Source organism: Solea solea, chromosome 4 (genome assembly GCF_958295425.1).
Source record: "Solea solea chromosome 4, fSolSol10.1, whole genome shotgun sequence".
NCBI classification, from domain to species: domain Eukaryota; kingdom Metazoa; phylum Chordata; class Actinopteri; order Pleuronectiformes; family Soleidae; genus Solea; species Solea solea.
In genome coordinates this window covers 21,075,138-21,211,121 of record NC_081137.1, presented here as the reverse complement: position 1 = coordinate 21,211,121, position 135,984 = coordinate 21,075,138, and the positions used below count along the sequence as shown (strand labels likewise).

Sequence of the window (135,984 nt, the reverse complement as noted above, 5' to 3'; positions counted from 1 at the left end):
AAAATGATGCACTTGAAATGCAGACAGGCTTACGGAAGCATATTTGCAACCAGCTTCTGTTGGATGTGTTGAGGACCAAAACAAATCTTGTAAAAACACACCTGAAAAAAAATCTCATTAAAACAGACCCAACATATTTTTTTTGTAAAAACAGACCAGAATTATTTTTGGTAAAAAAATACAATATATATTGGGACAAAATATCCACCAGATCGACGCCCACCTCTCTGCTCTTATTCCTCTTTAAAGAACTGTTAAATTGCTGAGTGAGAAACTCCCAGGGTGACATTATTTTTCTGTTTACCTGGTAGCTGTTGCCCCCTGGTCACACATAGTACAAATATTTGCTGATTCCTGCTTGTTCCCTGCCTTTATTTGCCCCCACCTATGTCCGAAATCTCATTTTGGCTGGGAATAGAGTCGGCACAGACACTCATGCATCATCTTTTGAGAGTGAGGAGGAGGAGGAGGAGGAGGAGGATGAGGCCTCTGTCGCATTCACACTGCAAGTTTCTGCATGAACTTAGAGTTTCAAGGGAGTTGAACACTATCACCGCAACCATTCGGCTAATTAAAACGAGATAGAATATGAGTCCCGGTGAAATATTAACTTGACTGTGACTTGCAGCATCTATCATTTGATAGACACCGTAATTAAGATAATGAAATTTAAATGTATTAGTAGTTCTATTTAAATTGTTGCTGTAGAACAGATTTTTTCTGTCGTGACAGTCTAATCTAATTTGGTGCCAGTGGTTTCTGCTTTGTCATCAATTAGGTCTCTGTAAAGTCTTTCTGTAATTTACTATCAGAGTTTGTTTTCATGTATAAATTAAGTCATTTATATGTTAATTGCTAATTCACTGGCTGCTTTTTTGGGGGGAGTCTCTGAAACAATTCTGTGTCTGCAGCTGTTGCAGTGATGTGGAGATTTCTAAAAAATGCCTAACATGGATTTAGAGTCGGGGGACTTGGAGCTGTCTGACAATTTTTTGATTTGTCAGGGCTGTGTGAAGATTGAGTCCACTGCGGATCAAAACACACTTTAAGCACTACCAAGGCCACAGTGTCCCATGGCTGGGATGGTTTATGTGTGATCTCCACTTCATTATAAGCTTTTCAGACAGCCAAACAGTGGAAGCTGCGTCATAGACGCCCATAGTTTTTCATGTGTCTCTTTTATTTGAAACTGAAAAACAAAAACTACAGAGTTACAAGATTTCTGTCTGGGAAAAAAGGTTGTTTTTAAAGTGTAAATTCATTCGAGAACAGCGAGTTGTGCTGTGTCGTAGTTTGTAGCTCTCTATACTTGAGCCTTTTTAAGTGAATAATGGTAAGTTATAGCTGTAACTGACTCGTGAGAAGCTTGTAAATTAGACGAGTCACAGCCTAAACCTATTGTCTGTGCTGCAGATATTTCCTTTTTCGTCCGTAGCCTTCACAAAGGATATGACATTTGTGTCTCGGGGGATAATTGAAGACATGATTTTTCACAGCCTCGTCACTCCCTGCCTCTGCCCTACGTGGTTCTTCCTCATAGTCCCATGCATTTCTAATTACAGCCTTTCTTTCTTCATCTCTCTTGTCTTATCTTGTCTTCCCCCTCACACACACCCCCACCACCCCACCCTCCTGCCTGCCTGCCAGCTGCCCGAGTGCAGAGTAAGAGCAGAAAAATACTCTCTGAGTTAGTGCTCGTTGAAATTGGAAAAGAGAGAGAGAGAGAGGACTTTGGATAGCAGTAGTTCACGTCTGACATTGCAAAGCTCTCGTTTTACACGGCGAGTGATCAATACCGCTTTGTTAACTCACTTTTCGAAAAAACCTCTTGTGTAAATAAACGAGTAATTCAACCTTTCACTTATAACACCGCCTCCCTATGCCAATACACGTTGAATCCAGAGTTTGTGACTGATTGCTGTGTCATTGTCGCCTCAAAATAGGTGCCGCTGAAGTGAGCGACAGTGAATGCCGTCCCCTCCAGGGAGGGTGTCAAGAATAGTATACAAACAAAATAATGAGTCGGGTGTCTTTTTAAAAAGTGAGACTCTCACCTTTTGTTTTGTGTGTTTGTTGGAAGAAGGGAAGGAAAAAGCAGGAGACGAAAATAGAGTACAATAGACGGTACATGACTGAAATAGGTTGCAAGGACTAATGCTTCCTTCCTCTCTCTCTCTCTCTCCCTCACACAGCGAGACTTGCCAAGTGTAATGCTCATAACTCCTCTGGGTACTCTTACACCCTGGGGAAAAAACAATCAAATTGAACATGTACACGCCCCCATAAACACAAAATGACTTCCAAAATTAACATCCATTGATGCAGGGTAAAGGTAGGACATGGCACTGTAGCTGCAGATGGTTCAAGGCAGCTGATGTGTACAATATTCACTAAATGTATCACTTAGAGATCAATATCACACAGCTATAGAGTAAATTATTTTTATTATCTTCTATTTTTATTATATCTCTTTAAAGGAGACACTTCTTAAAGATGGAGTGCACCGCGTCCTTGTCCCTGGCATGTCAAATCAATGCAGTTAAATGTAATGTATTTGTTTCAATGTGCCAGTATTCAGTGAAAAACAACGGTTTGTTGCCCTGCTCAAATAAAGCTGGCAATCTATATTACACATTTTTATATATTACAATAAGGCAGCTAAGATTCATATTAATTTGAAAAAACCCTACAAGCCTGGTGAGATTGTGAAGCCCTATTAAAGTGTAAAGTCTTTTCAGGTAACAACCAAATACTCGGAAATGTCCTTTTTATAGCTGATTCCAGTTTAGGAAAACACCCATTTCATCACTGATTAATGAAAATCAGTTGTAATCAATGCAGTGTTTAAAATATGTAACATTAGATACATGTTTTGGTCTCAAGTTGGCCTAATTAAACTGAAATGCAGTCACCACACGCTATAACTAAAATAAGTTGTGACACTTTTACGAGAGCCTTAAAACTGCAAATGGATATACTTTTTTTTGGTTCTGTGTTAAGTTTATGATTATATGATTGTGACCAGTTGGTCTTACATGTTCAAAATATTCCATGACAGTAGGAATAGGAACAGCTAGACTTGGACTTTATCATGAGTGAAGGTGTAATAAGCTATAAGCAATGACCAGAACTGAGCTCAATGACTTTGTGTTTTCATTCATTCAATTATTTGGGATAAGGTCACATTTCAAACTTGCGGTGGAACTTCTGTGTGAATCCGAAGTAACAAAACCAGGAAGGTCAGAGGTGTAAAAGCTTCCCTAGTTTATCTTTAGAGAGATACAAAGAAACATTTCATTTTGCTTAAAAATGACTGGTAGCCTGTGGCAACTGCATAATAATTTTGACTCTTTTGTATGCTGTTTCATGACATTATGCTTTAGCGATTAGATCTTCAGGCTACAAAATCTCTTCTCTTTTTTGCGAACAGAATATTCTGTTTCATCACTCGGAGATGAAAAGTGATGGCGTTATTCAGGTGTATCCAGACAGCACTGTATGTATCTACTACTTTCTCCCTGCCGCACACTTTGAAAGAACTCCGGTGATGTATTCACCACTTGGCTGGATGATCTGTTTTTTATGACTCTGGTGATATATGAAGACAGCAGCGTGCAATCATCACCTGGATCGCGGCTACATAATTCCACTTTCAAGTGACACATCCATCGTACACAATGTACAGTCTGCATTTGCCCATTCAGGGAACCACACTTCCTTTTGTGTTTAAATTTGTGACTCAGTGGGACTATTAACTCATCTTCATCAGAATCCTAAAACCATTCATCCATCCATCTTCTACCGCTGTGGTGGTGGGGTACACCCTGGACACTTAGAGACAAACAACCATCCACTCTCTCACTCACACCTATGGTCAGCTTAGTGTTCAATTTACCTATATTGCATGTTTTTGGACAGTGGGAGGAAGCTGGAGAACCCGGAGAAAACCCACACACACAAGGGGGAGAACATGCAAACTCATCCTAAAACCTAAAACTGTTAATTCAAGGTTTCACTCACTCTATCAGAGCAGGCAGAGATGCAGGTGTTCGCCACAGATCGATAACTAGCAGAGACGATGTGCTGTGAGTAATGTAGCTCATACTGTATTTAGGAGAGGATAAAGGGGTAATAAAATATACATGCACTGTTAATATGGTGACAGAGACATTTTCAGAGTCACACTCATTTCAACTGAAAGCAGCGGCGAGAGAATCCAAGACGCAGAAACGATCCCTTCATCGCTTTGCACCCCAAACAATTTCTCACTTGAGTGACCACACACACGCTTGTTCTGCAATCTGATTAGGTAGAGACTCTGAGTTGGAGAAGACACAAGAGAGAGTCTTTACTCCTCCCTCCAGTGTTCTCTCTCTCTCTCTCTCTCTCTGGTTAAACAATCCATTCACTTTCTCCCGTAGCAGAACAGTCATTTAAGAGGACAAATGGTACGACTTATCTCTGACATGCATGAGGTTAATGGCGTTCATTTGTCAGATTAGCGTTAAGTTCTATGAAATGGCACTTAAAGTTTCAGAAGAATATGCTCACAGTGTGGAAACAGATTAATTCAAATATGTATGCACTTAGAGATTGGACATATTTACAAAAACACATCATGATCCACATATAACCAGGATGAGACCTGACATATGGTGCTTTAAATGATGCTGGCAGCATGAATGATTATCCATTGGCTCTAAAAAGTCAGAAAGGCCAATTCTGAAAATGACAAAGAGCAAAATAACTTTTTCTTTTATAAAGTGGGATGGGGGGCGGAATACTTATCAGGGTGTTATGACCCCAGCTCACATGTTTTGGTTTGCTTAGCCCTTTTATTTCCAGTTTCTCTCCAGTTGTGGGTTTGTACTGAGCTTCCTCCTCACCTTTCTTGTGTCTTTGCAAAATCCTTAAAAGTAGTTCAGCCGTAGTGTTTAAAGATTGGATAAGTTGCAGTATGGGTATTTAAGTTTGTTTAAGGTGTTGGCTTTTTTTGAGTAATTTTTCTTGTTTATCCAAGTTAAATAATTCTCATAATGTTTGGGCAAAATTGTTAACTTTTAAGTTTAACTAAATGGTAGCAGAAGTAGGAGAGAGAAGCCATTCTGTTTCACCTTTCCTGTTTCTTGTTTTCAGTTTCAGCTTAGGTAAGTTTTTCTATTTGCAGGTAAGATGAGGTTTAAAAAGACAGGTTTTGGTTTGTTATTTTGGCATTGATCTTCTGCTACACTTGTTTAAACAGACTTTGGATTTATTTTTGCTTTCTTTGGAAAGACGAGGTGGAAGACACACACACACACACGCACGTTACCCCTGGTTTCTCTAATTTAACCCACTTATTGACATTAGTGAGATATACATCTTTCAAATTCACTTTCTCAAGATGTTTGATCAGCCCTGTCCTGCTTCACATTGTACATTTTAAAACCAAGAGCTTCTCAGGACAACAATAGACTTAAGTTGACAGTTTCTGCTCTTAATTCCATGTTTCCTCACTGACGTCTGGTCATGCTGACATCTCCGACAACATGCAGGAATTTCAGAGGGAGAAAGGCAGCTGGATTTGTTTGTGTTTTGGACCAATCAGCATCTGATGAAGATCTCATCCTGCCAACTATCGGCATGTGGGTGTTAATGACAGCAAGGAGCGAATGTTCGTTAACATCAGTCGAGCGAAGAATGTCATGGAAGGTGTTTCTTGATGGAATTTATTTATTTCTTTTTTCCCAGCTGGCTTCACCAACCGTCGTAGACAGTAAGAAAAAAAAAAAAACAGATGGTCCATCCAACCTGCCAAGAATTCTTTGAAAGCACCTGCCCTTTATCCAAATAGCTTTTGAAAGGGCCTTCCAAGATGGTTCTGTGCAGCAAACCATTAGGCAAGTGCAGGCTAATTCCATCCACGAATGGAAAAACTATAAAGAAATTCTGCACTAATAAAGAACATAGTTGGGACAACTTGTAATAATATTTAGACACAATTAAAATACTTTTTAAAATAGCTTTTAAAGTGTTTTTTCTCTCGCTGAGCTGGAGCCAAGTTGGAGACTTTGTTACTAAAAGAATAAACATTTGTGGGGTAGGTGAACAATACAATTATGACATGTATTTTTGTTTTTGTGTGTGTTCCAGGTATTACTCATGCTGCGGGAGCCTATATCTGTTTACACAGTCACATCATGGGGGCTCGTTTTCCTTATGGGGACGAAAAAGGAAGTACCCACAACGGTAATTATTACATTTTAAGATGGAGACATGTTGTATTGTTAAGGTTAGGGTTAGAGTAAGTGTCCAGGAAATGAATGTAATTCAATGTAAATGTCCTCTGATGTCGATGTGTGGCTGGGAGGGACAGGACTTTTATCATCCGTGTGATATTTGACTATTCTTTACGCATGTTTAATACACGGTGACCCTTTCTATTACTCACACTGTTTTGTTGAGGTAATTACAAGCGAAACACAAATGAAGATATGTAATTAAAGCCATTACACCAGACAGAAAAACACTTAGCACATGGCTATTTAGGTAATTGCGACACATCAGTTCAAGTAATTATATTGCAGGATTATAAAGGAAGGAAGACGTTCATAAAGTGTGCTCTTTGTTGATCCAGAGTGCAATGAATGTGCTCGGTTGTTCTCTTTTCCTGAGGATTTAAACAAAGTAATGACATAGATTAAAGATAGTGATAAAGAAATTATTACTACACATATAAATGTTTAATCTGTTTTTAATTGATTGGACTCTAGACTACTTCTCAGGTGTCTGAAAGCCTCTTTATTTGAGAGTTTTACAAACCTGAGCTCCGTTGTCTCTTTTATCATCACACTTTGTGATGTTTCGGTGTAAGTTTCTCTTTCAAACAACGGTTATGTGTTATTGTTATTTCCAAAGAGACATCAAATGTCATGTTTACTTTTCAACAGTGATGCACTCGGCTCCCGTCCAATAACAGACAGGTGTACAACTACCAAACAACTCCCACACACACACACGGGATCCTCACAGGCTCCAAATACAATCTATTCTTGTGATCATAATTATTTGATGAAAGAGGTTCTGGTTTCTCAACCATCCCTTTTGTGCATACGATCTCGCCGTGAATAATTTAGCATGGAGAGCTGGAGAGGTGCGTCCCGTTAAAAAACAAAAAAAACAGCAGGTGCAGTCAAACCCAGGAGGCAGGACACAAGGACACGAGCATTTTCATTCACCCAAGTCTCAGGCTTCCCTTCTTTTGGTATATCAATCAAGTCCTACATTAATCCATCTTGTACGTCCTTTTATCACACCAGGCACCACAGTATCCAGCTGATGTCAGTTGGATCAATGTAAGGAGCCTCTTGGATGGACTGATGTTCTTGCTCTGTCCCCTCCTCTGTCAGCCACCATGGAGGAGCTCCAAATGAAACTGAATCAGCGGTATGAAAACACCAAGCCCAGAAAGGTGAGTTATTTATGGCATCGCTTTATTTCATTTTTTTATTCCATGGGTTTTTTTGACGACGTTTGATTAAGACATATTGAGGTCATTTCTGTCTCAGAGTGTTCTGTTTCATAAAATGTTTTTGTGCAACTATTTTATTATGTACCGCTAATAAGCTCAACGTTATAGCTCAGAGCTGTCTGAAACAGGAGTGCTGTATTTGTATCTGATCTTCAAACAAGCGGCAGAATAAAACAGTTTTGTCTTGCATGATGACATGCTGCTGTGTGACTGTAAATGAATCATGCAGTAATTAACAAGTCTTCATGTTGCCTTCACTTAAAAAAAAAACAACAACAAAAAAAAAACACAGGTAAGGTTCAAGCTCTCGTCGTCCTACAGTGGCCGGGTGCTGAAGCATGTGTACGAGGATGGTCAGGAGCTGGACAGTCCGGAGGAGAAATACCCTCACAGCTTTGTCCACCGCAAGATCCCCCCCAGCCACCTGGAGATGGAGCAGCTTTGTGGGTTTGAGGACGCTCACGGGGACCAACAAGGTGGGAGATTTATCTCTGTGTACACTCACTGTTGTGTCTGACTTCACTGAGGTGTGATTGGGCAGTAAACTTGTTACCAGAGGGAGAAGATGTGTAAACTCCATTTGTATAGAATATTAAAGCCCAAACTGTTGAGTTCTTTTTCAGCTGGTCCCTCTCTAGGGGGCGCCACAGCGGATCAGCTGCTTATTCAGTGATCTGCATATTTCATTGGCAGAGATTTTACACCACTATCTACTACCTTCCTGATGCAATCCCATGTATCTGGGCTGAAAATGATTTAGGGATGCTTTAAGCTTTAACCCCTTAACACAGAGCGTATCGCTGACGACACGTTCACACTTTGCATTACCGTAGTTACGCAACAGTTTGTGCCATCGAAAAAATTCCAACGGTTTCTGAAAGCTGAGGCATCACACGTCAAAGCCAATGTGTGGTTATTGCGGTAATTTCACTCGTGCTGTTTCAGGATGGTCCTGGGTATGACACTAAACTGCATCCAGGCGGAGTGGGGAGGGCGTGCGTGGGATCAGTGCACCCCGACCTGAAACCGTTACTACTCACTCTGTGGCTGGCGAGTGCGGTCGGCGCCACAAAACGGAGCGGGCCCTTGGGTTACTGGGGTTTGGAACCTTCAAGTCTCCAAGGGCAGTTGTCTTGCAACTGGCAGATGAGACGTGGTTTAAGGCGGACCTTGACTGTAATCAAGTCTTCTGGCAGCTCGCTGCAAGCACCCCAACCAGAACCAGTATGTCTCCATCTCAAATGGTGTCGCTGGAGAAGGGGGGTGTCCAAAGTGTGTGGGTCTCAGGCTCGTAAACCTGCAATCCACCGTAAACAAACTCACGAGAAGGCCATTCGTGCCAGAACCAACGAGCCTCAACTTTCTGACAATTGAGGCCCAAAGGATCTGATATGGAACGACTGCTTGTACACGAGCGACTGCCTAGCATTTTTTGGCCTGTTTTTGCACATTGATGCACAAGAAAACGTTTATACATACTGTTCAAATTTCAAATTTAACATGCAAAATCTGTCGTTCGTGTACAACTGCAGTGTTTAAATTGTCAAAGCAGTATTTTAACATGCAGCAAATTGTAAATAACTGCCAGATATTGGAAGTTATTCTGGAAAAATGGGCAAAAGCACTTAGTTACAGGACATTCTCTGGTCCTTCTATGGTTAAAATAAGCAAAAATGTGCTTTTGCCTTTTGATTTATTTGAAGAGCTGTTGTTTGTCTATATTTTCATAGTCTGTGAAGAAATAAAAGGTCTAAACTTTCGCCTCTGACACCAGTCAAAGTACAAGGATGCAAAGGCACTCTTTAACTTTCCAGCGGCCAAGTAAAAGCCAAGTTTGTACAGCGCCACTAACTTAAACACATTGATCACAATGAACAGTGTAATCACCCGTAAAGGTTCTCCCTTTTTTTTCCAATCAGTGCAACTGTTGGATATAGTTAATGTCAAGCCAAACCAATTTTCCAAAATGTATTAAGAACGTATAATCCACCACAAAAATGTACACAACATTGGTCTAGTTGTCTGAGCCTCTGTATCGCCAACAACATCACCGTCCTCAGGCGGCGGGTTAATCAGCCTCAGCAGCAGCTCCTACAGAAACAGAATTTTAGAATGCTGTGTTCTCCTCTCCTGCTGCATAAGAAAGATATTAATGCCCACAGTGATGACAGTGTTCGTGTCCCAGCTGCAACATAATCTACCCGAGTCCTGAGTGCACAGGTCATTAAGGTCCATTACTTTGGTATTTTAAAGGCAACAAAATTATAGCCGCTAACACAAGAGTAGGTGGATCATACGATGACCCCTGTGATCGTTACACTCTCTGAAATGAACTTTTCGAACAGCTACTGAGCCATTTTGTATATTAACATCATTTTATTTCTCCCGTTTGACCTGTAAAGCACTTGACAGTGGTTCCTAAACAGATTAATCACCATTTAAACATGCTTGTTAACATGTTTTTCATATATATATATATATATATATATATATATACTGGACGTATATTATACGTCCAGTTGAGGACGAAATCAGATGAAATTTGCTTTTTCAAACAACATTTTATTTTGGATACTTCCATTATTTGACTTTGCACACAGAAATTGAATTATTCCACAAAAACCAAAAAGTACCAGGGTCAAAATGATTAGCCCCCTTGAGAACAGACCTTTTTATCAAGGCCATAGCACAAACCACCATGGTGCAAGGACGTGCTTAGCTTTGCTCAAAACGCTCAAACTTTTAAAATCAAGTGAAAACTGAGGCTTATCTCCCAATTTACACACCGTATACAATCTCGAGTAAGAGTTTAAGTTGTCACTTGAGAAAGCATCGTGCCAAAAACAAAATAAATCCGTTTCCTGACAACATTTCTCATTCTGCATCCAGGTCAGTATCCTCCAACGGGGCTCATTGCCCAAAGAATAAATGTATACAGAGGAATGGGAAACTACAAGCCAACTGCTGATCTGACAGAGGGAGCAGAGGGAGACGCCAGCGTAAGTTGTTTTTGCAAGATTCTTGCATTTTGATAGTAATCAAGGTGAGAGTTGCTTCAGATTTTGCCATTTCTTTCTGCCTGAATGTCAAGTACGAGCAGCTGTCTTAATTGTCTAAATCCATTCTCGAGTGCGGTTCAAATGAAGTCGAATCAAGACGACTCCGCTGAGTTTTAATTAAGAAATCAAGCGGGACAACAGCTATCTTTTATAACGCAACAATGTGGCAATAGAATAAAACTATTACAATCTCGATGACGGGAAACACAAAGGCGCCCTCGTGGAGTCACAATTTATTGTTTCATGATAAGAGAGAACGGATAAATAGCAATGACCAATGGGTCTTTTAACAGTGTGCTGCTCAGAATTTTTTTTTTACAATTTCAATGGAATAAAAACAGCAAAAAAACTCTTCCTCTTACATGAAAAAGCCAGTTTTATTGAGCTGCCATGGAAGCAGCTTTGTAATGGTGGGATCATAGTAAGGGCAGGTAAAGGTACACTTGCTGCTCGCCTGATGTAAGAGTCACAACTGAGGTTGATAGTTATCACATTTATCAGTAAAAGACAGCCAGTAAAAGACAGCAATCTGGATGCAGTTTTTTCCCTTTTTTTTGTCCATTTTAGTGCATCATTTAAAGGCAGGTGCAGTGATCCTTAGGTGAACCTTTACTGTGCAATGTGCACTGAGTTTCTTAGTAATTAGTTCGATGTACTTTTAAAGTGATGTTGGGTTATTTGACCTATTCTTTCCCCCCCCTCAGTCCCAAGTGTTGGATTTTGGCAAGATAATCATCTACACCAGCAACCTGCGCATCATCAGGGCACCACCAAAGAATCCTGAGGTGTCGCGACACCACGCGGCGCCGCATGTGGACTTGGAAGCAAAACCAAAGGCCAAGGAGAGGGTGAGCAGGAGGAGAGCGAAAGCTCTGAGTATACAGGACGGGGAGGACAAAGAGGCGCACAGCAGCAACATTAAGACCACGGTAATGGTCCTCTGCCAAATGATTCTCAGTGGTGTTGTAGGTTTTTATCATCCCATTTTTTTCCCCCCACCATGTTCCCTCCCTCCTCTCCTCTTTTTTCTTTCTTTGCATGAGTCTCACCATCGATTCCTCAGTTTAAATTTGCTTTCAAGAGAATAAGAATTGTAATTTACATCTACTCACAAAGGGGTGATTTTTTTTTTTCTCCCCTCATCCCACAACCGTCTTTGTGTTTCTTTGTAAGTGCCACCTTATTTGTACTGCCATTATTTTCCTTCTCCATGTGGCCCCCTCTTGCTGCTGCAGCAACCACCGGCCCATTGTCCTCGTGTTATCTATCAACTGTGAACAGATACTGATGAGTCCACAGTTTTTACTCTGCCCTTGCTGCATTTGCCTGCCACTTACCAGGCTGCAAGGATTACCCACTCCCTCCCTCTCACCTCCTTGGATGATTACTGCTCTCTTTGCTTCACTCCCCTCACCCTTTTCCCACCTTTCTTGTTAGATTCCCATTTTCTCTAGCACATGAAAAAAAAAGGTCCATCTTCCACTTTTTCTCTCTCTGTTGTCTTGCGGTCTCTCTTTCTTCCATGGTTCCTCCTTTCGCCGTCTTTATATTTCTGTAAGCGTCAGCATGGATTTATACCTTGATTTCGCTCTAAATGCAACAGCTTAACTGTGGCAGCGTGTCACCAATGCTAAGTGCAACTTCAGGGAACTATAGTGGATGATTAATCTTATTACTTTTACCTTGAACTGTCAACCATTTAAAAAAAATCCCTTTCTCCCTTTGTCCATTACAGTAAAGCCTTCAACACCATCTCGATGCTGTTCATTTTTCTTTTACTGCAGATGTTTTATTGTTGTATTTATACTGCACTGTGTGTGTCTATCCTATAATGTGCTGCTTACTTTCAGTTCCCTTGATTTGATATTTATCAAAGAAATGTTCAAATATTTTCTTTCTTCCATGTCACTGATGTACTCCAGTCCATCTATTTCCTGCGGCGGTATCTTTAAAGTAGTTCATGAAGATTCAAATATAACCACGTTGTACATTTCCTGACGTTGTCGCTGAAGCGCGGGCAGCTTGCTCATTATTGTAATGATTCACTGACTGTAAAAATGATGGACTGGCCGTACATTACGCTGGAACTCACCTGCTTAGCAAGAGCAAGAGCATTTCATAAGAAATACAATTGGAAAATGAAAATGCCCTATGTCGATCAGGCGAGGCAAGGTTATTTATGTAGCACATTTCATCGCAAAGAAAACCCAATGTGCTTTAGATTAAAATACAGTAATAAAATATCCAGTCGAGGAAATAAAACCCATAATACAATTTCGATACCATTGATCTATACCTACACACATATTCCCACTTAGTCACATTTAATATTGCTTGACAAAACAGAAAGTTAAAGGTCCACAGTGACTAAATGCACTTTTACCTGCTGCTGATTTTACCTGAGGCGCCGTCTAAGGACCTCAAAGGTCTGATGGGATTGTCGACCCATTGCATTGAAATGTCAGAGGTCAAAAAATGCTTTTCAGTGTTTGCCAGTAAAGGGCAGACCATTTAAATTCCATGTACACATGGGTATACACAGCCATCTGTTTTGAAACAACCTAAATTATTAGTAATATTTAAAATATGTGGGGAAAAAAAAACCCACCCAAGTTGTTCAAATGTGGCCAAATCAGATTTGAGGATTCAGAGCAGCTGTGTCGCACGATGATTACATTGCAGTACTCTATACACACCACAGCTGTTTAGATTTGGATGACACACAACTTTATCTAATGACCTTGCGCCAACTTTCGGCTTAATCCCAACCTGGGCATTAACTTTTTTTAACCTTTTTTTTAACGTGTCTCTCACTTGTACTCGCTTCTCCTCCTCCTCCTCCTCCTCCTCCTCCTCTAATGTGTTTCTTCTTCTTTCTTCAGGAGGCAGACAGCTGCCAGCATTGTGGTGGTTCGGGCTGCGCTCCCTGCTCTCTGTGTCACGGCAGCAAGCTGTCTATGCTCGCGAACCGCTTCAACGAGTCCATCAGTGATCTGCGCTGCCAAGCTTGCTATCCCCATGGCCTGGAGAAATGCCAGTCGTGCTCCAGCAAATAGCACCATTTGGCTGACACGCACGTCTGTCTGTCTGGCTGAGGGAGTGCGTGCGTGAGTGAGTGAGTGAGTGAATGAGTGAGTGAGTGGTCAGACTATACTCAGTGGCAATAATGCTCTAATCCAAAATGTTCTTGGTTGGGTGTTTTAATCGCGACGAGGAAACATAAGCCATCACTGGAAAAGGGGAATTATGACAGACACAGAATCATAAATTACAATTACTGCGTGCAGTGGAAACGGCTTGCGATAAAAAAAAAGAACTCATAATCGCTCCTTTGTTGTCACATTATTTAGCATCTGCACTCAGCCTCCTGATAACACCTTCAGTACACGCTTCCACAACACAGTTATCCTTCCGATTGCTGTCATGTCCCTCCGCTGCATGACAGCTATTGGCATTATTTTTCTTTCCCTGAAAGCACGGGGAGAAATACAGGAGAATAAAGACTGTAATATGGAAACGTAAATACACACAGATTGAGAGACGAGAGTGGGACATAATTGGAAACATAATAAATATAATAAAAGTGCCTCGCTGCTGATTATGGTGTGTCACAGAAAGGGAGAAAGTCACAAACGTTAGAAAAGCACACACTGCACGCCAGCATTGCAAAGGTGTGACGTTCAAAGAATACTGGTTTTTCGTTGGAGTAACACTTTGTCGAGATAGTGTTTCAGACGAAACGAGAGGTGACAAGAAAATCATGGAACAGTTAAATAAACGACAGGAAATCTTTAAGGCTGTTAAACTGTGTGCGTTACTGTGACGTTTTATTTTCGTTAGCGGTTTTTATTGTTCTCAGGTGTTTTGATTTTGTTTGAAAGCTTCATTCACACACTTTTGGTAAATTGATAAAATAAAGTACCTGCTTCGTTTCTGACGCCCTTCTCTTTTACTGTGTCCGACGACTGCTTTTATAACATAATCTTTGTTTTATACTCGTGTCAGTTTGTTTTATTCAGATGGGAAGATCACGGAGCTCCGATGAACTGCTGACTTAGTCTTAATCTTCAGCCTCCGTAAGTCTTGTATTTTCACTGAGCATCAGTCTGATGTCACTATTATATTATACACATATAATATAGTTTTTTTATGGCTGTAATCTTACAGTTCCATAGTTAAAGTGTGAAAAGTGATTGCTTACATATTTGATCTCTTTCACAGTCGGTTTGGAATATTTGTGTTTTCACAGCAAACCTAATTCATTCAGTCATTGCATATTTGTTATTACATTCAATTCAATTCAAATGCACCAAGCCACGATATTTAGAATCGTACCATTTCAGTATGATTAAACGGGGAAAGAAAAACAAAGTTAAACATTATAGCAGCAATAGCTGAATGTTTTTTTAATAAATTCTGCTGCGCAATTACACATTTTCTGTGGCAGCAGCTTTGCCCAAGAGTACATGAATTCATTACAAGTTATTGTGAGTTCTCCAATAAGTTTTAAACAACAGAGATGTCTCTTTATACTGTATGTGCAAAGATGTTTCTAAAAGTGGTTCCTTTGTAGAAAAACACAGTATTAAAAAGCCTAATATGCCCCTCTAACATTTCCGTAATCAGACATGAGCCTTATAATTTATAATGGCTGCTGAAATTGCACCTTTATTTTTTTTTACTCTAAGGCAAAGATCATCAATCCGTATCATTGTTAGCAGTAGATTGTACTTACTGTACCACAGCTCAAACTCATGCCAGGAAAAGCACAAAAAAACAACAACATTGCAACCCACCGTGCCTGCGTCTAATGGTGTTTTTGGTGCCGGCGCTTCCATTAGTTTTTGTCTCATTGTGTTAGATTTAAAGAGTCGACTGCAGCCTGCATAAAAGCCCTATCAGCAATCAAACACTTGCAATTGTGGGATGACAGAAGAAGCCTGAATCTTTCCGGCTCCTTATTCATTCTCCTCTCTCTGACTGACTGCTCGGCTTAAAACTGGGCCACACATGCTGTAAAAAAAAAAAAAAAAAACTGAGCTTTTTAACGTTGTCATGTTAGCCCCCTACAGTCCCACTTAGTGTTTCGCAAGGGAACCTCAAATGTGACACTAAATACTATGGGTGTGCAGCGTGCGGGGAACAAGAAGTCGGGGCAAATGTAGAGCAAGAGAATCACTAGAGAAATGCATATCACACACTTTGTGGATTTAAAAAAAAAAAAAAAAGGGTCCGTGTTCAAACAAAAAGCCTACATTTATTCCAGCTGCAGGATCGCTGATTCGGCTCAAGGAAGAAAAAAAGGGGAGAAGTGCACCTTTACGTTGGATCATATGCCCCAAATTGTATTAGTACAAACAGAACAAGAAAATATTGCCGCATCTGTCAAATAGCTGACAAGATACAACATAATATACTGCCCCACCGGCAACATTTTAATGTTGTTAGCGCTCTATTAGCACAACGCTTTTAACCCACCCACAGTTTTGCTCTTTTCAAAGCAAAGATCCTGCGACCTTTCCTGATTACGCCGCTGACTTGACTTCTGTGTTTACTGTATTTTGGTGCGTGCACATACTCCCACACATGCATGAAGCTACGGTTTAAACAATGGAACATTACAATAAAATAGCAATTTATTAGAGATTTGCATCATTAAATTGCTATTTTATCTTATTTTATATATGTACTGTATATATAACATTTTCCCAGTGACAACATTATCATTTATGATGTTTTATGGATATGTTATCTCTTATGGCCCTTTTATAATAATATATGACCCAGGGAGTATAAGGGAGGGAGGGGGGGGCAGACTGTGAACATTAATCATCTAACTCTCATATGAGAATATTACACCTTGTCAAGAAGTGAGACACATTTCATCTCCAAGCACTTTGGCTTTCCTTGTTTGGTTTGTAGATTATTATACCTTCCTGTGCGTCTCTGCTTTGACTCGTTCAATCTCCATCTTTCAGTACATATGTTCTGTATCTATATATATGTGCACGTACATTTTTGACACATAAGCAGCAGCAGCAGCAGCAGCAACGTGAATGCAGACACTGTCCTCTCTAATTAAAGAGTGGCCCGGCTCAGCCTTTAAGCCTCGATCACAGCGAGCATCAACCATCCTGACGAATACTCAGTCAAAACAACTCCCATTAGCCGAAGTGACCTCTGCAAGTGTAGTTTACGGGGCAAATGAGAATAGTAACCTCCTTACCCCACCGTTGAAATTAATAGTCTGTGCAACAGAGGCAGTGTTATGAAACAGATAAATGCATCCATGATTCAGAAGCTTTGCAAAAAAAAAAACCCTGCCCCAAGGTCAGTAATTTAACTGCCTCACTTTTGTCTATTACACTGTGAATCTCTGTTTTTACAAATTGAGTGTTTCTGTGTCATGTGCGGTGTTTATCTCGGGTAATTAACTCGACGTGATGGGATTTACTGTGGTTTCATTGTCACTACTGTACATTTTCATCCTCTGATTATTCTCAGCAGTGGTTAGCACTCTTGCCTTTGCAGAAAGAAGACCCGCGGATCGAGATCCGGTTAGAACAAGGGCCGAGTTTGCTTGTTCTCCCTGTGTGTGCGTGGGTTTTCTCCGGGTTCTCTGGCTTCCTCCCACATGCAGTATGGGGATTAGGTAAATTAGACACTGTAAATTGACCGTAGGTGTGAGTGTGAGAGTGAATGGATGTTTGTCTCTATGTGGCCCTGGGATGGACTGGCAATCCTATCACCCTATGTTAGATAAGATTGGCACAGCGCCCCCCGCGACCCTCATTCAGGATAAAGCAGTAGAAAATGCATGGATGGATGGAAGGATGCATTATTTTTCAATTAATTGTTCTGCAAATGCACATACCATGTTATATCATGAATGTATGTACAGGCCTGTGGTTTTCTGACTTTCATGATGTATTGAAACACTTCTTCACTGTCACCTCTATCTTTGGGGTGTTAGGTTTTCCACCTTGTGCTATAAATATGATTGTATGGGTCCCAACATGTATCAGTGAAGGAAACCATATTGAATATCACTGTGTGTGCACAACAGTGACTCTTTGACGTGACGTGTTCCATCCATGCTTTATCCTCCCTCATGAGAGTCGCGGGGGGTGCTGTCAATGTGCCTACGGTCAATTTAGAGTACCTAATCCCCATGTTGCATGTTTTTAGACTGTGGGAGGAAACAGAAACCCCTTGCACACAGGGACATGATGTGTTCCAACCACTTTAAATAACAAAGACAACCAGTAAGATTACAGGTAATCAAGTCACTCTACAGAGGTGAAGCAAAGACAAACACAAACAAAAAAACAAACTCTTGTCTTTAAAAGCCTTTATAAATCACAGGTATTTTGCAAGTACTGCTGGCCAAGTCCACAAAGATTACTGGCAAGGTGAAAGACAAATTGCCCACTCCGGAGGGCAACAGCGGAAGCTGTAGTAGGGACAAGGTGGTTGTAAGAATTGGAGACAGGAATAATAACATACCTATAGTGAGGATGACAGCTATAGCTGTGAGAAACACAATGAGGAGAGGGAGCAGCCAGGGATGGGCTGTATGTTGTCAGGAGTTATTGCTGCAGAACCGTTCTCTTAATTGTCCAAAGACTTTGCAAATCAGACCAAATGTCTTTGTACAAAGCACTTCACTGGCTCTAATACCCCGATGTCAATAGTGTATCAGCTATGCTCAAACAGCTGACAAAGCATAAGATGGGGGGGGAAGGCAAACCTGCATTTTAATGACAACACCTTGAACTGCAGCATTGAAGATCCACTTTTTTTCTTAGGATGAGACCTTTTCCGTGTACACTTATATAAATGAGAAGCATCAAAACGAGTGAATAATCCCATATAAGAGGTATAACGGTGAAAGCTTAAAAGAACATAACAAGCACTGCTAATGGGGATAGAAATATATTTCCTTGCGTGTCAAAGGGCATTATATAAAATTAATGTTGCATGTCTGGGGAGGAAAAAAGAAAAATCAACCAGAGGGATGAATGACTTACAAACAGCAATATAGTCGTACATCTGACAACTGACAAAATACTAAATGTCAGGTCTTATTGTGGTATCTGATTTGTCCAAATCCATGGTTACTGTAACACAAAAAGGATAAATCCCGTGAAGATGAGCTCAGTCGTTAAAGGTTTCAATAAGAAAACATGAGCTGAGAAGAAAGATGGATGTGAAGAGGCACCACTAATATTTCCGTTTAGATCAATCGAGAAGATTATCAATAAGATACTTGTATTATCAATTATCAATTATAATAATTTACTAAGGTTTGTATTCATTGCTTTAGTATGATTTTTGTGATGAATTTGTGTCATTAAGCCATAATGAAACATCGCTTCTTTTTTCAGAATAGAAACAAAATATTGTAGCGCAGGCACAAAGTGTGATAATATTTTTGTTTATAGTGATGATTCAGTCTGTAATAAGTGTACATCTCGGCTCAGACATGCTGAGATAAAGGGACGGAAAAGAAAAACAAAGACTGCACCTAATTAGGGCAGTGCACCCATTGCAGTATATTGGCAATTGCATTTAACATGTAGAATAGATTTTGCATATGAGCACAAGTCACCGTTTGATTAAAGACAATCTAGAATCTGAGCGTGTTTCACGGTGCAGGTACACAGAGGGGGGGAAAAATCAGACTAAAACACGCTGACTCCTGACTCTAAAGGGCAGGTTTAATCGTTTAATGAGCAAAACAGCTAAATGTGTCCCCTAAGCAAACACCATCGCTCTATAATCTCTTACTAAATTTGCTTCACTGCTGTAGCGTGAAGTTTCATCATACGCTGAGTATTTGTCAGTCAAAACAAAGTCGATTTTAAAATTCAAATAGGCCTAAGTGGCCAGGGGAAGTTATAAAAAAAACAAGCTCAACTTTTGCTCATCAGAAACTTCCAGTTCATTCTCAGTAGGTAAATAAGCAAAGTATATTGCAATGACCCCGGGCAATAAAAGCTGTAACAAACACAGGTTTTGATGCTGAAGTCAGAATCTGGTCTGTTATTTATGTGTCGCAAAAGCCACAAGATATGATTTCACTCTTACAGCCTTCAAATCCTTGTTTTGGCATTATTATTATTAGTATTATTATTATATTGGAAAAATATGACTGCTACAGATGTAAAAGCATGAAAACCTTTATACCATGCCATATTTTTTTAAGGACCTGGAACTAACTGCAAGCTTCCTGAATCAAAGTGATGGTTTTGGTTCTGTAAACTCACATTTTGTGCCTTCACTTAAATAAAAAAAAAAAAATAAAAATTTGAAATTGAAAATGTATCATTAGTAAAACATTTTAATGAAACATTTGGTACTATCTCAACTGAACTTCTTATTGAGTATCTATGCATTTTTGGGTGTCATGATGAGTTGACCTTTACAGATCATGTTGCCTCTGACGCCCGGTCATGTCGCTTTGCACTATTCAATATAAGAAAAATCAGGCCGTACCTATAACAGGCTACCCAGCTCCTAGTACAGGCTTTGGTCGTCTCCCGCCTCGACTACTGCAACGCCCTGCAAACAGGCCTCCAGATTGTCCAGAACATGGTGGCACGCCTGGTCTTCAATCAGCCTTAAATGGCACATGTCACCCCTCTGTTCATTGAGCTCCACTGGCTACCCTTCAATCACTGATGCTAGCCCACACAGTGCTCCATGGGTCTGCTCCCACCTCCTTAAATGCTCTCCTAAAGGCTTACAGTATGTTACCCCTCGACTACTCCGTTTATCAAAGGATTGACGTCCGGCAGTGCCAACTCCCCGCACAAGAACATCCAGACTCTTTTCAAGTGTCGTTCCATGCTGGTGGAATGAGCTACCGAGCACTACCAGAACAGGGGGGTGGGGCGTTTATCTCTGTCTATCTTCAAGAAGCTCTTGAAAACCCAGCTCTTCCAAGAGCTTCGCCTGTCCTAGCACTTACCTTCCCTGCAATCTCCTTCTGCACTCTCACTCTCTGTCAGTCCACTGTTCCTATCTAGTGGATTTCTTTCCAAGACTTCTCCTATGTAGCGTATTCCTCTTTTGTAAGTCGATTTGGACAAAAGCGTCTGCTGAATGCTTACAATTTCTGAGAAAGTAATGAATAGAATATCATTTAAAAATCAGAGTAGCCCAACCACACGTGGGTTCTATCAGAGGCTGGTTGCCTAAATATTGAAATAACAACAACTCTAAGGCAACACTATAACCATTACTGGTTTACTGACTCGACACAGAATAACCCACATACTGATAATATACAGATTTAAAATATTTTGAATCAATCATATTTTGTCATTCCACTCGGGCCACCAGAGGGAGATGGCTATACTGCAAGTGGTTATGCACTTCCATCTGGTGAAATAAGCTCTGCTCCCGCAGGAAGTCCTCGGGGGAATATGAGCTGTTTTGTATACTTCATCTCGGAGTGCAGGAGAAGCCCACACTGTGCGGTAGTGAACCAACCATAAAGTCACATAACACTGAGCTATATGATACATAAAAAGCACAAGGCTGGAGATGTTAACGCGGTGGAGGAGGCAAGAAAATGAGCTCAGTCAATGTGCGGTATGTTTGCAACGGGATGAGAGCGAGGCGAGAGCCGGTCACATTTTAAACATCGGCTCGTCGTCCTCGTCGAAGGTGATTGGTATTTTATCTGACGCTCGGCTGGGAGATGTGCAGGAGTGCAGCGCTCCTTCAGAGCGACTGCAATGCTTTATTGGTAATCATCTCGGTAACTATCTCCCTGTTTGTTTTATTAACTCTGCTGATTATGTGAGCTCACAAGTACCATCTGCATCACGGTATAAATGTTTGTTAGTTTTCCCTTCGTTAAGCTGACTGATGGTGGATGAAATTGTTTTTCTTCTTTTATAATTCATCCCTCTCTCTGACCCCGTGGTTGTTGGATGTTTCGTAGCTTTCGTTGCACTTTGTTGAATGTGTAGAAAAAAGATGAAGAGTCAAACTGCCAGAATCAGGCCCAGCAAGTTCAAGAAGAGTAAAGCTGCGCTGAGGTCAGTTAAAAAGGTCCAGTAACATTTAACACTTAAGAAGGTTAACCCTTAGTTAACCAGCACCCATGGTAAATCGCCGTGGGAATAATACACAACTCCTTATATGGACATCCTGGGGTTGTGTGTTTATAGGTCACATACTCAGGCTTTAAATTTTTTTTTGTTTTTCTTACGTGTTGTTGAGTCAAAAGTTATGATTCATTTAATATTACATTTTTAGTGGTAATATAAAGTAGCAATAATTGTGCAGAAGTCACAAAATTAGACAGTTTTTTAAAGTTTTTTGAACTTTGAACTGTGACGTATTTCCAAATTTCACAAATTCAATCCGATTTTAAACATTTTGAGTACTTCTGGCTCAGGTGTGTTTGTATATTTGGTGAAAATAATCGAAAATGCTGAAAAAAGGATATAAGACACTCTATATTGCGCATTCTTATACCGTCTGTATATACTGCATGTAAAAAAAACCGTTTATATGCACTTAAGACATGGAGGCTGTCCTCTTGCACGTGTACTTGTACATGCCTCTCTCACTTTGAAGCAGATACTTGCTGCTGCTACACAAACATTAACATGATGCCAAAAAAAAGACGAACAAAGTGTAGTTCCCTGACACCTTTGGGAAAAGAAGGGTTGAGAAAAGGGGTTCTCTGTTTTACTTTCAATCTAAATATTTCTTACCCTTATAATTCACTACTGTGAAACAGCTTGTTTTCTGTGTCTGTATCTCTTATGCTTCACATTTGTCCCCATTCTGTCCCTGTGTGTGTATGTGTGTACTCTGCAGGGTGTGGCTTCTTGGTCTCCCCTCCCGCTGCTCTACCTGCACACCTGCAATCAATCAGCTAATCAACACCTCAGGCCTCTGCAGCACACAGTCCTCGGCTCTGCCAGTTTGTCACCAGTCACCAGTGGAGGACAGCTATTTTAGCCCTTCCTGTGCCTCGGCTCTGCCGTGCCAGCTCGACCGCTTGCCAGCCACACTCAGTCAAGTCCCTGGGTCCTGTTCCGTGCCAGTTTGCAGATTCTGTCCTGTCTAAGTGTCCACCCCCCCCGCCCCACATCATCTTCACTCAACTCAACCCTGCTCCACGACCGGCTTCATTCGGCCATTTGCAGCCCTCTTACACACAACTGCCATTTTCAGGATGGAAATTACAGGTAATGAAAGTTGATTCAGACTTTGTCCTGTGTGTTTCCCTTTTCATCCAAGCCCAGAGCCAATGCCACTGCTGCTGCTGCTGCAGCAGAGTGAATCTGAAACTTCCACGACACATTCTCTGCCTCAGCCTTCACTCTGCATGAAGTTTATTTGCAATTATTGCTGCTAGAAAAGTGTGACGCTACAAATTGAATCTGTTTTACTTCTGTGAAGATGGATACAATTCATCTGCTACTTAATACAAAGGATTTAAATGCAAGTTGCTCCATAATATTAATTTTATATTTATATAATTTTTTTTTTTTTTTTTTTTTAAATCAAAACCATATCAGAGTACATTGTCCTGTTGAGTTTATTCATATACCCCCAGTCCAGAATAAACCCGGGGTTAAAGCGGCCTATGCTAGATTATATCCCGGGTATATTATGGCCTTTCTGCCTGGAGTTTGCATGTTCTTCCCGTGTGTGCTTGGGTTTTCTCTGGGTTCTCCGGATTCCTCCCACCGTCCAAAGACATGAAAATTTGGGGATTAGGCAAATTGGATGCTCTAAAATGACCGTAGGTGTGAGGGTGGATGGTTATGTGTCTCTACATGTGACCCTCATGTGGAGGATAAAGCGGTCGAAGATTGTTGGACGGATGTTCACTGCAACAGCTTCGCGACTTGATGATACTCTTGCATCTTATTTGAATCATGTTTCATGCCAAAGTAAATGAGAAAACCTGTCTGCAGGTAATACAAGTAGGGAATAGCTCTTACGACCCTCCCAAATTGCCCTACATGGGCAGTATGAACTGCTGATCTCTAAAATGCAGAGGCTGAAAAAAAATCAGTTCCCACTTGAGTTAATCAAGCTTCATATAAAAACGAGAGAGAGAGAGAGGGGGCCAAGATGGTCGGTGTAAACAAGGCCTCAGTGTCAGACCCAATTGTTGCAGGGGTGATATTAAGAGATGGTGGTATAATGTGGAATGAAAGGTCAGACAGAGATGAGGGAGTGGTAATTAACTTTAATACATCCCCATCAATATGTTTCCCTGTGGCATTAAAATATGTATGAGCAAATAGAGTAAAGAAGCAATTTTAGTCACGGTGAAGAGTTTATTTCTAAATGTCATGGGTAAATTATTTGAGCTTTTTCCAAAATAGGAAATACTACACTTTAAGTTTCAAATTATTAGTTATTATTAACAACTGTTTTCAGCTGTGTTTGCAAACACTTGGAGATTGACAGGCGGAGATGCAAACTGCAGAAATGAATGCGTTAAATGTGCCTTATGAGTAATGAAATTAACTATGAATTAAAGTTTCTTTATGCCTTAATGCCACTGGGTGTGTTTCATGAGTATGGAAACATCTGGAGAAGTCAATATTCCAGAACACCAGTGACATCATTCAACTTAATGCTTAATGCTTGCGTAAATAAACATGATATTAAAGTTAATTAGCGTTCTATCCTTGGTTTGAGTCCATGTTGTGGCAGCGAATCAACCAAATCCCCTTTCTATGAAAACAGCCAGCATCACATGACATCAGCTGCTGGAGGTCTGCACAGGATGTTGGTGATCAGCTATGCTGGTTTTTCTAGCAGGCAATTCACCCATCAGCTGTGAATAAAAAAAACTTAGTTAATACTTATTTTAGTTTTATTATGTCGGTCTCAAAACAGAAATCACTTGCTCTGACTCTTCACCATTGCCTCTTATAAGTGGTACTTTCTGAAACTACACAAACAACTGCAGGGGAAATAATCTGCTTCCTGTTCAGACTGTTCATGCCCAGTGCACCTGAATGGTGTGATGTGTTTTTAAGTGGAAGGAAATATGGATGCAGATTTACTTCACAGAGCTGAGATGTTCAGGCGAATCTCTTAGTTTTTAAAATTAAAATAGTCTCTTTTTATTTTGTTGCCTCTGCAGACATTTTTGACATTGCAAAAGAAAGATCACAAAGATCCATGCCTAAACATGTCCTCAGATTACATAGTTGGAAGAAGGAATGAGAAAAGAGTCACATTATATACAATTATCTGGTACCTCACTGAGATTTTTGGTCTGGTGCTAATTTTTAAGCGCTCGACGCTGGTCAGCAGAGGAGATGATGGAGAGGCAGCAATTTACATCCCGTTGAGGGTCTCTCCATCCTCTCAGACTGAGACGACGCGAGGCACACAGATATGCTGTGATGGCAGAAGCAGCTGCAGCAGTAGATTACATTATAACAGAGAAACTGATTGATACAGAAGAATGGCGAGTTTGGATGACAATAGCAATTATGAGAATAGTGTGCCAGTGCTGTGGCGGCGCCATTGTGTGGTGTGTGTGTGAATGTGTGTGGGTCTGTTATTCACGCCGGTTTTATTTCTGACAGCTTTAGAACTATTAATATTGTTTATCTGCAGTTTTTACAGTAGCTGTCTTATTGCTCATAAATGAGGCCGTAAAGCCGTTCATACAGTATCATTTCAAGTTCAAATTTAACGAGGAGCAGGGCAAGAATCCACAAGCCCTCTTTTTACACCATACTGTTATCACTCTTGGCTATTCTTGTGTTGACACTTGATTTTATTAGATGCCAGTAATGCGTGTGTGGTCTGGAGCAGACAGTGCTCGTGATGAGCCGTGATGCTGTTCGGCAGCTGGGAAATGTTTAACTCAGTCCGGGTGTTGTGTCTAAAATAAAACCTTGTTGGCTGTAATTGGAGATGGACAGTGTTCAGAGTGTGGCCGAGCAGACATAAAACAAAGGCACTGTTTCACTTTAATCCCCTGTAGTCTTTAACTTTAGGAAAACAGTCCGTCTGTTGTGTTCTCTCTCTCTCTTTCTTTCTGCAGCCTCCCCTTTGTGCCACAACTAACTGATTTATTTGCTGCTAATTTGTTGACTTGTTACAATCGAATTGAGACGGTGGGTTTACCGTTTATTCTTCGGGGCCTTTGCGGTTGTGCCTCGAATCCAGTAATATTGAGGACGATTGATCTGCGAAGAAAAGCCACATGAAAGGCCCACAAATGAGGACATTCATTTCCCAAACTCCCGTCGTGTCATATTAGTTGGTATCCTAGTCACTAAGGACTCTCGCCTCTGTAATCTTTCTTTGTCTTCGATAACTGTGGCATTAAATATTGACCTATACATTCTTACAAATGAGGTTTTTCTACTCCTGGATTTAGTTTTTCTTGTCCTGTCGTTTGGCTCATTTGAGGTTGTTCTACCACAAACTTAACCGCCCGCAGACCTCTTAAAAAGCACATCGTGTACGCAATAAAGTGAGTGCTAAAGCAGAAGTGACAGTGACTTGTTTACACTGAAGGATCACTAATTATGCCTGAGACTGCTGACTTCATTATCTGTCTTACAACTCCTGCGTGTTTGTGTTTGTGTTTGTCACGAGGACAAAGCTCCGTCATTTGAGGGAAGGTGTCCAGAAAATAAATGTGGCATCAAAGAGCAGAGACAAGATGGAATATGAGGTAGTGTAAGGATGTTGTAGGAAAAGAAGCCTTCACATGTGAAGATGCAGCGTATGATTCCTTGTTTTGCATATTAACCTGTAAGCCAGCCAATAATGCACTGAAAGTGTCTGCTCTGTCGTCATCTCCCTGCTATTCTGTGACGGAGGATTTGGCGTCAAAGCCAGAAACTGGTTTGGTAAATTTGCCACTCGGTGCCATCCCCAGTGGTGGGAGAAAAGGGATAGAATACTACATTTCAATAATTTCCTCATTTATGCACATAATCTGCGAGCAATGTTTTCATGCCTTAATTTACATTCTGTGGAATGCATATAAATTAGATGGCAAGCGCTGCTCTTTGACATGCAGATATCATTACACATACAGTGCCTTGTTTTCTGTGTTGAGGGAGAGATACGGATTCATATGTGTATTCAGCTTAACTCCATACTATAACACTTTATAAGAAGAGAGTGGAGGCACACGGGGTGAATTGAAAACCACAATTCTCCAAGTTGTTGTTAATTCACTTGAATCATAGTTTAATTTGACAAAAGAATGATTCCACAAACACCTTTTAATCACATATGTGGCCTGTTCTGGAAGTTAGCGTTTGGGAATTACACTTTTTTAATTGTTTTCGGAGTTGAAGATGTTAATCGTTGCAGCTTTGGAAGCGGATTGCTTATTCCTTATTGCTTATTATTAATGTGCCACACATTTTCATTAGGAGACGTCCCGCGCCAGTTTCTCTTTACGAATCACAACCAACTCGTAATGCGGCGTAGCTTTTGTGGGCTTTAGGTAACGCCCATAATTGACCATAAATAGTCAGAAAAACTCCTCAGACTTTTACTCATTGTTCGGAAGTGACTGGAAAATCACTGACGACAGAAAAGACGTTTAGAGTGACAGAATGTGTCAGACGCTGTATCCACTGTGGCCTGTAGGTTGGTGAATGGTTCGAGGGGTTGGACATTGTAAGAGCGTTTGTATTTGTACGTACGGTTTGATGTCAAGTTTGTTTTTTTACAAATCCCAAACTAAAGTGCGTGCACACACACACACACACACTCTTATGTCTACAAAGCCACGCTGTTGTAACTCACAGAGAATGATACCTGACATCGTCCTGCTGATACAGACGTAGAGTTTTGACGGGAGCATATATACAAAGTTCCAATATAAACCTTTGCATCAATGGTCTCTTCGCACACATTATGCAGATCACCCATACTGTACCTATTATGCTGTGTGAGAGTGTATACAGGGAACATTTTCTCACTCGGAAGTAATGCAATCTATATATTCCATCAGTGGTGAGGATGCTTCAGTCCCTGATATCACCCTCTTATGGGCCCTGTGTAAACCAACATCGCCAACTAATATTGTCACTGCATGCCCTTTATTCTCAGGGGAGAGACTGAAATCAAATTGCCAAAGAAATGTCTTCACTTTATGGCCAGATATGAAATTGTCTCAGCTGCTTCTATATATTATTTTTTTTCCCTCCCATTTTAATGACTTCATCACGTCATCGTCATGTTTGTCTTTATTTGTTCACATTTTGACAAACTTGAACCATTGATTGGCCTCTTAAGCTCGGCGTGATGAATAAAGATTGGTGCTGTTATTGTTGACGGATATTTTATGATGGCAGGATTTGTTAACAAGGCAATGAAACGTATAAAATACAGATGTGAGCTGGATAAAGAGAGGCTAGACGCGACAATTCTCGGCTAGTGTGTATTTTTCACTGCTACACTACAAGTGATTATTACATCACATTACATTATCTTTTTTATCATTTTATCATGATCTCATCTGGTGCCGTGTCTAAATCAATGGAAAATAAAAAATAAAGATACTATATTGACCCGGGAAGACAGGAAAGTTATGTTTAATTCTTCTGAATTCCTTAAACAACTGTTGTTGAACTATGGTCACCGAGCAATTAAGAGAAAACACGACATTCTCTTAATTGCATTGTGATTTGCACTTCTCAGCCACCGTATTAAACAGACACATACGTATATATTTTAAGGATCGTCTTATGTAAGTGCCCTTAACATGGTACTGCATGTTGGATTCGCTCTAGCATGTTGCCAAGTGGAGGAGTAAATTTGTCTCGGTCTGTCAGAGTTAATTAGCCCTAAGTGTTTGTTAATCCAGTTTAACATGCAGGAGTTTCAAAAGGCTTCTGGAGGATGTTCCTCCTGCCAGAAAGGAAATTCATGGCAAGCAACAAACAAGTTCTCAGCATCTTCCAACACTGTTTCTGCAAGAAAAAAAAGAAAGAAAAGAAGCAGCAGCACTGGGAAAGGCTTCTAACCAAACAGAAATAAATGAAATGGAAAAAAAAATGACAATGAACTAACTCAACTGTCTTAAATGGCTATTTATTTGAAACCCAATTTCAGCATTAATAACCCCTCAGTAAGATGCATGAGACTAATTTACTTGCAGGCTCTGGTTGAAAAGATTCATATTTCTTTTCTTCTCTCCTTTTTTTTCTTTTTTTTAATGTAGGGCTCCTCATAAAGCAAGTGACGGTGTGGCACATCAGGACATCGCCGTGAAACAAGAGCACAGGTGATTAATGAATGTTTGTGGAATGATAGTTGGGATGAATTCACGAGTGGAACGATCGTTTTGTGTGCTTGTGTGTGTCCACACACGCTTAATTATGTATTTTTCTATTTCACACAACAGCTGTGTTTTATAATTCAGCCGTAAATATAAAACCTTGGTACATGCGACTAGGTGGTAGAGCACTTTGAGATTAAGGCAATAATGATAATTATGGGTTTAGAGCATAATTAAGGTTTTTTTTTCACATTAACCGACGACCAGCAGGTGAGAATTAATGAAATACGAGCTAATAAATATTCAGTATTTTTGAAATATTCCTTTCTAACTCTAGGGGTATACCGTTAAATATAAATAACCTTACCTTCAGAGAACACAGCTGCAGAAACTAAGTGTTGGGATACAAGTTAAGTCGAGGAGAAATGTATCTCTACGTGGATAATTATTAACAATTACGACACTATACCAGAGTAGGTAGTATGATACAATATCTTCATTTATAATTTGGACTATATGTAGTCCACAACCTGAATTAAAATAGGACAACATTCACTTTTAAGTCCTCCTTTAGCAGAACTCTCATTACTTGCCTTGTAGTCATCTGTTGCTCCTTTCTGGATCAGTTGATTCAAAAGTCTAAATACACATGATTTTAAAACACAATATGCAACAAGAATAGCAATAGCTGTGGGGTATGGGTTGTCATTGGATTATGATTCTATTTTTTTCTTTTTACATTTGCCAGTTGGTAAATGAGACAGTAACTGCATCAAAGGCTCAGACGCAACAGCACCTAAATAATTCATAATAATACAATAAAGCCTAAACCTTCCAAAACAAACAAACCAACCAACAAACAAACAGCTGACTGTGCACATTTTCTTTTTATATTTGGACTGGTCCAAGCAATAAAGCATTGACTTCTGGTCCCTTTTCTCCTGAGTGAACAGCCCCAACATTTACAGACTGTTCTTGGAATTGTGAAACTGCAAGAAAAGGAATGTGTCAAGTAAAAGTAAAATATTGCTTCAACCCTCCATACAGTCCACTGTGTGTGCTGCTTACGTCTGGGGAAAAAAGAACCTCCTTTTTATTTATATAAAGTATGGGAAGAAAAGTTTTTTTTTCTTAACTATACATTTGAAAGAATGAAATCTAGTATGAGGGAGGTGGATCTGTGGTTAGGAAAGTCTCTCTTATTCGGTAAACTACTCCTCTCTACCCAATCTTCTATCTACCATTTAAAGCTCAAGTGCTCTGGAGACGACACTCAACTGCTTTGTGTGTGTCTCTCTCTCTCTCTCTGTTATTTCTCCACGCAAAGCTTTTTAATGATTTATCTGAACCATTAGTCACCTGAGAGTAAAGTAAAGGAGGACGCTGGATGTCGTGAGAACAGAACTCAGGGAGGGGAAAACAAAATGTTCTCGGACGCTTTGAAAGTCCTCGCCAAGTGCAGCAGATTACACACAAATGATTTACTCGACGGCTCCACGACTTACACCTGCTGACGGTTATGCTGTGAGCTGAACAGCACGTGAAATACAAACAAATAAACCGCCAGCTGTTCACGCTGTGACGGATGTACAGTATGCTTCCACAGCTGAGCTGCACAATGTTTACCTCTGTGAATATACACTTTCACACTCTGTGCGTTAGTGTCGTTTTGTATAAAACGAGGAGAGCAAATATGCACAGGATCGTAGACGTTGGGGTTGTTTTGTATCAATTGCTTAATATCGAACATTATATGCATTGACTTTGAGTTACGAGCTGTGAAATTAAGATTCTAATTTGAGAATATGGACTAAATCGATTGACTCCCTGGTCCATGATGGGTGTGTCTAATTTTCTGCAGCCTCAATCCAACTTTATTTATAAAGCACTTTAAGAACAGCTGAAACTGTACATCAGACATAAATAAAACAAATTAAATATAAAAATGTTATTAATTTAAGGGTTCCTTTCAAAGCACTCAAGGTCACCCAAGGTCAGAAATTGTGGAGAGTTTTGAAGATGAGAAGAAGGGAAAAAAAACAATAAAACATACTATAAAATAGATATAAAACCAACTGAGTCAGTTTGCAGTGTGCATGTTTCAGCTGAAAACATGCATAATGTTGTTTGACAGTCTTGAACCCGAACGTGATTTCTTAACTTCCCCCCAAATTTCTTGACAAAAAAATGGCAACATTTAGACATATCTCTAATTTATGATGACAAGTTGGAAAAGCTGAATGATCGGGACATTCACTGTGACTGCTCTCTCATAATGCCACTAAATTATCGGAGGCACTTCTACCGTGAAGAAAATGTGCACAACTAATCGCAACTTACAGGAGCAGCACTCTCAAATAGGACTGGAATTTTTAAAGAAAAAAAATCTTCCAAAGGAATAGTAATCCTCGTACTCTGAGTCAGCAGGATTCTCACTTTGCTGTCAAATGTGTGCTATTGAGTTTCACTGGGCTGGATCTCTGAATAGAATCCTTGACTCCTGCTGCAGGGATGCACGCATGGATGACACGCGCACAGATACAGAGATGGGTTAATGGACTGTCCTCTTTGTAAAAATACCTCATGCTATATTTTGATGGTCAAGTTGTGTGCATCTGCTTTTGAAAGAAAAGTAGGTAACGCTTTATATTATGGAACACACATTCACCATTAACTAGGTGCTTAATAACATGCATATAAGTAGCATTCTAGCACTTTATTAATAAATATTAAGCATGTAATAGAGGTAGAATAAGGTGTTAATACTAATAATTACTAATAAAGGGCTAGTATGCTACTTATGTTATTAAGCATGTAGTTAATGGTGAATAAGTGTTACTGAAAATATATTAATTACATTATTTTACAGAGTTTACTTGTGGATATTCAGGATGAAGAAATGCAGAAGGGGGGGGAAGTAATTGTAATAACCCCGGTCCATTGTTTACCCAATTAGTGAGAGCACACAGTGATTGAAAGTGTCTCCCCTGTAATATCAAAGGTGCCCTAATGTAAGAAGGATGATTCTGCATTTAGTTGATAAATTATTCATAATAAGTGTCAGGTGTTAAATTATTTAGCATCTGAGTTGCTACTTTAATCATATTATATGTCATTTAGACTTCAGAGGTCTTCTTGGAGCTACTTCTTGGGGAAAAATAATTTATCTTTTTTTTATTTTTAATGTTTAATATTTTATAAGTCAATGAAAGTATGATTGGTGCGTCTCATTTAATTAGGACGACCGCGGCGATGACACTGACGGTCATCCATCACAGTGCAGAGAGGCTTGAGGATGTAACTTTACGAATGCCACCTTCACGCTCGTGTGAGTTGTTTTTGCTCGTCAGCTGATAAATGAAGCGCTTATGGAGCATAAATGAACAGTTGGCGTGAATCGGCTAATGTGAGACTCCACTGTAAATGTTTGCAGCGTTGGTCAATTAGACACGTTGACATTTTAGTTTGATCGTTGGAGTCATTTATTTGTCCACGTTGGATCCAATTTTGTAGGGTTTTTAACGGCAATCTCCAATGATGCCACACTGTGCCAGCTGATCTGCATATAATATAGAATATTTTTACTTACATGTGGCGTGGTCTGCCAATGTACAACTTGATTTACAATTATTCATTTTCTATTAAATGACTTGATTTTCAGCCATTGCTTTGTGTTTGGCTCTGTTCATTTTCCTGCTCCTGGTTTTGACCTTTAGTTTTCCTCCTGGTGCCGGTTGGAGCTCGGTCGGCTCTGTTGCACAATATTTGTGAACATGTGCCTCATGTGCAAATCATTTTAAAGGCACGTCCTTTTTTTTTTTTTACAATTTGCTGTTAATTTTGCTTTTTTGTATATTTCTTTGTTGTAAATTTAAGATTAATTGTTTAGTTTCTGTTAATTGCTAAGTTGGTGATTTGTTGACTATTTGGATTAGTTGTGTTTGGTTTTGAATATTATTATTATTATTATTATTATTATTATTAATAATAATTTATTATTAAAAAGTACTCAAAATGTTTAAAATTGGAGTGAATTTGTGAAATATGGAAATACATCACAGTTCAATGTTCACTTGAAAAGAAAAACGGTCTAATTTTTTGACTTCTGCACAATTATTGTTACTTTATATCATTACTAAGAATGTGATATAAAATGAATCCTAACTTTGACTCAACAACACATACGAAGACGGGGGGAAAAAAATAAATTTTTTAAAGCCTGAATGTGACCTATAAACACACCCACAGGATGTCCATATAAGGAGTTTTGTATATTATTCCCAGGGCAATTACCATGGGTGCACCTGTGTCTCCCTCTCAGTTGAACAGGTGTTGTCGATCTGTTTTCCTGGTGCTGGTATTTTCTTCACTATGTGCAGTGTCACGGGTGCTTTAGTTTGTGGACCCTGGAGTCAGCCTTAATACATTTCCTGGGGTGAAATTCCCCAGGTGGCGTTGTTGCAACACTTGTATACATATATTTATAGACGTTGTGTGTTTACCCTGCTGGCTGTCACATTTGCATGGTTCCAAGTTGGAGTCTGTTTTTGTTGCATCACGGTGACATTAGTGTTTAAGACGTAGCCTGAAAAGCTCTCGTCAAGTTTTAGTGATGCATAATTATCTTGAGGGAAGGGAAACGTAGTCAACTTGATCTGAAATGTGACTGTGGTGCCGTTTGTTGAAATGTTACATTTAGAAGTGTGGAGTCAAAAAGAGTGAGAGACAAGACGGCCTGCACTGGCATCAATATGGATAAGTAACAGGAGAGTGTACGGGAGCGGATAAGGTAGATGGTTATTGTGCAGTGAGACGACAAGAATTGCATTACCTCATAAAACACAAGATGAACGAGATGAATTTCACGCTCTTGTGACATGATTTTTTTTTAATTCTGCAGGCCATTTGGATAAATGTCTCGGTGACACATGATTGCCACGCACATCCTGTGCTGTTTTTGGAACCGCAAGTCAGTGATAAGTTAAGTTGAAAGATTTTATTGTCAACAGCTCAGATCTGAGGAGAACTGAGACGATGCCTGACATCTGGTCCAGTCAGATGCCTGGCACCTTGGTTTCTAGTGAGGGAACCTTATCCTAAGTTATGGCTGTTCATATTGTACGCCAGGTCTGGTTATGAGAACATGTGAGTAATTAAACTTTAACTTCATTACATTATTAAAGTTGGCTGAAGATTAGAATTTTCTCTCTTTTTGTGTGTGGTAGTTTTAGAAGGCTACACATCGCAGGACCTTAACTTAATCAGCTTAGGAATTGCCTTAACTGTTCCTTAAGCCCTATTGTCCTTGCAATCAATTAATAACATTGATTTACTGTACTGTTGGAGTAAAACTGTAAACTTTGAAAAGAAAATCATTGTCATGCTTCTCTAGCACAATTGTGAATTTTCCTCTCCAACTATTTGACTTAATCTGGTTAGAGGGCCACATTTGTATATAATATAAAATATATTTATATTAATGTATTTTATTTACTAATTTCCAGAGATAAATGTGTCGATCACCAGACGGTGGATCTGAGATGGACGTCTCATTCCCACAGCAACAGAGGATGTTGATCAACGTCACTTCCCTCAAAAAGAATGCTCTTCACTGTGTTACTATCAATTATAACACATTTTATAAATGTAAAATAAATGTGAATGAAACAAATACAGCAGCATCATAATGATTTTAAGTTTATTTTTCACTTCAAGTGGGGAAAAATAACAGGTGAAACAGCCCTTTTTTAAATCGCAAAACAATACTCTTTCCATCTCCCTTACTACTACTGTACCTATGTGCTTGTGTGCACTGGCAAACAGTGAAAGCCCTGCAGCTGGAAACAACATCCTCACCATTGCTGATTTGGCACCTGATCCAGCAGCAGCCATATGTGATTCCCTGGAGCAAGACATGCCCCCCCCCCCCCGAAAGCTACAGTATAGCACAGATATGAGAGCATCAGACAGCGGAGTGAAATGCATCTGTGCATGTGTCTGTTTGCACAGATGCATCTGTGCAGGAGGGTCAGTTATATACCGTAGGGCTGATATTCAATTACATGATGGAGTGTTTTTGTGTGTGTGTGTGTGTGGCGAGACCGATGACGCTATAAAACTGCTGCACGCTCTGAAGGTAAACGCCATGGCTAATTTAGCTTTCATAATGAGACGGCTGAGAGGAGGAGGAGGAGGAGGAGGAGACTTTGGGCGACACAGCATTATAGAACAAGTGATGTTCCACTTTTACTTAAACTTACAGTCGATGATTTGCACCTTTTGACGATGCATTAAATGTCTTATTAGCCGTTTAAAAACATGTGCAACAGAAATGCAGGAGAGGGGAATGAGGTGATTTAAGGTCAATCCGGATGAGGGAAAAGGCTTTTTGTGTTGTGACTGCATGCTGCTTCACCCACCCAGCAGGAAAGAATAGATCTCTCCCATATGGAATGAAGCCAAATTACCCAAACATGTGTGCACACACAGGACCTGATGATCAGTCCGTCATCCCTTCTCACTTTATTGAATATTGGTGTTTTGTGTCGGTGTAGAGCAGAAGTGAGATTATGCTGTTAATTGTTTTCTTAATGTGTTCTTAATCACTTTAATCAAATCTGTTAAAGCTCTGTTTAACTTGTGGGGAAGTTTCCTGCCAGTTATGATTTGTCAGTTCGATATAAGGTCATTTCTTCATCATACTTGATCTCACCGTCCTCCAATGACAACCTAAGGCTAAGCGGAATAATTCCGTGAAACTGGAGGCGATATGTTAATACGCCGCTTCTGGTAAAAATGTACATCTATTACCCAAAGTCTGTAGTTCACCTTAAAGCAATGGGTAGACTAAATGTATCCTGGTCCAGAAAAGAGAATACATTGGACTTTCTTCTGCAGGCACTGCACATCTCTGTATGTCAGAGAGCGTTTGGAGAGCAGCCATTTTTTTTTTTTTTCTTTCTTTTTCCTCCCCTCAAACTGAGCGCTGCCGGGTCTGTGAGAGACGGAGAAACAAAATTGTGTTGATCCCAAATGGCACTCATAAATCTGAATATAACTTCTTTCATGTGAGTAATTCACTTCTGCCCTGCCGCTGCGGTCGACTAACTTCAGGGCTGCGGCCGACCCATCCTCATCATAACCCGAGTATCAGGCACACACGCACACACACACACACACACAGGATCATCATTCTTTGTTTTAGTTGAACCCAAAGTAAATCATGCTTTTATTTCTTGTAGTGTTCACAATGCAGCTGTGTAGTGAATCTGATTGTATTTAGCTGCTCAGAGTTCCCTCCTCAGTATTTTAGATTGATTTCAGAGAAAATACATCATTAGCTTTGTCCGTAAGCAGCAGTGACACGACTGTGAGCTTGTAGGTTTTGGATCATGAGCAGCTTTTTATTCATCCACCAGCCATTAGCCTTTTCATTGATGGTGTTATTGCTCTGGTTTGACTGTGGCTCTTTATTTATTTTTAAATGAATTTCTCCATTACAAAGCTAAATGAACGTTTACTAATGTTGGAATTCTGATCTCTTGTCTAAATATTTGTGAATATTTAACTGATGTTCCGACAGACTCTGATGGGAATTCCTATAAATCACACCCAAATTCCATAATCCATATAGTCATGTGTAATCACATGTACTGTAAAGTTGGTAAAGCAAAATATTTTTGCAGTTATAGGCATAAAAACACAAAGGGAATTTGTTAATATTTGTGTTCTTTGGACCTTTTGGCCAAATGGGTTGTGAACATCCTTAATAGGCATACAATTATTTTTTTTAGTCGTGAGCCGCAACAAACAAATTTTCTTTAATCCTTTAATCTTTTAATGATTTCTTTGTTATATGGAGCAAAGAAATGAAGACAATATTCACATTTAAGAACCTTAAACAATAAGAACTCTTGTTTCAATCATGAAAAAAGCTTCAAACCAATGAATCGATTGTTGAAATAGTTGACTATTAATTTAGTCATAGATTAATAATCGTTTCATCGAGCAATTGTTTCAGCTCTAATTGAATCCTTCCTGATCCTTACCATGGAGTTCTTTACCATAGGCATTTGGGTTTGATTCCCGGCAAAACTGCAGTGTGAAGCAGCTTTGAGTGGTCATCAAGACTAGAAAAGCACCATTTACCGTTACCATAATATGTCAGTGCAGAGTTTTTCCTCATTCCTTACTGAAGAACATTTCACTTCAATAAATGACCATCAGAGGAATGAAATGCATAGAATGATGCTTATTGGGAGGTCCAGTTTCTCTCCCTTAAACCTTACATTACACCAGAGGCTGAAACTTTTCAGGTTGACATAATGTTGGCCGGCCCCCTCAGACACAGTTATCTTATGGTTGACTGGGCCTGATGTGTTTAATCATTGAGTCTAATTAGGAGGTTGTTTACCAAACTGCTGATATGCATTAGCCTTTTCACATTGTGTTTATTTTTGTTGTTTTTTTTCCATTCCGTGGCAGGGCACATGGGGGAAACGCACACTCTGATCACATATTGCGTGTGTTTCCATGCACACCTACCAACACCAATCACACAGAATCCTAATGCGTTAGAAGTCAGAATGTGACCTTGCAGTGCCACAGTGACACAAAACTGAAATTACTGTTCCATCGAGTTGAGTCTGTGGGGACAAGAGGCTGAATAATGTGCCCTGCGGTGATGAATATGGTGACGGTTTTAAAAGTAAGTCACACCACATATTCTCCACAATGATCTGATTTTGAACTGGAATGCGACTCCATAGAGTGCAAACCTCTGCCAAGGCCACACAATCCTAACACTGTGTGTGGCTCTTGGAATAGAAAACTAAAAGTGGTCTCATGATTCGCAAAATCCATCATTTTCTGTGACTCTGATGAAAATGTCAACTCTTGATATGAAAAGATCGCCACCGAAATGGACGTGTCACATGACCTGCAGAGAGAATCTTGCTTCCCCCGGTGTTTGCCTTTGCTACAGTCGTAGCCACTGACTTACACGTTTTTTCTGCTGTAACCGTACTTTACCATATAAATAATCCATTCAATCTGGAAATGGCTGAAGCTATGAAACGTAAAACACCACATGACTCTTCTTTGGGGCAGTTAAGGCACTTTTTAATGTGAACACAAAGGGGAAAAAATATTTACAGGTGGGAAAAAAATACACCAAAATAGAAAAAATAGACATACAAGAAAGTAGTGAACAGTTCCCCAATAACTCTTAATGTAACCAACAATCAAAAATCCATAGCAGACCTTCTCTTGCTTCTCTTCAGTTCTCTCTGAAGTGATGACATCGCAAGAGAGATGAGGACAAATCATTGTAAAGGGATCAGGACAGACTCTGCACTTACTGGAGATTCATTTAATAAAGGAGGCGAGGGCAAAAACAAAGAGACAAAACAAGAAAGTTGGGTGAAGAAGTCGAGACCAATTCCTCTGGGTCTGAACAAAAGCCTACACTTGTTTTCATCATGGTGTGGAAGCTGCTACAGAAAGTAAGTCGGAGGAGCAGCGGTGTGTGTGTGTGTGTGTGTGTGTGCATGCATTTGTGTAGGTGTGTGTGTGTGTGTGTGTCTTCAGTGGGGAATGTTACGGTTGGTCAGGCAGACTTTGTGTGGGCTGGCGCGGTGGGCTGGGATGGTGCCGGAGCTGGAGAATACATTTAGTCTCAGACGACTGCTTCTGTCTCAACCTGCTGCTCGACTCCTGTGAAAATACCAGCCTTTGATTCTTCCTGACCTCTCATCTCTCGCTTCCTACGGCCTCCACAAATTTCCCTTCTCGTTCCTTTGTCTTTGTCTATTTTTCATTTTCTGTATCGCACATCATTCTATCTGTCTTTTTTCATAATTTTTTTTTTTTTTAATTAAAGCCACTTTGATTTTTGCAAAGCTAAAACAAAAAAGTTCCCCGTTTCAGTTCAGTGACGGCAGAAATTTGATTAGAACACAAAAAAACCGATGTGTGAGATGATGGTGTCCTTGTACATGTGAAAGAAATGAAATGTAGCCCCATGTTAATGCACTTACTTTTTATTTAATGAACTTAACGAAGCCGACATTTCAACACTAATTATTGCTTGTGCCGGCTATTAAGAAAGCTTTGCAACTCTTTTGTTGCAAAACAAACGTTTACGTGTTATGGATTTATCTTTCACCCACTCCTCCTCCTCTTCAAGTTCCTGTGATGTAGAAGGTTTGCACATATTTGTTTTCAAATTAAAGTGCAGTAACTTTGTTGTGAATATAGCCTCTGTGTGTAAAACTGCAACAGTTTATCTTGTTGGAGTTGATTTCATGCTGCAGAATGAATTCGGGACTGGCCAGTGTGCTCAACAGTTGTACTGTGTGATGGATTTCCAATTTTGACTAAGTGTCTAAATGTTCTCTATCAAACTGTTTAGGCTCCAAACTTGTAAAACTTTATATTTTGAGAACAATTTGGAAGAGAAATAAGAAATTACAAACCTATTTATTCTCTACCTGAGGATCACCTACGTACTATTGGAAATGGTAGAAGTGGTCACATGGAGAGACGGTTCTGTCGGCATAGATGAGTGCATTAAAACTGCTGAGAAGCGGCTCGTCGCTTCATTACAGTTGGAAGACTTTTTGGTCCTAACTCTAAAACATTTAGATGAGGTTATTCATAGTTTCACCTTTCTATATAGCATCTCTTGCCCTTTTTGGGATTTTTCATTAAAAATGGAACAGTAGTCAGAGGGTCGAGTCCTTCACTTCACTCTAAAAGCATAAAAGCTACATTTGATGAAGTATTAGGCACAATATTTATTATATTTCTTTTTAAAATGTAACTCTTGTCATACCTGATGTGTTAATATCATACAAGAACATTTTAATGTGTTTGTAGACATGTGCAGCCGAAATGTGTGAGCACAGAGACGATTAAAGCTTCATTACAGTAAATAAATTGTTATAAATCTGTTGTATTTGGAGAGCCGAGTGTGGTTTCATTTGCATTTCAGTGCATGTAGCGCACACCACTGTTTTCCTTTGTATCTTTTCATATGATAGAAGTAGCTGAGATTACCTGTATCAGTTATTGTGACTGACATGACCGTTTTGAAGCTCTTGGACTATGAAAAGAAAAGGCTAATGAAGAGCACAGCACCTCAAACGTGATGTTATTTACCGCCAAACGGTTGCATAATGGAGTTTCTCGTCCTCGCTGATCTTTCACCGTTTCGCTCACATTTTTCCTTCCTCCCCCTCCTTTTGTTTGTGTTTGTGTGCGTGTGGTTTTGGACGACAATTATTAGCTATCAAGTCATACTCATGCATATTTCCCGGCAGACAATTCATTTCATAACATAAATAATATGAGAATGTGAGACGAGGCAGAGGGAGAGATTGAGGTCTGTCTCTGTGAAGATGTTGGATCTCTGTGGCTGCTGCATTGAGAGGGGGGAAAAAAAACATGAAGCAATTTCCATCATGATTGATGGTGACTTGCAGATTTGAAACAGACTTAATTTATCGAGTGGAAATGGTGTGGAATACTGTTTTGTTCATGAATTTTTTTTTGCTTTAATTGATTGAGTGTCATGCTGAATTTAGCCCAAGTGATGAGAACAAATTTGAAGCGATGCACGCGCTTTTCAACATCTGAATTTCCCACTTCAATGCAAACTAAAATAATCACGTTATAGCCGCTGGCTTGAAAACCTTTTTTTTTTTTTACATATTTACTTGGGCGTAGAAAGTACAGTTGAGAAATAGAGTTCTTGGAGCAGAGTACAGCAACATTAATCATTTGCCATTGATGGATGCAGCCACTATCTGCAATGATGTATCATGCGTCTAACATACGGCACCACATGTATGTGTAGGGAAAAATAAAAAAACACTGAATTTGCTCAGCAAGACCTCAGCGAGGGGAGGCGGGTGGGGAAGCCATCATGTAATTAGTCCATTTGAAGAGAATCATAATGAATGTGATTGCCATATAGACTGCTCATTTGAGTCCAATAATGGATCATATAATTAGCATAAGGGGGGGGCTCCTCCCACCCTCAACCCCTCACCACTGTAATCAAACTCTTTTGATTGTACAGGCTCTGAACAAAGTCTCATGAACTGAAACTCATATCACAGGCACGTAGAGTAAAGAGTGTGGAAATTCATTTACAGTAATGGATACAATGCATTACCATGAAACTTGGAGACCATTCCAATACTTCTTTTCTTTGGTATTTTGAGAAAACATGGTTGTTTTGTCTATATATGTGGCCCTGCCATCTGTCCAGAGTGGACCCTGCCTATCGCCCTATGTCATTGGCACAGCAACCCCGCGACCCATGGATTGGAGGATAAAGTGGTAATGCATTGGAAGAATGTTTTTTTTTTTTATTTCAAGATGTAACCCCAACACACTTCAATGTCACAGTCTGTACCACAATGGTTATTTCCTGGTTGAAAGAGATTTGTAGAATCAGAAATTAAAAAAAAAAATACTCTATGGGTTCTCACATCTCAAATACACCCATGTCAATAATGAATAAATATGATGCTCTGAATAGTCAACTCAATTCTGCAGGAAAACGTCAAAGATGCAGAGCAAGGTCAAAAAGAACTTGATAAATATGTAAACCCAAAGTTATTGCTCTGGATAAAAATACTAAATAACATGGAATGACAAAGGTTGTGTTGCACATTGTGTTGCAGATCAGAGCAGAGTTCATGTGTGTGATAGAAACTGTTCTTGAATCTGACAAAGCTGAAGATAAGACAGTGTTCAGGCTGTACCTTGGGTGAATGGAGACTGAGAGGATGTTGGTGACTTTTTTCTTGTTTTTGTGCCAGATCCTCAGTTGCTGGCAGCGTGGGCTCTATTGTCTTTTCTGCTGACCTCACCACTCTCCTTAGGCCCTTTTTGTCTGAGGTGCAGGAACTCCTCATTGGTCAGGAGGTGGTGAGGATGTGCGGACTGAGGTGGGCCCTCTTTAGCCGCCACAGGAAATGTAGATACGGGTCGGCCTTTTTCACTAGAGAGGTGTGCAGGGAGGAGAGCAGGTTGTCAGCCACCAGGAACGTTGTGTTCTTGGCAGTCTCCACAGTTGCACAGATGAGGATCGGGAGTATGTGTGGGATGTTTTTTCCCTGAAATCAATCACCAGCTCTTTGTTTTTGTTTTGTTTTTACGAAGTTCAGGACGACATTGCTCCAGTTGCACTCGTCAACAAAATGTTACACCTCCTCTCTGTAGCCGGAGACTAATCGAGGAGATGTGGATCACATGAGGAAGCGGCACGTGCATTTTATAGTTTGAATTAATATAATGTATAACAAATATCAAATGCCAAGTACAAAGTCATGGGTGACATGCATGCAAACACACGCACACATGCTATAGCACAGATGTAGATGGTATGGTAAATAGTTGTGCCAAGCTTTGCATACATAAAGATCATTTACATAATTATCTAACACGTGTTTATACAGTGAAGTGGAGTGAGAGCAGCCCCCCCCCCCCCCCCAGACAAGTATTATCCTCTCTCTCTCTCTCTTTAATCTTCTCCATTCTACTCCTCACCAACCATTGTCCATGTCACTTTTATGGACACATCCTTCTTCTTTCGGTGCCGTAAACGTGATTTCGGAATTACGGCGGTGATGCTGCAGAATAAGAAAACCCCGATAGAGCGTGTGTCTGGAGAGGAGGCATCCATCTCTTTGAGATCAGAGTAAAGGGCAGCAATGGGAGTAATTATCTGCACTAACAACGTCCAACTTTTCGAGAAGATCCTCGCAGCCAAAAACACTTTGAACGTAACGACTCATTCATCAGCTTATATGGCTGTTACGAGCTGTAGTTCCTTTTGTTATGGAGATTTTTGGTCGTCAGGTGAGACGACCACTGATGGAACCAATGATGGAGTCAGTGATGAGTTAAGTTGAAAGAGAACTGAGACAATGCCTGCCTAGTTTGTGTCTTATCCTAAGTTATGGCTGTTAATATTGTACACCAGGACTGGTTATAAGAACATATGCATGTAAATTTAACTTAAAGTTGGCTGAAGATTGAAGGAGAGATATGATGTAAACCTAAGAAAAATAAATAACATTGGGTTCATTTGGACAAACAGTTTTTTTTGACTTGTGAAGTTACTTGAGTTTTTTGAAATGTGATGTTCATATGCAGCAAAACAAAAACCTCAGCAGCTGTGGTGGGGGTTTGTAAGGAGGTGAACTTGCCCTTACTGTCAATAAAGGAGCACAATTGTTATTATTTTGACACGGACCGACCTGAGCTCTTTCGATCGGGTCCGTCAATGTTTTATCTCTCTCAGACAAACCGAAGGCTCCTGAGCTAATGAGAAAGAAGAAGGCGAGAGAAACACAAATTATCAATGACAGGCAAAGAGAAGGCAAGAAGTGACATTTGTGAGCGTGTGTGTTGCAGAGTTATCAAATGCAATTAGGTCATTTTGAATAATTGGTCGCTGGAAGCTCTCGTTAAAAAAAAAGCATCTCAAATTTTAAGGTCTTTGATCAGCCTACGGCCCCTGAATGTAAATAGTTCACTGAGTGTATGAGGCAGAGGAAGCCAAGTTCACAAGAGCCATCATTTCTACTTTGGGGTCCTGAGCTGCATTATTTATTTATCGTTTGTTTTCTTTGTCCGGTTGCAGTTATTTATTATTTTTTTATTTTTGAGGAGGAGGAAGAGGAGTTGAATGCAGCAGATGCAGCAGATGCAGTTCTGGCTCATTCACAGTCGGCAAGGGACAACTTGAGCACAAAGGCAGAAATACTTTTCAGTCTGCTGATGCACCTATTGACTCTCTGTGTCTTTGATTGCCTCAATTCCTATGTATCAAGTTCTCACTATTGATGGACTGTGGCTAAAAACACTGGTTACTGCCAACGTCGCCCTGTTTTCCGTATTTTACTCCTTAATTTTGTACTTTATTTACCTTCATTTCAAGTTATATGTGCAGACAGACCTTTTAATTACTACCCTGTAACAAAGGAATTATACTTTTTATTTTTAAAACTGAATCACTTTGGTTTGTGGACAAAACAAGACATTCCGAGAACATCGTCATTTCCAGGTTTGACAAACACTGATCAACATTTTTTTTTTAAGTTTTCTGACATTTATGGACCAAACGATTATTTGATTAATGGAGAAAATAATTGACAGGTTAATCGATTATGAAAAAAACCGTTAGTTGCAGCTCTACTCCATACTATACTGTCACCTACAATGGAAAATACCACTCATGCCTATTCCAAATCTTGCTGTCACAATGCTACATTGTAATGAGAAAAAAAAACCTCTGACTTTTTCTCAAGGTTTGTTTGAAACCGTGTAAAAAAATGCTTGAACTGAATGTTTCTACAAATGCGTGTCACACTTTCCTGGTCCCTCACTGGGCGAGTACAAGAATAACTGTTCCTCCACTCGCTCGCAGCGTTCGGCGTAGCTTCACATTTGATAAACATCATCGTGAGAGAGATTTGCCAGCACTAATTGATTTAATATGCTCGGAAATTAGTCTCATTTACTCGACAGAAAACACTCACTCTCACCACCGCCAGTTATTGTCTGTTGTTCTATTTTGACATCGCTCTCACTTAGCAGATGCACACACAGTTGGTGGAAAGATGTTTTCATATCAATAGATGGAGACTGTGCAGAAGTTAATTAGTGGAGTAGGTAGTAGTGGCTTTTTCTTGAGAACTCAAGTCGCATTAAAACGTGAAGTACTTTTTTATCACACAATAATGTGTTCTCTGTGTCCTTGAGCCAAGTCATGGTACATGCAGCTGCGTATGGGAGGATGCACTGCGTGGACATAAGGTGCAGCCTTTCCTGTGCCATGGAATTTACGGCAGTAAAGTGTCTGTCTTAGATGTGTAATTTCCCGCCTCCCACCCTCTCCCACACTGGGCTGTCGTGTAATGTCATCAGCACACTGGCAATGTCCGAGCTCACAACTATTAGTTTTCTACATGCCTCCCTGGGGAATGGAATTGTTTGAAGACTGAACTAATAACGGGGGAAACTGCACTACATCTTCCACTGCCCTCTTTCGCTCTTTTTCTCTCCTGTTTCTGAGTGAAGCGACTCAGCCCTGAGCCATAAATAGACACATTAATAATCCTGCACAAACACAACCACAATATGCACACTCATTAATGTACATTTGTTTCAGATGTCTCCTCATCATCGGCTGTTTCATAATCCATATATTATCTTAGTGCCCAAATCTTCTTTAATCTGCTGTATGCAGAATATAAATCCTTATTACTGCTCCCAGCTGCCTCACCTGCTCCTGAAAATAGCTATACTCAATATTTACATTTATGTTCTCACTAATTATTGCCTTTTGTTGATCAATGATTTCCTCTGTGAACGTCTTTGTGGACCTGCGATCGAAAGACAGTGCGTCGTGATTTCTGAACGTGTTAATGCAGATGGTAAAAGGCTGTCTCGCTAACGCCAACTGAGCATCAAGCAAGTGTCACACCCCCACGATAAGAACATTGGGCCAAAAATGCTAATAATAAACGTAGTATTAGATCTTTTAATTCTGGTAGGCAAATCATATCTGCAAAATCCTCAAAGGCATGGGGTATCAACCAGCATATTTTGGTTTTAATGTATTTTCAACAGCAACCGTAGATAATTGTAAAAGAATATTTAGCAAAAGTTACAATTAGTGTACAAGCAGGCTAATTAGTGAAATCAGCTGGTTTAACATTTGGTGGAAATTTGACTTGTGCCAAGTCAACACCTGTCCAAAGAAAAGTTCCTCGTCTTTCATCTTTTGGGGGGTGGGGGGTGGGGGGGGGGGCAGCGAGTATGACGAAGCATTTTTGCAGATTGAAATTAACTCTGAGCTGAAGTCTCACCAGTAATTACCCCGCACAGGTGTCTCTCCCACCTGTTTATCTCGTTCTAATATTCCAAAGCTTTGTCGCATTACCGACGGTATTTTCACTGAACAAATGATCTGATCCTATCAACCTTGGTAGTAGATCTCTGTCTTTGTGCTAATCTCTGTAATTTAACATTGGAGTGGCAAACATGTTGACTAAGAGACACTTTAACAAGCCCTCACCATTTGGAATTGAATGGGTGGAAGTGTTTTTAATGTCCAATATTTAATGTTTTAGAGGCAGAAGTGATTTTAAACGAATGAATTCAATAGTTTTGGGTTTGACTGTTGAAAAGCTTCTCGTACTAAAACCTCACCTTGGCTTTTTAGGAGGATGGAGAACAGCTTTTGTACAGTATGCACGGTACAGACACAGACACAGACACAGACACAGGCTTGTGCATCTTAGGACACTGAATTGACACCTATTCATTGACAGCCTGAACACAGTATATACATAATCAGCTAATACCTCATTTTAATCTTAGGTTTTGGTCTCCATGAGAACTCCTGGTCCTGACGAGGTCTGTGTTTATGCCAGAAAAGGTACACACACACACACACCCACCATGAGAATAACTCGACAGGCTTTCTGTGTGTTCTCTTGCACATTAAGTGTCTTTTCAGCTCTCTCCAGTAACCAAAGTGGTTTGTGCCATGTGCCCCTTTCACTCGCTGAAGAGTTGCCTGCTTTAAAAGCACAGACACATTAGTGCTATTGTCAAATCACCAAGATTAATCTTTTTTTTTTTTGTTCAAAATGTCCTCTGGAGTGATGTGCTGGAGACTCAGCGTGACAATGAGCATGTAATCTAAAATGTTACCTAATCCTAGCAGACAAGGTCATGTTTTACCTTCTCAAATGGACATAATTAGGATTTCCTCAAGACCATCCAATGAAATGGTCATAAACTGAATAGCAATAATTTTAATTGTTATTTTTAGTCCAAATTAAATGATGTTTGAGTTACTAGTCAAAGTTTATCGACAACTCCCGTAACGTCCCTTAAAGTCACAGGCAACGTCCTGGCTGCAGTCCAGAGCAGCTGTTTTACCAAAGGAGGTTTAAAAGTGGTCCACTTGGACTGCTGGGTGAGGTATGTAAATGAAATGATCCAGAGTGTTAACATTTTTGGAGGGTTTATCAGCAGAATTTGGATTTACTATCCATGATTTTGTTTGTAATGCCATAGAAGTCTTTTATATGTACTTTGGGCAGAAGTGCTTTAATGAAGTGTTCCATCTTGTGCCATCATGCTTCTATACAGCAGCCTGAATGGATGTTGTGTGCATTATGAAAGTTCATTATGTCTTCTGATTAAACTTGTATCTACACACCGAAAATTGTTAACGTTGGCAAATGGAAAACTTACTTTTGTCTAAAAAACAAACCAAAAAACTAAGGATTTTGTGTTTTGAAGTAGAAACTTAAATGCCCAATGCATTAAAAACATCAGTATGGATCCTCATTAGCCAGTACAGTATATGTATATATGTATATATGTGTAAATTAGTGGACAAATCTCAGGTGCAGTGGCTAGCATTGTTGCCTCATAGTGAGTGGGCGATCACCAGTTCAAATCCCAGCTCTCTGTGGAGTTTGCATGTTCTCCCCTTGTCCTCGTGGGTCATCTCTGGATATTCCAGCTTCCTCCCACAGTCCAAAAACATGCACGTTTGGTCGCTCCAAGTGTGAGAGGGAATGGTTGTTCATCTCTGTATGTTACCTGTCCAGGATGTACCCTGCCTTTCACCCTGTGCGAGCTGGGATTTGACTCCCGCGGCCCTCGTGTGGAGGATAAAGCAGATGAAAATGAGTGAATGAACCACGGGATAATCAGCCATCTGACTCTTGAAGCCAGTTTGTGTTATTATCAAAAGGTAATTCAAACCCCCCACTAGTATTACCCATAGAGTGGAAATCTGCCCATTAGCAGTCCTTACTGCAGAATGATACCTGAATGACCATTACCACATTACGGAGACATCAGTCTCCCTCCAATACATTTGGGGGGAGTGTGTCTTGGTAATTAATTTGGGAAATGACTGCTTTTATTATCTTATAGCAGTTCACTGTGTGTGCAAGCTGTCCCCTACACGGCCTGATGAAAGGCTGTGAAAGGTTTAACAGGGGTTTGGTTTTGTACTTGGAAGAGAGAGAGTGGGAGAGATAAAAAAGGGAAATTTGGAAAGTTGAGAGGCCAGGGCAGAGTCACGCATTCAAGACATTAATACTGAATGTGAATAATAGACTTTCTTGTTTTTAGATTTTGCTTTAGAACCTCTTTAGTAAAGGAGCGGCATGGGCCACATTAAAACTACCCAGGTAAAGTAGTCGTCAGCTGTGAGGCATTTCTGCTAAAACATGCTTCATCTTCAATTATGAAGATACATTTCTAGTAAAAGTGTAGATGGAAAATGAATTAATGAATATAAATGGCTGAAATGATTCGGATATAGACATTCAAACATGCTGCCATCTTTAATGATGGCATTATATAAAAACCTGCTCTCACAGGAGACAAAGGGGGACAAAAGGAGGAAAAAGGAAGCCACGTTTGGTCAAAGTACTGTCCACAAGAGCTGGAATATGAATGTGTCTTTCATTGAAAAGTAAAAATAAACACCACGTGTTTGTCAAATGACAGTTGATGCAGATTCAATCAAACACTTGCACATTATTGTTTTAAAATAACTTATTTGAGACATCATGTTCTTCTCCATTTGGGAGTTATTTAATGTCTGCTCGATATTGTTGCCCAGAGGTGAATGACTTGCTATTGCAACATGTATGACATTATTAAGTATTTGTATTTGTTCTACTGGTTCCTATAGAAGTAAATAATTCAATCTCCATTTAAAGGTTGTTCTCTGGTAGAATTGCATTTACATGTTGCTAAGAAAATAAGATATAGGCCGAGTACATGCAGTTATAGTGCTACAATGATGAGGTAAATACAAAACTACACAATCATGATGTACAAAGTGAACATCATGTGTTTTTTCCAGTCACTCCTGTAAAAAAAAAAAAAAAAATATATATGAACATGCTTTTTTTTAATTATAAGATTAGGGAGGAGAAAATGGAAGCTTTTTTATCATGAAACACTCGGTTTATTCTCACACGGACATGTCTCTTCAGTGTTCCATGGGAAATTATTTAAATTAGTTTCTGTGTGATGCTGATAACATTTGGTAATTGTGGCTAAATTGCTTTGTTTATGGATTTTTTTTTCTTTAGACGGTTTTTATCCATTCATCCATCCATCCATCCATCCAGACCATTAGCTTTACCACTTATCTGTTAGGCACGGTGCGGTGGCTGCAGTCAATAGATTGCTCTTCGTACTGTATAAGAATTTCACATCTATACATCACATTTTTTTGCTTTTTTAAATTTTATTTATTATTGCGGTTTAGATTTGAGCCACTTTGGTCAAAAATAATGAAGTTTCTTCTGATGTCTTTGCTGATATTTACCTTTAGGCTACAATTTCACTTTGGTCTAAATACTTTGGGAGAAATAAAAATCATCAGAACAAGCTAGTGATGTATTTATAGTGCTAATTAGCATTTTAATCTGCGAAATTAAGATACATTAGCACATAGTGTATCTATTAATCTAAAAGCTAAGTAGTGCTGTGCTGACATAGCCACAATAAAAGGGTTTTGACATAAAGCATATGGTTGATGCACTAATCATAATTTGTATGTTTGTCATTGTTTTACTCCAGAGAAAACAACAGAGTGTGGTTTTAGAAGTTATACAGGAAGGAATACTGGAAGTATTATTATTATTATTATTATTATTATTATTATTATTATTATTATTATTATTATTATTATTATTATTGTTCTGACTGATCAGAATGTGAAAGCAGATGAAAATGCTTATTCATGCTGGGATGACCATAAATCTGCAGTGTGGTGAATCTCTGCTGGCAGCATTTGTCTGGCCCATCTGAAAGGACATTCCAGCACAGGTCACAAACACTGTTACCCTCCCAAAGTGTTCTCTAGCTCCGAGTCACATCTAACCCGACTAATCAAAGGGGACGAGAAAGTCTTGCTCCTTTTTGAACTTTCAGAGCCATCATCATCAGCAGTGGCGGCGGTGGCAGCGGCAACTATAGGGACCTGGTTGCCATTGCTAAGAGTGCACGGCTGCCTAATCACAAGGATAACTCCCGGCTTTGCTCGAACAAGAATCATCACAAGTCTGACAGTCGTGAGAAGTTTCACTCGAGTTTAAGAGCACATTGTGACTTTCTGCAGATACCCTCTCTACAACCCTGTCTCTCACAAATACATTCCCACACAGCTAAATTGCTTTCTTGAATTACATTCCAACACCACTTTTGTGTTTTGCATAGCATAACGGTGGCATACGGTGGCATATGTTTGAGAATAGTCTGTCACGGAGGTGGAGGAGACCCTGGTGGCAGTCATGGAGCAACACGAGCAGCAGTACAGAGGTTAAGACGAGGCCATACATATTTATTTTGCTCTCTGCTAAACGATCTTTTTTTCTTCTTCACGATTTAAGTCCATATTTAAATCCATTTTTAAAGTTACTTAACCCTTTAACACCTCAGCTTCAAAATGCCCGTCTGGACCTTTTTTTTTTGGCTTATTTTAACCATAAAAGTGTTTTCCAGAATAACTTTCAATATCTGGCAGTTATTTACTGCATGTTAAGATAATGTATTAACATTTTAAAATAAAGAAAAACTTAAATGTTTATGAAGAAAAAAACACTATTTGTACATGATTTTTTTTTTTTTTTTTAAATTTGAACAGTTTTTGTCTCAATGCCCAAAAACAGGTAAAAAAAAATGGAAACTTATTTAACTCTGTTTTTCCAACTCTATCCTCTCTGGTGACAAAAATGCTCATTTGCCAGCTCACGCTGTTCCATGAAACAGAAATTACCGTAATAACCACATGTTTGTCAACTTCTCAGCTTTCAGAAACTGTTGGAATTTTTTCGATAGCACAAACCGCCGTATAATTACGGTAATGCAAACTGGGTTCGAGCAAACTGTTCTCTGCGATACGCTCGCTGTTAAAGGGTTAATGAGTGTTTCTACTTCAGAAATGTCAACACAGAAGCATTTGCACTACTGTATATATTAGGATTGGGTGAATAAACAAACCAGACTGTACCTTTTTTAATATATGCAGTCTTAAATGATACAAGCATAGAGATTGCCAGAGAGTTTATGTGACTCTCAGGACCACTTTACTTCACTTCCTGACCAAGCAATTCATCTGCAGTCTTTTATTTTAATTTTATTTTACTTGCATACATCACACAGCGATCAGCGATTAATGAGATTAAAAGAAATAACACGTTAAGGCCGGCCCCCGACTGACATGTTAAACTGACCGCTCTAATTTGCTCTCTTCACTATAGTTAGAGCTTTCCTTTTCATGGTCTCTTATTATTAGAGCAGCCAGCAGACAATCGCTTATAGGCCTATGTAAGTTCTATTTTTTTGTATGTAGATTTAAACAACATTTCATCATAGTTAAGTTGTAATTTCAAGATACTTGTGGGTTGTGGAAAATCTAAGCTATCTAAACCACATTCTGTGCTCCTCATGTCCCACTAATTTTACATCTGGGACAGATAATTAAAAAAAAGCATGCTTGTTCCGCACAAAATGCTCCACTGATGGCGTCGTGTCACTCATCATCTCCACTTACACACTTGTTTACGAGCAGATGAGGCTAGAATTTAGGATTTATGGTATGATATGAAGCCATGTTGTCTCCCACTCTTGGTTCTTTCTCTGGCTAACGATAAAACGGTTAAATGACATCCTGTCTTCGCCACTGTCCAGTCGCGGGTCATTTATTTATTTCATTATTATTTGACAAACCCACCGCGTGTCGTAATTGATCCCGTTCGTCCGCAGCTGTCTCCTAATGTGGCTCCGTAATGATGTTGCACTGTTTCCTCTTGCTCTCTCTCCAAGGACAACAGCCATAATTTTAAATGGAACATATGTTGTTATTGGGCACTGATTCAAATAGCCAATGTGGTGTTTTTTTTCTTATTGAGATTTCTTATCTCTGTGTAGAGAGCAAGGTTGTTTATCCATCTGATTGTCCATTGTCAGTCATTTTAGTTTCATTTAATTCTATCACATTAGCAGCAAGAGGTTTTCATCATTTACGCCCCTTTTGTCTCGTCTTCCTTTTCTTTCAGACACAAATCATTTGCGTGGAGCGTCACGGTCACGACACACAACATTTCCACCAGGTCACGAGTGTTTTTTAATTGCATTGGTTCCATGGACGGAGAGTGGAGGATCATGGGTACTCCTGAGATTCAAGGTATGTCAGCGGCAGCATAGCGTGTACTGTGTCCTTGTGCAATAAACACGACGGTTTTATTGCAGAGTTTTAACATTTTCCTATAACAAAAACATCCTTTTTATCAACCCACTTAATTAAATTCCCTCCGAAATTGAATGTGTTCTTCCTTGGGCCTCCGAGCTCCGTCTTGTTCATTTCATGCAAATCTGTTAAATACTTCTTTTTGAATAATCTTGTTAACAAACAAAGACAAAGGCGTACCATCCTTGTTTTGAGGCGAGAAGTGAAGAGGTTGTATTTTGTGCATCGATATTATGTTCAAGGACAATTCTGCAAAAATACACAGCTGGAAAAATAGATAATTAGGAGAAATCTACTCTATTTATGACCCAACAAATTAGGCAATTGCATCAATATATAAAGGAAGTAGATGGAAGGGATGAAAATACACTGAAATTAGTTGGAAATTATGTATTTTTTTGTATTATATCACCTCTATTTAGCACAATATTAAGCAACCAATGTACCGCAATGCCAAGAAAATGATTGTTTTGTTCACGTGTTGCTCTCACCTAAAGAAAAATGAAATTACAGCCACCTTAGCTTCCACCTACCTCATGCACACATTGTGCATATTTCTACCACTGGGATATTTCCAGCCTCCTGCTTTCCTTTACCAGAGTGAGAAAAGTGTATCTCTACAGAGCAGACATGCCCAATGATGTGCACGGAACGAGAAAACACCAGCACGCGGTCATTTTTCTCGCTCCCCCGCGCACCGTCACAGCGAGACTCAAAGATGAGACCCTTTAACCTGTCTGTAAATACCACTAACCAAAAGTGACAGGCAGAGGAAATGGTAGGAAAATGATGAGCCTGGAAGGGAGAAGAGGGAAGGGTAAGAGGAAGGAAACCGGCACAAACCGCAAAATGGAAGGATGAAGAGGGAGATCAAGCAATGCTAAGACAGGAGGGGGTGATGGATTAAAGGAGTTGGATAGAAGGAGAGGGGAGGGAGGAACCCAATTGAATGTTAGTATGGATTTGTCTGTGTTAACAGAATACCTTGTCATGTCTTGACTGTCCAAGGGCTAAAATCTATCACATCTATAATCCATCATCAGCTGCAGAAATGACAATCAATACTGCAGACAGTGACCTAATTAAAACAGTTTGGTGCTCGGTTTGGGCCAAAGCAAGTGACACTGATGGAGTAAAAAGGCCACACCGAATTAGTGAGCGTTTTTAAAAAGGGATGACACGAAAACGGAAATATGGAGTCATCACCCTAACCCAGCGGGGTGACGTTCCGCAGCAAATGCGATTTTTATTTTATTTATTTTTTTAAAAAGTGCTGTGTGTTTTCACTCGTGCCTTAGCAGATGTTTGTGAAGTACAATTTCTGTTGACACTGTATCCAGGATGTCAACACTGCAGTTTCTGAGGCTGCATATTGTGCAGGGAAAAAAGAAAAGAAAATCCTAGCTGCTCCTGTATTCATGACTTTTCTGAATCAGTATATTGGTCCCTACAGAACAATGTGCTTTGTAAAAATTGAAAACATTACTGTAAAGTTGAATCAATGCCTGGGTGACACAGTGTCAGAAGGAACTAATAAGCTTTTTAAGGATTTATTACAGCGCTGCAGTGTTTCAGTCCAGCGCGCCTCCGGAATGCGTCCGTATTGGACGATTCCACGCGTCGCCGCTGAGGCTCGGTGCCAACGCAGACAGTGCTGTGGTCTGTAAATGGCAAAAGGTTAGGAAGGACAATTTTTAAATTTCATAATATAGTGTTTTTCCCATAGAAACCTCAGTATAATGTGCTTCAGTTGCTCTAACTGTAAATAATGTTTCTCTTTGTTATGATGGTAAGCTTGGACTTTGTAGAGTAACTGTCAGTGTTTTAAATTTAAATTTCTGGTTTCATTGACTTCATAACATCATATATTTCTAATGCTTTTGTGTAATATCAGTTCTGTTTAATCAGTGAAGCTTATCAAGTCCTAAATTGTCCATTTATCCTCCGCATGAGGTTTGCGGGTTCCTAAACTGTTGGTCTGTGCTCCACTATATGAGCCAAGGTGTGTGAGGCAGAGATCTCTGCGTTCAGACGGATATGATTTCCCCTAGCAAGCTTCTAAAAGTGACTAATTAGTGGTAGGATGAAAGCCCAGTGGGGATCGAGCCAAGGTTAGGCCCCATCTGGTCCTGTTTCACATGGATAACGTCTGCAACAGGCCTTCAGTCTCGACTAAAGATAGCTCCCGCTCCTAAGATCGAGTCTGTTGTGTTTTCCCTCCCCCTCCCTCCCCTCCCTCCTCCCTCATCATGCAACGTTTCTTGGTCGTCGTGTGTATGCGTGTGAGCGTCATGGTGCCATGTAATGGCCTTTGCTACGAGGTCACTTAAGGTCAGTGTGGCCTGTGTTGGGGTTAATGAATTGACTCCCACAGCCACACTCAAGTAGAGCAGAGTAAATGAAATGTCATTTTCAAGAACGAGGACGTGAGGCTGCATGCTTTTGTTTTTAAATTTGCCCTCGACATGCTTCTCATCTAAAAACTACAACCGTCGTCGTAAAGTAAACCTGACCATTATGCACAGAGGACTTTACAGGAAATTGTTCCCGGTTTAGCTCCTCAGGGTTAAAATAGAGCCTTTAATTTAAGCAGTGGGAGCCTTTGTATTAAATTGAATGTGATGCTCTGTTAGTGTCTCCGGCCAGGAGGAGTAAAACAAGCCAGGTTTACTGGCATCTGGAATAAAGGAGCAAGCACCAAATCACGGAGACAGTGTCCAAGTGACCATGACAAATACACAATCTGTAAAACACGAACAGCTGAGGTTTTTATGGTGGGTGTTTGAGCGGTGAGGGGGTGAAAACACATTTGTATCTTTGCCAGCGACGACTTGAGTTCTCGCACACACACCAGATGGCTGGTGTTGTCTTGATTCCCCATCTGGGGCAGCTAAAATAGATAATTACTCACCTTGATGGCAGAAACTACACATCAGCTGAAATGAATGAGTTTGACTGCTGCTCGTATGACAGTCAAACTCGTATGAATGTGGTTGGGAACACCAGTGAGAGGTGTTTGATTGTGCTGTTTCTCAATGTGCAGACCAGCAGCATACTGCACATCATATTGTATTATATCTTCAGTAGAAGTGAGGATAAATATGTACAATGCGTTGCCTTTTACGCTGACAGCACAGTAAACAATGCAGGAAGATGTTAACGATGAAAACATGTTTGTTACAATAAATACAAGTCCTACTTTTTGTTCTCCGTATAATAACATTGTAGATATTTTTTTAATTAGCTTGAGCCCCGTTGTTGTCCACGTCTCACTGTGGAAATAATACACACTAATAAATGGCCTTTGAGCCATGCACAGCATCTTTGTTATGATCCTTCACGTCAGTTTCCTTCTTTCTTTCTTTTTTAAGAGCGAAGCCAATTGAGTCAAAATCAGCCGCAGGTCAAGAGGTGACTGATGTACTCTCGCGTCGCAAGATGATTCAGAGCTTAATAAGTGACTTGTTAACAGGAGGAGTAATCTTAGAGATAGGAACAGAGCAAAGAAAAAGGTCCAGCGGTTCATTAAAAGGTCAGGAGGACGGTGGCCAATAAATGAGCAGCCACAGAGATAATGCACAGGAATAATAATAATTCAGAGCACAGACTATTGTTTTGGCAGTTGTTTTCTTATCCTCTGTGTCTGCCACAGCCATGGCGGACGCGAGGGATATAGTTTTAGCATGTGCATCCAGCCCTCCCATTTCCATGAAAGCGATGTCGCAAAAACACCCTCCAGGGAATTTCCTCAAATGTCAGGGTCACTGTGACCTCACAAAGCATGTTTTTTGGCCCCTAACTCACAACATAATTATGGAAAAGTAGCCTGGACACATGGGTGTGAACTGAAACCTGGTTTGCAGATGCACACAACCACAAGTTTGCATGTTCTCCCTGTGTGTGTGTGTGGGTGGGTTTTCTCCAACAGTCCAAAAACATGCAATATGGGGATTAGGTAAACTGGACACTCTAAATTGACTGAGAGCGTGAGCGTGAATGGTTTGTCTCTGTATGTGTCCCTGTGATGGACTGGCGATCTGTCCAGGGTGAACCTCACCTTTCGCCCTATGTCAGCTGAGATTGGCAGCCCCCCCCCCCCCAACAAACATGACGACCTGCAGTTCTGAAGTACAGACTGTAAAATGCATGGATTTATTGTTCTCTTGTGAGTGTCTTCCATTGATGTCAGTATTTGTATTAGCTCTTGTTGAGTTGTTATTCAGTCGTACCCATTGCACCTGACAGGAGTCCACAGTCTGCTGTCATTGGACGTTATCTCCCCAAAGGTAATAATTAGTTTTGTGCAGGAATCAAATGAGCGCTATGCCGTCTACTCGCTCCCTCTTTTTGAAACCTATTGCCGGTGACATTTTTAAGTCGTGTACCTCGCTGCAGTCTCCCTGTAGCCATCTCACTTTCGCTCTTTTATTGATATTTATGATTGTGGCCAGGGGGACGGTGACAGCTCACTCTCCAGTGCAGCTCTTGAATTGTTTTCCTGCTGTGTGCAGAGCAATAACATATTTTTTCACCCTCTTCCAAACACCACACTTCCTCACCATTCATCCATTCCTCTTCCGTTTTCTCCACGACAAAGAAATATGTTCCACTTCGCCATGGCAGGTACAGGATATATGGGGATTTGAAACATTTGATTATTATCACAGGAACAGTTGACAGTTGGGTTCTCATTCATTCATTAATGTCTGAGTGATCTCAGTGATGTGATGTGCACGCAAAACGCCCCAGACAAATGTTATTTGACATCAAAAAATGTACGTTTTATGAAGGAAAACTTACATTTAAAGGACCTTTTAGTAAAATGTGGGTCCTGTAAATGCCATCACTGCACTTACAAGTTAATTAATGCGTCTGGAAATTGATCAATTGATCTGGCAGCTTCTAATTAAAGGAAGGAAAACGTGATCTGAAAGAAAATAAATCGCAGTATCAACAACAATTTACAAATGCCTATATCTTCCCTCAGTGGAGGTGTGGGCTAAATGTGACTGGTTAGATGGCTTTTCACTGGAGTGATAGTGAAAAACTTTGATTTAACGTTCACCTCAAAGTGTGCCTGAGCAAATGCATGTGTTAACAGCGCAGGGTTAGGTCATGGAGCGTTACTTTCTAAAGGAGCAGAAAGATAAAGCTGTCATGATTTCAACTTATGTGTTTGGATGTAGATCATGTGGTTGTTGGTTTGTTTCTCTTGTAAAAATGAGTCGCTGTCAACATAGAATCCTGCCGCACACACACACACACACACACACCTGTCTGTCTCTTGTGGGTCCAGACTGAATGGTGCACATCTCATTCCTGTAAAGTAACAGCTCTGCCAGGCAACAGTTAGAGATATTATGTCTGCTTTGTCACTCGGTGGCAGCAAGGCAGCGTCCCAGGTTGATGGTGCCTGGGGTTGCTTCATTATAATAAAATGTTTTTTTCTACTGACTTCCTCACTGCACTTACGGAATCTGCGGGCCAACCCATTTGGCTGTATTTATCCAAACACAATGCCATCTTTAATGACACAACAATTTGGGGTTGAATTGTTTTCCTGCTGTGCCCAGTTTTTTAATGTCAAAACAATTCAGACTGAATCATGATATTTAAAAAAAAAGAAAGAAAAAAAAAGTTGAGAAGCATAAAATCAGTTCTTTGAAAATATAAAACTTGTTTTAAACTTTTAAAAGTGAGAATTTAAAGTAAAATAAAACCAAACAACTGAAACAAGTCCCTAACCACCTTCCTCTTGAAACCAAATCAAACTTTTTTTGTAATGTAATGTTCCCGTCTGGGTGGCCCTGTGATTTTATGGGGCATTTTACAGTTAGGATATTGCATGGAAAATACCCTTTTTCTGCTCTGCAATTTTTTTTCTGTATGATATGGAAATACTTTGATTTGGTGCTAAAAAGGATTTTTATTGCCATCTCCAAGTAATCTTGTCACAGAACTGTCTCTGAACTTCGGTGAGTAAACGGAAACATGGCAGAGACGATAACTGACCTTTTATGCTTTGCTTATATACTGTCGTGCGTCATATTGGCACAAATGTAGTAATATTTGCAGATGATTACAAGCAATGTATGTAATCACCCACAGCATTGCTGCACATATTTTTTGTTTAAAGCAGACTATTAAAAAGCATCTGGTTTGCCATGGTGATTAAGCTCATTATAAAGGCCCAGAATGCTGCAGGATGTTCTGTTGCAGTCAATAAATGACTTTCACACACACACAAATATCACCACTGACTAAAAAAGCATTACATTTACAAAGGAAAACATACAAGGGAAAATGTTTAATTCAATCCAGATGGAGAATCTGGAATGGGCAGCTGAAGAAAACAAACATTAGACGAGAACACTGTGTAACAATTTAAAAACCAATACGTGGCCAATTATATGACAATTATAAAAAGAAAATGACTCGTCAGAGCACCGTCAGTATAATAAACTCGATGTGGTATTGTCAAGAAGACTGTTTGCAATAACCAGTAAATCTGAAACTAATTAATACTGACATGGCTCAATCTTGAGGTAATTTCTAATTCCTTTCTTACTCGTGTGAGGGAAAATGAATTATGTACCTTACCTTGATTTTTATTAAGTTATATTTTAGTTATATTAAGCACAATATGCGAAATGCTACATAGTAAAAAGAAAAAAAACAACTCGTATTTGACCATAAGTCAGTTTGTTTCAGTGAAATTTCACTGCAAGAGCTTGCAAATAAATAAAAGAACAGCAACAAACAAAAGCAGGGAAACATCAAAAACATGCAGGGCAGTGAGTCCCGAACTGATGAGTTGGCATAAACAGACGGGGTGGAACAGCGGATCGGGGGGTGCAGGGACAATGACCTGGGCCTGAACATCTCCAAGAGCAAGGCGGGGTCTTGTTGTCTACAGGAGGGGAAAAAACAGCAGAGGTAGAGACTCTGACCTGGAGCACAAACACTCATCAAAAAAACATAGCAGTGACTTTGCTTCCTGAGATTCCTCCGTCCTGAGAACCACCTCGCTCAGAAACTGCTCGCGGCTTTCTGCCACGGCTCCGTGGTGAGTGCGCTTTACATACTGTATGTGTATGCCGCTCCGCAGGGCCGAGTCATCGCCACTGCCCAGTTATCGGATGCCCTCTCCACTCCTTAGAAGAACTGTACTGTTCCCGCTGCCTCAAGAAAAAACACATAATATTTTCAATGACCTATCCTTCCCAGGACTCCACCTGTTTTACCTGCTGCCTTCAGGCAGAAGATACGGGGCAATTAAAACAATGATAAAGAGGCTAAAGAATAGCTTTTACCCAAAGGTAATAACTGCAGTTAATGAGTGAGCATAATTACACAACCCCTTGAATTGAATGTCTTTTTTGGTTGTTGTGTTTAAAAAATAATGGTGATCTAAATTGTTTTATTATTATTATTATTATTATTATTATTACGAGTAGTAGACTGTGAGAGAGAGGGAAGCACAAAGGTGATAACCCATGAGAATGTGATGAGAGAGGGAGAGAAAGATTGAGTCCTCATTATCCTGGTTTCCCAGCAGACTTGGCCTGTAGCAGAATACTGGATGATTCAGGGCTCGTCTGACTCAGCCGTAGCTCTAAGCTTTTATCAAAGAACCGACTTTTGAGAATAATCTAAAATGTAGAGAGGGGTTTTTTTTTTTTGTCCTCCTAAACCTAAAGTGGGAGCTAGTTTTTGTTCAGAGGCATCATGCTGCTTAGCAAAGTGATTTCCTCTAATAACATGGCGCCAGTTTCAATCTATGATGGAGTGTGGTCTTTGGGTTAAAATTTATTCTGAAGTTTAGAGAGAACTAATGCAGTAAATACTTAGAAGAGACCATTGTCAGATGAAATATAATCTGTGCTGTTTATATTATATTATTGTATAAGAAACTGAGACTAATCATTGTAGTGTTTGTTATGTAAGAACAAGCCCTTCATATTTATGTGAAGGCCTTTTACCACATTGTTGCAACACAATGTTTCTGCAGGATCCCTAAATCCACCTTTTGCTCACTGAACTAGTTTTTGCTTATTCAACGCTGTGACAAAAATTATATACAGATGCACATTTCTTAGCCTTAAAAAAAAAAGAATTAGCATAAGCATATTAGAAAACCAGATTTCCTCTGCAGACTTCTTGAAGGGAACAGAAAGGGAGTCTTTTATCCGTCTGGGTTTATGTTTGATTTCAGCTTACCAGTGGGTAAGCTGCTCTCTTTTGGTTTCCTGTGTGAAATTGAAATGTTGTGCTGAACGTGGCCATGATCTGACACACAAAACAAACAAACACAGGCAGTAGCTCTCCAGGATTGTCTTAAATTGATAATTAGCCATCAGTGTTCATATCACTTCATCGGTCCACCTATTCTTACAACAAGATGTAAGGGAGGGAGGGTTGTTGTGGCAGTACTATAATATCATCATAATAATAATAATGATAATAATGATGGTGATGACATTATCGTAGCTCAAAGTGCTTCACAATAAAAGGATAATAACATTTAAAAAGCAAATACATCAACAAAACACAACACAGGGTGGAATGAAGAGGAAAAGTCTAAAGTCACAACTTTAACTTTGAAATAAAACAAAAGATGCAAATAAAACAGTACAACACAACACAGGGTGCAATAAAAGAAGCTATACTTGAAGGCTAGAGTAAAAAAGACAAAAGTCTTTTATTATTAGCTTAGCCTTTGACCTTTTAAATGTCTTTAAAAGGTCAAAGGCCAGGGAAAACGAGATGAGAAGTACAGATTCAGTTATTAAAACTGACTGTTTAACCAATATTTTAATTGAATTTTGCCAGTTCTGTAATACTCCTCCATTCCTTCACTCTCATTTCAAATACCAATAACGGATCATATACTAAAGTAGAGGAATGCCACGTATCGCTAAAAGTACAAATCACACTATAAGTCAAATTATGGAGCGGTAGAGTCATTAGGTAATTAGTTTGTCTGGAGTCTTCACTTGAACTTGCCTCAAACCTTGCTGAAACCCTGAATCCAAGGAACCCATCAAAGCTTATTAAGCCGTGTAAGAAGCGAAAACACCTACAGACATTTCTCTGTAACGCATGCCCTGCAGCAATAGCAGCAATTGTGCACCATTATCCCAGTAGGATGCAACACTTTATAGTCCCGCTCCTGTAACTATTTCAGTATCTATTCTTGTCTCTGTCCCTTGTCTCTGGTTCTTTTGTAATTTTAATGCTTGGATATAAATCAAAATGCTGGGTTGTGAACAGTTTGTAAGGACTTGAGCTGACATTCACTCTGTACCAGTTTTAATACATAATAAGTGCTCCACGTTGAAAGAACGAGCATCTCATTTGTCTGCTTGCACCTGACCGGCCTGAACTACTGACCCGGGATGGTTGCTTTGGGAGTTGCGCTCAACACCACTCACCTTTACAATTCTTTTGCTCTCCACAGAGCCACATTTAGCTCACACGCTTCATATGCAATGACAGTGATGTAGCGCTCAAGCCGAGGGTTGTAGACTCCAGTCCGGGATGTAGACTTCAGAGTCCTGGTTTCCAGGACTTGTGACTTGCGAGCGACTTGAGCTTGGACTAGGACTGGAGCACGGACTGCATTCAAACTCAGAATTTGTAGTCTGTATTGGTACTGGTAACTTTAATCAATATGGTGCAAGGGCGTGTGAGTGTGTGTGAGCTCTGTGCATTCAGGCACTGTTGATGAATTCCATTTTAATTGGCAATAGCTGTGGGGGCAAGTCAGTGCTTTAACTGTGCCACCATCAACCTCAGAAGAAACTGGGAACTTGACTCTGACTCAACTCGTACTACTCTTTGGTGACTCTGACTCTTACACTTGGGGACTCGACTATCCCACATGTTCAATGAAAACTAGACTGTTGGTGGCGTGCAGTATTTTCTTCCATTTAAATCACTGTCAGCAGTCAACCGGTATCTGCATCGGTTCTAGATGTTCCTTGTCATATGCTCTCTACTGCCTCTTTGTTACACAGTGGCTTTTAGGCTCCACACTCAAGAATCATAGGCTGAAGTTACATGTGGATATGGAGATATAGCATCAATATTCTCAGGGTTTAACTCCCAAAATGACCTCCCTAAGTGTCATCTATGCAGATGACAGTGCTTTACTGTTCATTGAGAATGACAGAGTTGTGTCGGCAGGCTCTAACAGACGATGTGGAAAAAGTCGCTTTTCAGTTTTGGGTTGATTAGCTTTCCCTAAATCCTCCATAACGTCTCTCCATGTTGCTCAGTCTTCCACAATGACGGTAGGTTGTGTAATTAAAAATTGAGGGATTCTGGTTTTTGGGTGAGTCTGGTTTTATTGGCCCTGTGCAAACACTTGTAAAAAAACATTATCATTACTATTTAAAACACTTTGCTTACTTAAGTCAATGTGGGAACTTCTTCAGGATATAAAAAAAAAAAAAAGAGCAACATTACATTACAAAAAAGTTATCAATAAACCATATACCCAGGCAGATGAACTGAAGCTGTACAGCTTCTCTTGTGCATAGAAATCATCATCACCTGGAAATTGCTGCAGCCAAATGTGGTGCGTTCAGGAGACAGCAGTCAGTCTGGAAAGAAAAGATCTACAGGAGGCTAATTTACTTTGAAATGAAAAGACAGATCATGACATTTCACGGCACAGATGTGCAGGCTATTATTATCCCATTCCTTTCTTTCTTGGCACATGATAAAGAATCTGAATATTTTGGGGTAAAATCTTATTTATTTTGGAAGGAACTGTGGAGCGTGCACGTGTAGCTATTACAATATAGATCAGACGTGATTTTATGCAAGATAACACTCTGTGTAATGCCGTATTTGTTTTCCCATGTCATGCCATGCATAGCGCAATTAATTACAGTGCTTGTATTAATGAGCGTCCTCCATTAACCCAACAGTGTCACATGGAGAGTCACAGCCTTGTAGCAGAGCTGACGGGGGGGGGGGGCCCTAATCACACACGTGTAAAACTAAACACTAAAATCATCGCAATAATGTCCGTGCACAGAAACGGCTGCACGCAAATTACCACAAGAATGCACTCACCTTTGCTGACATGGAATAATCTGAGGTGATTCTGCACCAATTTGATGAAACATGTATTCCCACAGGACATTTTAATTAACACGTTAAATATTTCACCGTGGTGCCATATTAATGTTTCACACATGATGCTCCTTCCTCTCTCCACTGGTAAATGTGTTTGTGGCATGTTTCTCTGTGTGTGTGTGTGTGTGTGTGTCTCTATTATATGGTGTGAAATGATGCGGTCGAGTAACGCGCCCATTTTTACGGTGCACCTGCTGTTTGAAGCCATGTTTGTCATAGTATTTGCTACAGCTTACCAAAGTAGATTTAATCTATAATTTGCTGCTTAACAAGAAAGCCCAAGCTTTTCTTGGTGAAGTCTTTATCTACCGTTTGGGTTTTCTTTTGTCTCCAAGCTCGAGTCCTCTACCAGAGGCTTCTGTGCAGGATCTTAGCTGTTCCTAGGACTGCGTTAGATCTTCTCAACCGTATCTTATCTTATATCTTATATGTTGTTCCTTGAATCTGTTGGAACCACACTCCCAGTTTAGTTTGGGGGATACGGCGGGGGGGGGGGTATTGTCGAGTATTGTCCTTGCTGATGATAATTAATACAAGAACCACAGTCATGACGTCCTTTGTGGCACCTGTGACCCAGACTTGTACTCGTTAGATGAGTCAAAACTTGAGATGATGTTGTTGATATTGTTAAGGTCCTGTAGACATTAAAGATATCATTCTTGTTCTTTTGTACACATTCTGTGACACAATAGTGTCCTATATCGAAGACCATCTGACTGGGATAATGCACATTTTTTCTGATTGAACAGTCAAGAGCTTATAGGCTTTAATCTGGCATCGGCAGCAAAGATGCGCAAGCTGTTGACGGCACCGGCAGCCAACTATTATGACTCATCATTTCTAAAAATATGTAATTAGATTAAAATAGATGCTAGTTTGGATTGATGATAACATTTTCCCTTTTCTTTTTTGTAGACATCCTCCCCCAACTTTCAGGAAAAACATTTGAAGACTTGAAACCCACATAGCAAAGCTTTAAATATACTTAATGCACCACCAACGTTAATAAACAATGACAAGTGTACGTTTAAAATATGTCTGTCGTGTCTAAAAAGATGATTATATGATAAGCGAGACACTGGGGAGTCATAATGATAAAGAAAAAATAAAGGGAGGAACCTCTTTCCATATTCAAGACACATAAAAACTAACACTGCTGTATACTACACTCACGCATCCTATAATTTCCACTCATCATTCAGTACAACAGCAGGCTAATAGACTGTGGTTGTGACTTGTGATCGTTGGAAATGGCATTCCCTTCATTTTTTGACACAGCGTATGAAGAAGCACCAAAGTGATAAATGATCCCCGTCGCGGGGACCGTGGTAACGAGGCACGTTGGTATTATTGGCAATTTTACGACTGAGTAATTTAAATCAATACATGATCAGCCACGTTTAATGCTTCATTTTTAATGCGTGTTTGATAGTTCATAACAGCTGTCCCTCTGATATAATGCCTCTTTAATGTTTCAGTGTTTCATTCATTCATTCATTTATTTATTTATTTATCACGACTAATCGATCAAAATTTACATTTAGATTATGCAATTAAACCAACATTAGAGAATAATTACATTATTTTCTGTTTGGAAATAATATTTTACAACTGACGGCTATAATAGAATACAAAATGTTTTTAATTATTAAAAATGTTTTAAAAGCCTATCACATTCAGTCATACAGTTAAGACTTAGAGAATTCCACTTCATGAATTTTATAATTATTTTTTTTTAAGTATAACCCAGGGCATCAACCAAATATAAAATCGCTTTTTTGCCCAAGCTTCTTATCTGTGTGTTTATAATGACATACATTTGGAAGAAGAGTTCAAATAATTCACAATAAAACATTCTGTGGTCATATTTGTGTATCGCGTGTTTTGAATAAATAACCGTGCCTGCGCTATTTTGAATTGTGTGGAATACCAGAGATAATGAAATGTAAAATAAGTCCCGTAGCAGACATGAAAGGCATATTAAAGGTTCCCCGTGGAGTATCTCTGCAAACAAATGTTGCCATTTTAGAATTCCTTTAGAATATTGAATGGATGTCCTGATTCACAAAAACATTACCAAAGCTGATTTTTAAGATATTTTTATTAACTTGCGTCGTTTAAATCGGTCATTTGTCAGTCTTGTAATTACACCTAACTTACAATACAATGGAAAGACCTTTTCTAGACCTGCAGCAAAAGTACATAAACGGTCCCTTATTCTCCTCCATAGAACGCTTACCCATCACAATAAAAGCATGTGTAATAAACAAGATATTTTAGTTGCATGTAATTAGCTTTGGAGTCTCTATCTATGCTAAAGTTGGTATCCAGATTTGCAGTTTCTGGGTCGGCAGTTAAAGGAAAACTGAACTTACGACACAAGTTTGTCAAGTAGAATAGAAGCTTTATAAATGTCATAATGTGAAGACTTTACAATTTTAGTTTCAGACCAAAAACACACATTTTCCTCACGTTTCCCTGTAACTGCTGATCGTGAAGCTGCAAATCTGGGTGCCAAACTCGGCAATGTGTGATGTCAGTAGCGTGGCTGAAGCAATTACCCCATTAATCAATTATTAATCAATTACTAAATTAATAGTCAACTATTTTGATAATCAGTTCGAGTGTTTGTAAAGTTTTCTGTTTTTTTTGCTCCATATTATAAACAAAGAAATCATTTAATCATTTACACTGTTCATTGGTTAACTCTGTTCCTATGTGAGGTGCTGTTTTCTACTGTACACTAAGGCTTAATCCACACACAGGTGGGTGTTTTTAAAGGTTTGAGATTTGGAAAATAATCCTGTCCACACACACACACACACTCTCTCTCTCATCCACAATGCGAACAATAGCACAGGTTTGGCTCAATCCACTGCCATTACATAACTCGCCTCATGTAAACAAACATGATGGCATCACACAACAGAGGGATCACTGCCCTGACATTGCTTTGTGTTAAAATGAAAGACCAAAACACACAAAAGGGCTACATTTAAAAAATAAAATAAAAATAAAAATACTTGCCAGGGTGTGGACTACACCTGCTATTACACTGTTTTATCTGAAACCACAGAGTCCAATCATACATAAAATCAAGTCATTCGGAATATAGTGGAATTGCTTGGGCAGCATCTGGTGTGGCCTTATTCCACCCTCATCATCCCCGTGTAGAGCTGAGCCAGGACAGGGCACGGGGGAGAGATTAAACGGGCAATGTTACGGATTAAATTGTCCAGCCAGATATCAAGATCCATCAGAGCAACGTATGTTTTTTCCCAGCGTTAAATGGTCCAGTTTGGGTGAGACGGTGTTCACTGCAGCCTGAGGTTTCCTCTGGTTTGTGAAAAAGCTTCTCTGCTTAGCGTAGCCCCTCCGACCGCTCCAGCCTGGTGAAAAAGACCTTTCCGTCCACAGAACTGCCGCCACTCACTTTGATGTGAACATCAACTGAATCACTTGACCTATAACTGCACCATTTCATGCATTTTACTGCTGTCACAACTGCTGCTTGGTCGCATACATGCATGCATTATGATCCAACAAGATTGGCAATCATATAAAATACTGAAAATGGATTAATAAACAGCAACTGTGCTACTGTTTGCTCTTCCACTGAAACGCCCGCTGCTCTGTAAGCTTGCTTTATCTATTACGTGACGTGCGGTGCTCAGAAATACTTCAAATATAGCTTTGTTGGGTGGGTTCCACAAGCGGAAAAAAACCAAACAAACATTAAATTTCCTTTTACTAAGCACATTGTGCAGAGAGGCTTGTACCATTGTTTGCTCCACAATGCCCGTACTGTGTATCATTCAGCTGTAGTGTTGCTGAGGAAATCATCCCAGCTCGTCGTGGCAACAATGGTGATACACATGGCTGATCTGATTGCAGTGCGGGAGTGCTCACTTTCATCTGTAATGCTGGAATAACAGATCTTGTATCCTGAGCTCTTATCCTGGAGATGGATGTTGACAGGCAACACAGGCTCGCCGCGCTACATTCTGTTTCCCCCTGCTATCACATAATTCTTTTTTTCACTTTTTTCCTCTGTGCCTTTCTCATTGCATTTTTCTTTGCTCATTAATTTCCTCTTCCGCGCCTCCCCCTGCATTTTGTCTCGAATGCTCCTTCTCCAGCAATAAATTGCCTTTTCTTCTCCTGTATTTCCCAGACTTAACTTTTCTCTCCCCCGTTCTCCATTTAATCACAACTCCCTCATCAAGCATCTTACTTACAATCCATCTTTTTCTCCATTCTCTATAGCTTCTGCTCCATTTCTTTTCATTTTCTTAAGGTAATCCTGCTTTTTCCCTCTTTCACTAATCTTTGTCATCTTGCCTTTACACCCCTCATTCATTCAGTCAGTCAGTCCTGACACTGCAGGCTCAAGCCCGGCTCTAAAAGCAGTGTGCAGCCCCCATTGCCTGATCTTGAGAAGCTATGCTGATCTCACTGATGCTATTTTAAGCCCGTCATGCATACACATTCCCTGCTATTCCTTTCCACGGAGCACTGGCAGCCTCACAGAGAGACATGAAACATGCATTCTTCCCTCACAACCAGACTGTCTCCTCCTGATTGTGACTTTGAAATTAGTATAATTAACTACATTGTCAAGGGAGCAGCGCGTCTGAGAGGAGAGAGCAGATTCCTCTCCGTATGCCATTACTAAATAAAGATTTCATTTGTTTTGTAGTTGTGTCAGGGATAGGGGGGTGCAGAAAGAAGAAAGTTTTTTTTTTTTTTTTTTTAATGGTTGAATAGGATTTTTATTATTATTATATCCTCTTAAGTCACATGATTCCCTCTCCACTGCATCTCCTCTGTCAGATTAGACACTGGCCCAGTCCCAGAGGCCACACTGTGAAATAAACTCTCATAGACTCTAATGGACTCCTCATCAGTGTGATGATAGGAAATGCTTAAATAGAAGGAGGTTGTTTTATGAAGAGTGTGGCAGCAAGCACATTTTGAAATAATTAACTAATTATTTTTGATGGCAGTGGAAGTGCATGACCTATATGGCATATGGTTTAATAAAAGCGTCGTTATGGTCCCTATAGTCAGGCTTTCATTTTACAAAACCAATCACGATCTAGTCCATGTTTTTTCTTTTATGTTATCTTCCTCTTAATTTGTTATTTTACATTTTTGGTTCATGATTTTCCTCCAAGCTTTCATTAGCCTTTATAACCGTGGGTCTTGGCCTCTGTGTCTCCATCCCCATATTACATAAAGTATGAAATGAACTGCATTGTTCATTCATTCATTCATTCATTCATTGAGGGCCACAGGGTGACAGAGTTGCTGGTCCAGGTCGCCAGTCCATCGCATATAGAGACAAACATTCGCTCACACCTAGGGCAATTTTGAGTTTCACACACACACACACACACACACACACACACACAGGGAGAACATGCACAGACTCCACACAGAACATTGGTGCCATTTCTGTCATTTCAACTTTTATAGTCGTTACCTGTCATTACCAACCTTCACGCACTCACCTGCACAGCATGAGGCACTCAAACGTCTGGCTTCCTGCAGATGACCTGATTGAATCACCTCCCTATAGCTGACTTTCACATTCTCCTTGGCCTCTTACAGTACTTGCAGTGTCGAGGGTACTTGACGTCTGATGTTTGTCAGATTGTCCGACTTTCTGTTGGAGCTTTAGCCGCTGGTTTTCTGCTTGATTTCCTCTCTTTTTCCTTTATCTACTCTCCTCTTTAGTATTTCCTGCCATGCCAGCCTCCTGTCTGTTGTCCTGTCTTAAAGTCTGTCAGTTGCCAGGTGTAATTTTGCCTGACCTTTAAATAAGAAGGCTCTTCACTGAAGCTGCTTTGTTTCATACAGTACTGTAGCTCCAGTTCAGGGTCTATATACTTTAACCTGTTAGAGATTTTTGTTTTTCTTTATTTAATGTGAATGATCATCACCTTTTTGTTTCATTACCAGTAGCCAGATTTATAAAATGTGATGCTTTGGACACTAAAGATGTCATTATATCCTCTCACCCTTGATTACCTGGATTCAATATGGATGTGAGGTTTTGAAGAAGTAAGCACAAAGGCTGATGTTCTTCTTAAATAGTGCAATAATAATGAACACCCCATCACCCTCACCACCTGCTATGCTTCTGATTATGCCTTAATGTAAAATGAACATCGACTCATTTCACAATGTGTCCTCCCCTTGACCTGTGTCGACACAAACTCCAAGCAAATTAATGAACCCTTAGAGCACAAAGCATTTGGGCATGACTATGTTTAAACGTACAGTATATACTGAGGCTATAAGAATGTGCAATGTAGAGCATCTTATAACCTTTTTTTTCAGCACAACCGAGGCAATCTGATGAAAACAAAAATGAGTTGTCACAAACTTTATAAACACACCTGAATCGGGTTGAAGTTGTGAAATGTGGAAGTTCAAAGTTCACTTGGCTCGTTTTTATGAACTGAAAGAAAAGGTCTAATTGTGTGACTTCAGCACAATTATTGCTACTTTTGACATGAATCATAACTTTGACTCATCACATCTCAACACATTTTTTTAATAATAAACACACGCCCCCAGGATGTCCATATAAGGAGTTGTGTGTTATTCCCACAGCAATTTAGCATGGGTGCACCTGCACTGCGAGCACCAAGGGTTAAACTTCCTTGATTAAAATCCACATCCATGCGCATTGAGAATAAATACGACGTACGGGTCACTGTACAGAATATCTTGTTTATTAGTTGCACTCATACATTTTGAAAATGACTATACTGTACTTTGTATCTAAACACTCTCAGATGAATTATATTGTCTCTAAAGGCAGCCATAGTTAACAGGACCTCACACCTGGGACACAGGGCAACTCTCACAGGAGTGGATATTTACTTCTTTGAGTCACGTTGAAGTTGATTTAGAAACAGAAGCCGGACGAGTGTTGAAAGACGGGGTTCACGACATCGTACAGGTACGACAAACTCTACAGCGTTCCTAAAAACGTAGTGAGACTTGCTCTGTGTTGCAGGAGTTTGGTCAAGCTGCAGATGTGACTTTTTAATTTGATAATGTTATACAACTGTAGAGGAACAGCAGACACTATCAACACGTTTGTGCTTATCTTTTTGTGTTTTTTTTTTGAAGGTTTCTCTTTTTTTCTGTTAAATATCAGTATTTGACATAATCATTTTCACACAAACAGACTAAGTGGAATCTGTTCTGTATACCAACATGCTCACAATGTTTAACCATATTTTCTTTTTTCTTTCTTTCTTTCTTTTTTTTTTTTTTTAAATCAGAACAACATACATCAAAAACAGACGCCCCGTTGTTTTACCGTGGTGGTATCGGACAATAATGCATTTTTCTTTGCAGGCTCTTTAAAGGCAGGAGGGGAAAACAATAGGGCTGGCACACATGACCACAGGGTTTACTTGCAATATAGAACTAGAACTTCAGAAAAAGAAAAAAAAAGAAATCACACTGTAGCCCGGCACTCCAAAAAAACCCAACAGAAACTGACAACGTGAACATCGCTGTTTTCTCTTCTCCGTCTAACACAGAAGACACTCGTTCTTTATCAAAACATTTACATTTGTTCATTTCGTGTCTCACGGAACTGAATAATGGTCTAACATGCTCTAGGGTAGAAATCTGAAAATCTTGATCTACAATACAACAAAACTCTCTCACAATCCTCACATTAGTATTATTATTATTATTGTTATTATTATTATATTGTGGCTGTGTTGTGCATTATTAACGCAGTTGTTTCTCTTTTTCAAATACTTTCCTGTGTGATTTTTTTTTTTATTAACTTTGTACATTGTGCAAAAAACAGCGGTAGTTTCCTCGAAAAGGCCTCCGGGTGTGCTATCCATTTCACTGCATGTCTGTTCAGCAGCATTTCTACTCGTGTCTAACGTCTATAGTTCATTACCAGCGACGGATCCCGGCTCACTATATTACTGAAAGTAAACAAACCCAAATGTCTTTTTCATGACGGCAGGCAAAGTCGAGCAAACAGGATCGTTACAATATTATCCACTGTTTCCCCTTCACTGAAGCTGAAATGAGTGTGACGCGTGCGAGATAAATATGACATAAAATCTCTTTTATTAAAGGATATTTAAATAACTATGCAATGATGATTGACGATGCAGAGGTTAGAACACATAATGTTTGTATGAGCAACTGAAAACGCCCTTCATCAGCGGGGAAGAAGGTCACGGAGCTCACACCATAGCAAAAATAATAATAAAGTAAGCCTTTGCTGTTTGTTACTGATTGGTTTGAATTAAATGGAAAAATGTGTGGAAATTAACATTTTTGGTTCAGGAAATTCAAACCACTTTTAGTAGATTCTTGTATTTGATAAAAGACAATCTGTTTTGCTTTTATTGGTACAGTACTGAATCCTAACATGCATCAAATCAAGGAGCGATGTCCTCTGTACTTGCATAACTAGCACATATAAGTCCTGATTCTCAGCTTTGCTTTCACCGGAGGGTATTTACATCCTTTTTAGATGAATGGTGTATGAAATATGAACCTTTAGATATGAATAATTTGGTGCTTGGTGCTGCTAATCCTTGTCTCTTATCCTGTAAGGCCTTTGCAGCAGCTGTCTTCACTCTCCTTCACCCACTCTCTCCATCATCACCACCAGTTGGATCAAAGACAAATGATAAACTTGATCAGGCACCAACACTGAAGTATAGAATATACTTTGGAGTCTTGCCTGTAGGCGTAGAGTCATTGTCCCGCTACACTATCCTAACTGTGAGAGGGGAAAAAAAAGTTTTACACCATATGGTTCAAGTTTAGAAGTTTACAGTCAGCACTTTCACCCTTTTTTAAAAAAGAAATAATAATAATTCCACTCCAATGTTCTGGAGTGCAGTGCCAAAACAGTTTGTATGTGTGTGTGTGTGTGAGAGAGAGAAATCACTGTCCTCACACTTTCTGAATGTGCTGCACAATAACAAAAGCTCCAGGGTCACGGCTAAACATTCTGAGTTACGAACATGCTTCTTTTTCTTTTCCTATAATTTTCTTGAGCCGTGTGATCGATCGATCGATTGATCGATCGATTGATTGCAATTCAGCCGCTGAAAGGTCTTCGGTTACCGACGACTTTCTCCTACGAGTCGGTCGACAAATGAGCTGACAATCCATTTGTGACACTTTTCACTTATAACAAGGACTGATTTATCATTTGTTAAATATATATATATACATATATACATATATATATGTATATATATATATATATATATATATATATATGTATATATATATATATATATATATGTGTGTGTGTATGTGCTATAGGCGTGTATAATTTCTCCCTCGTCTCTAATGTCTCACCCTCACGCTCTAAATGATGAAAACAAGAATGCCTGTGTCACATTAGCGCGAGTCTACTACATCACCGGGAACAGAGTAGCTGTCATGCCTCATGGGTTTGCATGTTATATACAGAGCGGAGTATAATACATTATTCTGGTTATGTGTGATTTATGGTGGTTACTTACACAATGATGTGTGTTATCAACTTAAACGGATGAAATGAGCATGTACTATTTTCATTTCCAGCAATGTAGAAAAATAAGTCATATTCATGGTATCGACGTGAGGACAATGGTTGTTTTTATATCTAGCACCTATTGCAACCATATAACGGGGTATATATATATTATATATTATAATAACTGTAACAGACACTGTTGAATGTGTGTGGAAATCTCCTGAAGTGCTTCTCTTACAGGGGGGAATAGTTAAGGGGAAACATTTAATTCTATATTAATTCAAAAAAGACCTTTTGAATAGAAAAATAAGTGTCATAAAACATTTTGTAGTCATCTTTTTTTTATTATTAACATATCAGGATAAATAAATTGAGTTTATATATAATGTATATTTTAATTACTCTGGAGTGTTTTTAGATTAAATGGAATTGTAAGTAGTTTGTGCTTTGCAAAAGCTGATTGTTCATAAATCCCAACTTTTCCTCAATCCATCATGTTTAAAACTTTTATAATTCACGTCACATTTTTTTGTCGTAGCCGTCGCATCGTGTCGTTCATTAATACCTTGCTTTGCACCTGAAGCTATGATTAACAAACACGTGTACACGTAAGCACTTAAACTTTGCAAAACATATTAAAAATCAAATCTTTCATACGGCTGATGTGACATGCAGGTTGGATTCTTTTTTTTCTTTCCTCTGCAGCACTTGTAACGACGTGCCTTTTATCTAAATTACAAAAGACACTTTAACATGTTAAACTCTGATGCAGTTGTGCCTTTTTTGTTTTGATGATCATACAAGTTCAATCCTTTTAAATCTCCTAAAACAGAGATTGCGATATCAGTTTCTGTACCTTTTAGTTGTTTTAAGTAAACAACTTCTAGTATATCATTATTATTATTATTATTATTATTATTACTCGCACATGTACATTACATTTTAAATAAATTCTGAATTTATAATCATTTGAAAGCACACATTTTAAATCTTTGTTTGTCACATGTTGCATTAAATCCCTTTGACTCTGGCAGAGCCACGACTGTAAATGAATACATGAATAACGGTTGATTTTTCAGTGGAAAGATGAACACCTTGTCGTCATCAGTCACCCAGAGGCTTCATTAATAACTGTAAACAAGAGCCACCAGCGATCGGCTCCATCAACTGACCCCGTCGTCAATAAATATCGATGACCACCGCTCGGCGTAGAACGAATCCGTGTGTGTTTGAGAGGTCTGAAGCAAATGAAGCAGTCACGTCCTCTTCTGTCTGTATTTACTGCACTTGTCACAGTAGGCATGGTTTAAGTCACCTCACCGATCGCTTGTGCGCAGTAATGAGGGCGAGGGGTAAATATTTGTGATATAAATGGGGAAGAGTGTGTGTGTGTGTGTGTGTGTGTGTGTGTGTATTTATGTCGAATCAGGACTTTTCTTTATTGAGCCTTTGTATTTCCCAACGGTGTGGCCATCAAATCAAATCCTTGACTCTAACTTCCCTCACACGCTAACCTGGGTATTGCCCTACATCTCGCTGACGCAGCAAAAATCGATGCACAGAAATTTGATTCGCTCGGGGGGGGGGGGGGGTGCGTGCGTGCATGTGCATGTGCATGTGCATGTGCATCATCAATGGAATTATAAGAAGAAAATGAATTGAAGTGCTGATGAAATCGTAACTCCTTCTGCACCGGAGATCCGCAGATGTTGCCAAAAGAAAATAAAAAGTGAAGTAATTGACCCACCTGTTTACACTCCACTGGCAGCGGAGAGCTCCGAGTGTATTTAGAGCCCTGTCGGGACGGCATGCATTATTAAAAGGTCCTAACAGAAACAACTGTGACCTCTAGGCCGCCTGGGTGCAAGTACATTCACACACATAAACACTCACATTCACATACTTGATCAGTGTTTTTTTTGCCAGTGTGTGCGCGAGTCCCTCGGCGAATCTTAGTGTGCATTTGCTAAGTCTTCGTTTGGTTGTTTCAGTTCATAAAGGATGTCTTATTCCCCATTTTGATTGGTCCTTAAGGATAAACTGTTCAACGGCACATACGGACAGTACATACAGAGGGCCTAAACTACACACACACACACATAGATACGAATAAGTTTGATGCTTTCTTCTTTCTTTGTTTAACCTACTGCTCCACCGCCCAGAATCTGGAGTTAAATTGTCTCGACTGATTTGTTGCAAAAATCATAATCAAAAAACATGTAAACTGATCCTTGGCCTCGTGTTTCCACACCTCCGCTCTCCGCCGTGTTTCCCGCCTCAGAGGCGATACTTTCTCAGCAGGTCAGCCTGCCACATGTACTTCCTCTCGGGGAACCTCTCGGGGATCTTGATCTTGCGGTAGTCTTGAATGCACTTTTCCAGTTCCTCCTCCACCGTCGGCTTCTCTTTCACCGGCCTCTTCTTGCAGCTGGTGTCGCGGGAGCTCGCCGTGAGCGTGCGCAGCAGGTCGCTCTTCCGCCGCTGTTCGGACTGCTGGATCATGGAAACGGGGCCCTTTTTCAGTGGCCTGTCGAGGGTTTGGACATTGGCGTGGGGGTGTTGCTGACGGCTGACCGGCCCACGGATGACGGTTCCCTGTGGGGAGCTGGCCTCTGAGTGGCTTTCAGAGCTGGAGGTGGAAAGGTCGTTAAAGGAGGTGCCACTCTCGCCTTCACCGTCACCCTTGTGGTTCTTGCAGCAGCAGTCACATGGAGGGGACGACCAACGTGAGGAACCACCTGGAACGAGAGGAAAGCACAAGAAACTGACATTACATCCTTTGCGGAGCTCGTTTTTTTTTTTCCCACCATAATTTCTTTCCTTGTGGCCAGTCATCATGAAGGGATAATGAGACAGAAGCACAAAGAAGAGGCACAAATTAGACTGCCAGGAGGATGAAAAAGTAAGAACACTGACGACGACAGACAAAAATACAAAAAAGTCAACTAATGCCAAGTGACTATCGCATGGAACAAAGAGACGTGACATCAGGGACAACTGGCTTCCTTCCAGTCTAATCATGGAAATAAGCCGGCTGCCCGGGTGACAAGACTGCATTGTTCAAAAACCTATACCCTCGAGCTGAAAAACGTTTTTCAACCGCACAATGTGCACGATTTGTTCCGTGTGCATTTACAGTACGACACGGATGCCTGCTGTCCTGCTTACCTTCACTCAAAAAGGGCCTGTAAACCCACAAATGCATTTATGATTGGACAAAGCACTAAAGCAGTCATGCAATAGAAAAAAGCACCCAGGTATATATATATATATATATATATAATCATCACTGAATGGAATCACTTGTCCACCCTAACCTCTGTGCGAGCACACAGTGGGCTGAAAGATCCAGAGAAACCAAAAGAGGCACCACACCTCTCACTGCAGGAAACAGCCATTTATTTTTCATGCTAACCTCCTGAATAATTGAAGGGGTATCTGTTGCTGATGGACTCCACTCTGTTTCGTGTGGAAGAGAGATCAAACCCCCCCCCCCCGGAGGCAAACACGTGGACGTGCAACGCTGCGGCCCCCGCGTATGATTTCCGAGCCCCGCCCATTATACCACACACAAAAACCAGCAGCTCTCTGTGCGTCTTCTATTCATCAACTTCAATAGCACCGCCGCTTCTCTTTATGTGCTACAGAGCAGCGCGAGACTAGAAATAACACGGCTTAAAATAAATGTCTCCTGCTTTTAATTCGCTTTGTCCTCGGCAGCATATTTGGCCCGTTTGTGGGGACGCAGCAGAGCAGAAGTCGCTCCGTCCGACCACTTTGTTTGTTTGCAACTCTCGTGAATGCCTGCGACGTTTATCCACCGCTGTACATTAATGGGAGTAGAAATAGAAGGAAAATCTCTTGAATGACACTGATTACCGCTGTACGACGAGATAGCGGGACGATTAAATGTACCTATACACATACGCACACTCTGCCTACTGTATATGAACTGAACATCAGTCATCAAAGGCAGTAACAGAGGACAGGGGGGAGTGTATCTCTGATTGCTACTGGCATTTATCGCTTTCATGTGTGTGCACAAGTAATACACAGAAGCCTGAGACCAATGCACCATGGGTATTATTCGCTGGTACACACTCCAAATAGAAATGTATCATTCTAAGATAAAAAAAAAAGATGCAGACAGGAATAGACAATGTAACCCTACTGTATACGAGGTGTTAATTTATGTCAGTCTGAGTGAAAATGGGAGTCTTTTAATTGATGAGATGCAGCCGTAGAGTTGGTGTTTTTTTGAAAAGTGGCTCCAGACTTTGGTGAATTGTTCAATCTGCCCGTCTGTGAATGTGCTGATGGTGTGAGTGAAGCGGCCGAGTCTCAAAGTGTGTGTTTGTGTGTTTGATGTATCGCATTGTGATCACACTTTGGCGTTTCTCTGTAATTACACAGACCCCCAAGTCTTGACAGTGACGTGTCACTTCGATGCGCGGATATATTGTAAATGGCCATTAGCTTTCGCGAGCACTAAATACTGCCAGGTAGGGATGTGATTTATCATTTTGACCGATTCCATTTTTCTGTCACACCTTTGTGAGAAAGAGACTGTGAGATAATTCAGCTGAGGACATCGTTTACGGGGGAATTTCAAATCCACATCGTAGTAATTGAGATTCCTATAATAATAAGTCGCTGTGTGGTGTCTGCGCGCTCATGCACACAGTGTTAGTCTAATTAGTTTTCTAAAAGGATGTATCAGTATGCAGCGTTGATGCTTTGTAACACATCCCAGTTTTATTTGTAAAACCAACGGTCTTTGATGATAGAGGTGAAGGTGAAAATGTGTAGCACTGCATTTTCCTCATTCATACACAATCAAGTTTATGTATTCACATTAATTTTTTTCCCTTTTACTTTTCGTACATTGAATCTCAGTCAATGAAGTTGGCCTCCAAATTCAGCTTGTGTTTACACTTTCAAGGTGTAATGACACAATTTTCATTTGTCTGAAATAAGCCGAGGACCACGTTTCCGGGTGTTCTCGCTCTAATTACGGCTCAAAAAATGCACCTCAACCTTGACATACACAGACACCTCTAATCCAATTTTGCTAAACCGTGGCAGAATGATGCAAAGTGGCAGCACGGCCCAGAGCCTCTTGATTTACGCCCGCCGAAGGTGCCGTAATTAAAGGTCAAGGTTTCAGAGTTTGAAAGGCTATAGGTGCCGTGCACAAACTGTTTGATTTCAATTACATTGAGGAGAAATGACACTTGTTGTTAATGAGTGGCTCACAGGAAGCCCGCGCTCATCACTCAGGTGGACGTTTGTAATTAAACATTTGCTCGTTCTTCGGCGCGTGAGGTCATTTAAACGGCGGGGATTGTGATAAATTTCCCCTGCTTCGTGCCTGAACACTCAATTTAAGTCGCAATATCTTGTCCGTGTACAGTTCATTCAGTAATGTGGCACATTATGTCGAACGTCATGTTGTACAACAGGTAATGTGCGCGTGTGTTTTATGACACAAACATAATTATCAAAGAGAAGGGACAATTTTCCTGTCCAGTCATCAGCTCTGTAAATACCAGAAATGTGATATTTTTGTGACTAATAGTCAAAATCTCCTCTGGAATCATGCGCTCATTCAAAAATAGCATGCGGTTTATTGTTCATAGCGGTCTGGAGGTGTCTAAGGGAAATGGCATCTCCCCTTCCTGTCAATCACACCCACGCACATGTCAGCGTTTTTTGGAGAGATGTAGAATCAATCACAGGAGGTGAGGAGGAGGAGGAGGAGGTGTAGCTATACTGCGAGAATGTGCCTGCATTCTAAATGAATGCTTTTTTTGGGTAACTTGTGATACTGCTAACATTTTGGAATCCTGACGTCTCGGTGCTCAAACGCCTGCTTGTGTTCAATCGAAAATGGAGCTGAAACTAAATCACGTTGGAGATGTATTGTTTTCTTGGAATTTCATTTATATTTAATTTCTTCCATTATGCAATAGTCTTTTTTTTTAGACAGCAGAGGCAGAGTGGCACTTTTTTAAGAGAAAATAAAGTATCTGACCAATGTACTGCATTGTCTAGTACTGATGCGTGGAAGAATGAATAAGTTAATTAAATATAAATTGAATAAATCAATGATGGACCCCCGCCTTTCACCCTATGTCAGCTGAGATTGGCGCCAGTGTCCCCCACGACCCTCATGTGGAGGATAAAGCGGAAGAACGATGAATTAATAAAGTTGATAAATAACTGAATAAATAACATTAGCCTTAAAGTTGTGCGGTGGTTAATCAATACTTGACCTTTTAAAGTTAAAGCTATTAAACTGGGAAGAACTAAGACGGTATTTCTACTCATTAAGCAGTCTATACACAGCATGGCAAAAAGTAGATTTTAAATCACGTAATGACCGTTGGTTTGCTCAGGACTTGTTTCTTTTGTGTGTAATTGCTCCTCAGTCAGTGTCAGCATGTGTGCGATGTTTGTGCAGGACCCCCATGGCCTCCCACGCTCACATGTGAAGATAAGGTCACACTTTGCTTAAAGGCAAAGCGTGTGCACACTTGTACATGTACTGTAGAGTTTGTGGTGGTTGTGCCATGTGAAAGCCAGATGTAGGTCAGTGTGTGTGTGTGCGCGCCTCACAACAGCCTCCTGTTGTGTGTTGTGTGTCGTATGTGTGTGTGTGAGGGAGAAAGAAAGAGAAGTATGTGCGTGTTGTGCATGGCATGTGCCTGCCTAGGGTCATCCTCCAGTGTGGAAGTGACATTGGCCTTGAAATGATCCGCATGCCGTAGGGCAGAGAAAAGGGAGGCCGGTGTCAGGTGGGGTTCCCGCTCATGTCATCAGAGGTGTTAGACTGTCGGGTGTGCCTCTGGCCAGCATCACTCACTACACAAACTCCTGCTTTGTGTGTGTGTGAGTGTGCGTGTGTGTGTGCTGCGTTACGCTCAATGTGCTGCGGTCGATTCATGTGATCTCATGTTGTTTCTCTTCCAGAGGGAAGAGGCAGGTGGTCTGACCAAAGTCTAATGACAGTCACCTGCTATTACACACACACACACACACACACAAACCCACTAATACACACAAACAGACTATGAATTGTGACAGGTGCTCCTGGCTCTGCTGTATTGATCTCTGCAGGGACATCAACAACTTGTCTCTGCCATGGTCAGCTGGTCGGGGCTGACCTGACTGCACTCACAATTAAATGGAATAAACACACAAACATACTGCGCACAAAAAAACAAAACAAAAAAACATACATCACTTATTTTCTGTGGTCAATTTAATGTAATTCCCTGAAATCATGTGTGACTTCATTTTCTTGAATACACACACACAGTTAATTATACACACTGACACACACACACACACACTCGCCTTGACAGCACCCCACCATCGCTCTCTCTCTACACCCCAAACCACACACACCCCCCCCACCCCCTCTACCTCCCTTACCGTCCCTCTCCTAATGCCTGTATCGATGCGTTGGTGCATCAGTGGGAGTGTATGGACGATTGCCCTCTGATTGATTTCTGTCATACAGCCTCTCAGCACCAGGATGCTGTTCACCGGAGATAAATGATGTTGGCACAACAAAAACAAATAAACCTCTTCTATCTCTCACTCTCTCTCACTCTCTCACTCTCTCTCTCTCCCTCTCCCTCCCTCTCCTACCTAAACTGTGTTGTCTGCATCTGTCCCGCGCGCTACCGCTTCCCTTTCTGTCTTCCTGTCTCCTCCTCAGTCTCTCTCCCTCAGATGTTTCCCCCATTAGTTGCTCTCTCAGTTCATTCTCTCTGGCTGTCAGTCCTTATTTCCCTCCCTCTGGCTCGTCAACAGCCCGAAGAGTTGTTGATATGTGTCAGATTCGTGGAGACACTTCAAATCTGCTCATCAACCGTTTGCGGAAATAAAGGAAGCTACTGTGAATCTCACAGAACTATCTGCATTAAAATGTATTGTATGTCCTATTGTATGTCACAGCTTCACATGAATCTATATATCAATTCATGTTGATGCAGTACTGACCTTATTTTATACCATTATTTTGCGAATTTTGCAAGAAACTGTTAACTTTATTGTTAACAATGGCTTTTTTCACAGGGGCTAAAACCTCAAAATTACACCTACATATTTAAGGTTGTGCAAAACCTGTTTTAGTAGTAACTCTATCACACAAACGCAAGATTATGTAAGCCTTGTTTTCTGATGCTATACAGTATGTTCATGTTTTCTATCACTTCTCAAACCAAAAAAGAGTATCATGGATAATATATAAGCATGTCTATATAAGCCCTTTTCTCTTTACTGCACTGGTCTTAAATCATTAAGTTACAGTACAATACAGTTTTTCCACTTCTTTTACGATCAGAGGCCAAGTGGTTTTGTTCAGCAACGGAACTACGCTTTAAAACTGAATTATTGATGGATTTTAACCCTCTTATGGTATTACTACAACCCCAAGGAAAGTGGTGATGGCGTGACCAGAGGTTCACACCTTTTTCACAAAGCTAGAAAGAATGTGTTGCTACCCTGAGCATTAGACAAATGTGTAGCACGAAAGAGAATCTCCCCAAAGAGGGAATAAAAATACACAAGCCAGACTCTGTGAGATTTGCTGGGCATATAAGTCTATTCTCAGCTCCTGAGCTGATATTACTGCCATAAAATGGATGGTATTTTAAATGCACTGTGGGTCCACAAAGGCACGAGGCACAACACTGGCGTCTCCACAGGTTAAATGTGATTAGGTGTTTATCCCGACAAGGACATTCTTCCTTTACATGCCATCCTCCATTCAAAGGTCACAATAACAGCAATTACAGTTAGCAGTGACGTTAGCATGACAGATGCTGCTTCAGTCAGAATCCTGAACAGGCAGGGCCTCGCTTTACATCCCAGCACTCGGGTTGTAAGTGTGGGGAGGAAACTAAATGTGTCACATATTGATTGAACTGTCCCCGGCTCTGGCTGACAAAGATATCAGCTGTCAAATGGAACTTGTGCACGTTAAGAATGTTTAAAAACAAAAAAAACATGCAGGTTTTTAAGCAGATTGTGCCGTCTTTGAGCTATTATTGCAATGTTGGTATATTGGATAAGCATTTGCACATCTTCATCCTCCCCCATCTCCCTCTCTTCCGTCTGTCTTTCTTTGATGGTGCATAATTAGTCCCTGGCAAGGCAGCATAAAATAATGTGCTAGACTGTTCACTTTCTTAAAACAACCAACTCTTCGGCTGTATTTAAAGACCGTGTGCCTCTGTAAGTACCTTCCCGCACTGGTGCTTAGGTAAAATGCCTCTCTCCTCCTTGACCAGGTGTTACATTTCACTTCAGAGAGTGACACTATGCAGAGACAGGGTGTTTTTTTTAGCAGTGCTTAAAGGCAAAATAATCCAAAACAGTATGAATGCGTAGTCTGTTAGAGTACATGTTTAAATCACCATATGCTGCACAAGCAGGCTGTCCTCGCTGACTACATGAGGCACTTTGGCAAATTGGCACAACTTCCAAGAACAAATGTAATGTAGTACTGGCTCTGGCTTTTTCTTTGTTTAAGAAACTGTTGGAGGGGAAGTTGGGGAGAACAGGAACTCACAAAGCAGGAGGAAAGGGAAATGGTAAGAGAAGGGTTACGCAGGGTTTTAACTTAGAACTAATTGATGTCTGACTCAATAGACAAGGTTTGTTCTGTCCTCATTACAAGATGGGGAAACTAAATGGCTACAGGCTTGGGGAAATGTTACTCTTCAAGACCAGTGCTGCTGATTACAGGGTCTTGTCATACTTTTCACATCTATATGTGTGCGCAGACCAATTCCCACACACCTCCAGTTTGATTCCAATGCTCCCCATAGTACATTTTCTTGTCCAGTTGATGGCACGCTCTCTCTTTTTTTGGGCAAAAGAGACAACAAAGAAGTTGGCACTCAAAGAATACAAAGAGCGAGAAATTGTTGCCACTCAAGTGCACATGTGTGCACATGTGTGCACATGTGTGAGTATGAGTGGAACTGCAGGCTTGTACCTGCATGTGGAAATGGGAGTCAGGTCGCTATGGACACAGGTCCACAGTAACTAAAGCCTTCTACCAAATTTTAAAGTTTCAATTTATGACTCGCCTCTAATTTTAAAGGCACCAGCCTCTGTCAGCATAAATTAATAATACTACAAACAACAGATTACTTAAAAAAAAGATAAATAAATCATCATGATGCAAATTAATAATCCATTTTTTGTGGCACTAAGTGAACAGTGAACACAACCACCTCCTCCTCTCAATTAGTCTGTTGACGGTGATTATAATTAAAATGTGGAAATTCCAAATAGAGACAGCATGTCTTGAAATCGATTTGTAGCTTTTCATAGAATTATACTGAATAAATAAAGGTCATAGTGTAAAATCTGACACGCATGAACCAGCCAAGGTATCGATTGTCAGCAAATCACTTATTATCTCCAGGTCTTTTTGCAGCCTTCCATCAAACCACAAAGCTCTCAAGCATTCCTAAATAACTCTCCATTACAATTTTACCTTTGTTTCATCGATTGAAATCATCTTCCTTTTAATTTATTTTTTCCATTTCAGTTATTCTTTAAATATTTTCTTGCCTTTAGGACTGTGCATATCAATGTGTGAACTAAATAGCTGAATAACATAGATGTAAAGATTAAAAGTGAGCCCTCAGAGTTGACATTTTATTAAAAGAAATAAGAGCGTGAAGCATAAATACAGCTGCAGCAGCCATACACCGGCAACAGATAGAAATATTAGCATTTTTATTCATTTCAATCAGCAAATGCAATAGATATAGGGTCGACTTCAAATTTAACAAGATTTCTGCAGCCCATCAAAAGGCTAATGCGACAGTTTATTGGCTTAAGTTTCAACAATAGGTACTTTTGAAAAACAAAACATAACTAAACAAAGGCCAAGTTATTATTTACACAATATTAATGAGCACAAATTATGTCTTTACAGGTGTATAGGTGTAAAAATCCTTATAAAAAATCCAAAGGACTTTTATTTTGTCAAGTTTCCAACACTTGAACATCTGTACAACACCCGAGGTCGTGTACAAACTACAGTTGTGTATATCGACGTGTGGCGCACCATATTGCTCCCTCACAAACATAAATACTCTGGCACAGTGTTCGGTGATGAATTATCTGAGCCGACGATGTCATCCGCAAACATACAGGCTGTAATCTGCAAAAACAATTGCGGCAGCATTATCTCTGTCCGTGCAGATCGTGCAGCCGCCGCTATCTCTGTGCAACTGTCTAAACAGAGTTTGCGCTCTATCATTAGCGACATGCACGCACTAGGTTTGAACTGGGCTACTTTGGAGATGTGGTTGTTTACAGATTACTGTAAATAAACGTTATAATCAAATAAAATTGCATGACTTTTATGCACAGGACCCACCGTCTCGTGATCGTTTCTCTATTCCTGTTCCCTCTAAATCTGTGTTCTGTGTCCTTCCACACTTGTTTCATCCATGTTGGATCAATCTCTCGTCTGACTTACCCCTCTCTGATAACAGAGAGCATTTACAGATTTTTCTGTCAGTCTTTTTTCCTTTCTTCATCAGCTTTATTTCAGCTGGTGTAAGAAGTCAGACTTGAGGAAAAACCACATCATGAGAGGAAGAGGTTAGGAGGACAAGTGTGTTAACTACATTTCCAGTTTGAAACCTCCTAAAATTGTACTTATTGTAACCCAACGTATGACCTAAACCTGTGTTTCTATGACCCAAACACTGACCGAAGTGGAAGAAGTGTAGTATTTCTCCTGCTATAGGAAGGAGCTGCCCGCAGGATGTGCTCCTATGTGACATATTAGGGAGAAGCACAGCAATACGACCTATACTTAGACCCTTGAACCAATATCCAATATAGTTTGCATGTGACGGATGGCTTGAGCTATGTATAGTCCTAACCCACCTCATCTTATAAAACATTCATGCCTCCTTCTGTGCTCAGTGGCCCGTGTATCAGTTACACCTATACTTATTAGCAGATAACACCCTCCTTTAGCCTGCAGACCCTCATGGATACCTGGAGCCAGCAGGACTCAGCGGTGTGCAGGGAATGCTCGACGAGAATCATTCGGCATGTCATGCTTGACATTTCCTCCATCTTTACATGTTTCCGTCCACGCGACTGCCACCAACTGCTGTTGTTTTTTTTTTGTTTGTCACTCACGAGAGATTTCCGTGCAGTGGAAATCCCACAAGGCTGCCTGTGACTGAGAAGTAATGATAATGCAATGTTCAGTAAATGAAGTCACACGTCTTTGCCTGTTGACGCTGAAACTCTAAACGCTACGTGCATGAGTGTCTGCACGGCTGAGCGGCTTATAACAATAAAGGGGTTGAAGCACGTTGCCTTATTTATTCATGCTGTTTTCTTTTCCGTTTGTGGCAAAAAGCATTTGTACGTTTGCTCACTGAGCTAATGATAATGCATCGTATCATCAGGGCTCAGATTTGAGTCTGGACGTTCTCCAGAGATTTGCTATGCACACGTGACTCGTGCAGGACGTCGCCGAGGGGAAACGCGTTCACACCAGCAACAGAATCTGCCGAGCATCCAGGCGAGGGTGCGGTGCCTGCCCTCAGCGTGCAGGAAGCACTTAACCATTCACTCACTTATCTATAGTTTCTCCTGCTGCTTTTTCACACAAGCTTCACTCAAATATTATCCAGAAATTATAATCGGGGCGCTGGCAAAAGAATCTCCGGAGGCATTTGCCCCGGCACAGTTGAGTGCATGTCTGCAAGAAGTTGCTCAGGCTTACTGATAATACTTGTTTTTAATTTGTGAAACAAAATCTCTCTGCGGCATCGCATTCGTACATAAAGAAGACGGGTCTGTTTTGTATCGGTATGATAAATTTGTTATTGCTGTTGCCGCCTTTTGTGACCACTTGAATGTACAATAACCGGTTCATGGGAGCCTGATTTCTTGCGAGTGTGCGGCTTAACTTTTCAAGTGGGCAGAGAATTATGTGGTGCCTGAATGCCTCGTGTGTACACGGACAAGGTAACTGTAAGGGCTATAATAGAAAATAAACAATTCACTTTCTCTGAATCACAAGCTTCAGCGATTCTGGATTAAGACGTGATCAATGTGAATGTGAATGGGTTGTTGGAGCGATGCAGGAATTGATTGTAAAGTAGAAGAATCAAAAGATTAAGAGAAGCTGTTGTCTCTGGAAGCTACATAGACTGAAAGGTGTCTGATCAATACAAGCCTTATCATGGTTGTAAATCCTCTCGCATCCTGGCAGGACTGTCTGTACTTGGCCCCTATATCGCCAATTCCATCAGGCTTGCTTTTTTTTTTATTTGACCCGCATTGCTTTTAGGTAGGTGGCCACATAATCCACAATAGGTTTCCTTTGAGGGGAAATGCTGAAAGAGAAAAACAGATGTGATGAGCTCTGCAGAGATTTGGTCTGAGGCCAGTGAGGATAACTTTCAATTCAAGTCAGTTTTCAGTCACTATCTCTCTTGTCTGATTTTCTCCGTGCAGATGGCCGTGTGAGTGCTTACTTATTAGCGTTTAACATCTCATCCTCATGAACTCAGTGAAAACAAAGCACTGTATGAGTTTGAGCACAGCTTTTTAAGCTCTGCACCCACTCCAAGCATCTACTCTATGTTGAGTGCCGCAGTTTGGAGCATCATCTGCAAATGACTTATCACGCTTGTCCCACTTCACCTGGAGTATTCCCAGCAGGGAGCGCTCAAAAAACAGAACAGGACAGGATGTGCAAGAAAAAGCCCGGCTGGTGAACCAAACGCAATAAGACTTTGCCTGAGGGGAAGTGACATTCTTTAACATAACCCACTGTGAATCTCGACATGTTTCTGAGCTACTGCGACTTGCAGCCTCATTTACCGTCATTTCTTCATTTAAAATTTGCAGTTGTTCCAGTTCCCTGACACTCAACCATTGTCTTATCCATTTGCAATTGTTTTTTTTTAAACTGAATACATCATTTATCTCTGTGTGGGGTGGCTCTCTCTGCAGTTTCAGCTGCCTCTCCTCTCGTGACGCTCACAAAAAGATTACAGGCAGCAAGGATAGAAATTAGGGGGAAAATGGAAAAGCAACAGCTTGAATAAATCTTAAAACCACAATTTGCTAGTGGCTGATTATGTGTGTGTTTGTGTTTCTCAGGTCGGTCGAGTTGTGGGGACCTAAATCTGTTTACACAGCTACATTACGGAGACAAAATGCAATTCCCTATATTGTAAATGATTACATTTTAAGGTGAAGACGTGTTAGGATGATGTCAAAGTCTCAAGGAAATGAATGCAAGTCATGGAAACCAGACTGCGTCTGTGTGTGTGTGAGAACACATGCAACATTATGTTAGACACCATCAGGATATATAGGCCAAATCTGATTAGTCTTAATATCAGTGAGCGCCGTGACAAAGTCAGACTGCCGGTTACCGACCGACACCAGTTCAAAGGCTGTGAAGCCTTAAAGGCAACGGCTTTGAAACAGGAGTTGGAACATGAGTGGTTTTGGAGAACCACAAGCTCTGGACCGCTTCCCATGGGCCTCATTAGGGACTATGCATGATGGGTAGATGGAGGAAGTGGGGCACAGTTACCAAACACACACACTCGACACAAAAACACAAACGTTCTTACACACACACATGCATGACGACACACACTGCTCTCACTCCTCTCACTTGCCCAAACTTAATATATGCAGACACATAGTGGGGGGGGGGGAGAGAGAGAGAGCAAGGCTAAAAGTAATTGGCTGTAAAGTGTCGTGTCAAGAATAGTGGTGCACACCATCCTGCAAACGCTGGAGACAACTTCAGCCAAATGGAGACTGAAAACAATGATAGTGTGCACTTTTAAGGTGTGCGATACTATCATTTTATGTGTTTTTTTATTTAATGTGTGTGTTTTTGTAGTCATGTGTGTGCATACAGCCGTGTGTGTGTCTGTGTGTGAGTGTGAGTTTGTAGTGGGTCATTAGCTACAACAGCTTTGGCTAATTGTGACTTTTAGAGCATCTCCACAGTCGATCTCGCGCTAAGTGTCATTAAGTCACTCGTCTTTTCACGCAGCTGGTGGGCGTGAGTGTCTACGTCTCAGTGTGTGTGCTTGTTTTTATGCCTCTGTGAGGTCCAAAAAAAACAAAAAACGGACAAACCTGTCTTTGTGAGGACATTTTGACCTTGTGGGGACATTTTAGGCTCGAACCCCAACAACTTTAAAGGGCTTTTTCAGGGTTAAAGACCTGGTTTTAGGGTTAGGAACTTAGTTGTGACGGCATTATGTCTACGATGTGTCCTCACTAAGATATAAAAAGTGTGTGTGTGTGTGTGTGTGTGTGTGTGTTGTGTTCGGGGACAGGCTGTATTTCTCGACACCCTACATTTAGCTCTTCTACAGCTCAGTGACAAAGCTCCATATGGTATCTCTCAGTTTTGTCTTCATGCACTCATCACTGTGTGTGATTTATGCTTTTTTAATGGGCAGGCCCCCATTCACTCACTCACACACAGAAGGAATACAAATTATTAAAAACGCAGTGACAGCACAACCCCCCCCCCCCCCACACACACACACACACCCCAAATGTACCACTTTACTTTGAGAGGGGTTGACGACTTAAAAGAGAGTTATGATGAATTGATCTGTCAAGTTATACACAGACTGTAATCAATAATCATTTAGTTAAATATCTGTGACTAAGTAAAACGAGTTACATGTACGGCTCCCTGTCACATTGACTGCTTTTATATTCATCAGCTCTGCGTGCCATTGTGTATGCTTTGCTGTGAGAGGTGAAAAAAGCTGGAGTATCATAAAGTAAAGTAGAAAATTTGTCACGGATCAATATAACAAAAGAAACCAACACAGCAAATGTACAGATAATCAGAAAGTACAGGCAAATGTTTCTTTTCAGTGATGCAAGTGATTTTGTTTAAACTACTTTATCCTGTTGTGTCTGCATGATGATTGGAGGAACTGAGTCTTTGATGGTGGAACCAGTCTTTGATTGACAGACTGTTGCAGAAACATACACAGCAGTGGAGCCTTTTCTCCCTCGCTCCTGTTTGGACTTTGCAAGGGAATCAGTGCAGAACGGAAGAACTTGACTCGACCCCACCGAGCACCTTTGGGATGAACTGGAACACAGATTGTGAGCCAGGCCTTATCGTCCAATATCGGTGCCTGACCTCATAAATGCTCTACGGCAGTATTTCCACTGACCTGTATACCCCTTCAGACAATTGACCTCCAGCCATTTACCCCCTACTCCCACACACTTAAAGTATCTTATAGTGAGGGTAGCCTATGCATATTTTTTGGCAATGTGAGTGTGCACCTCTAACTGTATATATGCCAGTTTCAAAATGTGATCAGGTTTGCGATACATATATATATATACATATACATATATATAAATAGTCCCTGTTGGCTTAATGGTCAGGTGTCCAAATACTATTTGTTCCCGTGTGTAACAGTAATAGATGGAAATATATTGATGCACCGGTTATTTTGCTGCTAATCTAGAAGGTTGAGGTTTTGGTTGACATTTGCACATTTAATGTATCTTTTTTCGTTCAAATTCATACTAAAAATACAAGCGTCAGTGCCATAAGTCTGCATGTGCCAGTCATAACAGCATTATAAAGTGTGGATGATTGTTTTCATCTTAATTGAGGGTTGGTGCCTGCCTGTTGGTGGCAGGAGGCAGGTGCTGGCAGCTGAGTCTGCACAATGTGCGTGATGGATTTTGTGTGCCAGATGTCGGCACCCTTTAGCAATACTTGTGACTTTGCAAGACAACACGGGGGGAAATGAAAATCTCTCTGAATCATCCCCGTTGTTCTCTTTCACTTTTTTACGGTCTGTTAGCCATATGTTGCCTTTTTTCGTGCTGGATCGTCGTCTGAAGACTCGCACTGGCCGTCTTAACCCTTTCATCCACCCAGCTGTTCACGCGAGATATACCCACACCACTAATCTCCTAATTGGTAGGTAGTCTCAGCGATTACCTGCACAACAGCACGAGTAGAATCAATAAGAAAGCGGCAATGCAAAATGACGCGTCCTGCTGTTTCTCTCTCTGTCTCTATTTCTCTCTGCCTTATTTCTCAGTTGTTCATTTTGCACTCTCTCACCCTCTTAGTATGAATCACAGTATCCAAGGCAACGGCCATTCAACACTACGACGAAGTCAAACTTAATTTCATTTGTCATTATTACTGCCCTGTTGTTCGCCCCTTCAACTTCTCTGTATGTGAAATGCACTGCGTGTGACACAGTCAGCACGCTTTGCAAAAATGCCCCTCGCTTCTCCGTCAGCATGGAACTAATAAGTGGAAACATCTTAATCAGTGCCATTAATGTTACCCCCCCCCCCCTTAAAATTCTACATCATTCACCGTGTGGCCCTGCATACTGTCGTGCGGCCTGTGTGATGAACAACCCTTTAATGGACTTTGATGAGAGCTGTTAATGGTGAGGACATCGTGGATCATCATTGAGGAGAGTGGGAGAGAAAGCGAGATGGAGGTCAGATAACACGTGGCTGTTTTTGCAAAATTAGGATTTTTCAGAGAGAGAGAGAGGAGAGAAGGAAAGATAAAAGCGTCTATGGCTTCAGAGCTGCCCTCTGCTGCTGCTTTTTTTCCAAGTATGCAATAAGGAAAAGGTGATGATGATACTCATAATCAGCGTCATCCTAATTGTCATTGTCAGACATTCATTTAGCAGCAAATTAAAACGCCTCTGTGGACCAACACTTGCACTTTAAAAGAGCATTTTAATAACCGCACATTCATTCATTCACTCATTCATTCCAAAGACGCATGAATAGACTGCAATTTCTGGACCTTTGTCATGTTTGAGCTCCTTGAATATGAGCACGCATACGGAGCAAAATGAATGAATTCCCAGCGGAGGGTTGAATTATGTAGGGTTGGAAAATCTTATTTGAAGCCTTGCAGGGAGCGGCCCATTCAGATTAATCTCCAAAGCGGAGCCAGGAAACGGTGACGATCAGTGATTCCTGGCGCAAAAGCATAGCTTCATACTGCAAATATGCAAGTAAACAAATAAGAAATGATGGATGTTTTTTATTTCTTGGTAAATAAAAAAAAGAAGGAATGATGTGATCATTCACTGTCTTCTTCTGTGCGGTAACTTGACAAAGTCACACCGATTCTGATGAGATTTGTGTTAAATGAAACTCATTTAGTGTCACATTAGTGTCACATTAGAACAACACAACAGTGTCTTTCTCATATAATAATGAATGTAAAGAGTTCAATTTGCCATGAACACTCTGAGGTGTATCACTATTTACACAGCAGTAAGGTCAGTTGTGTTTTTTTCAAGGAGAAAAGCAGACATCGGGCCAAGTCACAGCCTTAGTGTCCTATATCACAAAGCCCTAGGTTTTAGTTTCAGCCTCGTGTGATTTACAAACTGCAGGATGCTCATGCTCTGCAGGAATCGCTTGATCCTGAAGCCGCCGTGACCGCCACCACTGGAACTTGCTGCTTACTGCTGCTTACGGCTGCAGAAGTTCCACGCCTAATCGGTTCTCCTCTAGAAATAAGGCTTTCCCAACCTTTTCCGAACCTTCTCTCCTACATTATGTCCCCACCTCACTAAACTGCTTCCTCAGTTTTGATTCCCAGGGAATGTATTTTCTAAAAATCACTTCACAGACGTGCATATTAACGTAATTGTGCTTCAACCACTTGTTGGTGTTTTTTGCATTTTAAGGAAATGAGGGTGATAAAGAGGTTTAGGCACAAAATGCCCCTGCAGGAAAATAATTGTGTATTTCTTTTAATAAAAAAACACAACTTACCCATTAAAACACAGTGTGTCGCTGTATTAAAACACAATAGATGTCTACAAAGCTCACTGCGATGGAAGCAATAGACCTCTATGATGTGTCGCTGTTGTGATGTGTAAGAAGAAATGTAACCTGAGAGATATCATTACAAAGCATAATGTTGAGAATACAGGATTTTTTCTTTGTGAGACAGGGTTGTGGAGCCCCTAGAATGAGAAACACATTTTTTTTTCCCCTCTACTCCCCGTTATGTTATTTTGTCGTTCGTCTGCAATAAACAACACAACACAATCCCTTCATTACAGACTGTTCGCCGTACACTATGAAAACAGAGAGCCCGGGGTGAAAAATATGCAAGGGTTCCCGATTTGAAAACCAGCAAGATAAACAGATGGAGAGCTCTTGATTAAAACAATGTTCCCAGTAAAAATATTTCCCTCGCACCGCTATCGCAGATGAACCACGAGTTGTACATCTCTGCATGTTGTGAATAGAAGCTGCTTTATTTGGAACTGGCTGCTGAAACTCATGTTTGCACATGAAATTTTAATTGGGACATTTTCTGAGTATCAGCCTTGTAATGTGTGAAAGATTTCCTGGAAAGTTCTTACTGTTCTTAAGGCCAATTAAAATACAGCATGCAAAATGGCCTCCAACGACCCTCTGGGTAGTCTAGACTAGACTTGTGCCGGAACGCTGTCACGGTCTGTCAGACCTTTTCAGGCAGAGCAGAAGATATCTGGAATGAATGTATGAATGTAACTTTTATTTGTTCATAAACGTTATGCACTTTGCATTTTTTAAAGACAAATTAAGAAATGTTTCAGTTTACTCTCTCGTCTCACCCTCTGCAGAAACACAGTTTAGTTCTATCATCAAATGCTTTGTCAAATAACTCTGACAGTTGTATTTCTACATATATTCATACACAGTAAGTTTCCCGTGTTAATATTTTATACTTTATCGGTGAAAAGTTTCCATCGAATGACTGCAGAAAGTCCTAATCTAAAGCAGGTATTAGACGCCGGGATTTGACAGCGTCAACATGCAGAATAGGTAAACAGGCAAGCGGCGCCGTCTACATGCAGCCAGGCCTTCCGGTGCTGATGGATGAAATGGCTTACAGAGGACACAAGCGCTGTGACATTGATGGACAGTCTGATATTGCCTGCCAAATCTTGCCACCGCACACACACACACACACACACACACACACAAACACACAAGCGTGCGCACACACATTTCTCAGTGTCCCTCTCATCCCGGTCTCTTTCCTCTGTGCTCACTCTCTCTCTCTCTCTCTCTCTCATTTATCTTTTCCCTCTCATGCGCTTGTCGCTCGTCTCTCATTTAAAGCTGTAGTTTGTAACTTCTAAATATTATTCCATTTAAAACCATCACTTCACACAGTCAGCTTCACATCACTCTCTTTCTGTGTTTCTCAGTGTGGTAGTTGTTTTTTTTGTGACACATTCGAGCAGGTGCATGTAAAACGAGACTTCGCCTCATACAGCAGAACTTTGGCAGAAAACACCAAAAAGTGAAATATCTAAAAATAGAGCTGGACTTGGTACATTAACGTTGGTAATGAAGCACTCCCTGAACAACTGCCTGACTATGTACCTGTGTTTCAAAACCTCATATCTGGAAGTGTCCTCGATGCAGTCTGGACAAGTAACGCTACAGTAAAAGACAGATATACAACTCCTAACTCTTGAGATGGTTCATTTTCAGTCTCTGGTTTCAGTCTCTGGGAGTAAAACTAGGTCAAATCAGGACCACAGTGTTGTGGTAAGTGCTAAGAGATCCACAAGGGGCGATAGAGGTTCCACTCGTTTCTTATTTCTTCGTTCCTGACTGTTCCACACCAGTACAACTTTTATTCTACTTAGTCAAACAGTCACCGGCAAAATGAATGTCACAATATTTTTAGTAGTGTCACATTTGCTTGGCATCAAAGCTGTAGAAATCTGAGGGTTTGTTGTTTTTTTAGCTCACTGCAAAAAAAACTATTTTCATACTCAAGGGAACATTTATCAGCTGGATAGTTCTCTCAGAGATGAGGAGAAATGAATGTATCCTGACCTAAACCTGCATGTCTGCCATAAAACACCTCTTCCATCCTGCCTGTGCCTGTGCACCAGCTCCTTTCTGCCATCTGATTAACCTGCAAGCTCTTACTGTAACTTGTCTCGCCTGGAAAAAAATCTAAAAATAAATAGTCGGCAAGGGCCAGGTGGTTTTCACACTTTACCTGGTCTTTCATGTTTCATTTTCTCTGCCACCTAACAGTTAGGCGAGCTGCACACTGTCACCCATCCACTGTTACAGCAATCTTTGGCGAGAGTGTGTGTCCATGTGAACGCGGGGGAACTGCGGGTCAGGCAAAGCCGAACAGACAGCTACAGTGGACTCTCAAACACACTCTTCTGCACTCTCCATGCTCATCTTAAGAAAGTGTAGGATGATTATGAAAGAGGACACTGTCTGGGTTCTCCTGACGCAAAGACAAAAGAAAGAAATTACATTTTGCTTCCATGACTTCCCTCCCTGCAGTGCCCGAGGGTCGGTCAGCATCGGTGGTTTAACCTTGACACAATCCGGTGCTTTCTGTTGACATATCATTGGTTTGGAGTGATGCGTTACAGCCCCACGTTTAATAACAACTCCAATGTAGAACAGCATTCAGGTAAACCATTTTGGAATTGCAGCCAGAATTGTAAGCTGAGGAAAAAAGCATGAATAACTGAATGTTTAAATAAAAATCCCACCATTCACTCTCAGTACTTTTGCAACAGCTGTTGCCAAAGTCAAGTTAACAGGGTTCCATATTAATTGCGACACCACACAACACTGTCTTCAAAGGCCGTCTTTAGATATCCACACAGTCTGATGAAAATACACGGACTCACCATCGTGTTTGAAATGCACTGATTTCGGTGAAACGTAATGATGCAACATACGTTTCCGAGGTGACACGAGCTCCGCACGCGTCTGTTAGCAACAGTCTGCCTCGAAAGCGGCCCCCAGAATCTGAATGACTGGTTAATGATCTCGGAGACAGATTGATTCAGTCTTCCATCACTGTAATGAGGGACTCTTAAGACACCCAGAGCACTGATTGGGGTCTCTGAATAAATGGCAGCAAATTTGTCTCAGCGACTACAACGGAGATTTCTTTAAATAAAAATCCCATCATCAGACATTAAACAACAGACTTGTCACTTATGCTCATTTCTTAGGCGCACACAACTGGGTCATCCGCTGATGTCGCTGATGGTCACAATCAAAGCAATTTGATTTACCGGACCATGTCCACATGTGTTAATACTGTTGTTATTGTTGTTGATGTTATTACTTTGTCTATTTTTGTTTTTCGTGAATGGAAACAATTTAATATTAATATATCGTCTGAACAAGCCATTGTCATTCCGAGAGCGTCTTAATTATTGCCACTCTGTCATGTCCCTCGGCGTCGCCTTAGAGATGCACAGGGTACCTTTCCACGTCTGAAAGAGGCGCGCAGGGCAGCATATTTAGATGCTCAGTTGTGAGCATCAAGCTGACAAAGAAAATAAACTCTCACTCACTCATCTTCTACTGCTTTATCCTCCACATGAGGGTCATGCGGGGCGCTGGTGCCATTCCCGGCTGACATGGGGCAAAAGGCGGGTACAACCTGGACCGGTTTCTTAGTCTACCTAAAACATAGGTTCGGTTTATTTGCGATGCAAATCAATGTGTAGTTTCAGGGCTCCATTCAATATTAAACACACTTCCAGAGTAGTTATTCCAGTTGCATGTGGCAGCTTCCCATTTTTTTTTTTTCCATTAACCGCCACCTTTCCATTCGACACTAAACGTCAACAAAAATGAGTGGACTCTTTAAACTATGGGTTTCATTTGCCTAGCGACTTACTGCAAACTGCCTCATAAAACTCCTGACGCACAATTGTATCCTTTCGTGTCAACACTGTGAGTTTGTTGACCCATTAAACATCACGCAGAAGAACAATTCCCAGCAACGTGGCGTTAAAGTTATTTGGATAAAAACATTTGTGAAATAACACTGAAAGCTTGTGTCAACATCGACTAAAGCTGTTTCACAACAAGTGTTAGTGTAGACCTAATATTTATTGGGTCGGGAGGGAAAGCCAATCCAAAAGCTAATAAAAAGCCGTCCAATAACGAGAGAGATTGATTGTTTGGTTTGCTTAACTTCGATGTGTAACAGACAAACAGCCTGCCTCTTCTCTGCTTAACTTCCACCCCATCCTTGTTTTATACATCTCCTCATCCCATAGACACACACACACACACACATGCATCACTCTAGGCCTATGCATCACCTGTCCTCATTTCCCCAGTACTGCAATGGATTATTTATTCAGAGGCAACTCTATAAATCATGCCGACCCGACCAGCATGCAATGCCTTCTGAAAGAAATATGAACATGTAAGAGAACACCCCCCCCCCCCACACACACACACACATGCCCGCCCCAACTTGTCGAACACTGTGACACCCATGGTATTTGCTCCAGTGATGAGCCAGCATCTTCCTCCAGAGTCAAAGCAGAGTGGTGAGAGGGGGAAAGAGAACCAAACATGAAAGTTTTATGATTTATACTGCATTATGTTTAAACTAAGTTGACATACAGGATACGTACAGTGTTGGAGCATAAAAATAGATTGAGAGCATAAGTGTACGTACATTCAGGGCCATGAAAATATGTAACCATTTAAAATATTTACACTTATGTTAGTAGAGAAAAGAAGGATGGAAAGGGGCGACTTTGGGGGAAAATGAGGGCGTTCAGATAAGATATACTGTTGCCGTGTTTCCATCGACTCACCTCGGCACGGCACGGTCGATGGTTAATCTGGTACTTTTTTTTAGTACCTGCTCTGACGAGGTTCCAAGCGAGCTGAGGCGATACTATGCTTGACGTAAAACAAAGTCACGGCAGTTTCATGCAGCCGTGCAGTGATGACTTTTGTAGTGGAAAACCAATCTATGCCGTGCCGTGCCGTGCCGTGCCGTGCCGAGGCGAGGCGAGCTGGGACCATAGTGGAAAAGGGACACATTTCTGCATTAAAATGTATATATATATATAAACGTGCTGTACTTGAATTAGCCAGAATGTATTCAACATTCTTTAAATCCACAGACATGTGCTTCTATTCTATTGAAGGTCACAGCTGCAGTGACTTGTAGAGGATTACTATGGTCAGTGTCACACTTTTTAAAAACAGCTGATTGTTGTGTAGCATATGCAACTTAACAAAAGGCTGGAATATAAAGAAGCGACTTCGGGAAAAGGATTAGTGGCTTAATCAGGAAATGAGCTGAAGCTGCTCCCTGTCGTCATTTGTTATTGTTTTGATTAAAAAAAAGAAAGAGTCCTAGTGGCAGAAATTACACACTGTGCATTTACAGTAAAGGTCTAGCACTCACTGAGGATATTGTTGTTGTTTTTTTTTGCTGTCCTATTTATGATTAAGGTTCATAACAAGTTTATGTATTTGCACTCCAAATCCAGGTATACCCTATAACAAAGATGTTTCAAAAACTTGTGATCGTGTAAAAGTCAAAAACAACAACTGGGACAGTTTGAAAAATGCTTGTCTCTAGAGAGTTGTGTTTTTTTTTTTACTTTGAAACAAGTGAAGTAAGAGGTGGCAACCAAATGATTGGTTGCCACCGCGTCTGATTGGTGGATCAGTGTCAGGAAAGGTCCTGTAGAGGTCACACACACACACACACACACACACACATTATGCATTATCATATACTGTATAATTGCAGTCATTACCGTCATCAGTCTTGTGCTCAGATTCACTTGACTAATGCCCTGCCCATGGTCTTGCCAACCTTCAGTGTCCTGAAATAGCTCCGTTTTAAATTATGCATAGAGATAGAAATAGATGAATTGCAGCAGGACAATTCCCTCTTCCACTGGGATACTGTTGCTTCACAACATTAGGGAAACAATGGGAAGGAGGAAGGAATTGTTTAATCAAAATGACAATAATATTAGGCCATTTTGAGTCCCTTTTTGTAAACATTTACACATTTAAATGACATTACACTGATGGAAATACAGTGGAAATAAGATATACACTATACACTCTGACTTTGAAGGAATGCAAGGTCAAATAAAATAGAAAAGCCAATAAAAGCTTTCGATGCTGCAATACAGTGTGACAAATAACATGTTTTTTGTTGTTGTTGTCCTATGCTCCCCCACTGAAACTGAAAAATAACATTCATGTGCCTCTCATTTACAGTATTTAGGTTGTTATAGAAAACATTTCCAGTCATAGTTGTTATTTAAGTTGGTGTCACCTTTGTGCCGTTTTGCATCCTCATAATCTCATGCAGAAAACTATTTTACATTTCTGAAAATAACACATTTATAAGTGGAGGGAGTTTAACATTCACCATGTCCGGAATAATCTTGTAAAACAAAAAAAAATGCTTAGAATGGACCAAGTGAAATCTTAGGAGGTCGTTTAGTACACATCTACTGTTGCAATGCTGCATATCCTTTACACTGTTGTATGGCCTGAGATTCCCCTGAGACAATGAATGTAAGCTCACATAGTCATTCCTTACTATATACAGTATATATACTGTATATATGTGTGTGTGTCTGTGTGTATGTACTGAAGTTTGAGGCTGCAGCTCAGGCTTTATTATGCCTTATACTAAAGAACACCTTGGCATGGCCCTTTCACTGAGGACTTCTCTGAAAAGAGCAGGCGATGTATGTGTTGTGTGTGTTTATTGTGTTCTCCCTGAAAATGGAGAAACAGGGAGAGAAAGCAGAGGAAAGAAATTAAAAAAAGAATAAGAGAGAGAGAGAAAGTGAGGCAGAGCGACCCCCACACAGACACGTCATCGAAAGTGTTCATTTACAGAGGAAGTGGCTTGGAGACAGAGCACAGATATTATGTTTGTGGAGATACAGTGGCAGTGTGAAATTGCTCAAGGTAATTTCCATTTAGAGGTGCTGTGTATTCATGTGCGTCACCCACTTGACAGGTCTGTGATTCCAGCATGAATGCAGTGAACTCTGCTGTATGGTATTCAGCGTATATGATGGATTTGGAGCCATTACATACATGCACTGAGTCATGTGACCATGAGCGCGTGCACAGCTTGTATATTAATGCACCTTTTAAGTTTATGTTTAGTAGTTTCATACTTTCCTCTATTAAAACTGCCAAAATACAACAACTGCCTGTTGTTCCTTTGGAGTGCAATGGAGGGAGTGTTTAGCTTAACTGAATAGCTGGGCTGCACACACGCACACACACTTTATGTTATGACTATTTTAGCATCGTCTATAAATGTACACACTGATTTCCTCACATTTTCTTATTCTGCACAGCCACTATAGATAATTATCAAACCACTCATGGCATAATAGCGGAGCAATTTCTCGCAATAATTACAGTAATCTACGTTTTTCCCGTCAATCTGTAATTTTGCAGTCCTGTGTGTAATTAAAGCCACGACAGAACTTATTTTCCACTAATACATTTGTAATTTTTCCAGTGGCTTCAGTTTCTTGTGGGATTGTGGAACAGTTGCCTCTCTAACTTTAACTCGAACTGTTTGTTTGCATTCATTTACATTCATTCATAAAAGTTTTTCTCTAGATCAGGTTGTCAGGGGCACAGCACTAGACAATGCATGACTCGACCCCCTGAGAAGGTCAGCATTTTATCATTTTAATTTATTAATATGAGCATCTAAATGCCCCAACTGCAATTCAGCATTTTCCAAGAGTCTTGCGAGAGGGGGAGAAAAAAAAAAAGGAGCGAATATGCAACATTCCAGCTGTTTACAGAGGCATTAAATGTTAAACCTGTGGGATCCATGAATCTAACTGCGGGGTGGTTTTGAACAAACTGATCATCAGAATTGCTGACACAATGTTCACAGTGTAAAAGTCAAGAGTTACAGTTAAAATGGGAGCGTGTTTCCACCGGGAAAGTCATGAGCTTTTAACAGCTGAAAGGCGCTCAGCGCTCTGTGAGATGCTGCTTTATTGCGAAGGATAAAAATCTAGGAGAAGGATAAATTCGGATTTGTCTTTAGTCACCTACTGTTTTCAAGGTCAGGACTGAGCTTTCAAGCATTCAGACTGTGAGTCTAAAGTCTGCACCTGTATCTATCCCACTAGATTTCCACAGGAACACTTTCTGTGTTGTGGTAGTTTATTAAAAACAGATTACCATCTTTGGTTTTTGGGTCTGACTGAAGTGCTAAATGAATTCTGTCCTCACATTTTAGAACGTTATTGTTTTGGCTGTGATAAACAAGTTCAATCAATCACAGGCATGTATTTGATGAATCTGCATGTAGATCCTCTGCACGCCTCAACTGCTGATTAAAAAGCACAGCAAAAAAAAAAAGATGAAAGCTATTCTTCAAACAGACGTTTGGCCCAGTACATGTGACATTTCCACTGCGACTGCTGTTCATCATCTGCTTTGCCACGCAATCTTATTTTCCCTCCACAGGTGAGGGGAGGGTTTACATTCTGGAAATTGTACTTTCCAACACTAATTGTTAACATTAAGCTTTTCATGCAGGTTCAAAGCGAGAAAGGGGATTTGTCATTCTAATTTTCTCATCACACTCTTCTCTACCTCTCAAATACTATGTAGTTAAGCCACTGGGTAAATGAGCACGGACCGGCCTAGTTAGTAAATGGTATTTAAACTAACAATGCAGTACATTAAAGCACAGCATTTTCTGGCTGAGCTGCACTGGCCAGCTGTTATTCTCCCGTTGCATCTTATGTTATTCAGTCATTCTGACACTCTGACATGTACCCGCTTCAACTTCCCACTGCATTTTTTTACAGCATGGCACTGAATTTCACAGGAAATCTTTACGACACCGGACTGTGATACAGAGAATGTCATGTGTACGAGGTGCGTGCAATTATCCAGTGGAGCACAGAACTGATTATATGAAAATGGATGTGTTGAGTGTTCCTGTTTCAAAAGTGAAGCCCAGGGATTAGGACGCAAGTAGCCAATAGCCACCAGGAGACAACTCGGCATGCAAAATCCAGCCATGTGTCTTTGGTGACGGACATACAGTGTTCTTAAATAGACACACGTAACAAGAAACACACATAATCTAAGATTTAACAAGTTTTCATTGAATTCTGGAAAATAAACACTCCACAAATTGTAAAGTAAAGTTTATGTCAGTTTGTGTCTGTGTTTCATTGAAGACGTCTTCATTGGGCTGTTTTGATTCAGTCTTGTCGACATGAAGATGGGACATTTTTTGACCTTTGACAATTTTTTATCTAACCCTGATTTATCTAACTCTCCCTTGATTTGTAACATCACTAAACATTTTACTCAGAAATGAATGCTCTGAATCGCTACTTTCAGGTCTTCTTCAAAAGCACATGATGTCAGTTTTGAAAGGAAAATAGATAACAAAGCATGAGTGGACACCAGTGTGATTGACAGCTGGAATTGTCCTTGCAAAAACTGTCACGGTGCGGTTTGTTTTTTTTTGCAATCAGAAGACGACGTCTATTTTTATTTACAGTACATGTCCTGGACAAACTGACGATGAGAAACATTGAAATCAGATAGGGCGTCACCTGTGTGTGCATGTGTGTACTTTACAGGCGATCAGAAAGTACTCCAGGCCAAGATCGATGATGAGAACATTTAGGAAATGGAATGAGCTAGTCCCTCAGAGGGCTTCAATGTGAAAATTGATTCTTGTGAGGCAGCGACTGCTGGTTATAATGATGTTTCCATTGCAGTAAAGAAGTAGTGGGAGTGTGTAAATACTGTGTGTGTGTGCGTGCATGTGTGTGTGTGTGTGTGTGTGTACAAATCATTGTGAGTGTGACCATCGACTGGATAAGACTGAGTAAACCTGCCACTGTGATCCTGTCTCCACTGAGTCATCTCCGTGCTTACCTCTCCACAGCCCCGTAGAGAGCCGTGCAGGCTCTGAGCTCATCTTTAGCTGAGCGCACACCGAGGGTACAGCTGCACATGCTGCCTCCTCTGCCCGTACAACGTCCTCCTTGACCCCAATATGCTGCCCTCAAGAAGCTATCAGTGAAACTGGGGAATCTAGGCTACAGTGATAATGCTAAGTGTTCAGATGCCACAGCTGCAGGTTTGCCGGGGCGGCTCGCCGAGCCAGGCAGCACGGTTTCTTTCCAGCTTTCCCACTTTTTGCCCTCTTTTCTCTCTCTTTGTTTCCTTTCTGCCTCGGCTCCCTTCACTCGTCTGTGTATTTCCGCGTTGCCTTTATTGCTTCCTTTTACTCTTACTTTGATCCAGTGCCAATTAATTACCAATGAGAGAAGCAGTGTCACTGTGGTTATTTTAGGATGTGCTTGACCTTTTTTAATTTCATGTTATCTCCGGGATGAGGGAATAAACGAAACGGCTACACATAACAAAATCACGATTTCAAGCAGCTGCCGCCACATTGCTATATATCAGTGTTTATATAATTGGAACACTGCTTCTTTGTAATTAGCTTGTGCCTCTGACTATTTCTATTCAAGGGAATATGAAAACTGACAAAAGGGATAAGTAGGACTAATGGAACCGTTCATAGTAATCATCTTCGTGTGTAATGGGTAGTGGCACCCTGCCGTCTGGATATATGTTTATGTGCACACAAAAAAATTGGCTTTCCCATGTACGCGGCTTACAATAGGTATTTCGAGAAGCTTGTATATTTCTTACAGTATAGACACAGACATAAATGGGTCAAAGTTATGAGACTTGTAGAAATAAACACCACCACCCGAAGTTTTTTCCCTGTGTTGCACCAAACACTAGCTCACCTCGTGCGCTTCGTCTGCTGCAGCTCTCTGTATAGATCAAAAGAAGCTGCCGACTGCCTCGGCTTCCATTAACATGCAGACACCCACCCTTCCACCTTATCTGCTGTCAAAACAGTCGCCTCTAACTTCCACAGAGAAACACTTTGACCACACGTCGATGGCAGGGCCTCTTTATCGACGGTGCGCGTCGAAACCGTGAATGCAGACGTGTCTGTGCAGACAAACCAAACGAGGAAGATACAGATCGGTGTCTGACAATTCTAAAAAACACGGGGACAGAGTGCAAGCGAGCAAGACAGAGAATCTCCCACATGGGGAGGAGAGAATGATGCGGTATCTAGAAGCAGCTCACGTGATAATTGCGATCACTAATAGCTTGTCATGATGAAGCACACGTGTCGTGTTGCTGCTGTAAAACTTTTGCCACTATAGCTGAAAAATCCGCTTGAGAAGAACTTTGTGACATGAAGGAAAACAGGGTTGTTATGCAAGACATGAGCTGCCCTGTCTTTCCATTTTTGATGTCGTGTCACAGTATTGTGCCTTCAGACTTGTATTTGATTCCTCCTATTTGGAAATCCTGTGCTGATGTACGGGGGGGGGTGGCTGTCAAGGCGTGTCAAGGGGAGAGGGCACAGGGCACAGCCCACTTATAATCCTGACTGGCAGGAGGAAGAAGAAGCTGTTCAGCATCTTCTTTGATTTGGCACAGTGGCTCCTTTGCTTCTTCCCTGACGGCAAAAGGGAAAACAGGCCAGGAGTGATGAATGTCGCTTATGATGGAGGGGTGGCCCTGTAAGTGCAGCACTGGATGGAGAGAGGGAGGGAGAGGGGTACCAATGATGTTAATGGCTGTCCTCACAATCTTGGTCAGCTGGTGTTTCTCCTGTGCCATAGGAGGTGTGGCCATAAGTTAATTTGTACAATTGTACAATTTCAGCCTTCAAATAATGTTCTCCAAGACTATTTTGGTGGTACATCAACTAACAACCTCTGTCAGAGCCTGAGCAGGTCTGTGTCACCTGCATTGGCACTATATGGAACTTCTCATTACGGCTTCCTGCCACAAAAAAACCCTGCAAAATTCACTTTAGGGCATATGTCACAAGGTTCTCTTAATGCAGGAATTCATTCTACTCAATTAATGGTATGGTTAGGTGTCCATAGTCGAATGAAATAAATGTATATCTTCCTTTCCAAACTCATAAAGATCCCATTACTGTAAAAGATTTCCCTACAATTCTAACACTTGCTGCTGTTACGTTTCTGTTGATGCTTAAATATTGTGACTATTCTATTGTCAGCAAATTTCTGATCAGGATCAATAGGTCTGGCCTGAACCGATCCCCTTGGCTCCTAACTTACCACCCTCGGTGTATTCAGGTCCCGTCCTCTGCATATATGTTGTTTATATATCTGCAAACTAAATATTCAGGTGGCGACTGAGAGTTTAAAGGTTTTGTACAGTCCGTGCAGAGGGTGTGGGGTCAGAGGTGTGAATGTCATTCACGATCGAGGCAGCTGTGTAGCCAGTGCTTGGCCAGAGGAGAGGTCACAGGGTCTGATGAAAACAAATCCATCACTTTGTTGCCCGGGTTACAGGCCAGAGAGCTGAAGGGCAACAGCGGTGCAGGAGAGCTTTGGGTTATGGAGGCGGAGGGAGGGATGGAGAGGAATGAAAGGAGGTTTCATGTGTGTGCTCACTTGTATTTGTTACCACTTTAGGACCTGTTCTGACATAACCACTGACCTTGTCATGACCAGTAGTCTTCATAGAGACCAAAACCTGGACCTAGTGAGGCAGAACTGGTTGAGTTTAGGGCACATTTTTGAATTGTGGTTAGGTTATGGGTTAAGGGATGAATGGAAAATAGTGCACTATCCTAAGAAGCAAGCTGGAAACATTGGAAACACAAGTACAGATGAAGAGGGATTGAGATAATAACATCTAGGGGTCAGGAAATCCACCTTAGTTCCTTCACAATCGGATAACAGGTTAAAAAAAATTAAGAAAACCAACATAGCTAAGTCTCATATAAGTCACAGTCCAGGCTCTTCTTTTAAGAAGCATCACATTTTTGTGCTTTACAACATAGAAACCCATCAAGATTTTTACCTTATCAAATAAAATGTTTTCCTGAGTGAAATAATTTTGCGCTAGAGGGGAGAAATGTTTTAAGGTGATCAAAAATATCACATTATCATTACTAAAAGAATATGTCTGCTCCCTCTAAGTGTTCTTTCTTGTAACTCTTCACCTACGGTATATTGGTAGATGAAGAAAAAAACCCTCTTAACTCATACAATATAAAATTCTCTCTTTTTCCCTCAAACCAAAATGTCTGGGGCAGATATACTGGATATCCCCAACTAGCCAGTCAAGTTCTTTGCCTGTTAGAAGGGAGTTTGCCACTGTTTTTCAAACCCTTGCCTATGGGTTAATATTGAGGCCATTCATCTATTCATTATTAATATTGCTTATCCTTTGAGGGTTGGAACTCCATTTAACCAAAAATCAACTTGTACATGTTTGGACTGTGGAAGGAGTTTGGGGTTTCCAGATCAAACCAATGCAAACAAATACAGAACATGCAAACTAATCACAGAAAAGGCCTTGGTGGAACCGGGATTCTGCTGTGAGGCACTATTGCAAGCCAGTGCACCACTGTGCTGCCCGAAATTGAGTCTAAATACACTGTGGCCCTAAACAATAGAGAGTCACAAAGTCCATCTCTAAATTTCTGAGAAACGACGGTGTATTTTATCCAGGTGAAACCCTTTTTTCTAACAGAAAACAACCTGCATAATTGAATCCTAGACACGGTAGCTCCCACCACCAAATGCTCAGTCACTGAGGGACAAAACAACTTCATTCTGATATCTGATTGGACGGGAGTGCTGACTCCATCAAATCCCCAAGAAGTTTAGCCAGACAGTGTAATTGCTAATCGTTCAGGCTTGAGACACACCTAACAAGCCAAGCCAGGACTTTGCCTTGAGTACATGCCATTCTCTCTGCTCTCTGGCTTATAGTGAAAGTGATAGCCTGGCCCCTGAGACCGCAATAATGCACATCTTGCTGCAGCTAATGGGCTAATGGGCTGAGTGTGGAAAGGCATGGATAACATCCTGAACTCTGACTGATGAGGATGAAGACAAACCCAGGGCAAAAAACGGAGGAAGTGGCGAGAAACAATCCTCCACTTCTGTCCCAAAAAACGGCAGAGAATTGGAGGAGGAGAGAAATTCAGCGAGGTGAGGAATTGAAAGCTTTGGAAAAGGACGGTACATGTGCAGCGGTATAAAGACAATATAATTGTACTGAGAGAGTGAGTGCGATAAGGGGCTAAAAGAGAGAGGAAAGAGAGGTAAAGGTGAACACTAATTATACAGATATAAAGCAGAAGGGACAGATACAGAGAGAGAGGGGAGCGGGTGAAAGGAAGTGAGATATGGTGGTAAGGGAGAGAGAAACTGTTAAAGTGCTAAAAGGTTGAGCGGAAACACAATTTAGAGCTCTAATCAGATTACTATTGAATGTGCAGGAATTGGCCCTGAAGCATTCTTGGCTATGACCAGACACACTCAGCGTCCAACACCCAGGCGAGTGCAGTTGGATCTATGTCGGCCAGACACGGCGGTGGCCAAGAACACCCCAGAAACTGTGTGTGTCCAGCAGTCAGCCTCTGTATTTTCTATTTCTATGTGTATTGTGAGATGAGAATGCTGCTGGGAAGATTAGGGGATTATATAAATGAGTTTAGTGTGTTTGTAATGCGTCTGCTGAACGAGATAAGATGCCATGCTGTGGAGTGCTCTTCTTTTTTTCTTTCTCAAATGTACAGAAAACGGTAACAAGAAATCCAATTTATGAACACATTATCATCATATTACATAAGAGTGTTCTGTAGACTTTATTTTTGTAAAATACTTAATTATGCCAGCATGTATTATGCATTTTTTGGTGCTTTTATTCAGCAAAAATTTCTCTTTCCAGCTAATTTTTCTCTTTGCACACTGGATATATGGACCTGATAAAGCACACAGAGCTGAATTGAGTGCATGACGCTCTCTATATTTTATGTACTGTCCCAGTAACTGTGGTGTAGTTCTTTGTCAGTGTCCCGCACTTGCTCGGTTTCCCTGACTGTACAGTTACTTGGCTGACAGCCCTTCCCATCATGTCCTATCTGTCTGAACCTCAGCCCAGGACAGGCCACTCGGCATTGGGAATTATTTTCAACACGATTCACTGTCAGGGAGCCCTCGGATCGCAGTGCAGTGGGCTGAACTTGAGCATCATGGGCAATGGAGGAGGGATAATGAGGAGAAAGATGTGGAGGGAAAGACGGGGCAAGGAACAATGTAGATGGAAAGGATAACGGGGCAATGGAGAGCTGGAGAAGGGGCGGTGATGTGACTGTAGGGACATATAAAGGCAAAAACACACAAATTCAACGATCATCGTGTCAGTGGAGAGGATAAAAGGGAGATCAGTAAAATAGCAGACAACGGAAGAAAGAAAAATGGAAGTTAACCACTGTGTTAAATCTTATTAGTAGAATCAAGTCATTAGTCCTAATCACTGACGACCGTTTGAGATGTTGCCTCTCTCAGCCATAATACTCTTTTCTTTCCAAATCACCACTGAAGTGGCTTTGTGACATTATTTGATCCTTCTGTGTGTGTGTGTGTGTGTGTGTGTGTGTGTGTAGGAGAGGATGTGTGAAATGAAGAGGCGGCATGCTGTTCCTCAGCATGTGAGTGAATGTGGAAATGGAAATACATCCAATTGGGATGAGTTTTACAGTGCATTCAACCCCCAACCAACCCTTCCGTTGAACCTGGTCTCCCTTGTTCTTTCTTTTTACAACATATATATATATATATATATATATGTGTGTAACTGGACTCTGATGTATGTGAGACTCCAAGGAAATAACTTAAGCTCCTTCCAATAGCCCTAAACGGGAGAACACACAGAAAGCAAACTTGCCTAATGGTGTGTGGGAGGGTGAGAAGCACAGAAAGAATTTTATTCTATAATCTAAGTGCCATGAATTCCAAAGTATGACACTTGACAGAAATGATATTCTTGTGTGAGTCACGTTAAGTGTTTAAATGCGCCACTGAATCTGTCGGCGTGAGTCTGTGTGTAGATGTTTACTCACAGGCATGCTCACATAGAAAGTCTACGGTTAAGATGCTACGAAGAGAGACAGCGTTTGAATGTTTCAGCACCATGGAGAGAGACTGGTTGAATATTTCAGCACCAGAGTGAGAGAGAGAGACAGCGAGAGAGAGTGAGTGAGAGAGCCCCAATTCCAAACAGTAACTTGACTTTGAATTGGTTTCAGAGTATGTGACGCATTCAGTCGTCTGGTAAATGATGGTGATGTGACGTCATTGATGACCTAACCCCCACTTTCCAGCAGACTTCAGAGCATAAACATCTTCATTGATTTTTGCAAAATGAAGGCATAGTCCAGTTCACGGCTGTCAAATGTACGGCCTGCGGGCCAAAACCGGCCCACCGGATGGTGCAATCTGGCCTGCAAGATAACATTTGTGTAAACTACTGTTGTAAGAATGCTGCGGCCCCTTTTAGTCACAATGAAGTGGGTTAATATGTGCTATATTGAAGATAATCAACTACAATTATATAATTATACATACAGTCATTCATAATTTGTCCCCTGGGGTCGCACTTTTATTAGCTCCCACTTTCAGGAATACCACAGAGATGTGTAGTAAAATAATTTCGACATCTTGACATGTTCTAATCATATGTGAAATACTAGCATTTTTAGTTCCAGGTATTTTTAGTACCTGTGACGAAATGTTTTGCACCTTTTGTAGGTCACACTGTGATCTGTAAGTTGTGTAAATGGTAAACTTAAGCGTCAGGTTTTTTCATAATATGCTTTGTGAAAAGATTCATTAAATGTAAAACAAAAGGAAAACATTGGAATTCTTGTGGTTCATAGGTCCCACTTGAGATCAGACTGCTCTGTATGTGGCTCCTGACTCACAGTGAGTTTCTAGTTAATATGGTTCCAATGGAAGTCATTTTCTTTAAGTAAGCTTATAGGATAACACGTGTTTAGGGGATGTTCTGTTGATAAATCTGTAGAGAGAGAAGAAGCTCGACAAATTGCTGAGAGAATCTGTTCCGCCCTGTTGTCTTTTTTGCATTATTGTGTAGAAATTAGCATGCTGCAGTGCACACTATAATAAATCATATCAAAACCTCCACAATCACTGAATCCTCAGCGAGTGCTTCTGTTATTGGATCCAGTGTGGTTCATTAGGCGTTTGGACATTGGCAAAATGCTGTTTCAGTCCAAGTCTTTGAAGCTTCGTAATTCTATGTTTGCTATAATAAGTAGTCACAGGAAACTGTATGTGGACAAATTAGCTACAGAGGAGAGCGAGGAAAGAGCCATTATGGATGCCAACAGCTGAATATGAGCTCAGGAACACCGCACGCAGCACCATCACAGCTGCCATGTACGATATCATTTGTGTTTTGTGTAGCCTAAAGGTTAGACGCTCACTCACACTTAAGGTTTGCCCTCAAACAAGGCTCATACACTGGTACACCCTCTGATTGTCGCGCTGAAGCTGCTCGGTAAAGAGTCGTTGCTCTGTCAAGCTCTCTGAGGTGCTGATATAGTGTGTTGCTGTGCAAAGTGTATCAGAGGAGTGAAAAATTAAGATTAATTTTGCTGGGTACATGAAGGCCGCGCTCTTCACTGTTCTAAAGAGACACGGGACCTGCTTGTCACAAAGGCTCTCATTGACATTTTACTTTAAAAATGCTGTGTGTGTGTGTGTGTGTGTGTGTGTGCGTGCCTATTCCTCCTCTTCTTGTTGAGAGCAGTCTAATTAATTAATAGCATGCCACTGTAAAATTGCTTCCACTCTGAGTACTCCATTGTGTACAATCCCAAGTCTCTGTAGTAATCGTGGTATTGCCAGAGAAACAATTGTGCATCAGCTACATAGTTTCAACAATGACTGCCTTCTTTTATGTATTCTAATACACGCTAAAACTCATCTTCAGAGCTTCTTTGTTGAGTATTATGCGAAGGGCTTGTGTGTGTGTGTGTGTGTGTGTATATAGATGCAATAATAAGCTCTAACAGAGCCTTGATATAGTGCATATGATGATATGAATCGTATACCTGCAGTATTTGATGTATGCAGGAGTGAAGGAGCTCTGAAGGTGGCACGTGATTTCTGCTGTTTAGAGGTTGGAGTTAAGGATTGAAGAATGTGTGATGGATGCTCACGCAAGAGCTAAAAGATGCTAAAAGCTGTGTTTAGTTTTGAGAAACATAAGCCCCTTTTCCACCTATGGTCCCAGCTCGCGTCGCCACTACAAAATAGTAACTGCTCAACGTGAGCCGAGTCACTGGACTGTGACTCGCTGCTTGTGATCAGTAGTGCTGTCGCTAAATACACCAGACTCCTCCTGTTAAATATTGAGATTTTAGACATTTCCCTGGTAATTGTTGGAGATTAACCCACGTTTTTTTAGGATTGTTAAGTCTTTTTAACTGATCTACAGTTCGGCATCGTTCGGCTTGATTCTTGTGTTGGACGTCTCTTCTTGTGACGGCACTCTGACCAATCTACTAAAAAAAGTACCAGGTACTATAACTAGTGGAAATGCAAAATAACCGCGCCGAGCCAAGTCGAGTCGAGCTGGTGGAAAACGCGCTAATAGATACCACATAGGTTCACTAAATGTACTCTTTCTGTGCCTGTTTTCAGCATCGCCAGCACTTCTCCTTTCCCATGTGATGTGAAGTTGTGAGCATTCTTTGGTAGTATGGACACAATACTGCATTTTCAAACTGACGATATCATGGAATTTTAATTAAGAGTCACAGCTTTTAACGGTGGGAATTTATCGATTGAAACGGTCACTGTGGACATTTCTGTGTGAGCACGCCACTGCGAGTGCAGCAGAAACAGGCAATGAAATATCTCATTGTGGACTGTATGCAACGCTATGATCACTTTTCGCTGTATAGCTGTGTTGCCTCACTACGTTCCTGCTGCTGCTGCCGCACATTAAATGACCAAGCAGCTGGATGATTTTGCTACCAGTCGCCTGTAAGTAATGTAATCATCAAGTTAGTGGTTCTTTCATTGATGTAGGAGATTATACGGTGATCACTTTTGAATATTGCAAAGAGAATATGCCAAGTAGAAGCAGCCATGGTGAGATGTTGATGGAGCAGATGACGGGCACATTGTACACTGAAGGAGCTTCTGGGGTGTTTTTTTGAAAAAATATTTACTCGCCGTTTCCCTGGGACAAACACTAACAATAAACTGGGTCCGTGATGAGGTGGCAACGGTCCTATTCCTCTTATATATGACAACAGATACTTGTAACAGCCACAGTGTGCTGCTGTCTGTGATCATCATCAAGGAAAGGAAAGGAAAGGGAAGGGAAGGAGGCACAGGCGTGGCGTATATTCTTTGAGGGTGTGTATAAATAGCATTAGGCTCTACTGACTAAGACATTAAACAATCCTAAATTTACATTTCAAAAACCCGCTCCAACAGAGCTGGAGCTGGTGTATCTTTGGTGTAATGTTTTCCCCCCCGCCTATAATCACACAGATATTGTGATGTTAGACTTTGGCTGAAGAGACAGACCCAGTCTCACTGCTAAAAGGTAGACAGGTTTACAGTATCCTCCGAACAGAGCAGTCTGGACAACAGAGTCGGGTAATTGCTCTAAATGTCTCAGTCGTGTACTTTCTTCTAGCACTAAAGTCGCGCTGCAAGCAAACACGTGTCCGGCGCGACCGTCCACACGATAAGTCACTCCGCGGTGTCAGGTAGTAAGTCGGTGCTCATCCAATTATGTACTTACATGCAGATGAGTTTGCCCATGGGTGACAGCAGCTTATATAATTTTGTGCTTCATGCAAATGAAGTTCACATTTAAATCCGCAGCTGAACTCACCTCTTAGTCATTCTGTGTCGTTCAGGAAAAGTGCAATGGCCACATGTGTCCTCACCTCTGCATTTTAGTGAACGTGTACGCAACGTACAGCACATTAGGTGCACGACGGGTCTTTGAACAACTCTGCGAGAGACGCAGTGAGTTCAACAACCTGCTTAAACAGCTGCAGATGAATGAATGTGTTAAGTAAAAGAGAAATACATGGAGGCAGTAGGAGTGCATAATGGATTTTCATATTCATTAACAGCTCACTGATTGCAGCTGTATATTTTTGATGAAGTATGGCACTGCTGCCACCGGGAAAATTCAATCCAATTTCCACTCTCATTCCGATATCTGCCTTAGAGAAACCACCGGTCAAAGCGGTTTCCTGAATTAATGAGAGCAAAAAAAGGGGCTTTCTGATTCCAATAAATATGAGCGAATCTGACACTGTAATGATTGCTTGTGTGCTTTCATTACTTTTTGCAAACATTTATGATAAGATCAGTATTCAACTTAATTTCATTTGACATGACATTTGGTTAAATCAAAAAATAGAAACACGATTGTTTGTGAAGTAAATGCAAATGCTTGATTTATAGACTATCAAAGTGAACTCTGTTAACTGTTGCTGTTAACTTCTTGCAGCAGATGTTCACTTTGAAAAATATGCGCATGTGTCACTGGAGCACATTTTGTAAAGCCAACTGTTTTTTCAGCGTCTTTATTACATTTATGACATTAAATGAACTGATTCTAATGATTCAGTTACACTGAAAACCACTGCTTTACAAGTCACTAATCACTTGTTTCATCCAGCGAACTGGATTGGACCCCCAGTGGGCCGGTTCTGGCCTGCGAGCCGTATGTTTGACACTCCCAGTCTAGAAACTTTAGAAACGACAATTTACACAGATCATAATTTATCAAAATTAGCATTCAGGGGATTAAAAATACGAAAAACTGTGAATTATCTTCCAAATTCTCTTTAGTATTAAAGAACACTGTACTTTCTCTGTCTTCTATTTATTGGACACTGCAAAACCAGGATGAAACCTCCATTCTATAAATCTTTTTCACTGTATAATATGAAGCTGGAAGTCCCTAGAGCACGCGGTGACACACATAAATTGAATTCAATAGAGAATTCCATTTGGGACCAGACATTTCCCGGAGCCATCAGCGCCGGTATCATAACGTACAAAACACACCCAGTTTGCTTCAGTCTGAACAATTGCGACTTCAAAGGCAGCCGCTCTGACGGTGGCTGTTGGAAAATTATTTTCAGGCAAACCCCAAGGTCATGTTTCCCTGAGAGTTTCTAGACCAAAGAGTTGCTTTTAGACGGTCTTCATAATGAACACTGGTGAAAACAACTCATCCTCTCTTCTTTTCATCTTCAGTGTCCCACTGGACCACAGATCGTGAGCTGGAACCACTCAAAACAAGTCTGAGGAATATTTAAAATCAGCTTCACACGGTAATATATCGATACATTTATAATTTTATATAACCTTCAGATAAGGATAATGTAGATTAATATTTTTTTTTGATTATTTTGCTGATAAAATGACAAAAGAGATTAAAAATCAAAATAAATATTAAATCAAAATGGATTATCTAAAAAAATTTGTTAAACACTTTCATATATGATGAAGAATATATTTGTTATTTATGCTAAAATTATAGTTTGCTTGTCAGTTAATCAATCCAATTCAATCCAACTTTATTTATAAAGCACGTTAAAAATAACAGCCGAAACAAAGTGCTCTACATCAGAGATAAATAAAACAAATACAATATCAAAACATAAGACCTAATAGACTTAAGAACAAACAATAAAACAATAAAATACTGTAGAAAGTATAAAAAAACAACACAAATTAACAAGTTATACAGTAAAACTATATTAAAAAAAAGATAAAACCAACGTGGGTCAAAAACCAAAGAGTAAAAATGGGTTTTAAGATTTTAAGAGTTTTAAAAGTGGACAGCACAAGATTAGCAGTGAGTTACAGTCGCATCAACATAGGTGCTGCTCGGGTTCAGTGTCTCAAGGACATTTCATGGGGTGGCGAGGAGGAGGAGGAGGAGGAGGAGGAGTCAGGGATCGATCCACATACGGTGATTAATGTATGACCTTTTTTTAACCCTCTTATGTGTACATTATCTGCATTTAATTGTTTAAAAAGTGTTGAGATTTTACCACATAGAAAGAAATCCATGTGTAACTATGTGTGTGTGTGTGTGTGTGTGTGTTTGTTTGTGTAGAGTCACAGAGACTCCAAACGTGCCGCCAACCAATAGCTTTCCTGCCAGAGACTTATCTGGTGATCCATGGGCTTGTGAAGCAGCAGCGAGAGTCAGCGCGTGGAGAGGAAATATCACTTGATCATAGCAGGTCAGGTCCTCTCTGTCTGAACATACGACCTTGTAATTGATGGCGCATACACGGCTGCATGGGGGAAAACTTCCAGGCGAGACAAAGGTTATAGAGTGTAGGTTGGCATGAAGTGATGTTAATGTCACCTGGACAAAAAAATAAAAACTCTTAGCAGGGTGGAGGTGAAAGAATAATTCTCTCTCTGACTCTTGAGGCGTCTTTGAGAAATGACGTGTATATATGTGTGTGTGAGTGCCTTGGTCACAAAATGCACACAACTGTTGACTGCAGTCATGAGTTATATTGATTTTCTCTCTCGGTGACTAATGGCTTAACTCTTTTAATAAATACGTTAAAAACAAGAGACAACGACGTGCTCTGTTCGGTAATGAAGTGAAAATGAAGTTCTCAGCTGCCGTGAAGAGCCGAACACATGAAGGGTTATTATGGAAGAAAATAAAAGGGATTTTCGTGGCGAGTCCATTGAAAATAAAAAAAACTGCTGCAATCACTCGAATGTGCTCAGCGAGGCAAATTATAGCAATTTCAATTTGATTGAACTTTGACTTGCAAATTTGCACTTTTGACCAAAGGCGAGTGCATGTCTTGATTCTGTTGAACCTTGAGGGCACAGGGAGCTGCTGAACACTGCAAGAATCTCAGTATTTTTGTCCCGTTTGAGTTTATTTCAAATATTAAAACCCTCGCTAATGTGTCATTTAATATTAAATGTATGTAATTACAGTGAGTCAGTTTCAAAATGACTTTCAACTTAGTTCAAAAACAGGCGTCCAACCTTTCCATCAGCAGCTTCTCGCTCATTGTCTCGGCAAAATGAAGTCACATAGTGAAATTGCATTCATCACAGTGTGTAACCCATTTGATCATGACACATCCTCCGGTCAACCTTAATGCACAAAGTCATCACTTCACTTGTCTGGCAGTTGCACTCTGTTTATGAGAGGCATCCATTCATATTAGCACCCCCATCCACTCACACACCTCATAACTCACACTGTGTGTGTGTGTGTGTGTGTGTGTGTGTGTGTGTGTTGTTCCACGCTGGCTGATAATGGATTCCTATCTTACCACAAGCATTAGTATGTATGTGTGTGTGTGTGCGTGTCCCAAAAAACTTAGAAACCATAGTTTCCTCACAACTTTAAATGGCTTTTTTTTAGGGTTAAGACCTGGTTGCAGACGGAAGCAAACACATGAGACTTGACTGACACAATCCCAGATCGCTTTTTAGCGCGCTCTGTGCAGACAAATGTAGACACACGGGGTGACAATTCCCTCTCGAGTCTGAAGTTTACAGTGGGAGGCATTTCTATCTGCACACTGAAATGAGAGGAAATAAGACACAAAATGAAGAAGTAGCCAAAAGAAAATCCTAACCAAGCAATAACGGGACAAAATCCACAAAGCAAACCAACAAAACTCCCTTCGTCACTGGGAGAAAAAGAAAATAAATATGATATGACAGGATATTACAAACAACATTATTCCAGCACTGTTACCCTTATCCATCACTGGTGACATTTATCTTCAGTCCCGCCAGAAAATAAAGTATATTCTCAATTTGTGATGGAGTCCACCAAAGGCTGCGGCAATCAGACACGATAGAAATTCACCTTCCAGCTCTCATCAGTCATCATGGGCTCCGGGTAGTGACCACGCCAAACATCTTCATTACTTATATATTTGAAAATAAACAGTGCGCTGCAACTGTGATATACAATAAAAACACACATTATTAAACCATTATTGTTCAGAACAATGAGACTACTCACTGTAGCTTTTCATGTTTTTGACAATATATAAAAACAAACCCCATCTTTTTCAGTGACTACAAATTTATTTGGGGTAGTGTAAAAAAAAAAAGCAGGTTATGCTATACATCTTTATAACGTTGCAGTGCTGCTATCAGCATATTTAATCCACCACTGCACTCTAAATAAATTCCTACACCTGGGGCATCTGCATGCACAACTGCTCTGAAGAGTTCAGATTAAAAACAGCTGCTTCTCTGCATGAAAAGAGGCCACTTAACATGATTCAGTGTCTGAGTGGGATTCCCGGTATAGGACGCCTTCCTATAGGAGATTTGTGGGTCCACACACACACAGGAAAAGCCTAGAGTTAGACCCAGAACATGATGGAGGGATTACATATTCTATCTGGTCTGGAAAAATGTCAGGGTTGCTCGGGAAGAGTCGGAGGACAAGGGTTAAGTGAAGGGCAACTGGGCTTTGTTGTGTGGTTTGCTTCAGCAGCACTACAGGGATGGATGGATGGATTGATGGATGGATGGTAGAGTTGGGATGATCTCCTTGTATCATGAAACTTGGGTGCCACTTTGACGTGTGTATAGCAATATAACAGTACTGATAATTGCAATGTTAATTTCCTTCTTCAACCAAAACGGAATGATACATGATACCCACGAGTCTTATTTCTGAAATCAATGCACGTCACATGTCAGTCACAATCAGTCAGACCTTACTAAACTGAGTGGAACAGCTGTGCCCTGCTAAAAAATAAAATAAATACAATCAGGTGACGTTTGTTTAGCTTTGCTGTGATTGGTCAAAATGAATGGACAGCACACATTTTAAATGTGAACCTTCCAAAATAACTGGATTCAAATGAAAGTGAAGCATTTCATTTCCTACTCCTGGATTACAGAGAACACTTTGACCCTTAGTTATCTGGATCTCATCACATTTTTGGTAGTGATTATAAAATAAAGTAGCAATTATTGTGCAGAAGTCACAAAATAGAGCGTTTTTCTTCTTCCAATACTTTTCAAGTAAATTGGCTATTTCTACTTTTCATGTTAAGAAACCTGTTATACCAATTTTTCAGGGTTTTTTCCCCCCCCCACAACTAAAGCATGAATAGCCACGAATTGTTAATGCTCATCTTAACTAACTTGAGATAACTAACCTTCTCACGGAACACACACTGAGAACTTGCAGCATTTAGTTGCAATTACCACCGAATCTGTGACAAAGATTAAAGGTGGAACGCAGGCCTTGGTTCATGGTGGTCACCCTTTCCAAAAAAACAACCTTAAACATTATCTGAGAGATCTTTTTAAGGTTCAAGTTTGAACAACTCCCTCAAACCCCCAAATTCAAACAGATATCCAGATTTCAGATACAAATGCGCTGCCAGGCGAACCAGAGAAATTGAACTGTCTTGTTTTTCCACTTGTTCTCTTTTCTTACTCGAACAGTGATGTATTTCCTAATTGAGTGGATAAATTCACATAACAACAAACCCAGCCTCACTAACACAATGACTCCTAGTCCCATTAATCTCTCTCGAGCCGACCTTTCCAGGTTTATTATGTCCTCATGTAGATGATTGAAACTTTCCGTCAGTTATAGGTTAAATATTTTCGTTATACAGGTTTGATTGTAAATGCAGAAAGAAGTTTTCCCCATTGTTAGTGAATGTATCTCTGTTTGATGTGAGCCTCCTCTTCTTTGAAAGAACTCATCATTTCTGGTAGAGAGACAATAGCAAAGAAAAAATGGAGGCAATAGAGCAGAGAGAACAGAAGCAGAAAGCAAAACAGAATTGAAAGGAACTAGGACTCGACTTGTTTTGGCTGCGTTTCATTTTGCTCCTCGGACACAAAAACGCACCAAATAAAGAGACACAAGTAGGTAAAAGCAGAACATTGAAAGCAACAGTTACCAGGCTCTCAGAAAATTGCCAAATTGCAGTAAAAAAAAACAACCCTGCTCTTTCAGTAAGAAAAACAGACAGAAAATAGGCAGATATAGAAAGAGGTAAAGACACAAAGGGTCCTCGAGCAGGAAGAGGTGGATTAGCAACGGTTCATCAGAGAGAGGGAAAGCTATATATTAAGACGGAGGCATTGAGTACTAGGGGCATCAAAGACCGCAGGAGTCAGAAACATGTCCCAGCTGCTCCAGAGCTGGCAGCCGTACCACTCTGTGCAAGGTGAGATATTTCAAATCAGCCAAACTGCGGCCAGAGATTGTTCCACAAAAGACGGGAAACCGAGCTCTCGGCACAACACTGTGATGCTTTAAATGCTCCTGAGGAGAGAAAACATCTGATCCTCACAGTTGGCAAAGAAAGCTCAAAGCAGCAGCAGCAGCAGCAGATACCGAACGGGTAGGTGAGACATCAGGAAAAAGAAAACACTGACAAAAAATGTCATATTCATGGCTACTCAATTAAAAACATACGTGTAGGCTGTCGGTGAACCCAAACCTAAACATCTATTTGTGCTTTCATAAGCCTGTTTGTTCACCAGTGTGGATTTGTTCACCTAGTTGTTTCCACTGCTGAAAAAATGGTACGAACCACCAACAGATATAGAAGGAAGCTGACCACCATCACAAGGGTTTAGGCTATAGAGATTCAGTGTTCAGAGTTTTGTTCCTTACAGCTCCCCTCTCTTCCTCCTACCCTGAAAATGTCTGTTCCCTTGAAGCACACCACATGCTATTTGGCGTTGTTTATTTAACATGTTGTTGGTGGTGTATTTAACACACAAACAACCAAAAAATATTAAAACTTTGGCGATTTCCCAAAGTATCAATGCAGTTCCCTAACTCGCAGGATTAGTTTAGTTTAGTTTCACATATAAACAATATAAAAAATAGACATAGATGATAATACATAGAAGAACATGTGAGGGTGCTCACATGTAGCAACCGTTTCACACACAACACTGAATTCAGGTCGATCTGGATCAACAAGAAACAATCTAAATACATAATATATAAGATAATGTTTTAGGGATGTATTTTCCCTGGAATAATTTGACATTAAACAAGATTGCAAATTTATATTCATTTATCATTCAAGGCCAATTGTGGAACAAAAATGTAAAGGTTCATAATTAAATGGTTAAAAACGATTCACCAACTCCCTGGCCGTGTGCCACGGAAAAAGACTTTGACTTCCAAAGAAAACTGTCTTTCCCTGCATATTTATTCGTGAGTCTTCAAGTTTTGGCTCATTGATGGTGGAGGATTTTTAAAATGCATATTTTTCTTTTGACTTAGTTTTTAGCCTACATCTGGTTTGTTTACCCGCACAGTCTGGCACAAAAACCACGACAAAACTAATGATGTGTTCATTACTGGAATGTGTACTGGCTGTGAAAGAGAGGAGTGAAGCTGGGTGAAGTGCAGAGGAGCTGGTGTCCCTGGATTGAAAGCAAAGTGACGTTCGTTACTGGGTGTTGCCTGAAAACAGGAGCGTGAGATGTGAAAAGGGCTGTTGACCTCTATTCCACCTCTCTCACACACACACACACACACACACACACACACACATGCAGATAAGCGAGACGTGCTCTTCAAGTAGAACATGTCATTATGTAACCAGGCGCCACATCTTTAACGCACTCACGTTGCCTTTGTGCGTAAGTGTGAAAGAGTGAACCTTAATGAACAAAGGGGTGTTGTGCCTAAATGCCAGCCTGTAACGACTGTCATTGGCAAAACGATTGTCTGAAGTGATGGATGTTGATAAATGCCTCGCTCCAATTGCTTGTTTCTCGTCCCAACGCACGTGTTTGTGTGTGTGCTCGTGGGTAAATGAGGCCTCCTGTGCAGAGACCAGACCTCATTTTTGAATCTGTACGAAGCATGCACACACAAATCAAAGTCTGCAGATTAGACTTTTGTTGATTTATAGACACACACACACACACACACACACACACACACACACGTTGTTTTAGGGCTGCAACCAACGATTACTTTCATAATCGATTAATCTGCCGATTAGTTTCTAAATTAATTGAGTCATTGTTTGGTCCATAAAATGTCAGAAAGTGTCGATCAGTGTTTCTCAGACCTGGAAAGGACGATGTCCTCAAATGTCTTGTTTTGTTTTGTCCAAATGATTGATTGATGATTTCTTTGTCGTATGGAGCAAAGAAACCAGGAAATATTCTCATTTAAGAAGCTGAAAAATTTGAAAACTTGTTCTAATTCCTTAAAATCACTCAAACCGATTCATCGATTATCAAAATAGTTGACGATTCATTTAGTTATCGAATCATAACCGATTAATCGAGTAACTGTTTCATTGTTTATAATCCCTCTAAAGATTTGCACAGGTTAATCCTCAAGTTTGTAGACCCAGATGTCCTGCAAAAACCAATTTGCCGACATACTTCCTGTCTGCAGACCATAATCACACAGATTCACAGCGAGCAAATGATTATCTGCACACATCAAACGCAGCACTGTGTGGTTATGAGACAATTACGACGTCGGTATGTGCACATAAGACCCCAGGTAGCAGCCCGTTGCTTCTGTGAACAGTCAGAACCCCCGTGAGGCTGCAACAAACTGTACGTTCCTCTGTGCGCAACACTCAATAATTCATTACGCTGTGAACTGTAGTTGGGAAAAGCGAGGCTTGGTGGGACAATAATAGGCGCCTTCGTTTTTCTATAAATCATCTTTACTATGAGACAGAAATGACTTCAGTCATCAACCACAAAAGCAATTGATCCACTGCGGATGTTTTTCCTTTTTTATTTGTCAAAGACTATGTTTTTTATTTTTTTTATTTTTATTTTTCTGTATTTAGTGTGTATAAAGAATAATAACCTCCAGGACCTCACACATTTTGTGATTGTGTGAATCATAATGAAAAAAAAACAATATTTTTTTAGGGAGTATTTTGGGGGTAATCTGGGGGAACACTGGGGGTCACAGCTCCCAGTGTTCCTATCACCACTGGGGCCACAGTTGCCTTCACCTCCTCCAGCTCCTCTTTCAGCCCTTGGTATTTCTCAGGCTTCTTGTGTTCCTTCTCCTTGATGGTGCTGTCACTTGGTATTGCCACATCTATCACCACTGCTGTCCTCTTCATGCTGCTTATCGACAGCCACCATGTCCGGTTGATTATATACAGTAGCTGCCACCAGTTTGTCTGTCTGTCTGGATCTGGAAGTCCCACAGGATCTTAGCCACTGTCGTTCTCAACCACCTTTGCAGGCGTCTTCCATCTTGAACCTGGGACCTCCAGTCCACAGATGTTCTTGTACATTATTCCAGCCACTTGGTTGTGGTGTTCCATGTATGCCTTACACAGTCTGCCATTGGTGTGATTTTTCCAATATCATACTTCCAGCCACGGTGGAAGATGCCATGTTTGTGCTTGTCCTTCCACGTTTGCCCCTCCCTCCGGCTCCTCCTCTCTGCTGTAGGAATTCACTGTTCAGACGTATGACTTTAATCCAAACTAGGTTTGTCTGCATCTAAGATTTATGTGTTTTTATGACCAAATGTGGAACACAAACTCATTTGCCCTGAATCCAGAAGGAATTAAACAAAGTCCATCTCATCCATCAAGGTAAAGTGGTTAAATCTTTCAAACCCCCCCCCTTCTTGATTTACATTAAGGGAATTCAACACCACAGTGGGAGATAATGTGGTTATCTACAGACAGAGCAACTGTGTTTATGCCTAATCTGTAATCTTCTTTCAAATTAGTCATTTTACATCTGCGAGCTGTTTGTATAGGTTAACCTCCAACTGAGCGTAACTGGGTCAGGGCGTTGTGTTTATGTATGCTTATGCTGTGCTCTGTGTGTTTGTGTTTGTGTTAATGGACCCGGGGCTCTGCAGCCACTTAGGGATGAAATGGTGATGACAGTATGGTCTCGTGAACGGCAGAACACTGACACAGATGGATTACTAATGAGACGCAGAGATGAAGTTTGGAATCACATTCCGCAGTGGCACTGATTCAAGTGCTTTCTGATGCCATGTTAGAGACTGCAACTATTTCACCACACAGTATGAGGAGGTTTTTCACAAACGTAAAAATGTGCTATAATGTTATCTCAACGACTGGCTATAATTATTATTACTAATAACGAGCTGTTCATCTGAATCAGGTGTGTTGGAGCAGGGTAACATCTAAAACATGCAGGGCAGTGTTCCCTGAGGACCAGGGTTGGGGGAACACTGCCTTATATGGACATCCTGGGGGTGTGTGTTTATAGTATATAAACTATATAGTATTTATAGTATTTCTCTTCAGGCTTTTTCATCTTCTTATGTGTTTTTGTATTTGTTGAGTTATGATAAATGTACATTGTTGTTGTTTTTAAACGGGAGTAACGATAATCATGCAGAAGTCACAAAATAGACTATTATAGAATATTTTTCTTCATAAAAAGGAGCCAAGCGAACTTTGAACTGTCACGTATTTCAATATTTCAATCTGATTCAAAACATATTGAGTACTTTTTTCCTCAGGTGTGTTTATATAGTTGGTGAAAATGAAAAAAAAAAAAACCATCAGATTGCCTATAGGTTGTGCTGGAAAAAAAGGATATAAGACACTCTATATTGCACATTCTTATAGCCTCTGTATACTGTACATTTTAACATAGCAATGTAAAAAAGCAGCCAAAGGGTTAATCATTATCCAGTTTCCTGTTTCAGTTGGTTCAGATTCATGCAATGTCACTGCAACAGCTACAGATGAATTATTTGTCATATCCTTTATAACTGCCCCACAACTTGTTTTAGCATCTTTAATCTTTGTGTTTCTTGAGGTTTGACTGTCATGATATTATGTTATATTCATTTGACAAATGATTTTAATATGTTAACTGTGTTCTGACATGCAGTATAATACCGTCCCTATGTTAATGCTCAAACGTTACAAGCCACTTGCAGTGTTGAAGACTAAATATCTACACCAAATCTCTGCCAGAAATTATAACCGCTTTGAGAATTTTTATTATTTAGCATTTAAAGTAATTAGGCTTTTATCACAGAATACCACAGGTGGTTTTTGTAAATGTTCTATTTCTCCTTTAATTTCCCGTGGAGTTGCCACTTCAGAGCATCTCGTTTTCTTAATGGACGTGAAGACAATTCATTTCCACTCACAAATGAAACGCCACTGACATTCTGCCCTGGGAAGCAATAAAGCAACAGTGGAATGAAATTACACCATGGTGACCAATATGCTCGCTCAAATTGTGGACCACCACTGTGTGAGTGACAACAGTGTGATGCTAATGAGGCACAGAGGAATATGGAACGATCGCACTGCGAAGTTTCATGATGGAGTTTTTAAGTCCTGCGAGTCCTGAATAATGAGCGGGTGTTTCACAACGCTGGACGAGAGAAGAAGAATGAGGAGGTCGAGGCCGTTAGAACTAAACAAGGACCTGGGCTAAATGAGGAGAGAATTACTCACAAATTCACTCCCAAAGCACTTTTCCTTTGTTTTCTTTTGCCTAATTAGATTTAGATTAGATTTACTAACTCTCTCAGCTCATCTTTCAAGAATTTTGGTGCAAAAACGGACCAAGTGGCGATCCACCATGACATCACCCATTGGTTTGAGACACGGGATGAAGCAAGGTGCAGATCTTCCTGAAAGCTAGAAGACAGGCACCTGACTGTGGACCACAAGCTTCACTTTCTGGAACTGGAGTATATGGCAATGCGGACACATTGCTTTTAAAATTGCATCTGTACTTCGATGTGTTGTTATAAGGTGCATTTTAATTTTTCCACAATGAGCCTATACTCAGATCCTCTGAGTAACAAATGGCAGCAGGCATTAATCTGAAGCGTGACACGCATCCACACAGTGGGCCAGCCGTCGCTGTGATTAGGCGATGCAAGTACTGGTATAACAGCGATTCTGTGCATTATTTTATTCCGTGTTTTCCGGCCAATCTGGACTCACACGTAGCAGGGACATTAAAGCGTTGATGCATTGCAGCAGCCAGCCGGTGGATTGAGCGAGTGAAGAGGCTCTCCAGCTGCAGTTTCTGTCATTATGGCTACGCTCCACACCTCGTCGCACCACAGAGCACTTATTCCAAAACAACAGGGGGAAAGCAACAGAATTATATCAACTGTGCCCACTACCACAGAGAGAATGGAGTGTCAAGAGTCACAGAGGGGGAGAAAATGTGCTGATAGACAGTGAGGAGAGGGAGATGCCAAGGGCTTTCAGAAGCTTGTTGATGCTCTGGTGTCTCTCTCTCTCTCTCTCTCTCTCTCTCTCTCTCTGCCAGAGCTCTGTCGTTCCCCATATTCTCCAGAGACTGGGGATTATGGGAATATCTGTTACGTAGCTACACTAAGCTTCTATGGGAGAAGGTCAAGGGGAGGCTAGACAAACAAGAAAGGCTATCTTCTTTTCATGTGACCCACTTGCCCCTCATTTATTTCTTTATTCTTCCTTTGATATAACCTCACCTGTAGCTCCCAGTGTGAATTCTTACCCAAAAAAAATCAATCAAATGCCTGCAATATAAATGCAAATAAGTGCATTGCATTGTTTCTTGATACGGTCAATTTTTCCTTGAAAACTACTTTTTTTTTTAATCTAAATTGCTTATTCATACATACATTGCAGCTTTCTTTCTATTATCCAGAAAAGGTCAAACAGTGATTTCAAAAGTGAAAATTGAGTTCAGTTTATGTTTAGCCTCAACTGCATCTGAGGGCTGTCGCTCACTTCTCACTTACTACTTCCATTACTTACTCATTTCACTTCATTTCCCCTTTTTAGTCTTTGTCTGTTGATTTATTCCTGATTCCAGTGCAGCAGTTGTTTCATCACTTTGATAAGGAAGGAAAAGTTTCATCATGTCTCCATGTTTTCATAGTTCTCCAATCTTTTTGCCATAGTCAGAAGTCTCATCCTCATCTACTGTGTGCAAAATACAATGGGTCAAACTCTGCTACTATTACAGTACTGTAATAACAATTCAACATACAAGGTGGCAACAAGTTGATACATAGGGGATTCTTTTCAGTTCTCTGTCATTCCAAACCCACATCAATAACATTACCCTACTTCTTCCATCTTCCATCCCTTCACATCCCACCTGGATGACCGCAACTCCCTCCTTCTCTTCGCTCTCCCCCCACAAGTCCATCCATAAGCTCCAACTGCATGGTCAAATTCCACATAGACTTTAAAATTCCGCTCACCTGCACACCTTCAGGGCCATCCATAAGCTCGCTCCCCCCCCAATACCTCTCTGACCTCCTCCGCATTATACACCCCCTTCCCAGCCTGGACACTCGGGTCAGCCACGTCAATCAGCCTCAACCCCCCCACGACTCCAGGAACGTTGACTCATTTTCCATGTTCAAATCTCGTCTGAAAACCCGCCTTTTTAAACAGTCCCACTAATTCTCATTATTGACCCTCTGCTTTTCCCCACTACAGATTTGTTTTATCGTTGAAGGGTTCTTTTACATTGTTGTTTTTTAAATATCTAATAGTTTCTGTAAAGAAACCTCTAAATAAAATGTATTATTATTATTATTATTAATGTATAACTGTAGCAGGAAGCTGAGGTTGGTTGCAGGATCAGAATACAAGAACATGAGGAGAACAAGTGACCTCCAACACCTCTGTGCTGTGAGGCACCTGTGCCAACCACTGCACAACCCTCATTTTCACATATTATAAAGAGTAGGGAGAGACTGATAGTTGGAACAGAGATATTGGTGAGAAAATGTAGTATTTTCTTCTTCATAAATTTGTAAAATTCTCTCCACCAGCTCCACGGCTTTCTTCCCTTTTAGCCGTCTCTCTCTCTCTCTCTGTGAATAATGTAGAGTTTAGGTGTGTGGCGGCGGCGGCCACCCCCGTGGAGCTGAGGCCAGGGCAGCAGCTGTCCCTATCGAGACTCTCCTCAGAGCTGTCACGGCGTGTCTGCTCCGCGGCTAATCACTTCCCACTGGCCTACAGCGTGGGACCACCGCTGCTAATGTCTTCACCGGGCTAGGCTGAGAGAAGCTCACAGGAGGAGCGCGATGTTGTGAGTGGACTTGTGCCTCTGTGTGTGTGTGTGTTTGATTGTTGGATGTGTTTACCCGGGGCTCACTGGGTGTGTAAACCTGCCCTGGGTCATGCAACATGGGTCACTGATAAACACACAGGTTTGTGTGGCTATTCTTCTTAGGACACCGCATTGACTTCCATGTATTTGGACAGCGATGTTAGTCCTGACGAGGTCAGGGTTTATGCCAGAAGACAAAAAACAAACACACACCCTTTCTTTCCACCTGCCTCGCAGCTGAATTTAAAATAAAAATGATCTATAGCAAAAAAAACAGCAGAACCAAAAACTAATTTGATTTTCTTTTTTTTGCTTAGTGGTGGATGTGTCGTGGATGTGTCGTGTCAGGCCCTGTGGTGACAACCACTGAAACAACTTCCAGTGAAGATGATTAATTATCAGTCACTCCGCCCATGCAACAAATTGGTGAGTGCATTTTCCCTGCAGGACATCCAGAATTTAACCACAAAACAAACCAGAAAACAAATTGAAGCGGCAGCTAAACTCCAAGGAGGGCAGAATCCAGGGAAACAGAACAAAACAAGCAAAGTGAGGACTGGGGGGCATCAAGCAGGTTTTTGGGGATTCTGATGAAACAAATGTGAAATGTTTAAGTGGATCCTGGCAAAAAATGGGAATGACTGGGACACTTTAATTGAGGTATGATTGTGTAGAAGATAGATATAAGGTACCTGTGCTGTGGTAAATCTTATTACTTATTACAGTACAGTGATGCTCTATTGCACAGGTGTCAAACTCAAGGACAACAGGCCACATCCGGCCCATGCAATCGTATTCGGCCCCCAATATAATAATATGTTACGTGTTTCCAGCTTTAGTTCCACTTACTTACTGATTAGGACCACGCTTATCTAAGTTTCCTCGCCAGTAAAATAAACCAACAAATCAAATGTGCACTTTGAAAACACAGGGCCGGAACCAGAGGGGGGTTATAAGGGGGCTCAGCTTTATGCATCTAGTAAAAAATTATTGAGTACAGCAAATTATTGGCTAAGATGCATGTGTGAGGAAATCAGTCACGACAGATGCACAATGGAAAATGATTTCTTTGGAAGTTTTTGTTATTTATCAACTTGGACACAGTTTTTAATTTTGGCCCCCGCTGTTATTGTGTTTGACACCCCTGCTTCATTCAGTTTGCTGCTGCTGTTAACTGGTCACTAGTTTAGTAAAGCGAGGGTCAATAGTGGGTGACTCACAAGTGTCTTACTATTAACCAGTCATTGAATCAGAAGCAGCTGGACTTTTAGAATTATTTGCCACTTTTCCAGAAATCAGATTTTCAAACATGCAGTTTTGTGCGGTCAGCTGCTCTCATCTAAGACCGAGCAACAAAAACCTAACTGCGGTTCACCACTACCGTTGGGATAAGGCCTCGCTCATTTCCTTAAGACGTAAATTGTTAACGCATCGTGCTCATGTGGTGCTTTTCTCGTCTAACTGACCACAAACAGAGCTCCACACTTACATGCCAGTCATGCCCAAGAACCTTAGGCCGACAGCAGCCAACAGATCAGACAGACAAACCTCCTGGTGATGTTTTGAGAGGAGCGGCGTGAATGGAAAGTAGCAAATAAAATGCACCGTGACACAGTCGAATATGAAGGTAAGTAAGCAATCATGGAGATGGACAGGCACAGAGATAGAGATGTGAATGAAAGAGCGAGGCAGAAGGCGTGATGCTGCACCAAGGAATATAAAGAGAACTGGTGGTGCACCAAGCTGCTCCTTACACACTCTGCATAGCACAGAGCAAACTGAAGCCTGGGGGAGGAAGGAAGGGAGGAAGGGAGGTGGGAAACGACTGACACAAGTCAGGTTAAGGTTGAACTAAGATAAATGAGAGGACATGGAAAGAGAAGAGGACACACGTGTGGAAGACGGGGCAAAAATTTGCCAGGCAGATAAAGAAAGAGTGTCAGCAGCACTGCTGGAGCTCGTCTTGTCCCCACACGCAGCGGGGCCTGTCGTCAGTAGCTGCATTTAATCCACCAGATGGCTGCACCTCACAACAATCTCCTGATGTTTGGAACACATGGGTGTCCTCATGTGCACGCTCACTTCAGTGACTGTGTGTATGTATGCACGGTTACCTGGTTACCTGTTTGTGTATCTGTGTGGGTGTTTTTTTTATTTTAGTTTTACAGCATGTGGGTTCTTGTGTAACTGCGTGTGTGTGTGTGTATGTGTGTGTTGAGGCCCGACACAAATCTGCCACTATTTGTGCTCGCCTTTGATCGCGTGTTCCCTCACGATCTGAACATTTTGTCAACAGAGCATGGGAGCAATTGTTGTTTGTCACTAAGGAGGTCTTGCAGAAGGAGCCCAGACACCGTGCATGTACGTCACCACCCCCTGCCACCACCTGGTTTGTCCTATTGTGCTACTCCTGGGGGTTATGAGAGCCAAGGGCCATCCAGTAGTTGTAGCTGAGTCTGCAGACCATTATTGTGTAGCACATTTAGCCTGGGACCAACACAATCCTTCTTCTTGTGTGTGTTCCTGTTTGCTCTGTGACCAGAGATCGTTTAACTTATGTGATCGGGGAGCGCTGGGCCTGCAGTGAATTTCCCTAAGGCTTGGCTCTGTAAATTCTAACCTGCAGTCCTGGATCTGATCAGGAAATCTTAGAACGAGATGTATAAAGTATACATTTACACTTCTGGGATGGGAGAAATGCTTAATATCTTTTTTTGTAAATACAATTTGAGCTTTCCTTGAGTCACATGTGCATTTCACCACATCACTGTCTTTACTTGCCAGACATTCACTTATTTTATATTATTCTAATGTGTTTGGTGGTTCTAAGGCCTTGTTTTTAGTGTAATCAGTGTTGTTTTGTCGTCTATAATTGGCGAGCCAAAGGCAATTTTCCACCTCGGTGGACAGTAGAGAACTATTCTATCCTATCTAAATGAAATGCCAAGACAAATTGGTTCAAAATCTTTCTTCTTCAACTAAGAACGGGTTCCACCATGAACATGAAACGGTGTCTCGTGCTTCATTACGTCTGACAAAAGTACGGAAAATGTCTGCTCTGTGAGCTCACACCACTTACAGACGAGGATGGGGAAGAAATTCAGAACTAGCAGCTGAAAACTAGAGAGCACCCATATCAGCCCAGGATGTAACTGTCTGTTTGAATAAAAAAATCACCCCTGAACTCTACTTTTAATAAAAAAAAGAACCACATTTTATACACCAGACTCTATATCAGACTTCTATACTTTAAAGACTTTATTTCCCCCATGCTGTTTTTCCTTTTCCCTCTCCTTAATTGAAAGGTCTCTGTTCTTATAACATGTTACATGTGATATAAAGCCTGAGGCATTCACATGATCCCCTGCCGTTTTTGATGGCAGCTCCAGTGTGGCAGCTCTCCTACGCCGAGCAATATGGATTATTTTGTTGCGTCATAAAATTTTACAACAGCCAACATAAACGTTACAATGATCTCTTCCACTCTGCCACTCTCTCGCTGCCCACATTCTTGCCAGCTACTGAGCAAGAAAGGTGGACGTTTAAGTGTATGAAGAAAAGGACGGAGGGGAGGGGGGGGGGGGAATGTCAACATAATGAGAAATGGCAAGCACTGACAAATCATTGCTACATGGAAGAGAACTGTGGCTTGGCAGTGCCGTGCATAGACATTTCAGGGGTCAGGAGCTTAATGCCCATAATCATTTATTGAAAAATAAAGTTACACTAGCACACCTCATACTTATTTACATATTTGTTTATTCCAATAACATATGATGAATAAGCGTATCTACAAAAATCGCTGTGTAAAAAGTATTAAAGTCGAGCAGAAACGACAACTTTTGACCGTGATTACACATTCTTATGATTGAGAACTCGTGGTTTGGGCCACACAATAAGTAAAATATAAGAAATGAATAAAGATATAGTTCACTCAGGGCCCTCAGCTGGTCAAGTGCCTGAGGGTTTATCTGTGCACATGCAAGGCTCAGGGGGAAATGACAAATAAAGCATCAAACAGAGCATCTGAGTTTCCATGTGCTTGCATTTTATCTTTAAACTATGCTGTATCCTTATATGAGAAACACTTCAACTGTACAGTAGGAACACTTGGAAATGTGACTAATCGTCACCACATGGCGGCGTTCAGTGTTAGTGCTTTCACTCAGAGCCAGAAACGCCCTTCCGTCCCCGTCGCCACATCTTTCCTGCGAAGCCAGCAGCGCCAGTGTGAAACCAAGTGCGTTATCAAGCGGCTGCGCGGGACTGTACACGTGTGCGTGAGCGCGCATGTGCGTAAATGTCAAACTATAAGGTGCCACTTACGGTAGAAGACGTATTCTGTGTAGCTGGACCAGACCTTGTCCTCGGTGAGCTGGTTTATAAAGGACGCGGTCACTGATGAATTACAGGCCACCATTTGGAAACCACACTCCGACAGCATGTCAAAAGCCCGCTCCAGGTGTTTGAACTTCAAGTAAAATCGGGAGGTGTACCGGTCCGGGGTACGGTCCGGGTCCCGGCTCTCGTTCAGGGTCTCCCCAAAAACTTCCTTTGCCAGAGCCACGCGCCCGCATATAAGTATCCGCGGTACTCTCCTGAACTTGGCGTCAGTTGTCTGGCTCTCCCGGCCCATGGTGCACGAGCCCCGGTACCCCACCGTGATGAAGCCGCTCTTTCTGTCCGCCGGGACCAGGGAGGGCGGCGGGCATTGACGGTGGTCGCTGCCCTGGGAGCCATCCTCATAGTCGCTGTGAAAGTAGTCGTCCGGACTCTGCTTGATGTCCTCCGGGGTCAGCAGCTTCACTAGGTCGGGTAGTTGGAAGTACTCCGCCTCTTTCCTGAGCCTCCCTTTCTCTGGGAAATGGTCCGGGAGGACGACCTGTTTGTCCCGCAGAAAGTCCAAAACATACCGGAATAGAAATCCGTCTCTGTCGATGAAGAATCGTCCTTTGGGGTCTCTGGCCAAATCGTTTGACGCCTCTTTTTTGGAGGAGAAGAGTTTCCCGAGGAAGGAATTCGGGTTGTTCACCAAAGTTGAGTGACGCGTGTAGTAAACCTGTCCCCCTACATTTAATTCGACCACATCTGGGAAACTGTTCTGCACTAATGCCTGCTCTTTGGTTGGGTTAGTCCTACAGTTTCCACTCAGCGCCATGCTTTCCGTCATGAACCGCTGCTGATAGGCTACGCACAGCAAGTTTCAAAAATTGATGGATTATGGATTATTAGGGTGGGGGAAAAGTTGCCTAAACTGTGTCCCGCAATGTTCATCGATTCATGGCCATTATCATCACCTTCCACTCTTTAACAGTTGTCAAAAAGGGGGGAGTGGGTGGGTTGGTGGAGGTAGATGGCAGCCCGGGGCGTCCCGCTGTGAATGTTAAATGAAACAGACTGACATGAGTGACTCGGTGGAGGAAAGAGGATCAGAGCTGCACGAGAGGTGCGATGAATCCGGACACATCAAAGCCTTGCATCCGTGGCTGTATTCCCATCGCTACAGGAGAAGAGAGAAACAAAATGGAAGAGCCTTTTTTGCAGGAGACAGGAACTTGTCTTCCTTTGCTTCTCGGAGTATCATCCAACAAATCCTTTTGGAAACGCGCACAAAAAAGAGGAATTTACGCAGTGAAACTAAACGCAGGGGGGAGAAAAAAAAGTCAAAACAACTTCTTCAAAGGTAGAGTCCAGACAGAATGATGTGAATGTATCTTCTCGTCAACTTCCCGTGGACGCCTGCAGATTCTCCGGGCTGTGCAGATCAGCAGCAGCAGCAGGAGGAGGAGGAAGCGTTCTGTCTCTCAGTGGCGGGCGAGAAACTTCGCACAGAGATTGTGCACGGGAGTCTACTGTGATGGGTTTGTCTTGTAATCTGGCACTACAAATCTTGGGATTGGGTTAAACCAAGTCCTCTGTCCTCGGATGGTGTTACCCCCCAAAACATGTTCTTCTTCTGAGGCGGAGGAGAGGAGAGGAGCGACCCGCTGCTGCTGGCTGCTTTCACCGGGAGCTGTCCGCGGTGCTGAAACGAGCATCTCACCCCAGAGCTGGGTGGTGCCTAAACGGCTGCCCCCACCCCCCTCCTCTTACACACACACACAGAGGCGGAAGGGGCGATTCCAGATGCTATCCGCTGGAAAATAGTGGGGGGGATAAAATAGGATCACTTCTTTTCTTTTTTGTTATTAATTATCAGCTAATTTTCCAAAATAATAAAAGGAAATGAGTCACATCGAGATAAAAAATGTTGATTTGGTTGCATCATGTTACATAATACCTTCTTATCACTTTCCACCACATGTCTGTTTGTGGTGCTGTGGAAGGTTTAGTATAATAAAAAAAAGAAGTTGTATGCTGTCACACCACAGCGTTGCCTTATAGTTGCAGTGATTATTATAATAAGCTTAACACTCACACAATGCTGAGCTTGAATTAATTAGCATTTATTTGTAGTGCACACATACAGGACCTAGATTCTAGGTTTAAAACTGTATGTATATTCAGATTCCCAACTATGTGTTGCCGTTTCCATCGTTTGAAACGTTTACAAAGCGTTTGCACAGAATACACAAGTGACTGTAATGGCCATTGAGTTGTAACATGAGGATTTTTTTGTCCTGCATTTAAAATGATCAACAGCGCCTCCCTCTGTTTGCATTGTGACATGGCCACCAGAGTTCTTCTCTCAGCACCACATGGACAGAAGTTCACACAGGCGCTCGTTTGCACAAGTTATGTAATTGCCAATGTTTTCATGATGAAAATGACGTGATTTTCCGTTTCAAACTCAGTTTTACATCCTGACAACAACACAGAAAGTATAAAACACTCACTTAATTCATGAGACAGAAGCTTGTCACTGAAGAAAATGACGATATGTGTGAACTGCAGTCTCATAAAAAAAAAACACACACACACACACACACCAGCTGCACGGCCTGTCCTCTTTTTTTAAGCCTTCTGCTTGCATGCCGTTTAATTTTTAATTTTCTTTTATGTGTCCACATAACTGACTTTGCCTCAAGCGAAGCAGCATTTTTCAGCCGTTCCTTCACTGTATGTTTTTTTGGAGATGATGTCACTGCTGTTGCAAAGTTACATTTGTGCAGACTTTGGCTGCAGAGAAAAGAGGAGCAGGCAGAACACCTAGACCATACTGGAACACTCTTTCATCTGTTGTTTTGTGGTCTTGATGACCTCTCAAAATGCTTTACACTTTACAAAATGCCTTATAAGGGACATGTCCTCATTTAGACCAGAGGAACCCATGATCGAACCTTGACCTTCCGGTTGGAAGACGACCCATTCTCCACCTGATCAACAGTTGCATATAAACACTGTCTATTTAAATGCAGACCATTTACAGGATTGGTTGGACTTGCTCAAATATGCTTGATGCTTTAAAAAGCCAAAAAAAGAATATTTAGGATGAGAATATATTGTATTACATCAATTCTTTCATACTAACTGCCTCATTAGAACCCAACAAAGAGTATATGTTCTTTATATAATGTTCTAATATATTGTCTTCTTCTTCAGCTACAGCGGATCATCTGCCTCCACCAACTGACCTCATGTCCTCCTTCACAACATCAACGAAGCTTCTCCGCGGACTTCTTCTTTTCCTTCTGCTCAGCAGCTCCATCTCCAACCAAATTTGTCTAATATATTCACACTATCTCTCCTGTAAAATGTTAATTTCAGACAGATCTAATACTGCAGGGGAGAAACTGGGCAATCAGGGGAAAAAGGAGTGATAGAAAAGGCAGAGAGAGATAGTTGGGAGGTGTACCATGCTCGTGGGACATGAGCAGTCACTCAGAAGTAGGCCACTGCTGTAGCTTCATCATAAATACATGCAAGCGCTACAGTAGGACCGTCACGACGACTCACTGGTTTCTGTTTTGTGCATTTATTCGTTTCATGTTTTGAGAAGATTAGAATTTCACATATTTGTTAATTGAGGTGTTAAGAAAATATGACCCCGCAGCTAAAATGGCAAACATACCATATTTTAAATTTGTATATTTTTATGTTTGACAACTCATTAACATGTTACGTGAATCTTGAAGCAGAGCACCAAGTTTTTTTTTTCCTTATAGAGTCACAATATTTCATTTTTGACTAAAGTGAATTTTTCAGCCTGGTCACAGATGGTTGGAATAAACCACACACTACTTCCGCCTCCATCTCTCATTACAGCCACGGTGAATAATGCCAGGCCTCCATGGAAAAATCTGCAAGAACAGCAGGAAGATTTTCAGAGCGTCATAAAGTCAACGCAGAAGATGAGTAAACACGTTTCTTTGAGCCATCCCTCACACTTATCCTATTTGTTTTTGTCTAAAAAAATGGGTCCATTATTTGTAAAAGGCTCTTTTTTGGAAGAAAACAAATCTGACTGTAGTCAAAGTTGAGGAGACGAAAGCAGAATACACAATGAGTTTTTCTTCAGGTCTAATAAGGTATCTGGGGAAGGTGATCATAGATGTCAGGAAAAAGACCTTGCTGATGGCGTACTCTCTACTTATTTTAAACTCATCATTGACACTAATAAGAGCCCATCAAGTATGTGAGTCACTGTGTGATTAGACAGTCTGAAGGCAACAAGCTTGGTGTGTGTGTGTGTGTGTGGCTGCATACGTGGTTTGCATAAAAGCTTTTCGAGTAGAGAGAGATAGGAGGGACTTTCGCTCTCTTCCTCCCTCCCTCCGTCTGTCTGTCTGTCTGTCTGTCTGTCTGTCTGTCTGTCTGTCTGTCTGTCCAACTTAAAGTCAAGCATTTTATGTCCACACCGCTAGTTGAAATCAAATACTGCTGTAAATTCAATAAAACAATAAAACATGGTAGAAAGTATAACAACAGCACAGATAAACAAGTGATACAATAAAACTATATAAAAAAAGATAAAACCAACGCCTTATACGGTTGAAAGCCAAAGAGTAAAAATGGGTTTTAAGATTTTAAGTTTCAAAAGTGGACAGTGAAGGGGCCGTGTCTGTGGTTAAGGATTTTGCTATGAAATAAATAAACTAAAAAAAAATACTGACAGTCCCTCTGAATCATAGGATGGATAATTGGGTCAATTAAAGAAAGAATATTGATCTTTGCTCAGCTCTTACTGTACTGTACTAATGAGCCGCTCCACTCTAAAACCTCTATTAATGCGGTGACTCATCAGTCTCCACACTGAGTCTTCAAAGACTTGGGCTTAATATAGGATTCTGCCAGTCAGCTCATCATGATTAAACATTTCCATCTGCAATATTGATCTTGAAACATAAAATCTGACAAGTTCTTGTGGGAATCATCGAGTCCCAGCACCCCCAGGTTACTGTACATATCAAAACACGGTGTTCTCGATGCCTCTGAGTCACAGCAACGGTCGGCTGCATCGAGGAAGCAGCAGTTGTTACACTGCAATCATCACATCTCAAACTGGTGGCATCAATATTATGATTTAGTACTAGTTTCCAGAGGAAAATAATTTCCGCTGGGCCTCGAAACACAGACTAAATTCCACAAGGCTGATGAACCGGAGGTCACATTTCCTGCGAATGTTAAAAAGTGTGATATTCTTTTTGGCAACGGTGCAATAAAATCACAGCATTTCTGCACATTTCAGCAGGCGGAAAAAATTAGTTCCTTCATGGTTTGTGTCATTTCTGCTCCTCTGCCTGCTCCTCAGTCCTATCCTCATCTACTCTCTGCACAAGCTGACGCAGCTCTCTCTGCTAAACTAGTTTCACTGCTCTCCCTTGAGCCAAGGCTATTTAACAGACAAGGGCTCTGGCAGCTGGAGCAGAGCCGGGGCATTGAGGGAGCGACAAGTGACTCCTGGAGCCAGGATAAGTGGAAGACTCCATGCAGGACACCACAGTGAAGCGGGGAGTTGAAAGTCACAGCTCGTCTTCTTAGTGGAAGTACAGCAGCAGAGCTGTCATCCCACTCACTAACATTAACTCTGCAGGTGTCGCTTCTGTGTGTGTGCTCTGCAGAGGGAACTGGTGAAAGCATGGAGACAAAGGCAGGATCCTTAGAGCCAAGAAAAAATTGGAACAGGGAAATATGGATCCAGAGCTATTTTAGAAGCAGCCAAGGAAACGGCAGTTGTTCCTCATGTTTATATGTTCTTTTAAATTTGGGATTGAAAGAACGATTCTACAAGATTCTCAAAAACAACTGTAGATTTATTGAAGACATTTCACCGGAACTCTGACATGGACGATTGAGAATCTGAGTGGAT

The 135,984-nt window shown here is 40.8% G+C and overlaps 2 protein-coding genes and 2 long non-coding RNA genes across 8 annotated transcripts in view; 3 read left to right on the top strand and 1 right to left on the bottom strand.

Moving 5' to 3' along the window:
- LOC131458818 (glutaredoxin domain-containing cysteine-rich protein 2) overlaps window positions 1-14,441 on the top strand; it is a 32,712-nt gene extending 18,271 nt beyond the window's left edge. For 2 of the 5 annotated variants that reach the window (XM_058628104.1, XM_058628103.1), the window contains exons 5-10: window positions 6,133-6,228; window positions 7,299-7,450; window positions 7,803-7,986; window positions 10,400-10,509; window positions 11,274-11,498; window positions 13,452-14,441. In XM_058628104.1, coding sequence (XP_058484087.1) covers window positions 7,394-7,450; window positions 7,803-7,986; window positions 10,400-10,509; window positions 11,274-11,498; window positions 13,452-13,625 — 750 coding nt within the window. In that variant the 5' untranslated portion in view covers window positions 6,133-6,228; window positions 7,299-7,393 and the 3' untranslated portion in view covers window positions 13,626-14,441. Of the gene's footprint in view, window positions 1-6,132; window positions 6,229-7,169; window positions 7,244-7,298; window positions 7,451-7,802; window positions 7,987-10,399; window positions 10,510-11,273; window positions 11,499-13,451 lie in introns of those variants that run through there. The other 3 variants (XM_058628107.1, XM_058628106.1, XM_058628105.1) reach the window with 3 other exon arrangements.
- Window positions 14,442-22,416: 7,975 nt separating this feature from the next.
- LOC131458897 (uncharacterized) lies at window positions 22,417-46,285 on the top strand. Its single transcript, XR_009240151.1, has 3 exons — window positions 22,417-22,784; window positions 28,772-28,834; window positions 46,232-46,285. It is a non-coding gene; the product is annotated as an uncharacterized LOC131458897 (long non-coding RNA).
- Window positions 46,286-73,697: 27,412 nt separating this feature from the next.
- Window positions 73,698-131,069, bottom strand: kctd16b (potassium channel tetramerization domain containing 16b). Its single transcript, XM_058628353.1, has 2 exons — window positions 130,062-131,069; window positions 73,698-75,566 (listed from the first exon to the last, which is right to left on the bottom strand). Exons 1-2 carry the CDS (start codon window positions 130,903-130,905, stop codon window positions 75,106-75,108), a joined length of 1,305 nt encoding a protein of 434 aa, XP_058484336.1. The 5' UTR covers window positions 130,906-131,069; the 3' UTR covers window positions 73,698-75,105.
- LOC131458967 (uncharacterized) lies at window positions 125,464-133,826 on the top strand. The gene is made up of 3 exons (XR_009240173.1): window positions 125,464-125,714; window positions 126,053-126,161; window positions 133,278-133,826. It is a non-coding gene; the product is annotated as an uncharacterized LOC131458967 (long non-coding RNA).
- The last annotated feature ends 2,158 nt before the right edge of the window (window positions 133,827-135,984 follow it).

What these genes read in the sequence shown, in the direction of transcription:
- kctd16b (XM_058628353.1), bottom strand. Translation starts at nt 130,905, where the DNA reads ATGACGGAAAGCATGGCGCTGAGTGGAAACTGTAGGACTAACCCAACC. An exon ending in CACAGAATACGTCTTCTACC is followed by an intron (nt 75,567 to 130,061) that starts GTAAGTGGCACC and finishes CTCTCGTTCCAG; the next exon opens with GTGGTTCCTCACGTTGGTCG.